At 44.0% G+C, this 144179-nt stretch overlaps 3 protein-coding genes across 3 annotated transcripts; 2 read left to right on the forward strand and 1 right to left on the reverse strand.

Moving 5' to 3' along the window:
* Positions 1-1467: 1467 nt before the first annotated feature.
* Positions 1468-97202, forward strand: LOC142312394 (uncharacterized). The gene is made up of 9 exons (XM_075351338.1): positions 1468-1521; positions 13962-14111; positions 14213-14392; positions 14475-14598; positions 14690-14883; positions 15062-15152; positions 25065-26294; positions 33466-33473; positions 90169-97202. Exons 2-9 carry the CDS (start codon positions 14034-14036, stop codon positions 91174-91176), a joined length of 2913 nt encoding a protein of 970 aa, XP_075207453.1. The 5' UTR covers positions 1468-1521; positions 13962-14033; the 3' UTR covers positions 91177-97202.
* On the forward strand, positions 63520-87346 carry LOC142312390 (oocyte zinc finger protein XlCOF29-like). Its single transcript, XM_075351334.1, has 3 exons — positions 63520-63605; positions 86757-86906; positions 87036-87346. The coding sequence occupies exons 2-3, from the start codon at positions 86829-86831 to the stop codon at positions 87249-87251; spliced, it is 294 nt and encodes a 97-aa protein (XP_075207449.1). The 5' UTR covers positions 63520-63605; positions 86757-86828; the 3' UTR covers positions 87252-87346.
* Positions 97203-116828: 19626 nt separating the features above from the next.
* On the reverse strand, positions 116829-120401 carry LOC142313068 (uncharacterized). The gene is made up of 2 exons (XM_075352052.1): positions 119694-120401; positions 116829-116968 (listed from the first exon to the last, which is right to left on the reverse strand). Exons 1-2 carry the CDS (start codon positions 120399-120401, stop codon positions 116960-116962), a joined length of 717 nt encoding a protein of 238 aa, XP_075208167.1. The 3' UTR covers positions 116829-116959.
* Positions 120402-144179: the final 23778 nt, after the last annotated feature.

Genomic DNA, 144179 nt, shown 5'->3' on the forward strand with positions numbered 1-144179 from the left:
GATCCGCTCTGTAGACGTCATACACATACAGCTCTGCTCTGTAGACACACAATTCAGTTTTGTGCATGTCGTATACACACAGCTCCGCTCCATAAACACTCTGCTCCACTCCGTACATGTCATACACACACAACTCCGCTCCATACACCTCGTACACACACGGCTCTGCTCCGTACACCTCGTACACACACACGGCTCCACTCCGTACACCTCGTACACACACGGCTCCGCTTCGTACACCTCGTACACACACGGCTCTGCTCCGTACACCTCGTACACACACGGCTCTGCTCCGTACACCTCGTACACACACGGCTCCGCTCCGTACACCTCGTACACACACACGGCTCCGCTCCGTACACCTCGTACACACACGGCTCTGCTCCGTACACCTCGTACACACACGGCTCTGCTCCGTACACCTCGTACACACACGGCTCTGCTCCGTACACCTCGTACACACACGGCTCTGCTCCGTACACCTCGTACACACACGGCTCTGCTCCGTACACCTCGTACACACACGGCTCTGCTCCGTACACCTCGTACACACACGGCTCTGCTCCGTACACCTCGTACACACACGGCTCTGCTCCGTACACCTCGTACACACACGGCTCCGCTCCGTACACCTCGTACACACACGGCTCCGCTCCGTACACCTCGTACACACACGGCTCCGCTCCGTACACCTCGTACACACACGGCTCCGCTCCGTACACCTCGTACACACACGGCTCCGCTCCGTACACCTCGTACACACACGGCTCCGCTCCATACACCTCGTACACACACGGCTCCGCTCCATACACCTCGTACACACACGGCTCCGCTCCATACACCTCGTACACACACGGCTCCGCTCCGTACACCTCGTACACACACGGCTCCGCTCCTTACACCTCGTACACACACGGCTCCGCTCCGTACACACACGGCTCCGCTCCGTACACCTCGTACACACACGGCTCCGCTCCGTACACCTCGTACACACACGGCTCCGCTCCGTACACCTCGTACATACACGGCTCCGCTCTGTACACACACGGCTCTGCTCCGTACACCTCGTACACACACCTCCGCTCTGTACATCTGGTACACACACGGCTCTGCTCCGTACACCTCGTACACACACCTCCGCTCTGTACACCTCGTACACACACGGCTTTGCTCCGTACACCTCGTACACACACGGCTCTGCTCCGTACACCTCGTACACCCACGGCTCTGCTCCGTACACCTCATACACACACGGCTCCGCTCCGTACACCTCGTACACACACGGCTCCGCTCCGTACACCTCGTACACATGCGGCTCTGCTACATCTACACTGTAAACCCCTCCTGACCCCACACATAAAACCTCCTCTCATCCAGCACCATGACAACCAGCACAGCAGAGTCCTGCATACACTGAGGAGCTGATCATGTGACCCTGACTCCTCCCCTCCATGTGACATCATCACAGGTCCTGTAAGCACAGAGCAGCCATATATCTAGTGTGCGGCTCTGCAGGTGGAGGTAGGTGCAGGGGCTCTATTATTCTTTTGTTCCCATTTTCTCTTATGTGGTTTTTCTTCTTGAGTTTTTCCTTCCCTGTCCTGTTTTGCCCTTGAAATCCCCCCTGCTCTCTCCCCTGAATCCCCCCCTGCTTTCTCCCCTGAATCCTTCCTCCGCTCTCTTCCCTGAATCCTCCCCACTCGGTCCCCTGAATATCCCAATATCCCCCCCGCTCTCCCCCCTGAATATCCCCCCCGCTCTCCCCCCTGAATATCCCCCCCGCTCTCCCCCCTGAATCCCCACCCACTCTACCCCCTGAATATCCCACCCTGCTTTCTCCCCTGAATATCCCAATACCCCCCCCCCCCCCCGCTTTCTCCCCTGAATCCTTCCCCGGCACTCTCCCCTAAATCCCCGCCCACTCTCCCCCCCTGAATATCCCACCCTGCGCTCTCCCCTGAATATCCCAATATCCCCCCCCCGCTCCCTCCCCTGAATCCTTCCCCCACTCTCCCCCCTGAACATCCCAATATCCCCCCCCCCCCCGCTCTCTCCCCTGAATCCTTCCCCTGCTCTCTCCCCTGAATCCCCGCCCTCTCTCCCCCCTGACTCTCCAGGGCTGCAGTACCAAGGACGTAACAGACTTATAAGGTTTATATATACTGTATATAATTAGTTTAGTGCTTAAAAAACTTCCAAACTTTTTTTTATTTGGTTTTGTGTCACTATTTTTCCTCCGTCTGCATTTTTATTTCCTTTTTTTTTTTTTTGGAAGAAATATAGTGACCGGTAGTGGTGTAACTAGAGCCTGATGGGCCCCGATGCAAAGTTGGAACCTGGGGTTTCCTCCCCCCCTCTATATATTGGTCAGATGTACGAGCAGTTGTAGCATTCTAAATCCTATAGAGACATACGTGTTGCTCCCCTCCCTCTTTATTATTATTATTATTATTATTATTATTTATTATAGCGCCATTTATTCCATGGCGCTTTACAAGTAAAAGAGGGTATACATAAAACAATCATTAACAATACAAAACAGACTGGTATAGGAGGAGAGAGGACCCTGCCCGCGAGGGCTCACAGTCTACAGGAAATGGGTGATGGTACAATAGGTGAGAACAGAGCTGGTTGCGCAGTGGTGTACTGGACTGAGGGTTATTGTAGGTTGTAGGCTTGTTGGAAGAGGTGGGTCTTGAGGTTCCTTTTGAAACTTTCCACAGTAGGGGAGAGTCTGATATGCTGAGGTAAAGCGTTCCAGAGTATGGGGGAGGCACGGGAAAAATCTTGTACGCGATTGTGGGAAGAGGAGTAGAGAAGGAGATCTTGTGAGGATCTGAGGTTGCATGCAGGTAGGTACCAGGACACTAGGTCACAGATGTAGGGAGGAGACAGGTTGTGGATGGCTTTGTATGTCATGGTTAATGTTTTGAACTGGAGTCGTTGGGCGATGGGAAGCCAGTGAAGGGATTGGCAGAGTGGCGAGGCTGGGGAATAGCGAGGGGAGAGGTGGATTAATCGGGCTGCAGAGTTCAGGATAGATTGGAGGGGTGCAAGAGTGTTGGAAGGGAGGCCAGAGAGAAGGAGGTTGCAGTAGTCAAGACGGGAGATGATGAGGGCATGCACGGATCCGGGAGATATTTTTAAGTTGTAGTCTGCATGAGGTGAAGAGGGCTTGGATGTGTGGCTTGAAGGATAGAGCAGAGTCTAGGGTTACTTCAAGGCAACGAGCTTGTGAGACTGGGGAGAGTGAGCAACCATCAAGTTTGATGGAAAGGCTTGTTGGAGGAGATGAGTAAGGAGGAGGAAAGACAATAAACTCTGTTTTGTCCATGTTAAGCTTTAGGAGTCACGCAGAGAAGGATGAAATAGCAGACAGACATTGGAATTTTGGATACGATACGATACAATACGATACGATACCATAATTTTCCACGGGATCAATAAAGTGTATCACAGCAGCACAACTTAAATCATAACATGAATGACTTAATTGACAAGACAGTAGAGTTGACAGAAGAACATTATACATTAGATTAGGACATACACAGCGGGTGAACTGAAAGTAGAAGAAATAAAGTAGACATTCACCTTGATGATTTAACACTAATGCTATTGTTAGTAGAGAGGTAATGTCAGGTCCAGAGAGGTAGATCTGTGTGTCATCGGCATAGAGATGATACTGAAAGCCGTGGGACTCTGAGCTGTCCCAGGCCGAAGGTGTAGATGGAGAACAGCAGGGGTCCAAGAACTGAGCCTTGGGGGACACCAACAGATAGGGGGCGAGATGAGGAAGTGGTGTGAGAATGGGAGACGCTGAAAGTTCGGTCGGTTAGGTATGAGGAGATCCAAGATAGGGCCAAGTCTGTGATGCCCAGAGATGAGAGAATCTGTAGTAGGAGGGAATGGTCTACTGTGTCGAAGGCAGAGGACAGGTCTAGGAGGAGGAGGATAGAGTAGTGTCGCTTGGCTTTGGCGGTTAGTAGATCATTGGTGACTTTGGTTAGGGCAGTTTCAGTAGAGTGATGTGGTCGGAAGCCAGATTGTAGCTGGTCAAAGAGGGAGCAGGAGGAGAGGTATGAGGACAGTTCAAGATGGACATGCTGTTCCAGTAGTTTTGAGGCATAGGGGAAAAGGGATATGGGGCGATAGTTTGACACAGAGGATGGGAGGGCTTTTTGAGGATGGGTGTAATGGAGGCATGTTTAAAGCATGAGGGGAATACACCACTTGTTAGTGATAGGTTGAAGAGATGGGTTAGGGCTGGGATGAGGACTGCGGTGATGTTGGGGATGAGGTGCGATGGGAGCGGGTCCAGTGCACAGGTGGTTAGATGTGATCTTGAGAGTAGAGTGGAAAGATGATCTGTCATCGTGGAGAAGCTGGATTTGGAGGAAGAGGGCTGAGTAGCTATGATGAGGGGCCGTGGTGATTGTGGGCCAAAGCTTGCTCTGATGTTGTCAATCTTCTGCTTGAAGAAAGAGGCAAAGTCTTAAGCTGAGATGAGCGGAGAGGGAGGTGGTGCAGGAGGACGGAGGAGAGAATTGAAAGTGTTGAATAGCTGTTTAGGGTTGTGAGAGAGAGGATATGAGGGATGAGAAGTAGGTTTATTTTGCAGCAGTGAGTGTGGACTTGAAAGTGGTGAGGGACTCTTTATATGCAATGAAGTGTTCAGTGGAATGAGACTTCTTCCATCTGCGCTCAGCAATTCTGGAAGCCCGTCTTAGTTCTTTAGTCTGCCTCGTGTGCCAGGGTTGCCTGTTGATTGTGCGGGTTTTGGGGTGTATGAGGGGGGCAGCTGATTCGAGAGCTGCAGAGATTGTAGTGTTGTATAAAGTTGCAGCAGCATCTGCATCGTGTTAAAATGCAATGTCTGTGAGAGAGAGAAGGGACTAAGAAAGTGCGTGTAAATCAAGGTGTTTGATATTTCTGCGAGGGTGTGAAAGTTTGTGGAGGGGGGGTTGCGTACTTGGAGACGAGAGGGAAGAGAATGTGAGTAGGTTGCGGTCAGACAGGGGGAGAGGCGAGTTAAAGAGGTTAGATAGGGAACAGAGGCGAGTGAAGATGAGGTCCAGCGTGTGGCCATCTTTGTGAGTAGCTGCAGAGGACCATTGGGTGAGGCCGAAGGAGGAAGTGAGTGTTAGAAGTTTGGAGACAGATGAGTGGGAAGTGTCAATGGGGATATTGAGATCACCCATGATGATGGTGGGGATGTTGGTGGAAAGGAAGTGTAGTAGCCAGGTGGTGAAATGGTCAAAAAAGGCAGTGGCTGGCCCTGGAGGGCGGTAAATGACAGCCAGTTGAAGGTTGGAGCCGGCGTAGATGCGTACGGAGTGCACCTCAAAAGATGGGAGAGTAACCGAGGGTGGTAGTGGAATTGGTGTAAAGGAGCATTGGTCGGACAGGAGCAAACCAACTCCTCCACCATGCTTGTTGCTGGGGCAGGGGGTGTGAGAGAGTTGGAGACCGCCATAAGAAAGTGCAGCAGGAGAGGCTGTGTCAGAGGGATGAGCCAGGTTTCTGTGATGGCGAGGAAGGAAAGTTTATTAGTGATGAAAAGATCATGGATGTAGGAAAGTTTGTTGCAGATGGAGCGAGCGTTCCATAGAGCTCCTGTTAGTGGGACTAGGGGAGCGGGGGCCGGGTGGATGGGTATGAGGTTAGAGAGGTTGCGGAAATTTGTGATAGGTTGTGGATGAGGATTTGAAGCGACAATAGGGATGTGGTGAGGAGGACCAGGATTAGGAGAGATATCTCCAGCAGTGAGGAGAAGCAGTGAGAGTGTTAGTAGGTGGGAGCAGGAGAGGCCATGAGATGGTCGTGTGTGTCTGGAGACACTGGGTGAAATGTGGAGGAAAATATCTGAGGGGAACGTGAGATGGGTGGGGAGGATGGAGGGAGAGATGAATAGTTCATTACTGGGTTTAGGGATCAGAGGGGGCAGTAGACAGTGAAGTATTATAGGAGTGAAAGTGAAGGTAAATACAAACATTGTTTACAGTGACTATATATCCAGTTACCTTCCGGTCACTTCTGGCCTAATTCAATGCATCATACTTATATGGTGCAGACTTGTATTGGTGCAGACGAAAAGTCTATGTGCAGACTTTTAGTTGCCCCAATATATACATATACAAGTGCAATCAGCTGTGAAGGGGTGGGTTGCAACAAGAACCTCTTGATCACTCAATCAAAGAAGCTAGATGCAGCATCACATAGGCAGAGTAAAGAAAGGTCATAAAGGAGGTTGGGGAACTGGGGGGAGAGGTTACAGTGAGATGCTGGAGCATGCCAGGGAGATATTAAAGCAAAGAGAGAACAGGTCAGATGTATTGGTAAAGTAGGGTGGATGAATTAACATACCATGTATCAGCACACACAGCAGGTATAGTACTGACCCCCATCCTGGGCTACTTCCTGGTAAATATGTCCTCATCCTGGTGTATGAGCTCGTCATGGCTATATCATGGAGTATATGGCCCCCATCCTCGTATGTATGGCCCCTTCATGGTCCATCGTGGTATAGATGGCCTTATGCTTGTATATATGTCTCTATCTTTGCCCCATCCTGGCATATGTCCACATGCTGGCCCTATCCTGGTATATATAGCCCCATCCTGGTATATATAGCCCCATCCTGGTATACATGTCCCCGTAATAGCCACATCCTGGTATACATGTCTTCGTAATGGCCTTATCCTGGTCCCCGTAATGGCCACATCCTGGTATACATGTCTTCGTAATGGCCTTATCCTGGTCCCCGTAATGGCCACATCCTGGTATACATGTCTTCGTAATGGCCTTATCCTGGTCCCCGTAATGGCCACATCCTGGTAAACATGTCCCTGTAATGGCCACATCCTGGTATACATGTCCCCGTAATGGCCACATCCTGGTATACATGTCTTCGTAATGGCCTTATCCTGGTCCCCGTAATGGCCACATCCTGTATACATGTCCCTGTAATGGCCACATCCTGATATATGTGTCCCAATAATGGTTCCATCATGGTACATATAATAACCCAGGGTGCTGCACAAAAAACTCCGATAATACTCACCTTCTCTCCGCTTCCCTGGCATCCTCCTGTGATGATGGCATGCCGTTACTGACTAGTGTGTAAGCGATGCAGCGCGTGCTGTCACTGTCACATTGACAGCTCGGTCAGCTGCTGGGTGCCCGCATATTCTCTGCTCCCCATGCTCTGAATTATAGGCATGGGGAGCAGTGAACATTCATAGCCTTAATTGGCAGCCGGCACATCGCAGTGCATTGACCTGATGGGTCTCTGTGCTGTGATGTGATTTTGTTGGATGCATACCCTCGGACGAACATCCAGCTAAAAGAGGCACTAGGGCCAATGGGCCCCTTGTATCCCCGAGCTCGGTTGCAGTCGCAATCACTGTGACCACGATAGTTACGACCCTGGTGACGAGGGTATTGCTAGAGTCAGAAAAAGATGAGTTGCCCAATCCAAAAAAATATTTTGCTGTCCTCAGCCACAACATCAGGGATAACTCATTAAGTGTAAACAGCAGTCCAATGTAACACCACAGATAACACAGTGACAACTCTGAATACAGATAATGTGCTGAGGGCAGTGTATGTGGGAACAGTATTGATGGGTCAAGGTCTATTGCAATATTTTTAGCTGGGGAAAGGTAGACATGTGAGTCTTTGGCTTGAGCATTATTCATTGTTTATGACTGCAGGAAATACAGGAGGAATTTACTCTGCTTTCTCTGGCAGTATACACAATTAATGTTTCCAGAGTCCTTGCTAACACGATTGCTAGGTGTCTATCAATGACCAGTAAGTTATTCACTATACAGTGGATACAGGATAAATTAATATAATTAAAAATATTATTTGTGATGAGCTGGACAAAGATTAAAGACTATTGGACCACAGGACATAAAGCAACTTGTTCAAGCATGAAGCGCTCGTTACGTCAATCTTATTGTCGTGTTTGATTAGAGATTTGATTGCTTTTCAGTTTGAGATGCTCTTGACTGAGTGTCTCAGGGGCCTCCATTAAGTTATTGTTCTCCATGTAACATAGTGTCAACTCCAGCCTATCTCCATGGACTCTAATATTATCAGGCCTACAGAAAGATTAATAATTCTGCATCTGGTGGGGTTTGTGCGTTTTTGTTCATCTCTACAGGGGGTTTCCCAATACAGACGTTTTCGGATTTGGCTTCCGGAACCTTCTGCATACTTTGAGCTACTTCTAGACGATGTTTATGGGGGTGGATGTGAGCTCTTCTGCCCATTGAGGGGGTCTGATCCCTATAGAGGGAGAACAAGAAGCCACATGTTTGGTCTGAGTTGGTGCTGTAACGTGGAAGGGAGAGGATCTGTTGTTGCATCCAGGTCCTGGTACCCATTGATGGACTATAGAGATTGGCGCTGGATACACACGCTACAATCATGATATTTGTCATCAGGATCTGAGGAACTGTCCTTAAAACTGTTGTTGCCGACTGGAGCTGGATACACTCACTACAGTTGTGGTATCTAATGTCTGAAGGAGCATAAGGATTATGGTTGCTGTAAACCGTGTACGGAAGAAATAAAATTTGTTGCATCGTTAACCTGCCTAGGTGATTAATACAACCCACAACCTCAGATCTTCACATCCTTCATTAAACATTTTTGGTCATATGGTATTAATAAGCTACGCTACAGTAAATTTTAGCACATCAGTATGGTGCCCCTACAGTACATTCCCTATTTTCACCTGTAAAGTCTGATGTCCCCCACACAGACCCCCCATAAAATAACATGCCATGACTGTGTACACGTACACACCTCTGATAATCAACACACAAAACTCTTCTCATCAACTCTCACACATATTCCCACAACTCTTCACACATTAACACTCACCTTGTCCATGTTCTGCTCCTCATCTCCACTGCGTAGTCAGGTGACCTGCAGGAACCTCAGTCTTATACCAAAAAAGTTCTGTCTTAATAAGTACATAAATACAGTGGCATGTCAAAGTTTGGACACCCATGATCAAAATGACTGTAATTGTAAACAGTTAAGCAAGTTGAAGATGAATTGATCTCTTAAAGGCATAAAGTTAAAGATGACACATTTCTTTTGAATGTTAGGCCAATTTTTTTTTAATATTTTACAGTTTAAAAATTACAGTAAGGAAAATGGGCCGATGCAAAAATTTGAACAACCTTGGAGATTTGTGTGATCCGATAACTTTGACCGAGGTTTCAGACCTTTTTAGCCTGTTAGGGTTATGGCTTGTTGACTATCATGATTAGGAAAGGCCGGTGATGCAAATTAAACATCTTTATAAAAACCTGGCCTTTTATAACCTTGTGCCAAAAAACAGCACCATGGGTTCTTCTAAGCAGCTACCTAGCACTCTGAAAATGAATATGGTGGAGGTGCACAAAGCAGTAGAAGGCAAAAAGAAGATAGCAAAGCCTTTTCAAGTTGCCCTTTCCTCAGTTTGAAGCGTAATTAAGAAATGGCAGTGATCAGGAACAATGGAGGTCACAATAAGGTCTAGACGTCCAAGCAAAATTTCTGTGAGAGTTGCTTGTAGGATTGTTAGGGGGGCTTTGCACGTTGCGACATCGCAGCAGCGATATCGTCGGGGTCAAATTGAAAGTGACGCACATCCGGCGCCGGTAACGACGTCGCAATGTGTAAAACCTAGAAGCACCGATAAACGATCGCAAAAGCGTCGTAAATCGGTGATCTGTGCAGTGTCGGTAATTTCCATAATATCGTTGCAGCGACAGGTACGATGTTGTTCCTCGTTCCTGCGGCAGCACACATCGCTGATGAGGAAGGAAGGAGGTGGGCGGGATGTTTACGTCCGGCTCATCTCCGCCCCTCCGCGTGACATCGCTGTGACGCCGCACGACCCGCCCCCTTAGGAAGGAGGCGGGTCGCCGGCCAGAGCCACGTCGCAGGGCAGGTAAGTCCGTGTGAAGCTGCCGTAGAGATAATGTTCGCTACGGCAGCTATCACAAGATATCGCATCTGCGACGGGGGCGGGGACTATCGCGCTCGGCATCGCTACAATCAGCTAGCGATGTCGCAGCATGCAAAGTACCCCTTAGAGATGCAAATCAGAACCCCTGCCTGACAGCTAAAGATCTTCAGGAAGAGTTAGCAGACTCTGGAGTTATGGTACATTGTTCCACTGTTCAGAGACACCTGAACAAATATGGTCCTCATGGAAGAGTCATTAGAAAAAAACCCTGTCCTCATCACCATAAATACAGGGTCAGAAGGCTGCAAAAAAACCATCTAAACTAGCCTGATTAATCTTGGAAACAAGTCCTGTGGACTGATGAGATTAAAATGGATCTCTGTGGTCATAATGGCTCTGAAGAGAGGCAGGGTTCGGAGTGTATGGCAGGAAGTAGCAGTGGAAGTGAATTTGAGGGAAGCTCTTCGAGACTTCAAGCATTAAGCCAAAAAGAACTTAATGACCTGATTAGACACTTAAATCTGTCCCTGCAAGTATCTCAACTTTTAGCATCCAGAATTAATGAACAAAATCTTATAATGGCAAAAGTTAAATTGAAAGCCTATCGGACAAGAGAAGACAGGCTTCTACCATATTTGTTAAGAGGAAGAAGTTGTATAATACATCAGTGGTTGATTTGTGTTGATCTGAAGCTGTGAACTTCTTACTTGGACAGCAATCTGGATACGCGAAATACCCATGCTTCATGTGCCTCTTGGAAAGAAAGATCAGTGAACAAAAGTAGCATGGCCTACAAAGGAAGAAAGGATTGTTTGCAGTGCAAGTAACATCAGCAAGCCACTGGTGGACAAGAACAAAATCATTCTCCCAAGGCTTCATATTAAGCTAGGATTAATGAAGCAATTTATTAGGGCTTTGGACAAATCTGGTAATTGCTTCAAGTACATTGGTAGATAATTTCATGGACTGAGTATGGACATCTGAAAACTAGAATCTTTGATAGTCCTCATGTTCGTAAACTCATGAATAATTCCAATTTTATCACATGCAAGAATGACACTCAGGCTTCGGCCTTGAACAGTTTTGTCTGAAGAACTACTTGGGTAATCATAGAGAAAACAATTATAAAGAATTGGTGCAAGATATACTCGCTAACTGAAATTTGGGAATTATTATGAGCATAAAGATACACTATCTCCATAACCATTTAGACAGATTTCCAAATAACCTTGGAAATTCAGAAAGAAACCAGGCAAATTTTTCCACCAAGATAAGAATATGACTGAGATAAGATGTCCTGGCAGACGGGGCGTACACGAGGTGGCAGACGGGGCGTACACATGATGGCCGATACTGCTGGAGTCTCCAACGTGATTGTCCTGAATGCCTTTCAATTGTGTTGCATTAATTAACTATTAAATATCTCAAACTAGAGCCAATCTGGCATAACTGAAGTCATATTCTTAATCAGCACCATAAACTGAATATAAAACTATTCATTGTTGGCACCAAAACCACTGTATACCAGTGTAATTCTTTTCACTCCTCTGAAATCTTCCGGTGACCACCTGGTCGTGGGCGGTTTATGATAAAATGATGTTTTTTCCACTTCTACTGTAGATTATTGCTCCAACAGTTCTCACTGAAGTGTTCAATGTTTATAAATTCCACTGTAACCAATGTCATCAGTATGTTTTGCAACAATAAGGTCCTGGGACAGCTCACTAGTTTTACCCATTATGAAAGGTTTCTTGTGTAGCAGCTTGGAAATGAAAAACCTTTTTATAGGCATCAGTTGAACCATTTGATATTATCTTTCACTAAGTTGCAGGATTGCTTTCCAATTACTGATAGATTTCAGCTGGTGTCAGGACTTTCCATGCCTTTTTGCATCTCTTTCTTCATGTGTTCAATACTTTTTCTCTTTGTCATTTCTCATTATTATACATAATTGAATGGACATCTATGGGGTTTGATTTCTTTGCCTGGGTGGATTGGATGGTTTTTTTTGGGGGTTTTGTTTTGTACATTGACCAATAAATTGAAAGTCTGATATTTGATTTATTGTTCTTTACGGGTTTTACCCTTTGTGTTTAAATAGTTTTCTATTTTGAAAGATGGGACTTTTACAAATGTGTTACCGAATGTGCTATTTTCACATTTCGTAGAACAGAATTTAATATTCTCTTTACTTTTTCTAGTCTCTTTTTTATTTATCATTATTATTATTATTATTATTATTAATGTTTGATTCTATTTATTAGTCCCCCTTGTGGTCTTGAACATCTGATGGTTTAAAGTGGAAAAAGTCTCACGTTTTGCTAAATGGCACAAAATATCTGGGATACATAAAGTAGTTTAGGGTGAATTGGAGGACATTTATGACAAATTTTGAAACTTTATAAAAAGTTGCAGATAATGATCTTGAAACCCCAAACCCTACCCATATTGGCAAACCTACAAAACACAAACAGGTGAACACTTAGAAAATAGTCACATGCCATACATATTAGCACCATTTCTGTGGCCAGTGATTGGATAAAGTCTCCAGTAACTATATTATTAGGCTACGTTACACAGGTCATCTTTTGCTTCGTTTATGAGGTCACAAAGATGCACCAAAATGCATGTATTTCCTTCTCCCAGCAAAGTCTAGGAGATTTCGATTTTGCTATCCACACTGGGCATCTTTTGTTGGCTGCATTTTTCAAGTTGCAGCGTGTCAATTCTTTTTGCGTTTTTGTAGAGAGCTACCACGCCCGAGGCCCATGGGATACTCGCTTCCGGGTGGTGGATAATGGGGATCACCATCACAGGTGGCCGTGCCCGGTTCCGTGACCTGGCTGACGCTCGGTAACAGGGTTATTTTGTATGTCACTCATGACGCCACTGGCGGGTTGCGGTAATAAGATGTTCGCCGCTGCTATGGTTTTAGGGACAGATGGTATAGCAGCAAGTGTGTTTGCGCCCTCCGCCAGTAGGGGCTTAAGTCGCATGTAGGTGTGCTGCGCCTTGTCGTGCACCATTAATAGACACAACACAGTTCTTGCAGATTAACTGGTATTTACTCACTGGATGTTGTAAGTGCAGTTTGGTACGGCTGGTCAACCGACTTTCCTTTGTCCCACTGCTGACTTGAGACCCTATTGAGCCCTCCGTGCACATGCAGAGCTGATGGCCCCTTGCCTGAAACTGTTGGTGACCTGCGGCACTCCGCTCCTTTGTCTTTCCGGGCCCAGTATGACAGGCCTCACGGTCCCTTGTGGGGTAGGTTACTTCTCGGTGCCCTCTCCCGGGTCCTATATATGAGACTGTGTCCCTGAGCCTATGAGTGGTGTGGTACCCTGGAAGTCACCACACACGTCTGGATCAGCAGACCGCCTGGAGCTGTCGTCTACTCTGGGGTACAGTACCCCATCGTGCATAGTACCTGGGATCTTCTGTCTACCCTCAGGCTACTACCTCTTAGTCGCCCTTTGGGGTGTCCTCACACCCCTCTCACTCACTGACTCCTTTCAACTATCACTCCTTCAACTGTCGTTTTTCCTCTCTCTAGTCTGCCTAGCAACCCCTGTCGCTTCCCACTAGCCACGCCCCTTCTCCAGGCTAACAGCTAAGGGATTGGTTCTCACATCTGAACACTGTTAACCACCTACATGCTGCGCCCAGTTCTCAGGGAATGTGCCCCTACCTGTGTGTGAGGTGTGGGTTTTCAGCAGAGTGTGTTCCAGAAAGCCTTAGGATCCTGCAGACCACTGGGGTAGCATATCCCAGGGTGCTGCATTTTTACCGCGTTTTTGAGCCATCCAGTCAATAGATTTGACTTAAAAACGCATTGGGCCAAACGCGGTAAAAACGCATTGCGTTTTTTATACGTTTTTGCCACGGTGCGTTTTGGTGCACTTTAAGGCTGACAAAAATGATGCCGCATATGAACATAGCCTTAGACGAGAACTATATGATATTACATCAGCATCTTCTCCCCATTCAGGTCCCTACAATACCAGATTCTCTCAGTGGCGATCTTCTATATAAGAGAATTTTCCTCATTCACACATCAAGGATGGAAAGAGAAAGTGACAAGATGGCAGAGAGGATATTACGCCTCACCCTAGAGATCCTCTTCCAGCTTACTGGAGAGGTGAGAGATTCTTATCTATGGGAATAACAGATGGGCAGAATTGGTGAGGTGAGGACTCTGGAAATGACTGTAGCTCTATTAATGTGTCTCTCCATTATCAGGATTACAGAATAGTGAAGACGACCTCTAATGAGCGCTTACAGGACCCAGTGTCTGAGGGATGGGGAAGACCCCTGAGCTCAATCATTGGGCCTTTACCTCATCCCCTGATACAGGAGGACATCAATGACCAGAAGATCCTAGAACTCACCTACAAGATGATTGAGCTGCTGACTGGAGAGGTGACACTGCTGGGAATGCTGGGACATTATATAGTAACGCTATGAAGGGATCGGGGGATGACGGTATCTTTGTATGTGTCAGGTTCCTATAAGGTGTCAGGACGTCGCTGTCTATCTCTCCTTGGAGGAGTGGGAGTATCTAGAAGGACACAAAGATTTGTACGAGGATGCCATGATGGAGGCTCCTCAGACCCTCACATCACCAGGTAATAGACAGGACTAAATACACACGGCCTATGATTATCTGTATGTATGTATGTAAGGAATGAATTCAGTCCCTGTATGTGTCTCCTCCAGTTCTATCCAGTAAGATGACAACACCAGAGAGATATCCCCGTCCTCTTCTCCCACAAGACTGTAAACAAGAAGATCCCAATGTTCCTCAGGATGTGTCTCCTCCAGTTCTATCCAGGAAGAGGACAACATCAGAGAGATGTCCCAGTCCTCTTCTCTTACTGGATTGCAAACAAGAAGATCCCGATGATCATCAGGTACATGGAGAGCAGGTGCCATGAAATCTCCCTATGATGTGTAGACGGCTGTGAAGGTCTTGTGCTCAGTCTTGTTTTATCCCCCAGTATGATATGTTTTATACTTGTGTAATGAGAACTGTGGAGATGGCAGGATTAGAGCTGATCATAGATGTGTATTTTACAATTTTTGTTTCAGGGTGAAGAGTTGAACAATATTGATGCTACAGAGACATATGTGAGTGCTGATGATTGGTATAAAGTGGAGATTGTTACAGATGACAGCGCAGGTGAGTAGTTGTCTTTTATATTTTAGCTACTCACTGGTTGGTGTGTTTGATTTTGTAGGCCTTCTGTTGGATCCTTACTTTGATCTGTGTCCCTATCTCACAAGATATGAACTTTTCAATCTTTTAATTCCTTAGTAGCCAGCCAAAATTTTCAAATCTGACTTGTCACTTTATCTGTAATAATTCTTGAATGTTTCAACATACCCCAGTAATTTTGAGACTTTTTTTCGTGGCACTTTATACTTTTATGTTAATGGTAAATTTAGGTTGATTATTGTGATGTTAGTCACTACTTACAGATAGGTATAGACGGAAGGGTAGTCAGACAAGCTGGGATCAGAAAACAGGATGACACAACAGGACACAGGGAGTAAGCAGAAATGCAGTCAAGTCAGAGGCCGAGGGTCAGAATTCCAGGGGAATATATATTAGATTCAGGGAGCAGACAAAGATGTAGTCAGGTAATAGTCAGAGGTCAGATCCCAGGAGGTAACGACAAGAACAGGGAGCGGGCAGAGGGGTCAATAAACAGTCCGGGGTTAAGAAGCTTAGATCAGAACACAAGCACAAACAAGAGCCAAGAGCATAACTGCAGAACCAGAGAGTTCGACTGGCGAAGTTCTGGGAGAGCATGCTCAGTAATGAAACGGAGCAATTACCGGAAACGTGGAACACCTGAGTAGGCCTCTCCCAGAACCAGCATGGAAGCCTGTGCTGTCGAACAACCTGTCAGCAAGTGCTCAAAGAAACACAGCAGAGCATGTCCAACTGCAAAATACTCTGCACAAACGAAACATGTAACTGCCAGCTTTCCAGTTCAGGAGAGCGTGGCAGAGCATCACAGTGCAAGATGCTCTGCACTGCAGAATCGTGACAATTACGTTTTGCGTTTATTTACAAAAATATCAGAAATTTGAGAAACTTTTTTAAAAAATTGCAATTTTCACAGTTTGAGAAACACTATCTTGAGATATATTCACGAGCCTAAAATTATTAAACAAGTATATAAGTTAATTGAAAAAGTTTCAACAACATAAAAAAATTATCAGGCGATACCTCACTGAAAGGGACTTGCAGATATGCCCAGGTTAACAAAAAGTGATTAAAGTGACTAACTAGCATAGCCTGGGTGAAGAAGAGAGTAAAGCGCTCTAATGCATCTCTAGGTTCCCAGTGCAGCCGTAGTAAACGTAAAAGAGAAATCACTGCTGCACAAGGAAAACAAGGCACTGTGTCCCTTCATCCTGGCTCGTGTTTCATCTTGCTTCTTCATAAATCCACAATGTAATTGTTTAACGTAGAACAAAGGATAAATTTGGTCCAAAATGTTCCCAACAAAGGTTTCAGCTCAATCCACAAATAAAAAAACAAGTCCCCATTGAGGGCCATCATCTGTTAATGGAAATATAGGGGGTTTTCACTTTTTTGGTAGCATAAAGGCTCTGAAACTGTGCCATGGCTATTGTCCCCAAATTCAAAAGGAAATCCTGCAAAATCTGCGCTCCCATATCCTAAGTGCCCCTTTCCCTTTTGAGCCCCACAATGTGCCTAAACCATAGTTAGCATCCACATATTTGCTGTACTGTAGCGAGGTTGGCCCACTTTATTTTCAGGATCCATACCTCCTGGGCACAATGTAAGGGCACTATGATACAGTTAGGTCCAGAAATATTTGGACAGTGACACAAGTTTTGTTATTTTAGCTGTTTACAAAAACATGTTCAGAAATACAATTATATATATAATATGGGCTGAAAGTGCACACTCCCAGCTGCAATATGAGAGTTTTCACATCCAAATCGGAGAAAGGGTTTAGGAATCATAGCTCTGTAATGCATAGCCTCCTCTTTTTCAAGGGACCAAAAGTAATTGGACAAGGGACTCTATGGGCTGCAATTAACTCTGAAGGCGTCTCCCTCGTTAACCTGTAATCAATGAAGTAGTTAAAAGGTCTGGGGTTGATTACAGGTGTGTGGTTTTGCATTTGGAAGCTGTTGCTGTGACCAGACAACATGCGGTCTAAGGAACTCTCAATTGAGGTGAAGCAGAACATCCTGAGGCTGAAAAAAAAGAAAAAATCCATCAGAGAGATAGCAGACATGCTTGGAGTAGCAAAATCAACAGTCGGGTACATTCTGAGAAAAAAGGAATTGACTGGTGAGCTTGGGAACTCAAAAAGGCCTGGGCGTCCACGGATGACAATAGTGGTGGATGATCGCCGCATACTTTCTTTGGTGAAGAAGAACCCGTTCACAACATCAACTGAAGTCCAGAACACTCTCAGTGAAGTAGGTGTATCTGTCTCTAAGTCAACAGTAAAGAGAAGACTCCATGAAAGTAAATACAAAGGGTTCACATCTAGATGCAAACCATTCATCAATTCCAAAAATAGACAGGCCAGAGTTAAATTTGCTGAAAAACACCTCATGAAGCCAGCTCAGTTCTGGAAAAGTATTCTATGGACAGATGAGACCAAGATCAACCTGTACCAGAATGATGGGAAGAAAAAAGTTTGGAGAAGAAAGGGAACGGCACATGATCCAAGGCACACCACATCCTCTGTAAAACATGGTGGAGGCAATGTGATGGCATGGGCATGCATGGCTTTCAATGGCACTGGGTCACTTGTTTTTATTGATGACATAACAGCAGACAAGAGTAGCCGGATGAATTCTGAAGTGTACCGGGATATACTTTCAGCCCAGATTCAGCCAAATGCCGCAAAGTTGATCGGACGGCGCTTCATAGTACAGATGGACAATGACCCCAAGCATACAGCCAAAGCTACCCAGGTGTTCATGAGTGCAAAAAAGTGGAACATTCTGCAATGGCCAAGTCAATCACCAGATCTTAACCCAATTGAGCATGCATTTCACTTGCTCAAATCCAGACTTAAGACGGAAAGACCCACAAAAAAGCAAGACCTGAAGGCTGCGGCTGTAAAGGCCTGGCAAAGCATTAAGAAGGAGGAAACCCAGCGTTTGGTGATGTCCATGGGTTCCAGACTTAAGGCAGTGATTGCCTCCAAAGGATTCGCAACAAAATATTGAAAATAAAAATTTTTTTTTGGGGTTTGGTTTATTTGTCCAATTACTTTTGACCTCCTAAAATGTGGAGTGTTTGTAAAGAAATGTGTACAATTCCTACAATTTCTATCAGATATTTTTGTTCAAACCTTCAAATTAAACGTTACAATCTGCACTTGAATTCTATTGTAGAGGTTTCATTTCAAATCCAATGTGGTGGCATGCAGAACCCAACTCGCGAAAATTGTGTCACTGTCCAAATATTTCTGGACCTAACTGTATATTTGCAATTTTCCCTCCGCTCACCTATGGAATCAAAATCGTCACTACACCTATAGATGAATTCCCACAAGGAGTGTAATTTACAAAATGGGGACACTTAAGAGCTTTATGCTCTTTAGGCACTTATGGGCTCTATATATGGATTCTGCATATTATTTAGAAAATCTGTGTTCAAAAGAGTCAAATAGCGCTCCTTCCTTCCTGAGCTCTCTTAAATAGACAAATAGTACTGTACAACCACATGTAGGGTATTGCCACATTCAGCAAAAATTGTGTGATAATATTGGTGCCATTTTAACCCATTTCCCGTAGTGAAAATGTAAAATTTGGGGCTAATACTAAATCTTAGCAGTAAAAATTTAATTACCATTTCTTCATCACCCAATGGTATAATATTTTGTAAAATTCATTGCGAAGTGTAGTTTGTAAAATGGGGTTTGCTTTTCTGGGATGACAGGGGCTCTGTCAATGTGACATAGGACGGCCAAACCATTTCAACAAAATCTATGCTCCAAAATAGCTCTTCTTCCTTTCCAAGCTTTGCATAGTGCCTCAAAAGTAGTTTTCAACCACATATAGGGTATTGAGAAGTTGTATAACTAATTTTACTGTCCATTTTCTTCTATTAATCCTTTTGAAAATTAAAACATTGGGGCTAAAGCAACATTGTAGTGGAAAAAAATGTAAATTTTCATTTTCACGGCCCAATGTAATACATTTGCATGAATAATCTGAGAGTTGTAAATGTTCACTACACCTCTGGGAAAATTCCTCGAGATTGGTAGTTTCCAAAATGGGTTCACTTGTGGGGGTTTCTCCTGTTTTGGTATTTCATCGTGTTTTCAAATTTAACACAGTGTATTCTAGCCAAAATGGCGCTCTAAAATTCTAATAGCGCTCCTCCCCTTCCAAAGCACTCCTGTATACCCAAACAGTAGTTTCCAACCACATATGGGGTATCTCCATACTCCAGAAAAATTGTACAACAATATTCTCCTGCTACGATTGTGAAATTTAAAAATTGGGGTAAAGAAACATTTGTGTGGAAAAATAACTTTTCATTTACACATCCCAATGTTATAAAGTTCTGTGAAGCACCTGTTGGTTCCAAATGCTCCCCACACTTATTAATGAATTATCTGAAGGGTGTGGTTTCCAAAATGGGGTCAATTGTGGGGGTTGTCTTCTGTTTTTGCATCTCTCAGGCTCCATAAATGCAACATGGTCAGTTCAAATTGTGCTCCAAAATGCAAATCCTGCTCCTTCCGTTCCAAGCCCTGCTGTGTCCCCAAACAGTATTTTCTAACTACATATGTGGTATGTGTACTCTGAAGTAATTGCATAACCAATTTTATAATCCATTTTCTTCTGTTATTCATGTGAAAGTGAAAAATTTAAGGCTTAAGTAAAATGTTTGTGGAAAAAAAATAGTTTTCATTTTGATGTCCCAATGTTTTAAAGTTTTGTGAAGCACCTTTGAATTCTAGATGCTCTCCACATCCTAGATTATTTCTTGAAGGGTGTAGTTTTTAAAATGGGGGTCAATTATGGGGGATTTCTTCTGTTTAAGCACATATTGGGCCCAGCAAATGTTGTTCGCAATCTAATCAAAATTGCGCTCCAAAATTCAGTGGCGTTCTTTCCATTCCAATGTGGTGTTGTCATACTCAGATGAAATTGAGCAACAATTGTACAGGTAATTTTTTTCTGTTATCCTTGTGAAAATGAAAAAATTTGTAGAAAATGCTTAATTTTTAAATTTTTGCTTGCATTTTGTAATTCCTGTGAGCCACCTAAAGGGCTAACAAAGTGTGGTTTTGAATATCTTGAATGGTGCTGAATAATGTTTTTAACACACATGCCCCTAATAGTCACTTGAAATGTGAAGTGGTCCCTAATAAAATTTGGTTTTGTAAATTTTGTTGAAAAAATTGATGCCAAACTTTTAACCCATTTCTAAAATTGAGAACAAAAAAATGTTTAAAGATGATGCTGACGTAAAGTAGGCATGTGGCAAGTGGTATTTATTGATTATTTTTTCATGCTATGACTGTTTCAAGAGCTTAAAAATTCAAATTTTGAAAATTGCAAATTTTTCAAAATTTCATACAATTTTAATTTTATTCCTAATTTTAAATGCAAATCATATCTACCTATATTAACCAGAAATTATTCAGGTCAGTTTATCTTGAGTTCAGAATGCATCAGCATTATGAGATACTTCCTGAGGCCATTTTTCGCTCCAGCTGAGATATGCCATAAACTCTGGTTCTGGTTATGCCCCTGCAGTAGTAAAAACACTAGTGACAGGGCAGTGACTTTCAGAGTGTAGAGGAACAGTTCATGCCTCGTGTCCAACTTGAATACCCAATAGCTGTAAGGCAGACAATCACGGAGGACGCTGGTACGGTCTGCTCGATTCTCCTTCAACATCTTCAGAAACTTTTTCCTCCTTGTCAGGCTACCCAGCGCTTCAGGGTCTGGGTGCTGGGAGGGTCTAATAAAACTGTCCTATACCTTTGACAGTGTTCTTCTGCCTTAGTTGGACCTGGTGTGTCTCCCTCATCTCTCCACCATGGTTAGCCAAGGAACTATGACCTCCTACCGCCAGCGTTGTCATAGGGGAAATTTTGGTATGAACTGTTCAACTAGAACCTTCTGGTTTTGCACCATTTTACTAGCCCTCTCCACCTCAGACAGGAGAGATGGAAAGTTCACCTTGTGGCGTGGGTCAAGAAGGGTGAACAATCAGTAATCACCGTTGGCCAAAATGCGTATAATGTTAGCGTCACTGGAAATACTGAGACATAAATGAGCTCACACTCTGTTTACATTGAGAAGCAGCTCAGGCAAATATGGGTAGGTTTTCAGAAAGTGCTGAACCAATAGGTTTATTAGTCGGCAAGGCCTGGTACATGTGCAAGCTTACCAAGCTTCAGAGCCGCCACCAGGTAGCAGCCATTATCACAAACGACCATACCTGATTGTAGATTAAACGGCGAAAGCCACAATTCTGTCTGGTCTGTTATACCTTTCAACAACTCTCCAGCAGTATGCTGTTTGTCACGCAAAGAAATTGGTTTCACCATAGCCTGTTGCTGCTTCATGAACCAAGGCAGCTGTGAAGTGCTTACAGCTTGCCACTGATATGGACGACATGCTTAGAGATGACTGTTCGGAGATGGAAGAGGAGGAGGAGGTGGTGCAGCAACTGGTGTATGAGGTGGAGGAAACCCTAATAGAACTAAAGCCCGCAATGCTCGGCGTCAGTAGCGTATGTGGCGTCCCAGGGTTCGACTACATCACTGCCTTTACAAGCTTCACCTATTCTGCCATCAGGGAAAATTAGCGTCCCTGGACACAAGCATTTGTGCATACGTTGGTGGTTATGTTATGTGGTGATGTTATGGGGCACGTGCTGGTGTAAGGTGGGGGCAGCACACCTGGAAAAATAGTGGTGGCTGGGGAACAAGTACTGAGGGACAGCTGCCGCCATGAGGGTCTAGACAACCTTTGTGTCCACAAGCCTAAACAGCATCATTTCTAGGGCAAGCAGTCTGGAAATGTGCCTGTTTAGTGTTTGGGCCTGTAGATGGGTAGGTGACTGGGTGTTAACATCTAAAGCCTGGTATAAGGACAACTGAATGCTACCCTGTGACAAAGAATCTGAGAACATTGCTGATGGTGTTTGCGAATGTGCAATCACATGTGTAGGGTGTGAGGTATCGACACCTGCACCCTGTCAAGCACATAGCAGAGGGGAAGAGGCAGTGGTGTCACCCGAAGACACTTATTGTGGACTCAGATATTCGGCCCAACTAGTCGGGTGCTTTGATGACGTGGCTGAGCATGCTGGTGGTTATGTTGATAGTAGTCTGGCCCATGCTGATCTTGGTACAGCACAGGTTGCAAATGACTGTTCTTTTATCGGCCCCACATTCTTTAAAAAAAAGAGCCATACTAATCATTGGAATCAAAACTTGCTGCGTGTAGGTGCTCTTGGGAGCAGTTGCCTGCTTTCTCCCTCTGGCTATTCAACTGTCTCTAATGACCCTACCTTTCAAAATTCAGTGAGGGCTGACTTCTGGCACTCTAAAAATGAGTGAGGGCTTACTGCTGGCCCTCTAAGAAAATAAATAATAAATTATGAGCTAGTGCCACATGATGACTATGGCAGAGGAGGAGGATAAGGAAAATTATAAAAAAAAAAAAACATGAACCGTATTCCCTTATTTATTTTTGAAGGGGTGCATGGGAATACACCAGAAAAAAAAGAACATTTGACTTGGCTTTATGTTCCTCTGCTGTCATCCAATGGGGTTGAGAAGTCGGGGCCAATCCAAGGCGTGTTCATTTTGAGAATTGTCAGCCTGTCAGCATTTTCAGTTAACAGACAGATGCGCCTATCAGCTATTATGCCACTGGCAGCACTAAAAACCTGAGGAATCAACTTAAGCATGGAGGGAGCTGTGAATGTGGTCTGATTTGGCTCAAGTCCGTGGCAAGTAAAATTATGAGAAGGGCTGCCTGAATGCCCTGTAAAAATTTGGAGTGAGGGCCGCATGATAACCTTGTTGATTATGATGAAGAAGGAAAACAAGAAATATAATAAGCCATGATTGTATACCCTTTTTGGGGTGGGAAGGGGTTCCTGAGAATACACCAGGGTTAAAAAACCCATTTGAATCCACTTTATGTGCTGCAAATGTTATTTGCTTGGGTCGAGAAGTTGGGGCCAATCCAAGGCTTGTTCATTTTGAGAACAGTCAGACTGTCAGCATTTTCATTTTACAGGTGGATACGCCTATTGGTTATTATGCCCCCGGTGGCACTAAAAACCCATGGAATCAAGTTAAACAGGGAGGGCATAGTGGTTGCGGCATGTGAGACTCTGATTTGCCTCAACTCTGTGCAAAAAATAAAGGTGCATTCCTACAATGGGAGAAAGGCCGAAATGCACCTCCTGTTTGAATAAATGGACAAAGGACTTGTGCTGTTCTTTTCCCGGGGTGGGTTAGAGAAGTTCCTGCCACATGTTTCAGGAATTTTCATTGGCAAAGGTTACCAAGGAGATACAAAAAAAAGAAGAAAAAGTTTGGAAAGCCTTGCTTCAATCTATTTGAAGCCTCAGGGCTGCCTGATGCCCTGAGCCAGCACAGGAGGAATTACCACCCACCTTAGCTGGAGCAAAATCTGAGTCAGATGTCAGCTGGTCCTTGTTGTTCCACTAGTACTCTTGAGTAGTGGTCTCTGTGACTCCATGTTGCTGGCCAAAGAAGTCCCACTCCTTCTTAGGGCAGAGTCATACTTTGGTATCGCTTCTGATGCAAGAGCATTCGATGCAATATGTTAATGACCTTCGGCTCAGGCTTTGGTCCGTGTGTCATGCAACTGTGAACCGATCCTGAGATCTCATCACAGCTACGGAGGAGAGGGAGTGATCTCCCCATCTCCTTCATTGTCGGCCTGTGCGTATATCGCACAGTACTTGAATGACATCCGAGTGCAGTCAGATGTTTTTCTCGCACCCATAGACTTTGTATGGGTGTGAGTGACAAGGCTCTTGCAGACAATCGCAGCATGCTGCAATTTTTTTCTCAGTTCATTTAGGGGTGAGGAAAAACTTGCAGTTCTGAGCTGCAGCTTTGTCTTTAAATGGGGCCCAGTGCAATATGAGATTTTCTCGCATTGAACTCATGTGAGTCACGCGCAAGTGTGACTCTGCCCTGAATGTTAATGTTTTCTGCTACCCTACTTTGTGTGTTCCAGGGTGTATTGGAGTGCCTCCTTATAATTTTGGCTGCCCTTGCGCATAGTGCATACGCTTTACCAGTCTAGGAGTCCCATCCTTCCAAATAGGGGAAAAAAGTTTTTTTTAGGCCATCCTCTATGTGTATTCCAGGGTGTATTTCAATCCCTACTTTCAATTTTAAGATAGGCCTTGCACTTGGTGCCTAGACTTCACCTGTCTAGAAATCTAACTCCTTACAAATAGGGAAAAAAATGCCGAAATCTCATCCATACAATTCCATTATTTTTTTAAGCTGTTTCCAGCATTTTTGCACCATTGTGAGCAACGAGAGTGCAAAAATGCAGCAAAAGCACCACATGGGATCGTAGCTTAAGAGCTGGAGGAGGCAGTTTTTCTCTTTAGTTAAATTTACCTTATATACAAGTCTTTATACAGGAAAGAATGTTTCCTAACATGTATTTTACAAACAAAAATGTTATCTTCGCTTTTGTATGTTTTATTGTCGTTGTTCCCAGCAGCAACCTGGGAGTCAGTGACGCGTCCGGGCATTTTCCACATACTGTTCCATTCCTTTTCCATTCAAGCCCTGTTTTCATCAATTTCAGCTATTTTCCTGCCCCCTCCCACCGACTTCCCAGACTTCCATTGTGCTTGTTACTTGAGTATTCCAATTTGCTCGATTCAAGTACCAAGCACTCAAGCATTTTAGTGCTCGATGACCACTAATCATAAACCATTGTCCTTGTATTGATGTCTACAGTTTGTACCTCTGTCTTTGTCAGTAATTGATTTTTAATGCAATTTGTTTCAAAAGGCACGATTTGTAATAACTTTTTTTTGTTTTCTTGGCAGATGACAGTGCCTCAGAGGAATATCTGACATTGCCTGATTTTGAAGCAGCTGATTATGGTGTAACACCATATATATATGAAGAACATGACAGTAATTCAGATACACCCCTTCACAAAAGAAATCGATCATCTATTCCTTATCAACAGGACCTATCTTCTGATTCATTACAAACAGTTAAGCAAAAGGAAAATAACAAAAGGGAATATCGAAAACCTCATACAGAGGAAAAACCATTTTCATGTTTAGAATGTGGGAAATATTTTAATCAGAAAGCAAATCTTACTGCACATCAGAGAATTCACACAGGGGAAAAGCCATTTTCATGTCCAGAATGTGAGAAATGCTTTACTTACAAAACAAATCTTGTTAGCCATATGACAACTCACACGGATCAGAAACCATTTTCATGTTTGGACTGTGGGAAATGTTTTACCAAAAAAGCAAGTCTTACAGTACATCAGAGAATTCACACAGGGGAGAAGCCATTTTCATGCCAAGAATGTGGGAAATGTTTTACATCCAAAGGAGATGTTGTTAAACATAGGAGCACTCACACAGGTGAGAAACCATTTTCATGTTCAGAATGTGGGAAACGTTTTACCAAGAAAGCAAGTCTCACTGTACATCAGAGAATTCACACAGGCGAGAAGCCATATTCATGTCAAGAATGTGGGAAATCTTTTACATACAAAGGAGATCTCATTAAACATGAGATAAGTCACACGGGGGAGAAGCCATATTCATGTAAAGAATGTGGGAAATCTTATAGCATTAAATCGCAACTTGTTAGACATCAGATAAGTCACACCGGGGAAAAGCCATTTTCATGTTCCACATGTGGGAAAAGTTTTAACAAGAAAGCAAATCTTACTGCACATCTAAGAATTCACACAGGGGAGAGGCCATTTTCATGTCCAGAATGTGGGAAATATTTTACTTACAAAACAAATCTTGTTGCACATAAGAAAATTCACACAGGGGAGAAGCCATTTTCTTGTTCAGAATGTGGGAAATGTTTTAACAAGAAAGCAAATTTTTCTGCACATCTCAGAAGTCACACAGGGGAGAAACCATTTTCATGTTCAGAATGCGGGAAAAGTTTTACTGACAAAACAAATCTTGTTAGACATAAGAGAACTCATACAGGGGAGAAGCCATTTTCATGTTCAGATTGTGGCAAAGGTTTTACCAACAAATCAAATCTTGTTGCACATATGAGAGTTCACACAGGTAACAGTCCATTTTCATGTCCAGAATGTGGGAATTGTTGTTCCTGTAAATCAACCCTTTCTATGAATCAAAAAATACACACATAAGAGAACTCATTTCCATGAGCGAATGGGAAAATTACCCAAAAAACTACATTTACTTAAAGCACCACTCTATTTTTTTTTCCCCACCGCTGGGGTGGTGCTTTTAAACGAAGGTCCCTGCTCCCTGTCACTCTGCCCCCTGTCACTCTCTGGTGTCTTTATCGTTTATCGGCGTCGCTCTGGTCCCGCGGCGCCATTTCTGCACGTAACGTCTGACTGGCTGTAAGTCTGAAATTACATAAGCTCTTAATGCAAGTCTATAAGAGCCACAATGAGTCTCTCATAGACTTACATTGAAGATTCACCTTTTAATTACAGAGAAAAGTAGCCATTTCATATTTTATAAAATTATTGTGATAAGTTGTAGAAGAAACTTTCCAGTAAAACTTACATTATCGTGAAAGTTAAGTCACGGGTCTAAAAGGGAAAGCAATATAGAATACCAAATGATAATGATTGGGAAATGTACTTTATGCAATGCAGGTTTGTCAACCGGCCAGAAATTCCAGGACAGAGGACTTATAATCATAATGATTTATTATGGTTTTCCAATGTATCTGTAAACAAGCTGTCCAGGATTTTTCGATAAGGTGTTCGGAAAAATAAAAAGTCAAGTTAACAATCTTGATGCAATGACCAATAAACATAACCATTTAGAATGGATAAAAAAATAAAAATATTTCACCATGTACACTGACGAACAAAAGGGTAACAATGTTTTGAGCTTTTGACGTTCAGGCTCAATATCTCACCACCCACTACATCTTCGAATGTGAGACTACCATCGTTATATAGACAATCATCTTGGCTACTTCACACATAAATTTCACGTGTAACTATTTAGCATATGATTAGTTATGCAGAATCTTATCATGAAATCTAAATTTTAATTTCTATTATTTTGTATTTTGTAAATCCACCTTTGGCTTTCAGCACTGCCTGAATCCTTCTGGGCTCTTGATCAGAGTCTAGACTGTCCGACTGAAATCTCTTCGACACGTTCCCAGTGTTGGCGCATACTGGTCAGGTCACTTGGGTATTTAAATAGCTTTATCTTCAACCCTACAAGTTTTCAATTGCGTTGAGGTCTGGGGACTGTGGGAGCCAATCCAGCACCTCTACTTTATTGTCACTGAACCATTTCTTCTGGCCGTTGTCCTGTTGGAACACTGTCGTCCTTTTAATAACCATAATACTCGAGTGTATGAAGTAACTCATCTTGTAGGATACTCATATATAGCTCAGCATTGAGACCACCATCGGTCCAGACCAAGTATCCAATGCCTTTGGCAGTAAAAAAAAAAAAAGCTATATCATCATGCTTCCTCCACTGAACTTGACAGTTGCTTTAATTTCTCAGTTAGCCTTCTTTTCCCTTGTTTTGTCTAGATATATTTGCACCCATCAAAGCCTATTCTATTGAGTTATCTCACAGCTCCAAATCGCCTGTTTCCAATCTTCCACTTTTCATACGGTTTTTGCAAACTGGAGTTGACTCATCTTACGACGATAAAGAAGTCGTGGCTCCTTCACCTTTTTTCCGGCCTCCATGCCAGACTTGTGTAACATGGGTCGCACAGTGATAGCATGGATGTTTGTGATCTCACTATTGCGAAACACTCCAGTCACCTCTATTGCCGTGCTTGTCGCACCAGAACTGATAGGCCTTGTTATGAGCCAACTTGCTTACTCTGATAAATTGCCTGGACGTCCACCTCTCGGCTTTTCAATGGATGGACAGACTTAATTTCGTATTTTTCGAACTGTCATGGCCTCACATGTTGCAGTTTGGCAATTTTCTTGGCCAAGAGACTGCTATCGATGACTGGGATGATGCGGTTTCTCTTTCCTTGGGAAATCTACTTCATGGCTTCTCCTCGATTTGAACCAGTGACCTTTCACTTGGGAATCAACTTAACAACACACTTAACTATTATAGAATGTGAGAACAGGTTGTATTTTGTAGTATACAGGAAGAAAAAGATTTTTCCTCCACCAGGAGCAAAACAGTAACAATGTGATATGAAAAGAATCTGCATAATTAATCATATGATAAATAGTTGCAAATCCAATCTATGTATGAGATGGCCAAGATGATTGTCCATAATATTATGGTAGTCTTGCATTCAAAGCTGTAGTGGTTGGTGAGATATGGAGCCTGACTGCATCTTAAAACGGTTGACCAACAATTCTCTGGTAAACAAGATAAGGACAGTTGCTGAGGCAAATATCAGACACCAAGTAAGTCATGTCTAATAATTATGGTATCTTATTAATCAGATGAGACCAACTGGGTACTGGATGGTTCCTTCTTCATCTGTCCTAATCAAGTTCATTGTTATCTTCTCACACCTGATGCCTGATCACGTGGAAGGTGTCGAACCACCCCTTTAAAAGTTGTAACCAAGGATCAATAAGTAGGTCTTTAATACTAATATTAATCTGTACATTTTTTTTTTTCATGTTAAGATTTACCCTTAGAACCTGAATAGTTGAGGTAGAGCTGGTATGCAGTTATCATGGCTCGGTTTGAGGATTCAATCTGGTGACCTGTTGCTGCATGTTCCATTCCTGTGCCTGCTGGGCTATTGCCTTTTTATTTTTTTGTCCAAATGGTGATGTTTCCAATTGTCTTTGTTCTTCCTTCTTGGTTTGCTTCTCTTCTGGTGTTTCTCATTTTCCCATTTTGGTCTGCCCTATCACATTTTGGGTTGTTTTTTATTTCATAACCTTTCACTGCACATTCTTGCTGGGTATACCTCTAAGTGAACTTGTGTTGAGAAGTTCCAGCCCTTCAGTTTAGGGGTTTACCTTAATGTTAACCAGTCTAATTCCTGCAGTGAGTCTGTTTTGTTTTCCTTCACAGGACCTATTCCTTTAACCTCTTTTAGGTTTTACTTGATCCTTTTACTTTTAGATCTCTTTAGCTTTCCCTTCTACCTTAAATGAGTGTGTTTTTTAATTTTCTCACTCTGGGTTTTTGTATCTTTCTGCACACCTTCCTCTCCATTTGTTGGCAGTGTATTGCTGCCTCCCTACTGATCCTTCAAGAGGTACAATAAACCCCTTGTCAGCCTTTTATGGAGTCAGGTCCAAGGTGGGGTTTTGAGTTGCGTGGTTAGGGTCTTTCTAGTCTGTACAGGGACCAGTTGGGTACGGGTGCAGCATCTCCCTGTAGTAGGTCTTCCTTTCTTCTGTTACCCGTGTGTGAGAGTGTTCACGTTCACAACAGCAGTTAAGATAGACATATTGAAGGACAAAATATATTAAGGATATAAGCTTTGTTAAGATACTTTTCCATTTTTTTAAATTATACTTTTTATAGGGGACTAGTATAATTACCTGGCGTTGAAAGGGTCTATAAGGTCTTAAGAGAAACTTGTCGCTCAGTTTTAAAAAAATTGTTTAATTAAAATGGCGCCGGTTGTTCATCGTACCCGGGGCAGCACACATTGCTCTGTGTGACACCCCAGGAATGATGAACACAGCTTACCTGCGTCCCGCGGCTATGCGGAAGGAATGAGGTGGGCGGGATGTTTACGTCCCGCTCATCTCCGCCCCTCCGCTTCTATTGGCCAGCGGCTGTTTGACGTCGCTGTGACGCCGAACGTCCCCCCCCTTCAGGAAGAGGATGTTTGCTGCCCACAGCGAGGTCGCTCAGCAGGTAAGTACGTGTGACGGGGGTTTCACGACTTTGTGCGACACGGGCGGCGATTTGCCCGTGACGCACAAATGACGGGGGTGGGTACGATCGATCGTGAAATCGCACAATCGGTTGACTCGTGTAAAGCTCGCATTAGAAATATATGCCCCCAGAGACAAAACTTTGGTAACTCTCACTTAAATTATACCAAATTATGAACCAAAGTTTACCAGCGAATATCTCTGCAACAGTGATGAGAAATTACTGCAGCCACTATACCCTGACATGGGCAGTTTAACATGCTCAAACTGGTGATAGCTGTTCTTTAACTGTTTGTTGTTTGTGTGTGTTGTTAAAAACTAACGTTCTACTAATATGAAGCAAGCATATCCTAGCTATCCATATACATTTTATCTGTAGTAATGTCCCAAAAAGCTTTAAATATTTGCTTTGTATTAATTTTTTTTTAAATATGTTAAGAATGCAAGGTCCTACAGATATGAATCCCGGTCTAACGTTTGCTAAGTAATTACCCTTATTAAACCTTATGAGCCCAGTATACATCCCACAGATTCCATGTTGCTTCAAAACGTTCCGCCGTATTATTATAGCTGTGAGCTGCTCCATACCTCGAACGCCCTGCACCCAAGAATGCCACTAACTGAGTGAAGAACGGGCTAGCCTCCAATTCCTTGCTGTTTAAACATCTTGCGCCTGTAGTCAATTATGGAAGAATCTGTTGGGTCTTTCTACCAATCCGAAATGGGGGAATATTAAGCAAGTAGAATTTAGGGTCTAACGAAATGTGGAGACACGATACCTCAAAGATTAAAGTTTTGACTCTATTCCAAAACCTTTGTATTACGGAGCACTCCCAAGAAATATGGGTTAAGTTTCCGTCATTGGATCCACACCTACAGCATTGGTTAGGTATATTAGGATTGAGTTTATTCAATAACGAAGGAGTGTGATACCAGTTTTCATTCTACTTTCTAAGGGGCAGGATGCATTTATTGTGTTTGAGTAGAATTTGTAACATAATCCCTGGTATATTCTGCTCGGTTTTGCTCATTAATTAATGATCACACTGACTCCAACACACAGGGCTAGAGAAAGTCAGTGGACATGAAACTGCTGTCTCAGTCATACACTTTTATACTCTTCCCCTGTGAAGATGTATTTGGATTTATGGATTATGAAATAAAAGTAGGTTTTTTTGCCATTTAACTGATGCATTTTTTGTTCTACTTTTGCTTGATCCATAACTAATTATCTTTTATTTCAATAAATGCTTGCTTTACAGCAAACTTTAGTTGTGATGTTAATGTTTCTGTTAATACCGGTGTGAGTGAAGATACATGGCAACCTGGAACTCACAGAGCAAGAATTACTGTTCCACTTGCTAAAAGCCGATACACTATCTGCTACAGGAATTGGCAATGCTACAAAAAGCCCTTCACAGGGATTTTTTTTACCCAACTTGGTGAGAGTGACACTTTGGCTATTACTCACTACTGTCACGTTGTTCAGAAGCCATGGTCTCAAAAAATCTACCTTGGACAGACTTTGGAAGATTCCAAAGGAATTCCAAGCCTTTGTCCTTCAACCCTTCTGCAGGGATCTGGAATTACAGCAGGGTCCACTGGATTGCTTCCGGTCAGAGTCAGGAGGGTAGTCAAGAAACAAAAGAGCACAGAAAATGGTAAGGAAACAGGTCTTGGTCACACAACAAGAATTCAATAAGCAAAGCAGGTGCAGATAGCAGGATTCAAAAAAAGAAAAGCAAGAGCAGATAGCACAAGACAGAGCCAGTGAATGTAAACTAACTGACAGTGAGAGTCAGAGTTTCAGAGGTTTAAATAGATGACACCCCTACCCAGGGCTCACAGAAAAGAAGCCACAAATTAACTTGTACAGCTGCCTTTAGTAAGCAGCATCAAAATACCCCCCATAGCCTGCAAAAAAGGAGCTACACCTCCCACTGATTCACTAAGACTGGCAGTATTAATGAGGGGCATGCAGGAATAAGATGTGCCAAATTCATTAAAAGGCACACGTCACTTAATGAATGTGCCATATCTTATTAATGTTGTGCGCCTTGGCAACAATTTTAATCCAGTCAGGGACTAGAGAATCATTTCTTGCGTAAGAAACAATGCAACTTTCAATCAATGATATTATCCGAAAAACTAGTCATTACATCGAAGTTTTGTCTTTTACAAGAGTGCAATCAATTTTATTATAACTTGGTGCTTAAAACACAGATTATTTTTTGTATGGATAATTTCACAGATAATGTTTCAATGGTAAATTACATGGATACAAGGAAGACAAAGGGGCCCTCTTTACAGATAGCACAGCTAATAGTGATATGGCAACATTATATATGCTTCTAGATCAACACTGGAATAGCATATAGTACCACAGAAAATGTGCATAGTATTGTAAACCCTATATGGTATCCATTTGCTACTTCCTATTAGGCAAATGCTAAATAAGAGCAAGGAAATTTATTTAAAGTGCATGAAGTACGTGCATAGAAATATAAAATGTATACAAAACATACTATGCAGATACAAAACAAATCAGCAATCGTTTAGCAGAGCAGTGTCTCACTATGCAAATGCATGTATTGTATACAAAACAATGCATATACAGAGCAGATCAACAAACCTTTAGCAGAGCAGTGTCTCACTATACATATGCAAATGCATAACGCAATCAGAAACAGTTTCAAAAAATAAGTATAAAAGCTCTTATTGTATTGTTTTGTATTTTAATTAATGTACAATAAATTATTATATCAAAAAGCATGATTGCCAATTCATCAAGTCTGTAAGCCATAATATACCTGCACTTAAAAATCAGTAAGTTTTATTCATTATAGGTATAGAACCAGGTAAAATATATCTTTTGTACCGTGTTAGCCAGTAGAGATAAAAAAATAGTTTAAAAGAACTGAAGTCCTCAGTGGTTGTGTGAGGAAAGAGTTAACCTTTTTCACTGGTTAGAAAAATAATAGAAATTCATTCTCCCTTGCAAGAACAAGACCAGACTTATTTACGTAATAAACTCTGAGACCAAACTCAAGGACACAGAATGTTTTGACTTAGAAACAACTGAAAAACATCTTATTATGGGAATAAAAGTCATTATGTTAATTTCTCTTGCTGGGAACATGTAATCCACGCCTTTAATGAATATGTATGTTGTATAGTTCCTGCCTAATTCACTTTGTATAACTTTGTAATGTAAACAAAATCAATACAGTTCTATTTGGGAGCCACACATCTCCAGGACTTGTGTATAACAGCGTCTGCCTGTTTTCATTGAGCTGGAATAGCAGAGGGGGGGGGATACCGGTACTCTCTCCGCATTCGTACATCGCTGGCAACAGCTGTGACCGTTAGGACAACCTAACATTATCTGGCGCCCGAAAAAACAGGGACCCGTGTTTCTAATCCCAGGACACAGTGAACTGTCTTGCCAAGCCGAGGGGGAGGTGGACCAGATGTAGGGACCAGAAACACCTGGCCAGGTAAGAGTTGAACCTTATTCTTCTCTTTTTGCTCCCCCTGTCTGATTCTATCTTTCTCCTCATCGTGCAAGAGGTATACTGTGAGTAAGATACTGGGTTATTGGCGGGTTTCTACTGAACTGAGTGAGAGCTTTTGCCAGCAGATGTTTTCTGTGCCTTGTTTGTTTCTCTGCCCCTCTATGCTTTGTTTCCGTGTGTCTGCCTCCTGCGTTTTGCTTCTGTGCTGTTGTCCTTGTTGGTTGTCATAGATACCATACATCAGTGAGTGTTGAAAGGGAATAGTGTGCCTGCTCTGTCCAATGGATGTGATATTCACTGCCCTAGTGTTAGCGGGAATAGCCCTGTTTGCCATTGCTATCGGATATAGAGTGTACCTTTTGGTACAAGAAGGGTAACCCAGCGCCATTCAACATACTCAGCCCCCTCTGAACAGTTAGGACACCACCTTTCAGCAGGAATACAGATCAAGAGTCAGTCTCTGAGTACTTCCAGGATAGGTGGTTCTAGGCCTCACCTTAGGTAGGAATACAAATAAGGAGTTAGTCTCTGAGTATCTCCAGGATAGGTAGGTTTAGTCCAAGGGACGTTCAAGGGTCTAAAAGCTGAAGAAGATAGACGAAGAATGGGGCAAGGAATATCAAAGGACAGAAGAGCTGGATGCACTCTGCAACATCTCTATGTGTTATCATGGCAAAAGAACAGCCAGTCAGTCCAAGGAAGTTTTTAAGACATTTGGATTGAAGGGGAAGGATCAATTGGACCCCAACAAATGGGACAAAATAAGAGATACTAGAGCAGGAGTAATAGCAGATAAATCATGGACTAAACTGGTCAGAACTCTTTCTGACATGGCAAAAACAGCCAACGATCAAGGTTGGATATACCATGAAGAATCAGACACATGGAAAGAAGCTGAGAAAAAGGCTAATAAGGATCAGCAGCCTCCTCCGTACATGTCAGCTACTCCTGGAACAACTCCAAAAATAGCAGAATCCCCGTAATGGACCTGCACAAACTGGCCAACAAAATCCGGATTGGAGTGAAACATGCCTAGCCTGTGGAGCCCCACAGCACCAGTGCCTCTTTATCCCGTAGTGGAAAGAAGAGTCCTGATAAGACCACCTGTTGATCTACAAAACCCAAATGCTCCCAGAGATGCAGTTCCTCGTACGTATGAAGACTACGTACCCTGGACTCCAGCCGAGCAGATGGCTTTCCTGCAAAATGCTCCAGACCCGGCTAGAAACCCAGTCAGTTTTTCACATTACCTGAACCAAATACAGGTCTCCTACAGAAGCACTTGGTTGGACATGGAGGGTTTGTGTAGAGTTAAAATGTCTCCCGAACTGTATGCCAAACTCACTGCCCATCTGACAGGACATGTTCCAGACGATACCCGTAATGTGGAATCGGGCCAAGACTTCATGATAAGACTCAATCTCTTCTGCGCCCAGGAGCAAAGAACTAAGGGCACAATGGGACCAGTGCATCAAGGTCCTGTGGAGAATGTCAGCTCATTTTACTACAGATTGATGCAGTCATTCACAGATGAAGGGCTGGACATACAAGCAGCCGCAATACGTCGCCTGATGGGAAGATACTTCATGGATGGAATACATGCACCTCTGGCAGAAAGATTGAAAGCGTGCTGCCCAGAATGCAGAAACATGGAAGACATAGATCTTCTAGTCAACAAAGCAAGTGGCTTAGAAACCGACGCAAAGGATAAAAGAAGCAACAAGAAAGTTGTCATAGCAGCAGTGGACGGTCAGCCAGAAGGTACAAGAAGGAAGGCACCGACCTGCTACTATTGTGGAATCAGAGGACATGTGATCAGAGACTGTAGAAAGAAAAAAAGAGGGACACTCAAAACCAACCCGAAAATCAGGAGGAGAAGACTGCCTGACTTGCGGCAACACGGGATAGGGATGCCAGAGGTCCATTTATACACGTCCCCCTTCACATTGGCAACAAGGAAATAAGAGCTTTGGTGGACTCAGCAGCCTCACGCTCCATGCTCCCCAGGAACCTGGTGCCTGAAGGATCCATCTCATCCGAAGCTACTATAGTATCCGGTTTTGATGGACAAGCCCAGAGAATCCCAATAACCCATCTACTGAAGGTGAAACTGGGACCACACATGTTCGTGTCCAAATTCTTAGTGTCCCCCCAGAGTGGAGATGCCCTAGTGGGAGCAGATGTACTATCAAGACTACAAGCTCAGATAGTCTACAATGAAGATGGATCGGCTATCCTGCAAATTTCAGAAGATATCCCAGAAGTCCTGTGCACCCTCCAGATGATCGAAGATCAACCAGAATGTGATCTTACACGTGAAGTAAACACGGATCCAATACTTCTACAAGTTCATGCAAAACTCTGGTCCACATCAAAAACTGACCTCGTGACACCACCCGTGCCCCCCGTAAAAGTTTCAGTCAAGCCTGGAATTACGCCACCACAGCTGAGACAATATCCTCTCTGCTCAACAGGAAACTGCCCTGGATTACCAAATAAAACAACTGCTGAAGTCCAGAGCCCTCAGAACTACTAAGTCTCCTTTACAACACTCCGCTGTTTCCTGTCAAGAAAAAACAAGTGAAGGAAGGTGACCCAGTCACGTCCCGGATGGTACACTATTTGAGGGCAGTGAACTCAATACTGGAGCCCCTCACCCCTGTTGTACCAAATCCACATACACTGCTCACACAGGTGCCGGCTATATCCACCCATTACACAGTCATAGACCTTGATAATGCTTTTTTCTCAGTACCACTGGACCCAGCATGCCAAGATTTGTTTACATTCACGCACAAGCAAAACCAATATACATAGACAAGACTTCCTCAAGGAATGCAAAATTCTCCTACGCTATATACTCAGGCTATGAGTAGTGTCCTTCAAAGCTGGCAGCCCCCAGACCACTGTGTTCTCCTCCAGTACGTGGATGATTTACTACTGTGCTGCCCTAGTGAAGAAGAATGTAAAACGGCTTCAATAAGCCTTCTTACCTTTCTTGCAGAAGTAGGATGCAAAGCAAACAGAGAAATTGCAATTCTGCAAAACGAGGGTCACTTTCCTGGGTCATTGCCTTTCTGCAGGACAAAAACACCTCAGCCCGGACAGACAAGAAGTTATCAGGAAAGCAAGCATTCCCAAGAATCTCAAGCAACTTAGAGGATTTTTAGGATTGATCTCATTCTGTAGACAGTGGATTCCCAATGCGTCACTACTCATGCAACCGCTGAATGATTGCACAAAGAATGTTCCTTTTTCTCTTACAGAAGAAGCTCGACAAAGCTTTCAAAAGCTTAAGGAACTAGTGATTGATGCATCTGCTCTGGCACTCCCAAACTATGATCTCACCTTCTATCTGTTCGTAGTAGAGCTTCAAGGATTTGCCGTAGGAGTACTCACCCAGAAGACTGACAAACATCACATAATCTGGTACTACTCCTCTCAACTTGACAACGTCACCAAAGCAGCACCAACCTGTGTCCGTGCTGTTACAGCAGTTTCAAACATACTGCAGAAAGCATCTGAAATCTCACTCGATTTCCCGACTACTATTCTTACAAGCCATGACATCTATGCTATTCTCAATCAAGTACAGCTGAAACACCTCTCCATGGCAAGACAAGTCAGACTTCAGTGCGCGCTGTTGCTACCCCCAAACATCTCATTTGCTCGAGTTACAAGTCTAAACCTTGCTGATCTACTGATCTTCACAAGTTTAGAAGGGGGGACAGAAGAGAGGACAAAAGAAGACGTACCAGCGCACCATTTGATCATGATTGTCAGGAACTCATCGAACATGAGGCAAAGCCCCTGCACAATATTCAGGCAACACCGCTTAAAAATCCAGACTTTGAACCTTTTGTGGATGGAAGCAGATATGCCGATGACACAGGCAAGTTCTACACCGGATTTGCGGTAGTAACACTATATGCAGTCTTAGCCAAACAACTGCTACCTCCATGCATATCTGCTCAAGAAGCAGAACATCTTGCCCTCATCTGGGCAATTGAGTTTCTGGAAGAACGAACAGCGAACATCTACACGGACTCAGCCTATGCATACGGCATTGTGCACGAGTTTGGCACTATCTGGCAGACTAGAGGATTCCTCACAGCAACAGGAAATCCCATCAGGCATGGAGCCTCAGTGAAGAAACTAATGGAAGTAGCCTTGATACCAAAGCAGCTAGCAATCAAAGGTTGCTGCCCACACCAAGGCTCAAACACCCGAGGCAAGGGGAAATCGCTTGGCCGACCAAACAGCAAAACAAGCAGCCTTACTCCCTTTGACGGAGACGAAATGACGGAGGAAGAAATGCAGAACCTCTTTGAGACACAAGAAAATGCCTCTGAGGAAGAAAAGGCCGGATGGCGGGCCAAGGGGGCAGAAAAGGTGGAGGGGATTTGGCGCCTAAACGGACTTTCCGTCCTGCCACGCAGTTGGTTCCCTGCCATTTTCCAAGTACTCCACTACCCTACAGACGGTAGCACAAACTCAATCATGAACCAGATGCAACCTTATTGGGTAGCCCCCGGCTTCAGACAATACGCCTCCCAGAGAATAAAAGCTTGTGACATCTGTCAACAGCATAATCCAGGCCAGCTAACTAAAACCCCGCAAAGGCACATGCCAAAGACGTTTGCCCCATTTCAAAGAGTACAAATAGACTATATACAGTTGCCAAAACATGGCATCTACGAGTTTGTACTTGTCTGTGTAGACCTCTTCTCAGGATGGCCAGAGGCCCACCCTGTAAGCTCAGCCACGGCCCGAATTACAGCAAAAAAATTGGCCTGTGAGCTGGTGCCCCAGTTTGGACTCCCTGAAGTCATACAGTCAGACCGAGGTACTTCATTTCACTGGACAAGTTTTCCAGAATACCTGTTCCCTGTTAGGCATTCAGTCAGCCTTACACACGCCTTACCACCCACAGTCATCAGGGAAAGTGGAAAGGTTAAATGGAACTCTAAAGCTCAAACTAGCCAAGGTAGTGGAGGAGACTGGTAGACCATGGACAGAATGTCTCCCCATAGCTCTTTACTCTATAAGGACTACCCTGCAGGGAAAGCACAGGCTCTCACCCTTTGAAATACTGTTTGGTAGTGCACCAAGATTAGGATGCTACTTCCCGCAGGAGTTACACCTGCAATGTGATAGCCTAATGTCTTATGTTGTTTCTCTGCAGAAGAGACTAACTGAAACCCACCAAAGGGTCTACTCTTCTCTACCTGATCCTGATGCCCTTCCAGGAACCCACTCTCTAAAGCCTGGTGACCGGGTCTACCTAAAGAAGCACGTGAGAAAGACCCTTGAGCCACGATTCGAAGGGATTTTGACTGTCCAGCTGACCACTCCAACCTCCATCAAACTTGAGGGGAGATCGACATGGGTCCATGCCAGCCACTGCAAGAAGGCCTAATACTGCTAAGTATTTCTATGTGTACTCCCTTTTTGGGGCCTTCTACACCACGGCAGAATTTATTTGAGACCCGTCATGAAGTGTTAGCTGAAAAACTTGAGATCACAGACTCCTGGACATGTACACACGCACCTGTGACAGCCTCCTCCATGCCTTACTTAGCCATACCAGTCCCAATAAATGAAGTGTTCCAATGGGGAGGCTGTTACAATAGACTATCAGTCAATGATACCAACTTTCAAAAACTGTGGAACACTAGTGTGCCCATACCAATAGTAGGATGGGTAGATTTCCTCTGGTGGCAAGGCAGCCTTACTACTGGCCTTGCCGGAACCCAGCAATATTTAGCCTTTTGAAGGAAGCAGCTGGGTACCCCGTAACTACACAAAAACACCTACTATGGGCAAGATTCCAACAGAAGGAATCAAAATAAGTTTTGGGCGAACCTCTGACAGTACAGATGCATTTAAACCCTTGCTGTTCGAGAGACATCTGCATGACCATGGGTGGGTATACAATTCATTGTTTCCAGAAGGCACAAATGATACTTGTTATTCCCAACCCGGAAATATATGGTGCAATGATTCTGACCCATATGTGCTTGGCCGAAAAACCTGTGGTGAACAGTCCGCAGGCTATTGTAGTCCCTTAGGCCAACTTCCCGGATGGTGTATGCTCAGAAACATATCTGCCTTTATAGATATAGTACATAGACTCATATTACAACATTCTGCCATCTGGGATCTCCCACCACAAACCTACTGGGTTTGTGGTTACAATGCCTACAAATGGCTACCAGTAGGAGTAAATGGCACCTGCACCCTAGCCCGTTTGACCCCTACCACCTTCATTATCAACACCACTGATACACCGGCAGGGAAGATGCCTCTCCACCTACTGGTAAAGAGAGCGACAGACAACAAAGACAGGCCTAGTGGCCAACCCCATGTGGTTCAAATGAGCCATGTCAACAAATTTTTCAGTTCTCTTTTTATCTATCCCATGATAATGCAGATGTATGATAAGTTGGTGGACAGCACCGACTATCTTGATGATTAAATTTTTGAGGTTCCCCAAGCAGTAAATAGTACCATTGCCATACAGAGACAATTAATCATTGTATCCAACCAACATACTTTGGTACTGGACTACCTCACTGCGGCCCAAGGGGGGATGTGCCAAATAATGGGCCCCAGCTGTTGTCACTACATAGATCCAAAAGGAACCTTAAAAGCCCAAGCCAGTTTAACTGAGATACAAAAGCTGAGGAAAAAAACATGATGAGGAGGTACTCAGAAGCTCAGATGCTTGGTGGAGCAATACCTTTTCAATGCTCAACCCTGCAAACTGGTTTAAGGGAATAGGAGGATGGTTCATGGGGATACTGCAATCAGTATTCCAAGTGTTACTTTGTTTATTAGTTGCTTATGTGGTGTTCAAGTTGCTAATGGTTTTGTTTTCCCGCTGCTTGAAGCAATGTAGATACAATGATTATTCAGCACCCCTATGAAATCACTAATATGCTTTTTTCTTTTCTCTACTCCTTTCCTCTAGAAATCACCTTGGCGTATCATGATGAGACTCCTATCGAGAGGCATGCAGGCAGTCCTCTGGGTGATGGATGTGGACGACACTCCCTGGGCAACCCGCGGCTCAGAAAGTATCTGGAGGCTAGCCTACTCGCTCTACAGTTCACAGCTTTTCGATGGCCCCCTGTCCATCACTCACGCCAAAAGGGGGGATTGTGAGGAAAGAGTTAACCTTTTAAACTGGTTAGAAAAATAATAGAAATTCATTCTCCCTTGCAAGAACAAGACCAGACTTATTTACGTAATAAACTCTGAGACCAAACTCAAGGACACAGAATGTTTTGACTTAGAAACAACTGAAAAAGATCTTATTATGGGAATAAAAGTCATAATGTTAATTTCTCTTGCTGGGAACATGTAATCCACGCCTTTAATGAATATGTATGTTGCATAGTTACGCCCTAATCAACTTTGTATAACTTTAATGTAAACAAAATCAATACAGTTCTATTTGGGAGCCACACATCTCCAGGTCTAATGTGTATAAGAGCGTCTGCCTGTTTTCATTGAGCTGGAATAGCAGAGGGGGGGGGTTACCGGTACTCTCTCCGCATTCGGACATCGCTGGCAACAGTTGATACCTTTTAATGGCTAACTGAAAAGATGGTAATAATAGCAAGCTTTCGAGACTACTCAGGTCTCTTCTTTAGGCTCAATATAACACAAAATCTGAAGAGTCACATATTTATACACAACAGGACATAGAATGGGGTAGTAAATAAAACCAGTTATGTGAAGCGGAACTATCAGTATGGCAAGAGGACAAACTGTTGTGGCCATAAATATTGCTGCAGTTCAGTGTGAAAGTTTTATGATCCTCTGATTAGAGTCTGGTCCGGGCTGTGATGCCCCCGGATGGTCAGAGGAGCACATCTCTTAATTGATGTAAAAAGACATGAATCCATGAGACACATTCATTCCTGCTCTGAAGATGTCACCGGTCATCATAAGTTTGTACTCCCATAGTCTCCTGTCTCTCTGGGACATGAAGTTTCCTTTCAATACCAGCAATTTCATGCCCATGATGCTGTGGTCTGGGTTACAAAAATGTTTGGCCACAGGTAGATCTATTCTTTTTTTCCTTAATTTTAGGACACAAATACTAATTTACTATATTATAATTATTTATCTTTGGTAATTTATTCCCAATTGATATGAATTTTAAATGCGGTAATTATTATTCCCTTATGATTCTGGGAAGCTGTGCGCATGCCTGATAATGTGGGTCCTTTGTCTTCAATGAGCGGCGAATTGGTTTGTTATGAATCTATGACGTTGCTGGGCAATGGCTGGACGCGTATAAACCGTGCCGTGACCTGAAGATATTATTCTGTGGGATGCCTTATCAATACGTATGCGCCCATTTCAAGCTCCAGACTCTAATTATTTGGATTTCTTGAGCAGACGCAGTGACATTAATAAAGTAGTTACTATGCGGTGTCAGTGTAGTGTGTGCTCTGCAATGCAGTGCGCCTGCTCTGTTACCTGGCAGCCGTGCGGCGCTTGCGTTCCAGGACACATATCGGAATTCTGAATTTAGAACGAGACTAGGAATTTACACCGCTGTCTCATTATCTAATCTCCTTACCACATGCTTTCTGATTGGTCTTCAGCCCTTTAAAAACTTGCCTCTTCCCCTAAGACACGTGCTTCCTGATGAAGTTGTAGTACGAAACACGTGTCGAGGCAACAGGGTCTGACCAAATACCGCTCTGCACTAAGTAAGTTCATCTCAGTGTCGCTAAAATTAAATACTAAACGCTTGCTGATTTTTATGTTTAGTGCAGGTATATTACCTTTTGCTTAATATCTTTTTGCACAAAGCAAGTTTTCTATACAAATAAAAATTCCTTTTATAATTTTTGCGACATTTTGTATATTTTATATGTAATAATTTTCTCTACCACTAGATGGTACTAGAGTTCAATTTTGGAACAAAATAAATTTCTTAGTGGTTCTACACATATAATTAATTAAACTTACTCATTTTTTAAGTGCAGGCATATTACGGCTTACAGACTTTATGAATTGGCAATCTTGCTTTTGATATAATTTTGTATTGTATTGTTTTGTATTTTAATTAATGTACAATAAATTAAGAGCTTTTATACTCATTTTTTTGAAACTTTCTTTCTGATTGCATTATTGGTTAACGAGTTTAGCTCATTATTTTATATTTTTGATATTTTTTTGATTGATATGCAAATGCATGTATTGTATACAAAACAATGCAGATACAGAGCAGATCAACAAACCTTTAGCAGAGCAGTGTCTCACTATACATATGCATAGATGTTCCTTATATGATCCATGATTGTGCTCACAAGGTTAAACCAGTGCTGATTAAAGATCCAAGGTTACAATGTCCGCCATTACCCATGTGGGAGCCTTGGAGTTGTTTGTGTGAAGAGGGCTCCTGCCCCTACAGCTGTTTCACAGACGTAAAGATCTGCTTCATCAGGGGGCGTGGCCTGGAGAACTCTGAAGCCTACTTTTGTCTGTCTGTTCTGGAATCACATGGTCCAAATCACCTTATCAGAGAGCCTGATTGGGCGCATGGGCACCGCCCCCGGCTGCACCATAGCGACGCCGTTGCTCCCGAGACTTCGCATCCTCCAACGCACGCTGGCCAGGCTAGTTGCATGGGAGGAGGCAAAACCGTTATGGAGCGGCGCACGTCACCAGAAGGCACCAGACCCGGCAAACACGCATCCACAGCTCTCATGCAGGGTTCACAAATAAGGACCTACATAACAGTAAAAAAGTACCAATTCCCATAAAGTAGATGTCATGAAGGTCACTCAAAAAAGGGGTAATTCGAGGCATCTCCAGGCATGGCTTTATCCATAATAACTATAGAAAAGAAAAAAAGATTCTTAAAACAATGATTTAAAAAAAAAAATCTATAAAACAATAAGTTGATGTGATGATAAGGGATGCAGAGGGACACAGTCCACGCTCATTAATGGAAAACAAAGAACATGCAAAATTAAACACTCAATATAACCTAATGGGGGAGTTTTTTTAGGAGGAGGAGGTGAGAAGGAGGGATCTACGTCCCCTTCACTGACGGATTCGGCAAATTTGGCGACTCAGCCTTGCCGGGGTCCGAGAGGCCCCTGCCCTGGTGCTGACTGTCCTTCGGAACACTGCTCCAGACCACCGGGCACACAGCCAACGGGGTCCTTCCAGGAACTTCCAAACGGTCCCCCTCCAGACAGTCACCGCCGTCGCTGACCTTGCTGTTCTGGCCCTACACAAAGCTGGACCCTTCAGGCTTTCCTATCTTCTGGTCACCTCACTTGCTTTCCTCCTTTACCACTTTTCCACTTTCACTACTGGTTTACTCTTGCCCTACCCGGGCTACTCTGCCTGGTACTTCCCGCCTCCAGAGCTGTGATCTACTTGGTGGGCGGAGCCAACCGCCTGGCCCACCCCCTGGTGTGAATCATCAGCCTCTGGAGGAAGGCAACAAGGATTTGTAGTTTAGCTGTGATGTGCCTACCTGGAGTGTGGGGTGTGGTGGTGTTGTGACCTGTGACCCCTGGCTTGCCCAGGGCGTCACACATTCCTTAAGCTCTGACCTGGGGGAGGAGTTAGTCAGTCTGTGAGGAGAGTTCTGAGAGTATGGAACTCAAGTAGTGTGGTGTGTGAGCTGGGAGCTGAGCCAGATTGTTCAGCCCAGGAAAACACAGTCCACAGAGAGGCAAAAGAGGAGAAGGACCTTGGGGAGTGGAGCGCAGCCAGCTCACCCCGACATCATAGCTAAAGAAACCGAATACCGGAGTTCGGGGCCACTCGAGTACCGGTGGTCGCATCCGGAGGACGAGAGGACTGCAGGTCTCCGTCCACCCAGCACCCGGAGGCACAGATGTAGAGCCAGGACTAGGAGCCAGGATAAAATGAGCGGCACCTGTGACAGTCCATGCAGCCCACCACATGGGGGAGGTAATATATTACCTCAGAGAGCAACAGAACGGATTGCTGAAACAGTGGGGCCCCGTTTACCCAGACAGAGCGTAGGGAGCAGGCCTCGTTACTCACCTGGCCAGTGTGAGACCCCCGACTGCTTCCAGGCCACTGGATCACCACTACCACCTGTAACAGACTCCCTGGAGGTCACCGACTGAGGACAAGTAAAGGAGAAGGTAAAAGAAATCACTGTCTGTGTCTGTTCCTTTCCACTGCCCTGTCGGCCCTGCACCTCGTCCATAAACACCATAGACTTTCCCAAGCACCAAAGGTTGCCCCAGGGTACCCGCTCTACCTGTGGAGAGCAAGAAACACCTCAGCTGCCATAACATCAACCCCGGAGGTCCCTTCTAGCAGCTGCAGCTCCATAGCTGCAAATTACCACAGGTGGCATAACGAATCATATATAAACTTTATCATCATCACCCCATACCGCCACATTTTAATTGACTGCACCAGGGTCACGGAGTCGGGCCCCGCCACCGCTGAATGCCCCGGACTAGTCCGGCCCGATACCGAGTCACCTAAGGCCCTGGGGTGGGTGAGTCAGTATTTCTTATGTTTCGGGATGGTCTAGTTCTTTTACCTCTTTTGCTGCGATTATATCCCTCACGTGCGCTCTGGTTCTCACCTTGACAGCACATGAGGTCGATTCCACATATACTTTTGGGCACGCACAGGTCGCATAGTAAATTATATTACTTGTGTTGCAGGCAATGTAACTCTCAATTTTAAATTCTTTATCTTGTTTTACATTCCTGAACCTAGTTGCCCTACAGATGTTCTTACAGGCAACACAATCCCCACTGGGGAAACATCCTCTCACAGGGGTCCGTTCACCAAACGGAATGGAGTGGCTGCTCACAAGGGTGTCTCGCAAGTTTTTACTGCGCCTAGATGTCATGGCGGGACAATGTGGGAGATAATCTCCCAAACTCGAATCTGATTTAATTATTGCCCAATATTTGTTTAAAATCTCTCGCATCTCTTCCCACCCATCATTATCCATACACACACGACTCCGCTCCGTACACCTCGTACACACACGACTCCGCTCCGTACACCTCGTACACACACGACTCCGCTCCGTACACCTCGTACACACACTGCTCCGCTCGGTACACCTCGTACACACACGGCTCCGCTCCGTACACCTCGTACACACACTGCTCCGCTCGGTACACCTCGTACACACACGGCTCCGCTCGGTACACCTCGTACACACACGGCTCCGCTCGGTACACCTCGTACACACACGGCTCCGCTCGGTACACCTCGTACACACACACGGCTCCGCTCCGTACACCTCGTACACACACGGCTCTGCTACATCCATACTGAAGAGCTGATCATGTGTCCCTGACTCCTCCCCTCCATGTGACATCATCACAGGTCCTGGCAGCACAGAGCAGCCATATATCTAGTGTGTGGCTCTGCAGGTGGAGGTAGGTGCAGGGTATTATATATCTAGTGTGCGGCTCTGCAGGTGGAGGTAGGTGCAGTGTATTATATATCTAGTGTGCGGCTCTGCAGGTGGAGGTAGGTGCAGGGTATTATATATCTAGTGTGCGGCTCTGCAGGTGGAGGTAGGTGCAGGGTATTATATATCTAGTGTGTGGCTCTGCAGGTGGAGGTAGGTGCAGGGTATTATATATCTAGTGTGCGGCTCTGCAGGTGGAGGTAGGTGCAGGGTATTATATATCTAGTGTGCGGCTCTGCAGGTGGAGGTAGGTGCAGGGTATTATATATCTAGTGTGCGGCTCTGCAGGTGGAGGTAGGTGCAGGGTATTATATATCTAGTGTGCGGCTCTGCAGGTGGAGGTAGGTGCAGGGTATTATATCTAGTGTGCGGCTCTGCAGGTGGAGGTAGGTGCAGGGTATTATATATCTAGTGTGCGGCTCTGCAGGTGGAGGTAGGTGCAGGGTATTATATCTAGTGTGCGGCTCTGCAGGTGGAGGTAGGTGCAGGGTATTATATATCTAGTGTGCGGCTCTGCAGGTGGAGGTAGGTGCAGGGTATTATATATCTAGTGTGCGGCTCTGCAGGTGGAGGTAGGTGCAGGGTATTATATATCTAGTGTGCGGCTCTGCAGGTGGAGGTAGGTGCAGGGTATTATATATCTAGTGTGCGGCTCTGCAGGTGGAGGTAGGTGCAGGGTATTATATATCTAGTGTGCGGCTCTGCAGGTGGAGGTAAGTGCAGGGTATTATATATCTAGTGTGCGGCTCTGCAGGTGGAGGTAGGTGCAGGGTATTATATATCTAGTGTGCGGCTCTGCAGGTGGAGGTAGGTGCAGGGTATTATATATCTAGTGTGCGGCTCTGCAGGTGGAGGTAGGTGCAGGGTATTATATATCTAGTGTGCGGCTCTGCAGGTGGAGGTAGGTGCAGGGTATTATATATCTAGTGTGCGGCTCTGCAGGTGGAGGTAGGTGCAGGGTATTATATATCTAGTGTGCGGCTCTGCAGGTGGAGGTAGGTGCAGGGTATTATATATCTAGTGTGCGGCTCTGCAGGTGGAGGTAGGTGCAGGGTATTATATATCTAGTGTGCGGCTCTGCAGGTGGAGGTAGGTGCAGGGTATTATATATCTAGTGTGCGGCTCTGCAGGTGGAGGTAGGTGCAGGGTATTATATATCTAGTGTGCGGCTCTGCAGGTGGAGGTAGGTGCAGGGTATTATATATCTAGTGTGCGGCTCTGCAGGTGGAGGTAGGTGCAGGGTATTATATATCTAGTGTGCGGCTCTGCAGGTGGAGGTAGGTGCAGGGTATTATATATCTAGTGTGCGGCTCTGCAGGTGGAGGTAGGTGCAGGGTATTATATATCTAGTGTGCGGCTCTGCAGGTGGAGGTAGGTGCAGGGTATTATATATCTAGTGTGCGGCTCTGCAGGTGGAGGTAGGTGCAGGGTATTATATATCTAGTGTGCGGCTCTGCAGGTGGAGGTAGGTGCAGGGTATTATATATCTAGTGTGCGGCTCTGCAGGTGGAGGTAGGTGCAGGGTATTATATATCTAGTGTGCGGCTCTGCAGGTGGAGGTAGGTGCAGGGTATTATATATCTAGTGTGCGGCTCTGCAGGAGGAGGTAGGTGCAGGGTATTATATATCTAGTGTGCGGCTCTGCAGGTGGAGGTAGGTGCAGGGTATTATATATCTAGTGTGCGGCTCTGCAGGTGGAGGTAGGTGCAGGGTATTATATATCTAGTGTGCGGCTCTGCAGGTGGAGGTAGGTGCAGGGTATTATATATCTAGTGTGCGGCTCTGCAGGTGGAGGTAGGTGCAGGGTATTATATATCTAGTGTGCGGCTCTGCAGGTGGAGGTAGGTGCAGGGTATTATATATCTAGTGTGCGGCTCTGCAGGTGGAGGTAGGTGCAGGGTATTATATATCTGGTGTGCGGCTCTGCAGGTGGAGGTAGGTGCAGGGTATTATATATCTGGTGTGCGGCTCTGCAGGTGGAGGTAGGTGCAGGGTATTATATATCTAGTGTGCGGCTCTGCAGGTGGAGGTAGGTGCAGGGTATTATATATCTAGTGTGCGGCTCTGCAGGTGGAGGTGGGTGCAGGGTATTATATATCTAGTGTGCGGCTCTGCAGGTGGAGGTGGGTGCAGGTTATTATATATCTAGTGTGCGGCTCTGCAGGTGGAGGTGGGTGCAGGTTATTATATATCTAGTGTGCGGCTCTGCAGGTGGAGGTAGGTGCAGGTTATTATATATCTAGTGTGCGGCTCTGCAGGTGGAGGTAGGTGCAGGGTATTATATATCTAGTGTGCGGCTCTGCAGGTGGAGGTAGGTGCAGGTTATTATATATCTAGTGTGCGGCTCTGCAGGTGGAGGTAGGTGCAGGGTATTATATATCTAGTGTGCGGCTCTGCAGGTGGAGGTAGGTGCAGGGTATTATATATCTAGTGTGCGGCTCTGCAGGTGGAGGTAGGTGCAGGGTATTATATATCTAGTGTGCGGCTCTGCAGGTGGAGGTAGGTGCAGGGTATTATATATCTAGTGTGCGGCTCTGCAGGTGGAGGTAGGTGCAGGGTATTATATATCTAGTGCGCGGCTCTGCAGGTGGAGGTAGGTGCAGGGTATTATATATCTAGTGCGCGGCTCTGCAGGAGGAGGTAGGTGCAGGGTATTATATATCTAGTGTGCGGCTCTGCAGGTGGAGGTAGGTGCAGGTTATTATATATCTAGTGTGCGGCTCTGCAGGTGGAGGTAGGTGCAGGGTATTATATATCTAGTGTGCGGCTCTGCAGGTGGAGGTAGGTGCAGGGTATTATATATCTAGTGTGCGGCTCTGCAGGTGGAGGTAGGTGCAGGGTATTATATATCTAGTGTGTGGCTCTGCAGGTGGAGGTAGGTGCAGGGTATTATATATCTAGTGTGCGGCTCTGCAGGTGGAGGTAGGTGCAGGGTATTATATATCTAGTGTGCGGCTCTGCAGGTGGAGGTAGGTGCAGGGTATTATATATCTAGTGTGCGGCTCTGCAGGTGGAGGTAGGTGCAGGGTATTATATATCTAGTGTGCGGCTCTGCAGGTGGAGGTAGGTGCAGGGTATTATATATCTAGTGTGCGCCTCTGCAGGTGGAGGTAGGTGCAGGGTATTATATATCTAGTGTGCGGCTCTGCAGGTGGAGGTAGGTGCAGGGTATTATATATCTAGTGTGCGGCTCTGCAGGTGGAGGTAGGTGCAGGGTATTATATATCTAGTGTGTGGCTCTGCAGGTGGAGGTAGGTGCAGGGTATTATATATCTAGTGTGCGGCTCTGCAGGTGGAGGTAGGTGCAGGGTATTATATATCTAGTGTGCGGCTCTGCAGGTGGAGGTAGGTGCAGGGTATTATATATCTAGTGTGCGGCTCTGCAGGTGGAGGTAGGTGCAGGGTATTATATATCTAGTGTGCGGCTCTGCAGGTGGAGGTAGGTGCAGGGTATTATATATCTAGTGTGCGGCTCTGCAGGTGGAGGTAGGTGCAGGGTATTATATATCTAGTGTGCGGCTCTGCAGGTGGAGGTAGGTGCAGGGTATTATATATCTAGTGTGCGGCTCTGCAGGTGGAGGTAGGTGCAGGGTATTATATATCTAGTGTGTGGCTCTGCAGGTGGAGGTAGGTGCAGGGTATTATATATCTAGTGTGCGGCTCTGCAGGTGGAGGTAGGTGCAGGGTATTATATATCTAGTGTGCGGCTCTGCAGGTGGAGGTAGGTGCAGGGTATTATATATCTAGTGTGCGGCTCTGCAGGTGGAGGTAGGTGCAGGGTATTATATATCTAGTGTGCGGCTCTGCAGGAGGCGGTAGGTGCAGGGTATTATATATCTAGTGTGCGGCTCTGCAGGTGGAGGTAGGTGCAGGGTATTATATATCTAGTGTGCGGCTCTGCAGGTGGAGGTAGGTGCAGGGTATTATATATCTAGTGTGCGGCTCTGCAGGTGGAGGTGTGTGGACGTCATTCTGGACAGGTCACTTCTGAGCTGCTATGTTACAGAAACCCAGTTCTCGCCTCTCCGCCCGGTCACACATCCACTCCTGCGTACATCAGTGACCTCACCCCTCTCCCTTCCTCCCTCAACACTGACCTTCTTACAGGAAATGACTCACATTGAGTTCTATGTATAAAAAGAAAGAAAACCGCATTATTCTCATCTACACTCAGTTCTGTGTGACGTCTTCACTGAGGAGGCTCCGCCCCTTCCTGTGACATCATCACTCATAGAAGCAGCTCCTTTCTAGACAGGATCATCTACTGTGTGGCTCTGCAGGTGGAGGTAAGTGCAGAGTCTCTATTACTGAGCACATTAACCCCTTCAGCACTGAGATTATTTCGGGCTCTTCTCCGCGGCTGTAGCTGGACCTCACCTCAGGGGGAGCATTTTGCAGAAGGGCCGGCATTAGACTGTTAGCAGGGCGAGTACATCAATTGTCCAAATTCTATGACCCTCATACTCAGGTTTTACACCAAAAACACTTTATAGCCACAAGAACCATTAGGGACGGTGTTTAACCTAAAAAGCTAGATTTTATTTTTTCATATAAAAAATATATATATTAACAATTACATGTGTCAAGCAAGGTTGTAATCACACTGGACATGTCAACATACTCATATTATACCAGTAACTCCACATTACCGCAACTACCACTGGAGGAAAATACTGTTTGTGTAACTAAACTGCGGCCCCCTGTCCTGTCTCTGCCTTGTTCCACCCGACCTTCTCTTTCTGCCCGCCCCGTCCCACCCCTTCGTCTTGTGAGATGGTCCCCTTGATGAAGAGCATAGGGAGGGTATGGTTATCACCAGTATGGAAGATTAGATGTATTGTAACATTAGGTCTGATTTTTAGGTTAGGCACGTCTCACTTCTTACGAACATACGGCATATGATCCCCAGTACGCGGCCCTTTCTGACCTACCGGGTGCCCACTCCGATGTTGTGGTAACCTTGCAGCGCCCTCTGTTGTGGCTGGTTACCATGGTAGTAATACCGTGGTGGCTGACACGCAGAGTGCGCTCCAACCACCGGAACGGGGAGAGGGCTATGATGGACCTGGAGTTACAGACGGGTCCGCGTCATGATTGGGGGCGGGCTATACTTGCGTCATATATTTACATGGTAAGGGGATTCCAGAATCCGCGTCACCAGAAGTGGGCGGGCCGCACGTAACTCCTCATGTCCGCGTCACGATTGGGGGTGGGCCATATTCGCGTCATATACTTATATGGTAAGGAGATCCCGTATCCGCGTCACCGGAAGTGGGCGGGCCACACTTACTCCCTTAGGTTTACAGGATGGGATTTTGGCTGGGCAGCGCGTCACTTTGGGAGGCGGGCCGGATATACGCCATTGGATGGGCGTTACTTAGAGGCTCCGGCACCACTATTAAAGGGCGCTTCTTTCAAAATTATGCACACACGTCCCCTGAAGAAGTAGGGAAACGCGCGTCGGGACAACGGACGGTCACACCAGTACTAAGTCAGGTCAGTGTATCTCTACATTACCGTGGGCTGCATTAATCCTTTTGGGGAAATAATGTCTGGCAGCGGGGACGCCCGGTTACTGGGAGTTAGCCTGCTGGCAAAGTAATTATCCAGGTCTCACTTTCATTGTTGTTGGTATCATTCAGAATTGTTCAGGTAGAATTAATTGTAATTGTGAAAATCGGAATATAGATGCCAGGAAAAATTGTAACAGTGACTTGATTGAGTTTAGTTACACAAACAGTATTTTCCTCCAGTGGTAGTTGCGGTAATGTGGAGTTACTGGTATAATATGAGTATGTTGACATGTCCAGTGTGATTACAACCTTGCTTGACACATGTAATTGTTAATATATATATTTTTTATATGAAAAAATAAAGTCTAGCTTTTTAGGTTAAACACCGTCCCTAATGGTTCTTGTGGCTATAAAGTGTTACCAGGGCGAGTATAGCGGAGCACAGGGATTGGCTATTATCGCCGACCTCTCCTGTACGGAGAGAACCAGTGCAGGGTCCAGAACAACAGTGAGTACCGGAGACCGGGAACATCTCAGCGGTTTCCTCACACAGCGACCCATTCACACAGTGCAGACTGATATCTCCACCTGTTGTACTAATGACTGCAGAGAAAACGGTCTGACACCGGCCATGCTGGGCAGTGGTCGGAGTCAGAGGTCAGGGGTGAGAAAGGTCAGGGGTCAGATAAGTCGGTGTTTAGAGAGGTCAGCATGTGTGTCAAGCGGTGTTCGGCTTCACATTCGCGTGTTGCCATGACAGCGTCAAACTCTGTCCACATTGTAGAGTCTGACAGGCAACATGATGTCTCCTAGTTGCTCAGCCAGAGCCGAGCGTCGACTGATTAATTTCTATTTTCTCCCCACTCCTGCAGGAGTTAATTCTTGTGGATTGGCGTGCAGCTCCTGGGAGCTCAAGTTGCTGATTACTACCCACAGCTGTCATCCCTATTTAAAAGATGGGAGTCTGTTTCTTGGAGCCGCTTATAGCTTCAGCTTAGCTCCGGCGATTCAAGTCTTTGTGGTGATCCAGTTCTTGGTGACCTGTAGTTTGCTATATTGAGTGGTGTGGAAGTTCCCCTGTTGTGCATTTACTTCCTTTTTTGTTTATTTCCTCTGTACACATATAGTATTTTCTTTGTGTTTGAGTGTGTTTACGAGCTTTGGTTCTCCCTTGTCCGTATTGTTTTTGTTACTGTGTTGTGATGGGCAGTCCGGCTCTTTTTGGTGATCCGGTTCCCATGGCTCCGCTCACCAAAAAGAGCCAGCTCATTCGCATCATTCTTGGCTCACTATTAAATATGTGTTCACCCCAGGTGAATATACATATTTAAGATTATAATAACGCCGCTGAAATCCCGCCCACCCGCTGATAAACCATGCCCACTTTCAAGAGACACATTAGATTAAGTGGGCGGGGTTTAGACGCGGGTGGGCGGGGTTTCAGCAGTGAAAAGAGCCATTTAGAGAATTTGACTCACACTGGGGATCCGGCTTCTGTTGGTCACAGCAGGGAGCCGGATCTTTGTGTCGGATCATTCGCGACGAACACATCACTATTACTGTGATCAGGGCTCGGATAGGAGTCAGGGTAATGCTGGGGGCTTAGACCTTGCTACCATCAAGCGTGCCTCTGCGATAAGGGACAACGCAGGGTCTCTAGCCTGTGGGTCAGTCTAGGAGCTCCTGAGCAATCATTTCATACCCTGTGATAGTGTGCAACACAAAATGGAGGAAGCTCTATCACTCTCACTAAATTTCTCTCTCTGTATCTGTCTTTTTTTCTTTTTCTCTATTTCTCGCTCTCCTTTGTCTCTTGTTCTCCTTTATCAGTTTCTCTCACTCTACTGTCTCTCACTGTTGCTCTTTTTTCTTTTGCTTGCCCACCTTCTCTCGCTCTTTTTCTATCTCGATCTCCCTTTCTTTGGCTCTCATTCTTTCTTTCTTGTTCTCCTTCTATCACTCTTGCTTTCTCTTGCTCTCTTTTTCTCTCTCTTTTCTCTCCACATAGAAAAAGAGGGAGCAGTCTCCTTTTTTATCTTAGGTAAATAGAACATAATATTTCACCGTGCTTCAGAACAATCAGACCACTATAATTAATCCTCTCTTCTCTCTGTATTTTTCTTTCCCTCTGTCACTCTCTTTCTCCATCTTTTTCTTTTTTCAATCACTTTGCCCTTTTTTTCTTGCTCTCCTTTCTTTTTTCCTATTTCTCTATTGCTCGTTTTATTTCTCATGCTCTACTTTGTCTCACTTACTCTCCTTTCTTTCTCCTTTCTCTTTTCTCTTTCACTTTTGCCTCCTTTACCTCTATTGCTTTTCTTTCTCTTACTCTCCTTTACTTTTTCGCTCGCTCTCCTTTCTGTTTCTCGCCCTTTTTTCCCTTTCTCGATTACTTTTCTCTCTCTCTCTCTCTCTCTCTCATATTTTTCCTTTCTCTCTTGCTCTCTTTACTCTTTTGTCTCGCTGTCCTTTCTCTTTTCTCTCGCTCTTTTCTCTCTCCTTTTTCTTTCTCTCGCACTCTTCTTTCTCTTTCTCTCGCACTCTTCTTTCTCTTTCTCTCGCACTCTTCTTTCTCTTTCTCTCGCACTCTTCTTTCTCTTTCTCTCGCACTCTTCTTTCTCTTTCTCTCGCACTCTCCTTTCTCTTTTGCTCTCTCTCGCTGTCCTTTTTCGCTCTCTCTCTCTCGATGTCCTTTTTCGCTCTCTCTCTCTCGATGTCCTTTTTCGCTCTCTCTCTCTCGATGTCCTTTTTCGCTCTCTCTCTCTCGATGTCCTTTTTCGCTCTCTCTCTCTCGATGTCCTTTTTCGCTCTCTCTCTCTCTCGATGTCCTTTTTCGCTCTCTCTCTCTCTCGATGTCCTTTTTCGCTCTCTCTCTCGATGTCCTTTTTCGCTCTCTCTCTCTCTCGATGTCCTTTTTCGCTCTCTCTCTCTCGATGTCCTTTTTCGCTCTCTCTCTCTCTCGATGTCCTTTTTCGCTCTCTCTCTCTCTCGATGTCCTTTTTCGCTCTCTCTCTCTCTCGATGTCCTTTTTCGCTCTCTCTCTCTCGATGTCCTTTTTCGCTCTCTCTCTCGATGTCCTTTTTCGCTCTCTCTCTCGATGTCCTTTTTCGCTCTCTCTCTCTCGATGTCCTTTTTCGCTCTCTCTCTCTCGCTGTCCTTTTTCGCTCTCTCTCTCTCGCTGTCCTTTTTCGCTCTCTCTCTCTCGATGTCCTTTTTCGCTCTCTCTCTCTCGATGTCCTTTTTCGCTCTCTCTCTCTCGCTGTCCTTTTTCGCTCTCTCTCTCTCGCTGTCCTTTTTCGCTCTCTCTCTCTCGCTGTCCTTTTTCGCTCTCTCTCTCCCGCTGTCCTTTTTCGCTCTCTCTCTCTCGCTGTCCTTTTTCTCTCTCTCTCTCTCGCTGTCCTTTTTCACTCTCTCTCTCTCTCGCTGTCCTTTTTCACTCGCGCTCTCTCTCTCGCTGTCCTTTTTCGCTCGCTCTCTCTCTCGCTGTCCTTTTTCGCTCGCTCTCTCTCTCGCTGTCCTTTTTCGCTCGCTCTCTCTCGCTGTCCTTTTTCGCTCGCTCTCTCTCGCTGTCCTTTTTCGCTCGCTCTCTCTCGCTGTCCTTTTTCGCTGTCCTTTTTCGCTCTCTCTCTCTCGCTGTCCTTTTTCACTCTCTCTCTCTCTCGCTGTCCTTTTTCACTCTCTCTCTCTCTCTCTCGCTGTCCTTTTTCGCTCGCTCTCTCTCGCTGTCCTTTTTCGCTCGCTCTCTCTCGCTGTCCTTTTTCGCTCGCTCTCTCTCGCTGTCCTTTTTCGCTCGCTCTCTCTCGCTGTCCTTTTTCGCTCGCTCTCTCTCGCTGTCCTTTTTCGCTCGCTCTCTCTCGCTGTCCTTTTTCGCTCGCTCTCTCTCGCTGTCCTTTTTCGCTGTCCTTTTTCGCTCTCTCTCTCTCTCGCTGTCCTTTTTCGCTCTCTCTCTCTCTCGCTGTCCTTTTTCGCTCTCTCTCTCTCTCGCTGTCCTTTTTCACTCTCTCTCTCTCTCGCTGTCCTTTTTCACTCTCTCTCTCTCTCGCTGTCCTTTTTCACTCTCTCTCTCTCTCGCTGTCCTTTTTCACTCTCTCTCTCTCTCGCTGTCCTTTTTCACTCTCTCTCTCTCTCGCTGTCCTTTTTCGCTCTCTCTCTCTCGCTGTCCTTTTTCGCTCTCTCTCTCTCTCTCGCTGTCCTTTTTCACTCTCTCTCTCGCTGTCCTTTTTCGCTCTCTCTCTCTCGCTGTCCTTTTTCGCTCTCTCTCTCTCGCTGTCCTTTTTCGCTCGCTCTCTCTCGCTGTCCTTTTTCGCTCTCTCTCTCTCGCTGTCCTTTTTCGCTGTCCTTTTTCGCTCTCTCTCTCTCGCTGTCCTTTTTCGCTCTCTCTCTCTCTCTCGCTGTCCTTTTTCGCTCTCTCTCTCGCTGTCCTTTTTCGCTGTCCTTTTTCGCTCTCTCGCTGTCCTTTTTCACTCTCTCTCTCTCTCTCGCTGTCTTTTTTCGCTCTCTCTCGCTGTCTTTTTTCGCTCTCTCTCGCTGTCCTTTTTCGCTCTCTCTCGCTGTCCTTTTTTCGCTCTCTCTCGCTGTCCTTTTTTCGCTCTCTCTCGCTGTCCTTTTTCGCTCTCTCTCGCTGTCCTTTTTCGCTCTCTCTCGCTGTCCTTTTTCGCTCTCTCTCGCTGTCCTTTTTCGCTCTCTCTCGCTGTCCTTTTTCGCTCTCTCTCGCTGTCCTTTTTCGCTCTCTCTCGCTGTCCTTTTTAGCTCTCTCTCGCTGTCCTTTTTCGCTCTCTCTCGCTGGCTGTCCCTTTTTCGCGCTCTCTCTCTCTCGCTGTCCCTTTTTCGCGCTCTCTCTCTCTCGCTGTCCTTTTTTCGCGCTCTCACTTTCTATTTGCTTTCTCGTTCTCCTTTCTCTCACTTTCGCGCACCTTCTTTCTCTCGTTCTTTATCTTGCTCTTTTTCTATCTGTATATCAAATCAAATAGGCTTTATTGGCAGGACCAAAATACAATTAGTGGTGCCAAAGCAAGAAAAAGAAATGTGACAGGGGAGTGGGTTAGGGTTGTGGGGATGGGCTGTTGGGGGCACAATTTGGGGAATGATGGTCTATTTAGAGGTCTTTAGTTCCTCTCAGCTTATGACATGTGGTGACATATTGGGAGGCGATCTCCACCATTGATTCTGTTTCCCCCAGTAGGATGCAGAGTTTCCTCTCCTCGTCCATTGATGGATAGTGCAGGGTGTAAGTGGTAAGTTTCTGGAAGTGGGAGGCCCTCCCTGCTGAGTATTTGTTACAGTGCAGCAGGACATGCGCCTCATCCTCCAGAGCCCCCTGTTAGCAGTGCTGGCACAGTCTCTTCTCCTATGGCTTGTATGTATGTCAGTTCCGTCCTATTTCAACCTCTAGGCTGTGGGCACTCAGTCTGTATAGACTCAGAGTCTGCCTGTCTTTGGGGTGGCGTAACCTTTCCAGATATGGGGCCAGAGTGTAGTCCCTCCGCAGTGACCAGTAGATGGTGAGTTTGTGGGAGTTCTCTAATTCACTCTTCCAATCCTCTATGTATTGCATCTTGCAGCTCTCTGAGATCTTTAATTTGGGCTTTTGTCAGGGTGTGTTTCTGACTTTGGATGTACTGGCTGCCGGGATTCCTGGCTTGCTCGGGGCTCTGGCTCAGCAGGGCTTTATGATGGTGGAAGCTGGGGTTGCTGTTGTGTATGTGCGCCTTGTGTGATAACGGCCTCTTGTGTATACTGAGCCATAAGGGGAATCGACCCAGTTCTGCCCGACAGGCTATGTTTGAGGTGCTGTGATGGACTTGGAGGAGATATTTGCAGAACTCCAGATGGAAGACTTCGGTTGGGCTGGAATCGCACTTTGTCTGGTCTGGAAAGGTCACTGGGCCCCATACCTCGCTGCCATACAGCAGTATAGGTGTGATGACGCTGTCGAATATTTTGAGCTAGACTCTCACACTGGTGGTTTGAGGTGGTACAGTTGTCTTCTGATGGCATAGAAGGTTCTGCATGCTTTCCCTTCCAGGGTCTCTGTGTGATGTCCTGGCAAAACCAGGTTGTCACAAAGATGCGCAAATCCTTCTGGTGCAGGACTCTATCCTCCTTGGCCTACCAACACAACACCACACACAGGTAACACCAGCCACAAAAGCCTAGTCACCCCCCGCCGGGACAATAGGGACACACTAGTGGGCGAGACCAGGCGGATGGGAACGCCTAACCAAGGTGTCTTGAGCTGTCAGGGGAGGGAACAAGTGAGTTAGAGCTGAGACACAGACAAGTCTAGACAGAAGAGTCTGAGAGGAGTGTGGAGTGGTGGTCAGGGGTTGGAGTCCTTGGACTACCGGACTACCTGAGCCGACTAGGTGGCAGACGGCAGAGCAGGGCCACAGGTGACGGAGATCCGGTCGCGGGAGACCTAAAGTGGACCAGGGCAGGGTTATAGCCTGCCGGTGCCGACAGCAGGAATCCGGTCCGGAGGCCATGCACAGTCAGGGTACCTGGATCCCAGGACAAGGACCGCTGCAAGCGCCTTACCGATTAGCCAGCAGGGTACAAGGTTCCAGATCTTGTCCCACAAGTAGCCCAGAGATCGAAACGGAAGCCCAACGTGGGTGATATGGTGTCTGCCAGAACCCACAGAGATCCCGAGGGTCAGATTTTGCGGGCAACGGCTCCCACAGTACTCAAAATACAGGTAGCGGATTTCTCCCGTTTTATGCGGGTTAAGTCAACGCACAAGAAACTACAAGTGCAGGACCAAGCACACCCCTCCAGAGGCTCCCGGCATCCAGCCTTGGTTTACCACATGGACTTTGTGTGATTTATTACCACAGTGAGTACAACGGTATCATCCGGTCCATTTCTAAAGACTGCTCCCTGCTCTCATGCACCATCCTCCGGGCCCCGGGACTACACCTCCCCTACCCGTGGATGGGATTCCACCTTGCTGCCCCGCTCCATCAGCCCCAGGTGTCCCATACCAAGGCAGCGGCGGTGTCACCAACCATCACCGCAACACACGGGTGGCGTCACTGATAAACTCTTCCCCTGTAAATACCCCGTTTTTCGTTGTTGTAGGTGATGGGCCGCTGCACGAGCCCCGGATCCGGCTGCCACTTGAGCCCCAGCCACGATCCCGGATCCGAGCGCCTTGGGTAGCCTTCCCTGACGTGGTCAGTCACCCCCCCCCCTGCCCGCAACATCTGCTGCTTGCTTGAGGCTCCCAGTTTGGCTTAAATCCAGACCGAGGTAGGTATAGCTCCTGGTCTTCTTCAGCGTGGTGCCATTTAGCGTGAGGGAGGGAGTGGAGGTTTCGTTATAATTCCTCTTCTGAAACACCATGACTTTGGTCTTCTTTTGGTTGATGGGCAATGCCCATGTGCTGATGAATATTTCGAGCACAGCTGGGCTATCTTGGAGGCCTCTCTCGGTTGGGGAAAGCAGCAGGAGGTCATCTGTGTACAGCAGGATCTTCACCTCTCGGTCATGCAAGCTGAGACCTGGTGCAGAGGAGGATTCCAGGGCTGCGGCCAGTCCATTTATATTGATGTTGAATAGAGTTTGGCTCAGGCTGTAGCCCTGTCTTACCCCGCGGCCCTGCCGGAAGTAGGCTGTTCTCTTTCCGTTCACCTTCACACTGCACCAGTTCTCAGTGTATGAGCTCTTGATCACGTTATAGGTTCTGCCACCTATTCCACTCTCCAGGAGTTTAAGGAACAGGTCTGGGTGCCGCACTGAGTCAAAGGCTTTCTTGAAGTCCACAAAACATGCAAATTTTTCCCCTGTTTTTTTGCCATGGACGTGGGTCTTGATGAGGCTTTGCAGGGTGTAAATGTGATCCGTGGTGCGATCGTTTGGCATGAACCCAGCTTGGCTTCTGCTGAGGGTGTCACAATGGGTGAGGAAGGTGATGATCCTTTTATTGATAATGCTGTAATTCCTGCTGTTAACACAGACCCCTCTGTAGTTTGCTGGATCATATCGGCCTCCATTCTTGTAGATTGGCATTATGAGACCTTGATTCCAGCTTTTTGGGAAGTAGCCGGCACTGAGGACGTGGTTGAATAGTTTAGCCAGTGCTGCACGAATGTCTGGGGAACTGTATTTGATCATGTCTGGCAGGATGCTGTCACTGCCCGCGGCCTTCTTGAATTTCATAAATTTGATTGTCTTTTATTTCCAGCACACTGATTGGTATGTCCAGAGGATTTTTGGAAGTCTTTGATTGTCTCCTCCATGTCCCTGAGTTTAGTGGTTAGGTGCTCCTGTTTTGGGGTTAGGTTTTATTCTGGTATGTTCTTGTAGAGGCCTTTGAAGTAGCTGTGCCAGATGTTGCCATTTTGGATGTGGAGGGTGCAATGCTTGGACTTTGTGCAGATATGGCTCCAGGTTTCCCAGAATGAGTTGTCCTGGAGGGAGTCCTCAAGCTTCTGTAATTCTTGGGAGATGTGCCTCTGTTTTTTCTCCTTGAGAATGTGCTTGTATTGCCTCTGTAGGGTGTCATAGGCCGCTTGAGGAAGTCATCACGAAATACGTATTGGGACTTTTTTCCCCTTGTGTGACTGCATGTGAGTGCTATAATTGGTGGAATATCCACCGGGCTATGTGTTTGGGTAATGTGCCTATGATTATGTACTAAGTGTTATCCTGTCATTACTGTGAACTTGGAAAGGCACTTACATTGGTTTTGCTGGGAATACTTCCCTGTTCGCTGGACCATGTGTTTGTGTAATGTGCCCATTGTCATGCACTAAAGTGTTACTCTGTCATTTGCTGTGAACCTGTTTATGATATAGGCACGTACACTGGCCCTGCTGGGAATATATCCCTGTCCATTGGACTAGATGCCTGGGCAGTGTGCCTATGTTCATATACTTAAGTGTTACTCTATCACTCACTGTGAACCTGTTTATTGCAATGGCATTTACACTGACCTTGCTGGGAACATATCCCTGTTCACCGGATGATGTGTGTGAGTAACATGCCTATTGTCATCTATTAAAGTGTTATTCTGTCACTGACTGTGAATTTATCTTTTGTATAGGCACTTACACTGGCTCTGCTGGGAATATATTCCTGTTCATTTATTTGTAATGTGCCTAGAGTTCTTGATTAGGTGAACCTGCGTTTTGTAAAAGGCACTTACACTGGCCCTGCTGGGAGTACACCTTTTTGTGTGCACCTAATTTGATCCATGCAGCCCCACATGGGGTTCTTTATTCGCTCTTATGTGTCATTTAACCTTCTTACTTGTCACAATTTTTATATCCCATGTAATATTTATATGCTTGACCCAACCAATTAAAGTTTTTCTATGTGCAACTTGCTTTGGTGTTGGTGGTTCTTGGGCCATGGGATATGATGTAATATAAGGCAAATTTAAAGACTTTTTTTCTGCTGTTTCAATATGTCCCTGAAGTTGTTGCCTTTTACCTTATATAAGTCTGCTTTAACTGTCCTGGTTGTTGCTAATTCTCTTTCCAAGAACACTGGCAGTAACCTCTACACAACATTTGGAGACACATCTTGTAGTCTCTGCCTTCAAAAACAGCCGTACAGCAGAATCAATTGCCCTCTCGCCATACGGCCATAACACACCAGGGTGTTACGGTCCATGCCACACAGGCTATGGGCTGGCATTTTTTTAAACAATGAAAACATGCATTACACTATTGTCCACTAATGAAGAATGTTGTGTAAAAATCACAGAATTTTGGTAATCCTAAATTCTTATCGAAACCTCATTAATGAGAACTTTGAGTGTGACACCCAACTACTTGGCTCATGAGGTGTTGATCACAAGACAGAAGGAAACAGCAGATGCAGTTGATTTGTTGGCCAATGGTTGTGTAGGGATAGTAGTCTGCATCTTAACGCAGTGAGATTACCACAGTAATGCCTGTTGTTTGCGCAAGTGCCGGTTCATGCATGTCGTAGCCAAATTTATTGAATTTTTGCCTGTACTGAGTCGTTTTAGCAATGTTGGCAGATAGGGAAGGAAATATTGAGGTGGATGACAGACAGGTGTAGGGCTAGTGCTCCCATACCACTACCGACAAGATCCAACTTGGACACCCATCTTGGAGCCTCGACATTCAAAAATCTTTCAGGCAGACAGCAGCGCAGTATAGTAGCATCAATTGCCCCCTCCACATAGGCCCGTAAAACACTAGGGAGGTACGGTCCATGCAACACAGTCTGTGGGCCGGCATTTTAATTTGAAAAAGTGAGCACACAGTGACCGTGCCTTTTTCAGTTGCGCATCCAAGACATAATACTGCCATAGAAATTGCTGTACAACCAGGTTGATCCATGCAGTGCATATGTGATGTCACCCAGACATAGTGTCACCCATCCATAGGGCCACCACTGGCTTTGCACCCTAATTGGGCATGGCCTTCCCTATCTCCAGGTTCTGTGGAGCCAGCCATTTATCAAACTCAATCACCAAAGTACTGCGAGAGGAGCAGCTGGATATTCCTGATGACCTATTCACTTCTATAGTAGATGTGAAAAGGGAGGAGAAGAATACATGGTTATACCCAGAATGCTGTTTTTAAATTTTTGTAAAGGCAATTTAAATTGCAAGATACAGTGTGTAGATACTGCACTAACAATTTTTTTAGGACCGACTATAATACATGGTTATACCCAGAGCAGTATTTTTACAATTTTCTAAAGGCCATTTAAATTGCCAAGATACAGTGTGTCGATACTACACTATCAATACCTACTAATGTGTTGGCCTGTGTAATTTGGAGCAGGTACCTATTTGGATGCCTCACTGGCAACCGTTTTTCACGCACTACAAGTACCTGCAATCCACATTTCTATGATTTAATGTGTCGATTTGTGGCCCAACAACACCTCTTCCTACACAGCACGTCCCCATTCTAAACTATCGCCGGCCTATCAAGCTAAACTGCCTAGCATTAAACCCCTAATTTCCCGGTCTAGTAGCAGCACCTTCCCTGATGAGCAACAATCAGAAAATTGAGCTCACACAAAATGGCCGCTATTTTATATGCACACTGATATGTGACTTAGCAAGCCAATCACAGAAGCCCTTCTGTCTCCCCTTGAGAATGTTTACTGCGCCGTGATTGGCTACAGGAACATCCGCAACTTAAGTTAAGTTTTTGCCTTCTCCCGCTCCAGAGTCCCCGCCTCCCCCACTGATTTTACACATCCCCACATCAAACAGCACCACAATGCAATATAGAAGCAAAAAATGCTACTAAAAAAGCATTTTTGGAAATGCGGCCAGCGTTTGGGGGTGGAAAAGGAATATAAACATACATTACCGAGCTTTGGAGGAGGCCTCGGGTTCACCAAGCCCAAGTGAACAAGCTCAGGCTCGTACCGAATTTGAAATTGGCGAACCTTTATTGAACAGGTTTGCTCATCTCTACTCACACACTACTACTACTACTCTACACACGCTACTTGTCAGATGCTCCTGATTTATTAAAAAGCGTTTGCCTCTTTGTTTATCGGCAGTGTCCGACTCCAACACACACCCTCATCAAGATGGTCGTGGCCATTGCCGTTCTTGTTAAATCATGGACATAGCGTATGCTGTGAAGGTCCTGAAAAATTGAGGTTGAGCCTCTGAGTTTTTTTGCGGGTTTTTTTTTTTTTTAGCAAAGGAGAGTTCTGGGTTTTTGAGAGTAGAAAATGATTGCTGACTTAGAAAAAGTTCCGAAAAAATTGATGCAGTGCCAGTGATATTGAAAAAACCCCCCAAAAAATCAAGACAGCACCTTCTATAGTTATAGTTGACCTCAAATTGTGGAGCAAGAGCAGATCTCCAGGCCAACTGTTGCTGAAGAATTGTAGAGGCTGCATATACATATACAGTATAAGTAATATATATATTACATATATATACAAGTAATGACCAGATATTCCCACTAGATGGCAGCCAAGATCCAGATACGATCATGCGAGGCTGTATAAGTTGTTTAGGCTTATTAAATGTGGCGGATTATTAAAGCCGGGGCCTGGCCTGTCCACTCCGAGCAGAGTAATCAGAAGGGAGATCTTTTATTGAGGTAAGGGCTTTTCTATCTTCTTAAAAGTGACTGCCGGGTGACTCCCGGTGGAAATTAGGCTATTTATCTTACATTCAGCATCGGTCTGCAGCATCACGTCCTTGGGCCATCCGAAAATCGATCCCCAGGCTTTGGTCTCGGGTGAAGGCCACAGCAAGAAAGGTGCTCAGATTGGGGCACGGGAATTCTCAATCTGATTCTTGGGGTCTGTCCAATTGCATCAGATGGAAAACAAGACAATATAAGATGCTATGGCATTTAATTCAATCATGGCAGTAACTATAAATCGCACAATGCTACAATGTCTCTTCAATAATTATTCCTATTCTCAGGGCCAAATTAAGGTTGGTGGGGGCTCCTGGGTGGACAACCTGGTGGGGCCCTATAACGATAACATTTTTAGTCATAACAGTAGAGCGCAAACTGTAGCATTTAGATATAAATCTAATGAGCATGTGTCTTATCCTATTCTGCCACATTCAGATTTACAATCCAGGATAACTCAGAGCCGTCCACTTATGAACAGAAAGTAGAGTTGCTCACATTTTTTTTTTTTTTTTTAATAGATCCCAATGTTAAGACAGCCAAGCAATAGTAAAAATGCACCTCATCCGTGCCCTCTGCTCTGCTAATGACCTAAGACTGACATCATCAACAATTTGAACCTCCCACTCCAGTCTTCAAGATTTCTCATGAGCTGCGCCTATGCTCTGGAACACACTACCAAGAGTAATCCGATTAATTCCCAAAATCCACACCTCTTTAAGCGTGCCCTAAAAACGCATTTCTTTTGACCAGCCTATCACCTCACCGCCCTGATCTAATCTAGTCCCGTTCTGCCCTTCATAAAATTTACTTCCAATTCTTGTGCCCTGTATCTTCTGATTCCATTACTCTCCATGTACTTTTTTAACACACTGTATGTATAAATTCTGGCTGGTGACCGGTCCACACAGCTGGTTTTGAATCCCTGGCTGGACCATATAATAATAATAATAATAATAATATTAATTATTATTATTTATGTATTTATAGAGCACCATTAATTCCATGATGCTGTACATGAGAAGGGGTTACATACACTAGTTACAGTAGACAGACTAGTACAGAGGGAAGAGGGCCCTACCCTTGCAGCTTACATTCTATAGGATTTTGGGGAGGACAGAGTAGGTGGGTTGTAGATTGGGTGGCAGCTCCGCACGGTGGTCGGGCGGCAGCTCCGCACGGTGGTCGGGCGGCAGCTCCGCACGGTAGTGAAGCAGTGAGGTCATTGTAGATTATAGGCATTTCTGAACAGATGGGTTTTCAGGTTCCATTTGAAGCTTGCAAGGGTAGCAGATAGTCTGATGTGTTGAGGTAGCGAGTTCCAGAAGACTGGGGATGCTCGGGAGAAGTCTTGGAGTCGGTTGCGTGAGGAGCGAATGAAAGAGGAGGAGAGAAGGAGGAACGGAGGTGACGTGTTGGAGTGTAGTGGGAGATTAGTTCAGAGATATACGGAGGAGACAGATTATGCACAGCTTTGTAGGTCAGTGTTAGTAGTTTGAATTGGGTACGATGGAAGATTGGGAACCAGTGGAGGGACTTGCAGAGAGGAGAAGCTGGGTGGTATTGAGGAGAGAGGTGGATCAGTCGGGCAGCAGAATTAAGGATGGACTGGAGAGGGGCGAGCGTGTTAGCAGGGAGGCCACAGAGGAGGATGTTGCAGTAATTGAGGCGGGAGATTGAGGGCATGCACTAGCATTTTTGTAGATTGAGAGTTGAGGAAAGGACGGATTCTGGAAATATTTTTGAGTTGAAGACGGCAGAAGGTGGTGAGGGATTGGATGTGTGGCATAAAGGCAGAGTCAAAGGTCACTCCGAGGCAGGGAACTTTAGGTACTGGCGAGAGCCTGTTGTTATTTATTGTAATAGATAGATCAGGTGGAGAGTGTAGGTGAGATGGCGGAAAGATGATTAGTTCAGTTTTGGCCACATTGAGCTTTAGGAAGCGAGAGGAAAAAAAGGAGGATATAGCAGATAGACACTTCGGGATTCTGGACAGCAGAGATGTGACATCTGGGCCAGAGAGGTAGATCTGAGTGTAATCGGCATATAGGTGGTACTGGAAGCCATGGGACTTTATGAGTTGTCCCAGGCCAAATGTATAGAGAGAAAAAAGTAAGGGTCCCAGGACAGAGCCTTGAGGGACACCAACAGAGAGATGGCGGGATGAAGAGGTTGTGTGCGAGTGGGAGACACTAAAAGTGCGGTTGGAAAGGTATGAAGAGATCCAAGAGAGGGCGAGATCTCTGACACCAAGGGAAGAGAGGATCTGTAATAGGAGGGAGTGGTCGACAGTATCGAAGGCTGAGGACAGGTCTAGAAGTAGGAGTATTGAGCAGGGCTGTGGAGTCGGAGTCGGAGTCGTGGAGTCGGAGCTCATTTTGGTGGAGTCGGAGTCGGTATAAAATGCACCGACTCCGACTCCTAAAATATATAATAAATTGGGGACAGGAGTGCAATGCAGAATGTGCTGAATATTTTACTAAATAATAACATTTAGTATAATGCTTATATTTAAGTGAAAAATATATTGTAGTACAATGTGAACATCAGACATTTAATTGTTTTTATGATACAATAATCAAGATAATTGGATAGAACATAAAATATTTATTGGAATACAACTTTAGAACACAAAAAACTAATAAATTGTAAATATGTAATATATATAATATATATATATATATATACAGTGTATATACACACAAGATATATATGTAATCTACTGTATATTACATAGTGTATTACATATTTACAATTTATTACAGTTTTTTGTGTTCTAAAGTTGTATTCTAATAAATATATTTTATGTTCTATCCAAATATCTTGATTATTGTATCATAAAAATTATTAAATGTCTGATGTTCACATACACATATTCATGTACTACAATAAATTTTTCACCTAACTATAAGCAATATATGTAGGAGTCGGAGTCGGAGTCGGAGCCGGTGCAAGAGAATTTGAGGAGTCTGAGTCTGAGTCGGAGTCGAAGGTTTGGCTTACCGACTCCACAGCCCTGGTATTGAGAAGTGGCTGTTAGCTTCAGTAAGTAAGTCATTCGTGATTTTAGTCAGGGCAGTTTCAGTGGAATGATGTGGACGGAAGCCGGACTGTAGGTTGTCAAAGAGAGTTAGATGAGAGGTGGGAGGAAAGTTCAGCATGGACATGCTGTTCCAGGATTTTTGAGGCAAATGGGAGTAGTGATATGGGGCGGTAGCTGTTAGTAGAGGTTGGGTCAAGGGAAGGTTTGAAAAGATGGGTTAAGGCTGGAATAAGGATAGAGGCGAGGTTGGGGAGGAGGTGGGATGGGATGGGGTCAAGTGCGCAGGTGGTGAGGTGCGCTTTTGAGAGAAGACGTGCAAGCTCTTCTTCGGTGATGGTAGGGAGGAAGTTTATGGGGGAGGCGCAGTGGTCTGTTATGTTAAGGGTTTGTGGTGACTGAGCAGATAAGACTTGCCTTATTTGGTCGATTTTTTTTTTTTTTTTTTTTTTTTTTTTTTTTTTTAATAAGTGGCAAAGTCTTCTGCAGAAATGAGTGAGGTTGGAGGGGGCAGTGGTGGGCGAAGGAGGGAGTTGAAAGTATTGAATAATTGTTTGGGATTGTGTGTTAAAGAGGATATGAGGTTTCTGAAGTAATCCTGTTTAGCAGAGGTGAGGGCTGAACGAAATGTGTGAATTGGATTTTTGAATGTGGTAAAGTCTTCCTGGGAGAGCGTTTTCTTCCAGCGCCGCTCTGCAGCCCTAGACACTTGTCGTAGTTTTTTAGTGAGGCTGTTGTGCCAGGGCTGTCTATTGATTCATCTCACTCTGCCATGCACAAGGAGAGCGACTGAATCAATAGCTGATTTGAGAGTGGCGTTGTAGAAAGTGGTGGCACTGTTTGTGTCGTGGAGTGACGATCTGGAGGACAGCGGAAGGATAGAGTCAGAGAGGGTGTGCATGTTGAGGTGTGCAAGGTTTCTGCAGGGATGTGCTAGGTGCTGGACAGGGGGGCAAGTGAGGAGGACAGGGCTGAAAAGGCCAGCAGATGGTGGTCAGATAGGGGGAGGGGGGAAGTTGTGAGGTCAGAAAGGGAACAGAGATGGGTGAAGATAAGGTCTAGTGTGTGTCCATCTTTATGGGTGGCAGAGAGAGACGGACCACTGAGTTAGACCAAAAGACGAAGCGAGGGACAGGAGTTTGGAGGCTGCTGACTGGCAGTTGTCAGTGGGGATGTTGAAGTCACCCATGATGATGGTGGGAATGTCAGCAGAGAGAAAGTGTAGAAGCCAGATAGAGAAGTGGTCGAAGAAGGCAGTGGTTGCGACCACTTGGAGGTTAGCGGGAGAATAGATTCGGACAGAGTGCACTTCAAAGGAAGGCAGGACAAGGGAGGGTAGAGGTGGGATTGGGTTAAAGCTGCAGTTGTTAGAAAGGAGACCCACTCCTCCACCTTGTCTATTGCCAGGGCGAGGAGTGTGGGTGAAGTGAAGGCCACCGTAGCATAGTGCAGCAGGGGAGGCAGTGTCGGAGGGTGTCAGCCATGTTTCGGTGAGGTCCAGAAAGGATAGATTGCTGGAGGTAAAGAGATGGTGAATGATGTTCAGTTTATTACAGGGCATTCCAGAGTGCTCCAGAGAGAGGGAGCGTTTGAGTAGGTGACAGGGGAATGGATTTTATATTGGAGAGATTGCGGTAGTTACTAGTAGGTGGGGGAGTGATAAATGGGTGATTAAAGAAGGGTGTACCATCTGTGGGGGGCCAGGGTTGGGGGATATGCCACAAGAAGGAGTAGAGAAAGGGAGAGCAGGTGGGGAAAAAAGAGTGAACGGCATGGTCTACATGATATCAGGAGCGATCTGAGGTTTAGGAGCAGGTCAGCAGATGAGAACAGATGAGAAGGCAGGAGGGAAGGGGAGATGAATATTTGTTTGGAGAGTGCTGGGGTGTGGGGATAGCGAAGGAGAGTGAGGAGGAGAGGGGCAAAGACTGTGAGGGCATAGGTGAACATGGTGGGAGTAAGGTGTTAAGTATGGGAGTTAACAAATTGTGACAGTGGCCAACAGAGTTAGAGTACAATTTTACCTTCTGGGACACTTCTGGTATATTTCTGACACTCCACTTAATAGATGCCACTTATGAGATCACACCAGACCTGCACCATCAAATTTATACATCTCTGAAGGCCTAGAGAATGACTCTGGTGTGAGCAGAAGGGAGGGGTCATACTAAGACAGAGCGCAGAAACACACCAGGGGTAAATTAGCAGAAAGACACTGCAAGAAGCATTTGGACTACTTCACAACAAGATGGCTATACATTTGAGATGGAGAAGATATAGTCAAGTGTGATCTACGATCAAAGAGTTAAAAAGAAGAAAAGAAAAAAAAAAAAATCTAATTCAAAGGGAAGACAGTTGTTGAAGGAATATGACATACCAGTAGAAATATTGATACAGGACCATATATGACAAGCTCCCGAAACCCCCCCCCCAATTCACCTTTTGTGCCCCCCTATTTCCTCATAGACTGTTAAGGGTGCTTTACACGCTGCGACATCGCTAGCGATAGTTAGAGATGTCGTGCGCGATAGCACCCGCCCCCGTCGCCTGTGCGACATTTGGTGATTGCTGCCGTAGCGAACATTATCGCTACGGCAGCGTCACACGCACATACCTTTACAGGGACGTCACTATGACCGCCGAACAATCCCCCCTTCATGGGGGAGGTGCGTTCGGCGTCATAGCGACGTCACTGCGGCGTCACTAAGCGGCCGCCCAATAGCAGAGGAGGGGAGGAGATGAGCGGCCGGAACATGCCACCCACCTCCTTCCTTCCTCATTGCCGGTGGACGCAGGTAAGGAGATGTTCGTCGTTCCTGTGGTGTCACACGTAGCGATGTGTGGTGCCGCAGGAACGACGAACAACCTCGCTACTGACGAGACAATGATTTTTGGTAAATGAACGATGTGTTACAGACCAACGATTTTTAACTCTTTGTGATCGTTTAAGGTCGCTCCTAGACCTTAAACACACGCTGCGATGTCGCTAACGACGCCGGATGTGCGTCACAAACACCGTGACCCCGACGATATATCGTTAGCGATGTCGCAGCGTGTAAAGCACCATTAAGCCTACAAGCAGGACCCTCACTCCTCTTAGTACCTGAATTTTGTTATTTTGTATTGGCTCATATTGTTTGTACATGTCCCCTGTCAATCGTAAAGCGCTGCAGAATATGATGGTGCTATATAAATAAAAATTATTATTATTATTATAGAAAGGGAAATTTTTCACTGGCGGCAATGGTTGCTAAAAATAACAATGTGCTCTCTATTGTATTATCTCCGGAGTAGTGGCTTGCTCTCCTATAGTAAGAGAAGAAAAAGAAGCTTTCTTTGAATATAGGTTAGAAGTTTCCTTTGGATATATCACCTGTCTTAATGTGCTGTGAGCATCCCCGAGTACAAGGGGGAGGTGTTTGTGATCAAAAGTATGCTTTATATGAAAGTGTGACCAAATTAGGAAAAAAATGAGTGTTAAACGGCCGTCCATAATGGAAGTAATAAATAATGCACCTTGAAAAATTATATATGCAATAATTTTATTGAAAATTCACACAATTCTCATGAAAATACACTGCCACCTGATGAAGCAACGCAGCGAAACGCGATGGGGCTTCTTTCTCCCCCACCGGACACCTACCTCAGCACTTTACCTGGGTAAGAAATGACTCCCTTATAACTTCTGTGATCATGATTCATTTTGTATTTAATATGTTAATATTTTCATGAGACCAGTTTCATTCTAATTGAATGGAGTTTTATACATATACTCTTTTTTGATGGATATTATGGATTTTCTCTGTACCTGACTACTGTTGGATTTTTTTTTTATCACCCTTTTTGTACTATAATCTTGACAGTGCCCTTGTGTGAATTTTCAATAAAATCATTGCATATATAATTTTTCAAGGTGCATTATTTATTACTTCCATTAACACTCATTTTTTTCTTAATTTGGTCTATCTATGTATTGAGTGGCTGACAACAATATAGTAATGTATTACCTCTATCTGTGTCCTAGAATTGTATTCTTTATATACAAGTGTGTACAGATATAGTGGCGTCTGTCACAAATAACATCTCCTCCTCGTACTGTGCACAAGTTAGTAAGGTAGAAAAAGCGGTGATAAATGTATACATTACAAGCTTTACTGTATTTTTTCCCACATCGATATATGAATCTGCTCTGGCTCTCTTGCTTTCCACATAATATAACAATTTCAGAGCATCTTTTCCCATAACTCTGAATTGTACTTTTTTTTTGTAATGCCTCTTAGTTGTCAATTTTTTCACGGGTTTCTAAGTTTTACCACTGTTACGTCACCACCGGAGTCCGCTCCAGCGACTTCTGCTCCGATCGCCAGGCGACCCCGTGTTCCTGCCGTGGATGGTGCTGGTGATGGGAGAGGAGTCGATGCCAGCGGCACCACTGGGCGCAGGCTCCGATCATCCACTGGGCTGGGTTATCTTGGGATCTGCAGTACCACTGGCTGACTGTGGGTGGCGTGTGTCTTCCAGCTGAAGTTGCCAGCGTTCAGCTACAGCCAATGGGAAGACACCACACCCTTCTTGGCTCCCCTCTTGTCTTCTCACCTCTGCCAGAGATAGTTCTAATTTCCAGGGGCAGTATATAGTGCTGTAGTGTATTACAGGGGCAGTATATAGTGCTGTAGTGTATTACAGGGGCAGTATATAGTGCTGTAACGTATTACAGGGGCAGTATATAGTGCTGTAACGTATTACTGGGGCAGTATATAGTGCTGTAGTGTATTACTGGGGCAGTATATAGTGCTGTAGTGTATTACTGGGGCAGTATATAGTGCTGTAACGTATTACAGGGGCAGTATATAGTGCTGTAGTGTATTACAGGGGCAGTATATAGTGCTGTAGTGTATTACAGGGGCAGTATATAGTGCTGTAGTGTATTACAGGGGCAGTATATAGTGCTGTAATGTATTACAGGGGCAGTATATAGTGCTGTAACGTATTACAGGGGCAGTATATAGTGCTGTAGTGTATTACAGGGGCAGTATATAGTGCTGTAGTGTATTACAGGGGCAGTATATAGTGCTGTAATGTATTACAGGTGCAGTATATAGTGCTGTAGTGTATTACAGGGGCAGTATATAGTGCTGTAGTGTATTACAGGGGCAGTATATAGTGCTGTAGTGCATTACAGGGGCAGTATATAGTGAAGTAATGTACTACAGGTGCAGTATATAGTGATCGTGTGTGTATGTGTAATATATATATATATATATATATATATATATATAATATATATATATAATATATATATATATTATATACACTCACACACACACACAGTATTGGGTAGAATTGAGTTAAGTATATCAGTCCGGCCCTCTAAAAGGATCTCAAGTTCTCATGCGGCCCCATGAGAAATTTAATTGCCCACCCCTGCCATAGAGCATGGCTGGCTGCAAGACAGCCACGCAATCAGAATGAACACGGATGAACTTCACCCGACTTCATTGTCATCGCGCGGCTCTGTCTGTGTGCCGGAGCCTGATTTGCGATCACAGGTGAAGGACTCACCAATGACTGCATATCCCCTGAGGGACTGAAGTGAGCCGCGCAATCAGCGGTGCCATCACTCTGGTTACCCGCGGTCAGCTGGATTCCTCCACCTAAGAGCGGTGGCCGCGGGTAACCTGAGTGACGTCACCGCTGATAGCGCGACTCACTTCAGTGACTGCGTGGAGCTCACAGAGAGCGGTGTTCTACGGCCGCTCCTGTCAGCTTCATGTAGCAGAACTGGATGCGTCGTTGGACCTCGTGTGGATTACGCCGGACCTGGAGGAGTATTTGGGGATTTTAATAAAGTGGTGAAAGAGGGTGTTATTTTTTTTGTCTTTTATTCCAAATAAAGGATTTTGTCAGGTGTGTGTGTGTTTATTTACTTTCACTTACAGATTAATCATGGGGGGTGTCTCATAGACCCCTGCCATGATTAAGCTAAGGCTAAAGACCGCTTTACACGCTGCGATATCGGTACCGATATCGCCAGCGTGCGTACCCGCCTCCATCGGTTGTGTGACACTGGCAAATCTCTGCCCGTGTCGCACAACATCGCCCTGACCCGTCACACGGACTTACCTTCCCTGAGATGTTGCTGTCACCGGCGAAACGCCTCCTTTCTAAGGGGGCGGTTCGTTCAGCGTCACAGCGATGTCACAGCAGCGTCACTGAACCGCCGCCCAATAGAAGCGGAGGGGCAGAGATGAGCGGGACGAACATTCCGCCCACCTTCTTCCTTCCGCATTGTGGCCAGGAGGCAGGTAAGGAGAGCTTCCTCGTTCCTGCGGTGTCACACGGAGCGATGTGTGCTGCCGCAGGAACGAGGAACAACTTCATTACTGCTGCAGTAACGATATTTGAGAATGCACCCCCCATGTCACCAATGAGCGATTTTGCACGTTTCTGCGACTATGCAAAATCGCTCATAGGTGTCACACGCAACGGCATCGCTACAGCGGCCGGATGTGCGTCACAAAATCCGTGACCCCAACGAGATCACTGTAGCGATCTCGTAGCGTGTAAAACCCGCTTTAGTGGCAGCTATGGGCTGCCATTAACTCCTTATTACCTCGATTGCCACCGCACCATGGCAATTTGGGATGGGCCGGGTAGAGTCCCAAGACTGTCGCATCTAATGGATGCGGCAATTCCGGGCGGCTGCTAGCTGATATTTTTAGGATGGGGGGCTCCCCATAAAGTAGGGCTCCCCATCCTGAGAATACCAGCCTTCAGCCATGTGGCTTTACCTTGGCTGGTATCAAAATTGGGGGGGGACCGCATGCTGTTTTTGTTTTTTTTTAAATTATTATTTATTTTTTTTTTTACTGCACTACATAGACCTGCCCACCGGCCACTGTAATTGGTTGCAGTGAGACAGCTGTGACTCAGTGTGGGGGCCCCTCTGAATGCAACCAGTCATAGGCGCCAGTGGGTGTGGCAAGCGGGGAATACGAGATGGAATAATGAGCGGTCGGCATATTCAAAATCTGGAGAAGCCGCCGGAGCAGTGTGACAGCCGTACATCGCCACGCCGGTGATCGGTGAGTATGAGAGAGGGGAGGAGAGGGAGAGACAGAGAGAGAGAGACAGACGGACAGAGATTCTAAAGTGGTTTTTTTTGAGGTCGGGGCTTGATTTTACGTTTTATTAAAGTGGTTAGGCACTACAAACTGTTTCTTATCAGTTTCCCCTCTTTTATTTTGGTTTGAGAGCTGTTCTGGCGACTATGTAAACGCCGCGTGCTGCTCTGAGCACGTTATTCCAAGACACCAGAAATGAAGTTAGGCACCTTCTACAGGCTGTGCCCATACTGTTTCTGCCTTTGCCCATCCATTTCAGCCTTTTCCTCAGTCACCACAGCTCGCCGTTAGGTCCAACATGAAATTATTCGGGTTTCCCATAGACTTACATTGCACATCGAATATTCGCCAATAGCGGCGACCTATTCGTTGGATATTCGCGAAGTCGAATATTTTGGTATTCGGTCATCCCTACTCATAACATATTCACTCCTTCACTGCTCACCGGTGGCTGTGATTGGTTGCAGCAGACCTGCCCCCACGCTGAGTAACAGCTGTCTGACTACAGCCAATCACAGCCGCCAGTGGGCAGGTCTATATTGTATAGTAAATGAAATAAATAAAAAATTAAAAAAAAATAAAAATAAATAAATGCCATGTGGTCCCCCCCTCAATTTTGATAACCAGCCAACATAAAGTCTCACAGATGGGGGCTGATATTCTCAGGCTGGGGAGACCCACGTTATTGGGAGCGCCCCAAGCCTAAAAATATCAGCCAGCAGCCGCCCAAAAATTGCCGCATCCATTAGATGTGACAATTCCGGGACTTTTCCGGATCAGGGTGGCAATCTGGGTAATAAGGAGTTAATGGCAGCAGCCCATAGCTGCCACTAAGTCCTAGCTTAGTGAAGACAGGCGTCTATGAGACACCCCCTCATCACTAAGCTGTAAGTGAAAGAAAATAAACATAATCACCCAAAAAATCCTTTATTTGAAATAAAATAGAAAAAAGACCCCTCTTTCACCACTTTATTAACCCATCAAACACCCCTCTAGATCCGACGTAATCCACACGAGGTCCCACGACGCATCCAGCTCTGCTATATCTGACAATCACAGAGAGCGGCTATAGAGCATGACCACTCTCTGTGAGGGTTAGGCCGCAAGTGAAGTGAGCCGCGTGGGATCAGCGGTGACTTCAGCTGTCACTGCACATCAGCTGACTGAAGTCTCCGCTGATCTCGCGCTCACTTCAGTTGCGGCCTCATATGCGGTCACAAGGGGAGGACTCCCGCTGTATACTCACCTTTCCTCACTCCACGCAGCATCACTCTTCTTCCCGTCTGTGCCAGCAGTAGCGCTGCTGACCTGTGTGGAGCCGTGCGCACAGTGATGACGTCATCGCTATGCGCATCGCTCTCCACACACATCAGCGGGCCGGCAGTCAGGAGGACAGCATGATGCTGCAGGGAACGGTGACCGGTAAGTATACTTATTTACTGCCCCCCGCACTGATGATGATGCGTGGGGGGCAGTGAATATAGCCACACATGTTCACTTGAGGCTGTAGGAGCCAGGGATGTTTTCGCAGGTCGGCTGTTTAATATGCGTGCATCTCCTGCCCATCATCCCACCCACCTGTCAGCGCCACCTTCATCGCTGAGAGATGATGGGCGAGAGGATGCAGTGCCAATGAAAAGAGATAATGAGTGGGCCCACATGGTCATTGTAGGCGCTGCTACAGCCTACTCCTGCCTCTGATGACCCGCTCCACCACCACCGCACCCCCCTTCTTCGCAGCCATCGGACTATAAGACGCACCCCCACTTTCCCCAAAAATTTTGGGGGAAAAAAGTGCGTCTTATAGTCCGAAAAATACGGTACCCATCACATGAAATAGAATACGTTGAGAAGGATCGTATGAACTCTATCCATCGAATTACCAATGATTCTTGTAGTAACATCAAAACATAACTTGTATGCTATAAGGAAATTAATGTTATTATAAAAAGTTAAAATAATCATTAGAATGGAGTGGATATGTGAGCAGACTAGAACTTTGCAGCTTTGCTTACCTAACACAGTAATTCTCCATATATAATTTCAGATGTATAAATCCAGGTAATCCAAGATATAAGATAACAGATTTGATACCACAAACATAATACTGAAAAAAGGGGTTAAAACCATGTCTTTACTTAAGTGATTAAAGGGGTTGTGCTGTCTCCCCTGCTTCTGAGTGCTTTGTCCCGGGCACACTACAGCAGTCTGGAAGCAGGAAGCTGTCTAATAGATCCGTGGCTCGGCCAGCCCCCTGCCACGCCCCCCAGTGACGCACGGCTCACCATAGTATTGTATCAGAGAGCTGAGCAGCACTCAGCTCTGTCATACAAGTATATGGGGAGCCGCGCACATCCGCGGCAGGCTGCGCAAGGACTTTGACGGCAGACCTATCTGCCAATCAAAGACTGTGGTTGCTAGTGGGGAGATTCCCCAAGATCGGTGGTGCTCCTAGTGGCGGGCATTTTTCATGTACAAAGCAAATAAGGTTTTACTATGATCACAAAAATAAATTCTTTAAGGTACAGTGGATACAGAAAGTATTCAGACCCCTTTAGATTTTTCACTCTTTGTTTCATTGCAGCCATTTGGTAAATTCAAAAAAGTTAATTTTTTTCTCATTAATGTACACTCCGCACCCCATCCCCCATCTTGACAGAAAAAAAACAGAAATGTAGAAATTTTTCCAAATTTTTTAAACAAGAAAAAATGAAATATCACATGGTCATAAGTATTCAGACCCTTTGCTCAGACACTCATAGTTAAGTCACATGCTGTCCATTTCCTTGTGGTCCTCCTTGAGATGGTTCTACTCCTTCATTGGAGTCCAGCTGTGTGTAATTAAACTGAAAGGACTTGATTTGGAAAGGTGCACACCTGTCTATATAAGACCTCACAGCTCACAGTGCATGTCAGACCAAATGAGAATCATGAGGTCAAAAGAACTGCCCAAGGAGCTCAGAGACAGAATTGTGGCAAGGCACAGATCTGGCCAAGGTTACCAAAGAATTCCTGCAGTACTCATGGTTCCTAAGAGCACAGTGGCTTCTATACTTTCCATACCCACTGTACGTCTACATTGGGAAATTATTGTTAAGAAAATTGTTAGGGAGCATCCCTGAAAACACCTGTTAGCGATTATTTGCCTTATGTAAAGGAGGCTCAGATTACAGAATGCTCCTCCCAATGCTGCGCAGGGGGATTATTTAATGTAAAGGTCACTCCCGTTCAAACAATTATGGGCTAAATTGCTCTGTCTAAAGCCACAACTATTGCAAAAACAGAGATTATTAAGTCTCTGACACAGGCAGTGGAAAAGGTTGATTTATTGAACAAGTTAAAGTAGGTCATGGGTGGGTGTCTTTCAATATAATAGTAGTGTTTGTTACGGGTGTTTTTCTGTATTGTAGTAATATAACAGATCATGTTTCACAGCACCCAGTTGCACATTTGCATTATGCATACCATGTCTGAGCTTTAAGGATGTACATAACATATTTGATCACAATGTGAGCATAGTTTTACAAACCTTTTGCAACATTTAGGAAGGACAAATTACTGGAAACTTAGATGTGAACTTTTCTTGATTTTTTTTTTTTTTTTTTTTTCACAGCAAATTTTTGAATTAGATCTGAAAAGTCTAGCTCACCAAGAATGTCATGTTCAATGCGTAAAAAGCAAAAGTGGGATAGACGTTCCTGGCCCATTGTACTGCGAAGTCTGTTTTCAATTAGCTTCCTTTTGGAGAATGATCTCTCTCCGCTGCAGTTGGTTACCATCAAGACCAAATACATTCTCAAAAGAATTTCAATATTTGGGAATGTACTCTTTAAAGGATCCTTTAGCATCATTTCATACATGCAGAGCTCTTTGGGGAAATCTTTACGTTTGGCTAGTCTAGAATTTTTAACAAGATATGCAAACTGTTGTAATTCATTTTCAAGTGAAGCTGCATCTAGATCTTCAACATATACAGTGGGTACGGAAAGTATTCAGACCCCTTTAAATTTTTAATTCTTTGTTTCATTGAAGCCATATGGTAAATTCAAGAAAGTTCATATTTTTCTCATTAGACCTAAGCCACACGGCATGAAAATCGGAGCGAGTGGAATGCGATAAAATATCGCATTCCACTCGGACCAATATTAGCCTATGTGCTAGCACCCATGAGCGATTATTTTCTCAGCCCTAATTGGACTGAGAAAACAGTTGCAGCATGCTGTGGATGCAATGCAAGTCTTTTTCTCTAGCACCCATTCAAGTCTATGGCGTGAGAGAAAAATCTTACTGCACTCGCATTACATCATTGTACCACGAGTGCAGGGAATGTAGAATTTTTTGCAAATTTATTAAGAAAAACTGAAATCACATGGTCATAAGTATTCAGACCCTTTGCTCAGTATTGCGTAGAAGCACCCTCCCTTTTGAGCTAGAACAGCCATGAGTCTTTTTGGGATCCTGGATTTGGGGATCCTCTGCCATTCTTCCTTGTAGATTCTCTCCGGTTCCGTCAGGTTGGATGGTGAACGTTGATGGACGCCATTTTCAGTTCTCTCCAGAGATGCTCAATTGCATCTTGCGCATATTGTAAAAAAATGGTCTCTTTTCGACTTCACAAAATTCTTCAAAGACTTCAGCATATCCACCGCGGACTGAAATAATAATTTTGGATGTTGTAGGGCCTTGTTCGTGGCATCAAATCTGTTTAAAATGTCATTACAAAAAACAGCTAATAATGATATTTCAGTGATGAGATCTGTCTTCAAAGTCAATCTTTTTCAATTTTTTACAAGAGCTTCTTTAATTTTTGCATAACCTTGAAATAAAGCTTTTGTGGCATCTGCCCAACATGCCTATCAAGTGTCCCTTAGATTTTTAGGAACAAGATACCGTACCAGATTGACTTAGATAATTAGCCAAAATTTTATAGCGATGAGTGGATGCAGTGAAGAAAACATAAAGTTGTACAAATTGGAAGAAATTTACAGCCTTAGGACATGCATTAGCAGCTGCTTTAATAACCAGGTTTAATGAGTGCTCACAGCATCGTATCAGCTCTCCAAATTTGTCCTTTTCTTTAACATATGCCTGCATTCCTTTATATTTTCCACACATATTTGCGGCATTGTCATAAGCTTGGCCCCGACACTCGCGTATTTCAATGTTATATTGCTGTAAAAACTGCAGTAATGCGTTAGCTATAGAATATCCTGTGTGACCACAATTTGGAAGAAATGTTAGGAATCTTTCCTTTGGTGAAGATCCTTCAAGATATCTTATAATTAATTAACAATAATTGTTAGCTAGTCTGTGTGCTTCATCTGGGGTAGAATTTACTGACACTGAGTAATATTTTGATAATTTGATTCTATCAATGATTGCTTATTGAGCACACTGTCCCATCAGTTGAATTAGTTCTTCAACAATTGTTGAAGTCAGATAATTTGCTTTCCCTCTTCCTTTTACACCATGTTTTTTTAGGCCTAGGACACACGGCAAGAAAAACGGTGCGAATCCACTCAGACCAATAGTACTCTATGGGCCAGCGATTATTTTCTCAGCCCAAATCAGACCAAGAAAACAGTCGCAGCATGCTGAGAGTGTAATGCGATCCTGTTTCACTAGCACCCATACAAGTCTAAGGGTACCTTCACACTTAGCGATGCAGCAGCGATCCGACCAGCGATCTGACCTGGTCAGGATCGCTGCTGCATCGCTACATGGTCGCTGGTGAGCTGTCAAACAGGCAGATCTCACCAGCGACCAGTGAACAGCCCCCAGCCAGCAGCGACGTGCAAGCGACGCTGCGCTTGCACGGAGCCGCCGTCTGGAAGCTGCGGAGACTGGTAACTAAGGTAAACATCGGGTATGGTTACCCGATGTTTACATTAGTTACCAGTGTGAGCAGGGAGCAGGGAGCCGCGCACACTGAGCGCTGGCTCCTTGCTCTCCTAGCTACAGTACACATCGGGTTAATTAACCCGATGTGTAATGCAGCTACATGTGCAGAGAGCAGGGAGCCGCGCACACTGCTTAGCGCTGGCTCCTTGCTCTCCTAGCTGCTGTACACATCGGGTTAATTAACCCGATGTGTACAGCAGCTACATGTGCAGAGAGCCGGAGCCGGCAGCACAGGCAGCGTGAGAGCTGCAGAGGCTGGTAACTAAGGTAAATATCGGGTAACCACCTTGGTTACCCGATGTTTATCTTGGATACAGCTTACCTCAGCTGTCAGACGCCGGCTCCTGCTCCCTGCTCGCTTCATTTGTCGCTCTCTTGCTGTCACACACAGCGATCTGTGTGTCACAGCAGGAGAGCGGCTTTGAAGAAAACGAACCAGGGCTGTGTGTAACGAGCAGCGATCTCGCAGCAGGGGCCAGATCGCTGCTCAGTGTCACACACAGCGAGATCGCTAATGAGGTCACTGCTGCGTCACAAAAAGCGTGACTCAGCAGCGATCTCGGCAGCGAGCTCGCTGTGTGTGAAGCACCCCTAAGGGGCGAGAGAAACATTGCACTGCACTCACATTACACCAGTGTAATGCAAGTGCAGTGCGAGAATCGCAATAGCTGGCAATGGGGGAGATAGGGAGATAAATTCCTCCCTCCTCCGCAGCGTCGGTCCTCCCCTCCGCAGCGTCGACCCCCCCCCCCCCCCCCTCTGCAGCTGTGGTTCGATCGTATGATCGGACCACAGTCATCACATGACCCTTGCATGACACTTGACTCCTGCTGTGCTGCGAGCGTGAGCCGAGTGTCATGTGAAGACTCGCACATAACCCTGTGTGGCCTCAGCCTTAATGTAAGAGGCAAGAAACAATCAAACTGTATTATACCTAAAAAGTTTCCGTTTCTTGTTGATATCAGGAAAGCAAGTCCTCGTTCAGCCAGGAATTTGATAGTACTACACGCATAAAAACATGCTTCCAATATACATGTATTTCATCTGACATTTGAAGCAAATAAGCACTATTGGATCCTTTGCTTTTTTCCCCGTTTTGCCAGTGCTGTGACAACGGTAAGATGGAACTTTGATATTTTATGCTCAGCAGTACGCGCATGCACATGCTTCCAATCTCCAAAACCTTCCCCAGAGAGGTTCTTTTTGTGGTATAATATGTTTGCAGACATAACAATAGATTTTGCCTGTACTTGGTGAGACGCAGAGCCAAGATCGATTGACTGATTCACCATTCCTATTTTTTTTGACTGAAAATATTTTTACTACATTTTCTCTATCTTTTCCTTTTTTACACACTTGCGAGACTGACTTTTGTAATAGTGTTGATGTACAATTCTGAATCTTTTTTTGAACCTTCAGTGGCCCAAAAATCTATGAATTTTGAGCAAAACTTTTGAGGCCAAAGACCGATATCATTACATACTCCAGCATTTATAGAATCACAGGCACAATCTACTACTTCACATGATAGATGAGCTTCTTCATTGCCATAAAGCAGGACTTGAATGACCTACAATACTTGAATCAGGCCCGGACTGACCCTAGGGCAATTCTGGCAAATGCCAGATTGGCCGGTCCCTGTAGTGGGCCGGTCCCTGTAGTGGGCCGGTGCCTGTAGTGGGCCGGTGCCTGTAGTGGGCCGGTGCCTGTAGTGGGCCGGTGCCTGTAGTGGGCCGGTGCCTGTAGTGGGCCGGTGCCTGTAGTGGGCCGCTTTTTCTGCAGTCACCGCCGCTCTGCTCAGCAATGTGCAAGCCGGGCAGCATTATGTGCCATGCCCACACTATCTGCAGCAGGATCAGGACGCGCTGTGCTGTGCTGACCTTGCTGTGTGATAGTGTGCCCGGCATGCACACACTGCTGAAGAGCGCGGCGGTGCCGGTGACCGCAGCTTCCTCCTTTCTATTCAGATGTATTTGCGTCTTTCAGACGTAAAGACATTTGAACAGTGCACCGGGACTGGCTTCCACCTCCGACGTGCAGCAACGTGATGAGATCAGCACCTTGCTGACGTCCTCACAGTGCTGCGGGGGCCACATGGGATACATCAGGCAGCGGTAAGTGCTCCACGGAGGAGCCGATGATGAAAGGTTTAATTAATGGGGGTGAGTGGGGTGGGGCTGAGGACATATAACAGGGGAACATTTGTGAAGGAACACAGCTTCGTGACAGGCAGGGGTGGTTACTGTATTCCAAGGGAGGGGGAGGCAGGAGTGTGTAGTGATGGGGTAGTGTAGTTTGTGTGTAGGGGGTGATGGGGGGTGCATTGTCTTGTATGAGCGTGTCTGTAGGGGGTGATGGGGGTGCATTTTATTGTGTGTGATTGTGTGTATGGGAGGGGGTGATGGGTGGTGCATTGTATCTGTATAAGGGGTGGTGGGGCTGCATTGTAGAGGGGTAATAGAGGGTGCATTGTATTGTGTGTGTGTGTGTGTGTGTGGGGGGGGGGGGGGAGAGGGTAATAGGGGGGTGCATTGTATTTGTGTGTGTGTGTGTGTGTGTGTGTGTGTGTGTAAGGGGTGATGGGTGAGTGCATTGTATTGTGTGTGTGTGTGTGTGTGTGTGGAGGGGCAATGAGGGTGCAGTGTATTGTGTGTGGGGGGGGAGGGGTAATGGAGGGTGCATTGTAGTGTGTGTGTGTGTGTGTGTGTGTGTGTGTATTCACAGACCAAAAAACTCCCCTTTTTTTTATATATAGAAATAGAATTTAATAACAAGCGACAAGAATACAATCCACTTCCACAGTTAACTCATAAACCAAATAGAAATTGTGGCAACAACACACTATAAACTTGTATCCCCCCCTAGATTAAATGTTCTATATAATCCTGTATAAATTCAAACCATATTGTTATAGCTCTATTCCCCTACAAAAAGGGTCTTATCATTTTAGATTGATATAATCATAAAGATACTAATCCACAACTCATGAGGGGGACCTTGATGATATTCAATATGAGTCAAGCAATGTAGAAAAACCCCTAATCACAGCTTTCATGCGTCTTTGCATGCTTTCTACCAGTCTTTCACACTGCTTTTGGGTGACCTTATGCCACTGCTAGCATAAAAATTTAGGCAGTTCTTCTTTGTTTGATGGCTTGTGACTATCCATCTTCCTCTTGATTACATTCCAAAGGTTTTCAATGGGGTTCAGGTCTGGAGAATGGGCTGGCCATGACAGGGTTTTGATGTGGTGGTCCTTCATCCACACATTGATCTAGCTGTGTGGCATAGTGCATTGTTCTGCTGGAAAAACCAGTCCGCAGAGTTGGGGAACTTTACGTGAGCAGAAGGAAGCAAGTGTTTTTCCAGGATACCCTTTTATCCGGCTTGATTCCTACATCCTTTGCAAAGATTAACCTGCCCAATTCCAGCCTTGTTGAAGCATCCCCAGATCATCACTGATCCTCCACCAAATTTCACAGTGGTTGCAAGACACCGTGGCTTGTACGCCTCTCCAGGTCTCAGTCTAACCATTAGATTACCAGGTGTTGGGCAAAGCTAAAAATTAGACTGATCAGAGAAGATTAGATTACCTTACTCCAGGCCTCTATGGTCCAATCCTTATGTTCTTTGCCAAACTTCAGCCTGGCTCTCCTTTGCTTCTCATTGATAAATGGCTTTTTTCTAGCTTTACACAACTTGAGCCCTGCCTCTAGGAGCCTGTTATGAACTGTTCTTGCTGTGCACTTCACCCCAGATGCCATTTGCCATTCCTTTTGTAGGTCAATTGATGTCATCCTGCGGTTGCTGAGTGACATTCAAATAAGATGATGATGATCCCGGTCAGTGGAGAGTTGCTTTCACCCTCTGCCGTCTGTAGCTTTGTTGTCCCCAATGTCTGCTGCTTGACCTTGTTGTAATGTACTGCCGTCTTAGAAATTTTAAGGATGGAGGCAACATAACGCTCACTGTATCCCTCTGCTAGTCAAGCCAGAATTGAGCCCTTCTTTTCTTTTCAACTTCTCCGGCAGGGTTACAAGTTATGTTTTCATTCCTATTACTTTTGGGATATTACTAGCACTTGTTTTTCCTCCAGCTTGTCCTATTGCAAGAGGATTGTAAAGACCACAGCAGTGTTTCTTATACTTTCCCCCGTTAAATATGATTTGGTTCAGGTGATCACCTAATCAGAAGCACAATAAGTAGAACGAGGTGTCTTCTGGCTGGAATTCAACTAACATTGGAATGGAAGGGCTGTCAGACATGTAGAGAAGTTGATTTTTATAAAACTGTGCAGTGGTCTCTTGATTTTCGACAGAGCTGTATAGTAAAGGTACAGTAAAGGACACTACAATATATCACAATGCAATAAGCTACAATGCAATACGCTACAGTACTATAGACTACAGTAGTTCAATAGACTATAGTACAATACTGTACACTACAGTACCATTTACTACAGTACAATATAGGACATCACTACAGTATAATACACTACAGTACAATGTATTATAATGCAATGCACTATAATACAGTGCACTTCAATAAAATAATACTTTACAGTACAATACACTATAATATATTGCAGTAGAATACAATCTACTTAGTACAGTCTACTACAGCAATATACACAGTAAATGGTACAATGCGCTATAATACAGTACAATACTACACTACAGTAAAATATACTACTGTGCAATCCACTAAAGCAGAATATACTACAGTGCAATATGTTAGTGTGATCATTACAATAAAGCACAATAATACACTACATAACATACACTACATTACTACAGACTGCAGTTCAACTTACAGTGCAATATACTACAAGAACAATACATTCCAGAACAATAGTGCAATGTAATAGAGTGCAATTCAGGAAATTACAATACACTACACACTACAGTACAGTAATACACAGTGAAAAATACTGCACTACAGTACAATCCACTACAGTACAATACATGAAGGTAGGACACAATATTGCACAATAATACGTAGTACAACTATACTACAGTGCAACAACACACTGCAACACACTGCAATACAATACAGCACAATTACATACTCCAGACCTTACACTGCACACACGAACGGGCCAGCTGTGAGGACACCAGTCCTCACTAATAGTGAGTCACTATGCATGCTGATGGTGATACTACTGCATAGTGTACAGACAGTAGACTATGGTCAGCATGGCCACAAACCCGTGCTCTGCGCGGAGTCCCTCTATTTACAAGTTAAACAGCAGCCTTTTGGATTCCTGCAACTGGCTGGTCTGGTGCCAGTGGTATAATTTCTCCTTACCCATCGCCAGCGCCCGGCTTCACGTCAGAGCTCAGGCAGCCAGCCACAGTACAAACGCTAGTCACGCACAGCCACCAGCCGCCGCTGTGCCCGTGTGATGACATCCTCATATGGGCCGGCCGGGCGCCGGCCAACACAGGAAGCTGAAGAGGACGCCGCCGACCCGGAAGTCAGGCCACGGCGCGCGGCGTTAATAAAATGGTGGCCACACCGATGGTGGTGGGGGCCCCCTTAGAAGTTATTGAGGTGAGGGCCCCGGGGCGCGAGCGCCGCAAGCCCCTCCTATAATCCGGATCTGCCTATTCTTATCATACATATACAATTCAACAAGTATAGGTAACTTCGATATGGCAAAACAAAAGATATAAAAAAGGATAGCACATGTAACATTCACCCCGCGTGCAAAATACTGAAGTCCTCCAATTTCACAAAGCAGCAAGATTAATATTATTGAAGATCCATCAAAGAGTTTTTGGCACGTAGAGCCGCATGCAATAATGACTAGTGGATGGACAGACTAACAGATAACCGGGACCGGCGAGTTATCCAGGTTAAAAAAAAAAACAAAAAAAAAAAACGTTCCGGCCCAGGATTGTTCCTGGATATCTGGCCAGACGTCAGTCCCCATATAAGTCTATGGGGTCCAGAATCTGGAGATTAAAAATGTTGGAAGAAGGGCTAGGGGGATAGGAGAAAGTTCTTCATACTTACCGAGTCTCTGGCGCAGCTCTAACCGCTCCCACATTCACTTCTGGTGCCGCTCATTACCTTTATTGCTTATTTATTGCTTTCCCCATCCACCGGCGTCTGTGGTTGCAACCAGACACACCCCCACCCTAAGTGGCAGCATGTCAGCTGACTGCTTCCAATCACAGATATTATATGTGTCTATCATGGTATAAAAATAAATAAAATATTTGGCATAGGGTCCCCCAAATTTTATGATATCCAGCACAGATAAAGCTCACGGCTACAGACTACAGCCCCCAGCCATGCGCTCATCTTGGCTGTGTATCAAAATAAGAGGAACTGCATGCTTTTTTTTTAATTATTTAAATAACTAATTTTAAAAAAACGGTATGCAGTCCCCTCAATTTTGACAGCCATGATAAAGCCTGACAGCTGGGGGCTGGTATTTTCAGGCTAGGGAGACCCATGATTATTGGGCCCCCAACGTAGAAATAGCAGCCTACAGCCACCCAAGATTGCCAAATCTATTAGATGCGACAATCCCAGATCTTTACACGGCTGTTCCCAATTGCCCTGGTGTACACATGTTGCGTTGCTCATATGGATATTGAATCTTAAAAAAAAATTAAACGATGCTTCATAGTGTAAAGTTTTAGGGTAAATGTAGTGACTCAGAGACTAAGCGCTCACCTTAGGAAAATATTTTGGTAGTATATACTGTATAAAAATAACTGAACATGCGTATTAGAGTATTTTCAACTACAGATCGATAATTTGCATGTTGCCAAAAGAAGTCTCATCCAGTAAAAGGTCAATTTCACATTTTAAACTAACATTAGGGTCTCCACTCATATATATTATAGTCAGCCAACTGGGACTCTGCTTCATTTATATATTTATCGGATTCAATCCTAACTGGCAGAGCTTTGCATGGTAACTTCCTCTCAGTTCAATGCATAGCCAAGTCCCCCTGTCCTCCATAATTGTTTTTTTTTATATTGGATTCTTTATGATTTTACATCAGCTTATCTTCATCCCATTCAGGTCCCTACAATATCGGATCCTCTCACTGGAGATCTTCTATAGAAGAGAATTCTCCTGATTGCCCCGTGAAGGATGGATAGGGACAGGGACAAGATGGCGGAGAGGATATTACACCTCACCCTAGAGATCCTCTTCCGGCTTACTGGAGAGGTGAGAGATTCTGATGACGTCACATTACATCATTCTTATCTATGGGAATAACAGATGGACAGAACTGGAGAGGTGAGGACTCTGGAAATGTCTGTAGTGAGATTTATTACTGTGTCTCTCCATAACCAGGATTACACAGTAGTGAAGAAGACCTCTAGTGAGCGCTGTCAGGCCCCTGTGTCTGAGGGATTGGCAAGACCCCTGAGCCCAATCACGGGGCCTCCACCTCACCCCCCGATACATGAGGACATCAATGAGCAGAAGATCCTAGAACTCACCTACAAGATGATTGAGCTGCTGACTGGAGAGGTGACACTGCTGGGACATTATACAGTAACGCTATGAAGGGATCAGGGGCTGACGGTATCATTGTATGTGTCAGGTTCCTATAAGGTGTCAGGATGTCACTGTCTATTTCTCCATGGAGGAGTGGGAGTATTTAGAAGGACACAAAGATCTGTACGAGGACGTCATGACGGAGGTTCCCCAGCCCCTCACATCACCAGGTAATAGACAGGACTAAATACACAAGGCCTATAATTATCTGTATGTAAGGAATGAATTCAGTCCCTGTATGTGTCTCCTCCAGTTCTATCCAGTAAGAGGACAACACCAGAGAGATGTCCCCGTCCTCTTCTTCCAAAGGACTGTAAACAAGAAGATCCCGATGTTCCTCAGGATCATCAGGTAGATGGAGACAAGGTGCCATGAAATCTCCCTAAGATGTGTAGATGGCTGTCGAGGTCTTGTGCTCAGTCTTGTTTTATCCTCCAGTATTATATGTGTTATACTTGTGTAATGAAAATGGTGGAGATGGCAGGTTTAAGTAATCCTGATGATAGATATTAGATGTTCTCTTCTCATAATTTTCTGGCTGTGGAGACTATTGGCTGGAAGAAGAAACCAATAGGGTTGGCTCCAAAACGACTATTGTCATGATATTGTTGATCAACATAATAATCTTCCATTTTTCTGTGACTTCAGGGTGAAGCTCTGACCCATATTAATGCTACAGAGACAATTGTTGGGGGTGATGATTGGTATAAAGTGGAGATTGCTTCAGATGACAGTGCAGGTGAGTTGTAGCTTCTCTATTCTAATCATGCACTTCTTTGTCCCATTATGTGTTGTACTTTTTGGCGCTATTGAATCCGTACTTTGCTGTATTTGCTTGCTCAGGCAGAACTGGAAAAAAAAACCTGTTAACTGTATTCTTCTGTGTTTTACTGGTAGTAGACTGTTCCATTTTTCTGTCTTTTGAGAACTATTAGTCAAATGATAGATAACAGCAGCAGTAACAGGAGTATCAACTATAGATGAACAAATCGATTGGCAAGACTTTGCTCCAGTGGTCCACCGGATGGGAGCCATACAAATCGCCATCTACCTACCAGCATACGAACACCATGCAGGGGCCTAGAAATCAAAATAGAAACCAGGGATACCGGTAGCTAGGAGGTGGTTCATAGAGATCCCATCTGGATGCAAAGAAGTACTAACTAGGCTACTGCACCAGGGACCAGGACCAACTGCAAAACGATCTACTTATCTCTGCTATCAACCTCTAGAGGAGAGATTTTCCACTTTTGATTTAGTTCTGAATCAGTTTAGAAAATTATTTAGAAGGGAGCTATGAGCTACAGACATGAGCTTTAGCATTTCCACTTTTTTTTATTTGACCGTAAACTAAAGGTGAGCGTATTTCTCAAAACTCGATTTGGTTTTGATTTGCTCAATTCGACCTAAAAATTTGATTCAGTTTCATTTGAGTTGAAAGTGCTCCAAAAACACCAAGAACCTCAAAAAACCAAGAACCTAATGTTCAGGTACATACATTTTTGCAAAGCGGCATTAGATTAACCGATGATTTTTGGATGTGCGGTCCATGTCTTGTTCTACAGTTCTGGCAAAGTGCTCCAAACACTCCAGTTGCCCAGCAAAGAGGAGTATAACACTCCGAGGTTTCACAAGACTGTATCCAGCCTCTTTCATGCTAGAAAGCCTTAACAATGGCAAAGTGTTATGGCTTTGGGTTAATGTATGGCAACAAGTGATAAACAACAGCACACCGTGTAGTCAGACTTTTTATGGTTTTTAAAATTAAAACTCCCTTTTTTGGAGTAGAACACAGGTTTAATGTTTTGTTTGAAAGGTTATTAAGCAATGGCAAGCAGCAGGACATGGACAGTATGGCCAATAAAGAAGCAATGATTCTATAACTGATGTTAGCCAGGATTTTATTTATTTACAGCTGATTGTTTGTTTTTATATTATTTTTACCTTTTTGTAAGGGAATTTTCTTCCTTGCAAGCAACAGAAAAGTTTAGTTAATGAAGATAAAATTATAATTGATTGGGGAGTAGCTTTTTTTTTTTTTTTGTCTTTTTAAAGTTTTCCTTCCATGTGTTGGTAGCCATCCCTTCCAGGAGGAGGAAAGTAGGGACTGCTAATAATCAATGGCTTTTTATAGCTATACAAAATGTATCCATTTTTTAGTAGTTTGTCGTTAGATATACTTTGTGTGAGGCTGGGTTCCCTCCCAGTTTTCCACGACATTCAGTGGCTCCATTGGTGCTTACGTTCAGATCCCCAAAAAAAACAGAATTCGATTGTGTGTGCTAACAGAGCCATTGGCTGTGATAATGCAGATGGAGTCATAGTGTGCTCTGATATGTATCATTTTCAGCTGTATACATCTAGTTATGGCTGGCAGCAAGACAGTTGTCTATGTGTATACAGTCTAATCTGTGTCTCCATCTCATGTTCTACCTCTAATTCACAATTCCCACAAATTGGCAGCTGCATTTACTGTATTTGCTTTTATACTGGCTATGAACCCATCAAAGACTTCTGATTATAGTCCCTACTGATGAGAAATGCGATGTCATCTGGTAACTACAAAGTATTAAGCATAGTTTGCCAAGCCATGTCTGAGGTCATGTGATCCTTCTCTATCCACTAAAATTACTTGAAAACAAAACTAAAAATAAATATATATATCTATTTTTTTTTCTTGTCAGATGACTGTACGAGGAGCCCAGAAGGACTTCAGATAATTACAGATCTTAAAACTGATGATGATTGTATTTCACCAGATACATACGAAAAACATGTCATTATTCCAATTATAATTCAAGACCATCACAGCAAAGATCCATCATCTAACTCTCTTCAACATGTTCTATCTTCTGAATCATTACCGACTGTTAACCAAAATGAAAATAACTTAAGGGATGTTGAAAATCAAAGAATTTGGGAAAAGCCATTTTCATGTTTAGAATGTAGGAAAAGTTTCAAGCACAAATCAACTCTTGTTGCACATCAGAGAATTCACCGAGGGGAGAAGCCATTTTCATGTTTTCAATGTGGGAAATGTTTTACATGGAAATCAAATCTTGTTGTACATAAGAGAATTCACACAGGGGAGAAGCCTTTTTCATGTTCAGAATGTGGGAAATGTTTTGCTGGTAAAGGAGATCTTGTTACACATAAGAGAATTCACACAGGGGAGAAACCATTTTCATGTCTAGAATGTGGAAAAGGTTTTACCTGCAAAGGAGATCTTGTTAAACATACGAGAACTCACACAGGGGAGAAACCATTTTCATGTTCAGAATGTGGAAAATGTTTTAATGACAAACCATCCCTTTCTGTACATCGTAGAGTTCACACAGGAGAGAAGCCATTTTCATGTCCAGAATGTGGGAAATCTTATAGTGTTAAATCAAAACTTGTTAGACATCAGAGAACTCATACAGAAGAAAAACCAATTATATGTTCAGAATGTGGGAAATGTTTTAACAGCAAAGCAAATCTTTTTGCACATCATCGAATTCACACTGGGGAGAAGGCATTTCCATGTTTAGAATGTGGAAAATGTTATAGCATTCAATCAAAACTTATTAGACATCAAAGAAACCACACAGGGAAGAAGCCATTTTCATGTTCAGAGTGTGGGAAATCTTTTAACGAGAAATCAAATCTTACTGCACATCAGAGAATTCATACAGGGGAGAAACCATTTTCATGTCCTGAATGTGGGAAATCTTTTTCCTATAAATCAAACCTTGTTATGCATCTGAGAACTCACACAGGGGAGAAGCCATATTTATGTTTAATATGTGGGAAGTGTTTTAACCAGAAAGCAAATCTTTCTGCACATCAAAGAATTCACACAGGGGAGAAACCATTTTCGTGTTCAGAATGTGCAAAATGTTTTGCCTACAAAGGAGATCTTGTTAAACATAAGAGAACACACGCTGGTGAGTAGTCATTTTAATATTCCAAATGTGGGAAATATTTTAATGATAAAGGAAATCTTGCTGCACATCATTGAAGTCACACAGATGAGAAGCCATTTTTATGTCCATAATGTGGGAAATGTTATTCCTATAAATAAACTCTTGTTGTGCATCTGAGAACTCATACAGGGGAGAAACTATTTTCATGTTGAGAATGTGAAAAATGTTTTAAAAAGATATTACAGCTTCTTAAAGGGAACTTGTCATCAGGTTTGTAATGTGTGAACCAATGCCACCACTTTTCTTGGCGCTTGTACTGCATCACACAAATGTGTCTATTATCCTCTTAACTCCACCTCTGTACCACCATATTTTCTCCTGCGCTGTATGCTAATGCTTTGGTCCAGTCTAATGGTCATCATTTCCTTGCTATCTATGCCTCCTCTTTGCCCCCAAAAGTTGTCCTCTGGCTTTTATTTATGTGGATGAAGCGTCCTTGGTCATCCACATAGCCAAAAGAAATCTTGCACCTGTGCATTAGCATCATCAGCTTTCGCAGGCTTTTATGTGGATGATGCATCCTGTGTCATCCACATACTTGAAAGAAATCTGAACCTGTGCGTTACCATCATCAGCTCACGCAGATACACTTTGCTCTGCAGAGCACGAAACATAACTGCACATGCGCCCAGAATACGTCATTCCAGAATTCGTTCCGAGAAAAGAGGAGCCAGAATTGCGTATCCTGGGCACGTGCGCAGATATGTTTTGTGCGCTTCCCACAGTGGGGCAGAGCAAAATACACCTGTGCTGGCTGACAATGTTAATGCTTAGGCGCAATATTTCTTTCGGCTATATGGAGGACACAGAACGTGTCCTTTGCATCAATCAAAGCCAGAGAATGTTTTTTTGGGTGAAACGAGGCGACACAGACAAAAAGGAAATGATGCCCATCAGACCGGACCAAAAGTTTTTACATATAGCGCGGGAGAAAATACAAAGGTATTTTTGTTGGTATTGTCATGGGTCTGTTATGGGTGGTGACAGACAGTAATGTGGTTTCTGGCAATACATGGTCATAGTGTCTGGCTGCGCAGAATGCTCCCTGACTTTCTATTGTTCCTGCTGTCAGTATTTATTGGTATAGGTAGCTGTCAAGCTAGATTTTCATCTCTCTCCCTTTTGGACCCAGCAGGAGCTCGCCATCCACCAGCTGCTGATCCGTATTCTCTTGGTTCTTAAATACGCCCTTCTTCTCTGGACTGGTGCTGGTGATATTCAGTTCATTCTAGCTCTGGTTGTAAGCAGGAAGCTTGTACTCACGTGTAGTAGTATTGTTGCTGAAGATCTGCTGAACTTCTACCTGAGTCATCTGTAGATAAGTAGTTCATGCTTTTCCCCAGGTGTGTCCTCCCTGTGTTTTCTATAGTGTTTCATGGGGTTGATGAAAAGCTCATCCCGTCTATTCTCTTTTTAAGAGTCCAGCACTAGGGATACTTAGGGTCAGGTTTCTAGCTCAGTGCATAGGTGTGGAACCTATCTAGGGTGGTGAGGGACCCCAGTGACCAGCGGTAAGTTTGGTCAGGAGTCACCATCTTCCCCTTCCCTAGACACCGTTGTTCTCTTCCATTCCCTTTCGCTGATAGCTTGGTACTTCCCCGTACCTAGTGTGACAGGTATACAGGGGGAGATAGGTGATGATGGACACATCTGTGAAAAGCGGTACAGGCGCTCAAAAAAGAGGTAGCATTGGTCATACACTAAAAATATTGTGACAGGTTCCCTTTAAGCATAGAAAAAGTTGATTTTTAATTAAAGTCACATTTAAAAAATCAACGTAAACACAAAAAGATAAGTTGTATATATTCTATCATGCATATGGAATAAGTTACATTAAAATAAACACTATAACTGCATCGTAAAGAGGACCTTTCATCATATATTATGTACTAAGCTGACCAAATCATAATAAGCACCTGCAGTTCTGAATAAAATGTATTTTTTATTATTTTATTTCTTATCTCCATTGCGAAGATATTAAAGGGGAAATTATCATATCATTAAACTTAACAAAGAGGGTAAAAGCAGAGATTCTTTTTTGGGGGCATGTTTATATTTTTCCCCTGCATGAAGTTGCCCAATCATAAACAAGAGTCGTCATGTAGTGAAAACCAAAAGAAATTCCCCCAGAGAACCTCGGAACAGGCTTTTTCTGTGTTATATGGTAAGATTCCTGTCTAACCAGGTCACACAGATCTAACTGCTGGTGATTACTTTATAAGGGTACAATAGCAGAACTGTGTGTCATCACAAACACCACTCTGTATTTATTCCAGACATTGGGAGATAATGTCTCTGTAATTTGAGCGCTGCACACTCTACAGCTCTCATTTCACACCAAAACAATACTGCGAGAGGTATAAGGAATGAGCAGCGCTTGTTACACCAAGTGCTCTGCGTCAATTTCATGTATCAGGGGATAATGTGACGGTACCTGAAATTGATGCAAAGTTCTGAATGTGACAAGCGCTGATCACACACTACAGCTCTTCCCTTCTAGCACTGTTGGGCGGGCTTTACATGTTGCGACATCGCTACCGATATATCGTCGGGGTCACGTCGTTAGTGACGCACATCCGGCGCTGGTAGTGACATCGCAACATGTAAATCCTAGGTGCAACGATGAACGAGCGCAAAAGTGTAAAAAATCGCTGATCTGTGTCACATCGTTCATTTCCAGAATGTCGTTACTGCTGCAGATACGATGTTGTTTGTCGTTCCTGCAGCACCACAAATCGCTGTGTGTGAAACCGCAGGAACAACAAACTTCTCCTTACATGCCTCCACCGGCTATGCGGAAGGAAGGAGATGGGCGGGATGTTACGTCCTGCTCATCTCCGCCCCTCCGCTTCTATTAAGTTATAAGGTATTGGTGTGCACTCAGCTGAAGTATGGTTTCATTAGAGGTGCTAGTGTGGGATCAATAGTCCCAGAACGTATTATATAATAGACACTGCACTCTCTTGTTGATAAAATGAAGACAAAAAGTTTTTTTCTTTGCAAAAAAGTGATTATTTATTTGATGGCGACAAAAGATGGTGGATGTGACTGACGGCCAGATCCTGGGAAGGTGGCGTACAGAAGGAAAATATCCACCCCACCAATGTCTAAAACCTCTTCCTCCATATGAGAGAAGTCTGCAGGAGCCTCTATCAGATGGTGCTTATCTACATGTTCTCTTACAACCACCCAAACTTCTATGTGATTCACATGAATATATAAAGCTAAAAGCTAGAAATCTTTTCCATTGGAATACATGTACACTAATTCCTTCCAGCCAAAGGAAATCTAACCTACTCCCAGACTTCATCCTCTGGAAAATCTTGTATCATAAACTATTCTTGGTGGTACTCCTTCCATCCTGCTCCATTATTTTCTTCTCTTCTGAAACAGCCCTCTTGTAGAGCGACTATACATGATAAAGGCCGTTGGGCCGAAACGTCCACCATCTTTTGTCGCCATCAAATAAATAATCACTTTTTTGCAAAGGAAAAAACTTTTTGTCTTCATTTTATCAACAAGAGAGTGCAGTGTCTATTATATCATACCTCCGCTTCTATTGACCGGCCGCTTAGTGATGTCGCGGTGACGTCGCTGTGACGCCGAACGCAACTCCCCCTTGAAGGAGGGATTGTTCGGTGGTCATAGCGACGTTGCCGACCAGGTACAGTATGTGCGTGTGACGCTGCCGTAGCGATAATGTTCGCTACGGCAGCAAGCACCAGATATCGCATGTACGACAGGGGCGGGTGATATCGCTCTCGACATCGCTAGCAATTGCTAGCGATGTCGCAGCGTGTAAAGCCCGCCTTATGCTGTGAGATGAAAGTTGTAGTGTCTGAGCAGCACTAGCAACATGCAGCCCTCTGCATCTATCCCAAGAACCGACACATTATTCCCTGATACCTGAAATAATTGCAGAGTGGGTACTTTCACCAGAGCCTTTCATGGTGAGAATGGGCTGAGCTGCCTGTACACGCTAGTTACTACTCCAGTGCAATCCCCAGTACTGCAGCAGCTGACCAAAGGTCAGGGTCACCGGTTCAGAGGGCAGGCAGGATGAAGCAGATAGTGGAAGCTGACTGGGTGGGGTATGTACAGGAGATTGCCTGTATAGGCAGGTACTGGAGGCAGGCAGGTTGTGTTTGGGTACAAGGACAGGAAAAACAGATTCAGGAACACTTACAGGCAGGTCGGGTACAGGTACTTTAGATGGGTTGGAAGGATAGGTAACAGGACGGGTTTGAGTCACATGATGGGTTCCAGATGACGGAATATTTCCAGGTATACAGCAGTACAGGTTCAGGTTCACAGAAGTTCGGATTCAGATACAAAGAAGCCAGACAACGCTACTAGCAGGCACAGAAAATAACTAAGTTAAAGATGCTCAGGCACCTGCCTACAAGGGAAGGTGCCATAAATAGTCAGTACCTCCAAGCCATAAGCTGGGGACACTTCCATTGAGCACGTGTTGCCCCTTTAACCCCTTCACGACCTTGGACGGATCTATCCGTCCAGGATCGTGTCCCGTTAAGCCCCGCCCCCTGCCGCAGGCAGGCGGCGTGGATCGGCACACATATCAGCTATTTTCAACAGCTGACGTGTGCCTGCTAGCCGCGGGTGGAATCGCTTCCACCCGCGGCCATTAACCCCTTAAATCTTGCTGCCAAAGTCTGGCAGCAAGATTTAAATGCGCACGGCCATGTTTTTTACTTACCACCGCCGCCCCCACCGGAAGTCACGTGTGTTATCACGTGACTATCGGTGGTTGCCATCGTAGCACAGGGTCATGTGATGACGCCTGCTGCTATGATGTTTCACTTTCATTTTCCCTCGGCCGAGAGCAGAGGGAAAATCAAAGTGACTGAATCTGCTGTTTACATCTGTATTGCTGGGATCAGCAGATAGATAATAGCGATCAGATTGCTGATCGCTATAGCCCCCTAGGGGGACTTGTAAAATAAAAAAATAAAAAAAAAAAACCCTAAAAGTTCAAATCACCCCCCTTTCCCCCCATTGAAAATTAAAGGGTTAAAAATTAAATAAATATACACATATTTGGTATCGCCGCGTTCAGAAATGCCCGATCTATCAAAATATAAAATCAATTAATCTGATTGGTAAACGGCGTAGTGGCAAAAAAATTCCAAATGCCAAAATTACGTTTTTTGGTCGCCGCAAGTTTTACGCAAAATGCAATAACAGGCGATCAAAACGTAGCATCTGCGCAAAAATGGTACCATTATAAACGTCAGCTCGAGATGCAAAAAATAAGCCATCACTGAGCCATAGATCCCAAAAAATAAGAACGCTACGTGTTTCGGAAAATGGCGCAAAACGTGCGCCACTTTTATTGGACAAACTTGTGAATTTTTTTAACCCCTTAGATACAAGTAAACCTATACATGTTTGGTGTCTACAAACTTGCACCGACCTGAGGCATCACATAGATACATCAGTTTTGTCATATAGTGAACACGGTGAATAAAACATCCCATAAACTATTGTGCGATCACACTTTTTTTGCAGTTTTTCCACACTTGGAATTTTTTTGTTGTTTTCCAGTACAATATATGGTAAAACCTATGGTTTCATTTAAGAGTACAACTCGTCCCGCAAAAAACAAGTACTCATATGGCAAGATTGACGGAATAATAAAAAAGTTACGGCTCTCGGAAGAAAAGGAGCAAAAAACAAAAACGCAAAAACGGAAAGTGCCCAGGGGCTGAAGGGGTTAAGAAGCAGGGCTCATGAGCATACATCCTAAGCAGGTGCCAGAAGACCTGTGCAATTTGTGCAAGCTCTGGGTGCTGGGAAAGCAGGAACACATGGACAGCTGCGATGAGTGTTTTTGGTGTCCCTGCCAGGAAGTAGAAGGAGGGCAGTGCAATGACTCTGGCATTACGCTCTTTACTCCCTGCAAAGTAATTGCTGGCAGTTAGATCTGTGTAACCTGGTTACACATGAGTTTGACTTGTAACCAAAATTTAATAAACGTGCTTTTAAAAAAATATGCTTCTTTTTGGATCTATATCTCTTTATTACGTAGATGTTAAAGCTTTGCTTTAGAACATATAGAAATGAGGGGGGAGCTGGTAGGCATTTTGTATAAAAATAGTGATAAGAAGTGCACTATGGATCATAGAATTTTTCAAGACATTTTTCTGTTTTTGAAATGATCCTTTAAGAAGAGTCTAAAGCGGACTTTACGCGCTACGATATCGTTAATGTTTTATCGTCGGGGTCACATTGTTTGTGACGCACATCCGGCATCATTAAGGATATCGTAGCGTGTAACAGTTATGTGCGACCTAAAACGATCGCAAAAGCAGCAAAAATCGTTTTGTCGCGGAGAGGTCGTCCTTTAACAAAAAATCGTTTACCTCTCATTAGCGATGTTGTTCCTCGTTCCTGCAGCAGCACACATCGCTGTGTGTCTGACACCGCAGGAGCGAGGAACATCTCCTTACCTGCCTCCACCGGCTATGCGGAAGGAAGGAAGTGGGCGGGATGTTTACGTCCCGCTCATCTCCGCCCCTCCGCTTCTATTGGCCGCCTGCCGTGTGACGCCGCACGACCCGCCCCCTTAGGAAGGAGGCGGGTCGCCAGCCAGAGCGACGTTGTAGGGCAGGTAAGTCCGTGTGACGGGGGTAAGCAATGTTGTGCGACACGGGCAGCGATATGCCTGTGTCGCTCAACCGACGGGGGCGGGTACCATCGCTTGCGATCTCGTGTAAAGCCCGCTTAAGAGTAACGTCTTGTAATTGGCTAATAGTAAAATATTCAGTTTTGTATTATTCGTACCGGATACCAAGTACTATTCCAATATTCGTCACGAATAACAAACCTAATGCAAGTTAATGTAGAACCCGAGCGTTTTTCTGGGAAATCTTCAAGAAAAATGCTCGGTTCCCCATCGACTTGTATTAGGTTCATTATTCTTGACGAATACTGGGATAGTAGTAGGTATTCGGTATGAATAATCGGAACCTGAATATTTAACTATACGCCAATCACTAGTAACATCTATATTTGTGGAGAGAGATATGCTGGTGGTGTAAGGAGACTTATCAAGGCCATATAATTCTCCTGTGAGAAAGTCATATTTGTAGGCCATGCAGAGATAATGTTATTAACCATATTACACTACAGAGCCAGGCTATGGTTACCCTATCCATCCATCCATGTCAGAAGAAAAGTTTCACAGAGTAATATACAGGAATGATGTAGCCACTGCTCATCATCAATGAGACCCAACTGGTACATCCCAGGAGTAACTAGCACTGGAGATCAGATGAGCTTAAAAAGATATAAAACACAATAAAAAGAGAAATATTAGATTCCTAGAATCAGCATCTATGACATTGTGATGAAATCACTCATTATTCAGACTTGGCATTCACGTACAACATCTAGTTTAGTAGATTTTTTGTTAGCTGTAGGGGAAACCGTTACATGAGATCTCTGAGCATCTTTTCATTCTACTTTGTAAGAGACAGGATAGAGGTCCTCTATCTCTTATGCTAGTGATATTTATGACATAATCCGCTTTCATAGTGTGCTATCGGGTCTTCCGCCTTCTTAAATTATTTTGTTATTGACATAAATATTTGATTTAAAGTAAACTGCAGTCAGTGTTTCTGATAAGCTGGCTCTATGTGAATAAGGCCTTATTCAGACGTCCATGCACATTGGACCTAGCGTGGACTGACCGCAGGTCTCCCGACCCATATGCCTCACATGTCTCGAGTCAGGAGAGCCATGGACAGTCCATGCTTAGACCGATGTGCATGAACTTCTGAATGAGCTCTGAATAAAATTGGTCATTGGTCTGGATTAAGATTCAGATTACAAAACAGAGATTGTTCTATTTCTAGAACAAGAGCATAGAGAATTCCAGTGGTAGCCACAGCAAGGAGTTGGCGTTTACCTAATCTACGGTAATGGAGCAAGTAGATTTGCATCTTGTAGTGATGTTCCAAATGTATCCATCAAGAGTCCATTTAAGAGGTTGGCCACTACTTTGCAAATCCCTTTCATGTGAACTAACTGCCATCGATAAGGACTTTTCTAAAGGAAAAACAAAGAGGTCAGCTCACCAAATCCACTTGCCTTCTGCTACAGCATGGAATCACAAGTCTGCCAGAAGCGGAAACAACCAAGATATAGTAAAAAAGGATCCTGCTTGATGGATAAAAGCTTCAGGTGTAGTGGTGTAGTATTAAAACATCATTACATCCACATGTTGGCCATTAGCAAAAACATCAACACTTTTCTAGTGCCCTGTGCACCTTTTATTCATAATGTGTCAATAAGAATGTATTCAAGTGCCAAAAATAAAACAAAGGGTGGTATTGGCCAATTAAGAGATAATAACAGGATAATTATAGAGGACAAAGAAAAAGCTGAGATATTAAACAGGCACATTTCATCCAACTTCACCAAGGAACTGACTATTCCAGGGATCATTCAATAAGGCAAAAATCAAATTTTGCCACTTGATATAACTAATTTAACATAAGAAGAAGTATGCCTGTGTCTGAATAAATTAAACGTTGACAAGTGCCCCGGACCAGATGGCATTCATCTACGGATATTATGGGCGTTGAGCTCAGTAATTGACAGACCACTGTATTTTATCAGGGGGTGTGGGAGGACCTAGCGTCACCTGTTACAGGTGCTCAGGGGGAAAAAAACAGGAAAAGGAGATATCCCCGGCACACTGTTATGTTTCCCAAATGAAGTCCAAGAAAAAGAAGAGGAAAAGTCTTGATATTTATTCCAATTTTTATTTTTCAGAAGAAGGGAATAATAGTACAATTTGCAGAGAGTCCGCCTAAAAACGTTTCGGCCTAACCTCGGCCTTCATCTGGTCGGACAGACTGACTAAATACGTGGGAGATCCCTGGGGAAGAATGCTGGTATGAGCGAGGATATCTAGTTATAAGAATAGATGAAGATAGTCAGTAATAGAAATTTATCGTAGTTATCATGATTCTGTATATGCAAAAGGGCTACCGCCTCTGCTTATGTGCACGTTTTCGTGTCCGTCAAGGTAAGGCAGGATAATAATCTTAGCATGTAACTAAATACCTTTGCAGGATAATGCAGAAAAAGGAATCTAAAGTTGCCTATAGTCAGGGGCTCAGTGTCCAGGATACAGGGATTGAACAATGCAGTAGAAAGGTATGGCAGTTGCTAGAAATGCCTTTGGCTCTATGCAGGCATACATGGAGGAAGTGAACCTCACCAGACGCCAGGGGCCCTCACACGGTTCACTTCCTCCATGTATGCCTGCATAGAGGCAAAGGCATTTCTAGCAACTGCCATACCTTTCTACTGCATTGTTCAATCCCTGTATCCTGGACACTGAGCCCCTGACTATAGGCAACTTTAGATTCCTTTTTCTGCATTATCCTGCAAAGGTATTTAGTTACATGCTAAGATTATTATCCTGCCTTACCTTGACGGACACGAAAACGTGCACATAAGCAGAGGCGGTAGCCCTTTTGCATATACAGAATCATGATAACTACGATAAATTTCTATTACTGACTATCTTCATCTATTCTTATAACTAGATATCCTCGCTCATACCAGCATTCTGCCCCAGGGATCTCCCACGTATTTAGTCAGTCTGTCCGACCAGATGAAGGCCGAGGTTAGGCCGAAACGTTTTTAGGTGGACTCTCTGCAAATTGTACTATTATTCCCTTCTTCTGAAAAATAAAAATTGGAATAAATATCAAGACTTTTCCTCTTCTTTTTCTTGGACTTCATTTGGGAAACATAACAGTGTGCCGGGGATATCTCCTTTTTCACTGTATTTTATCTTCTTAGACTCTCTTGTAACAGGGTTGGTGCCACAGAATTGGAGAATGGCTGACCTGGTACCGATATTTAAGAAAGGTAAGAGGGTGGATCCAGGCAATTACTGTCTGGTAAGATTGACATCAGTGGTGTGCAAAGTTTTTGAGGGTGTTATAAGAGATGACATGCAAAAATATACTACAGAGAATAATCTAATGACTGATAATCAGCATGGATTCATGAAAGATAAGTCGTGTCTAACCAACATCTTGGGTTTCTATGAGGAGGTAAGTGCAAGTCTGGATATTGGTAATGCAGCTGATGGGATTTATTTGGACTTTGCAAAGGCATTTGATACTGTACCACATAATAGCCTTTTACTAAAGCTCTAAAGGGACTAGAGGAAACTATGCAGATACTTAAGGAATTGGCTAAAAGATTGGAAACAAAGAGTAGTCATAAATGGTACATTCTCTAAATGGGCTATAGTCAGCAGTAGGACTGATTTCTTTTTAATCTCTTTATTAACGATCTTATAGATGGGATTGATAGTAAAGTGTCAGTCTTTGCTGACGACACCAAACTATGTAGGATATTAAAGACCTTCATAGTACAATACGAATTGATCTGGATAAGATGTCGGAATAGGCAGGCACTGGACAGACAAGATGTAATGTTGTTAAATGTAGAGTAATGCACCGATGATGAAGTAATCCTATAGCTGCATATACATTAAATTGAAATAAACTCGGGACTACAAAACAGGAGAAAGACTTTGGGATTCTGGTTGCAAATAAGCTGAGCATCAGCACTAAATGTCAGACAGCAGCTGCTAAAGCAAACAAGATTTTAGGGTGTAAAAAAGAGAGATTAGATCCCGTTATCCCAAAGTATTGTTACCCCTCTATAAATAACTTGTAAGGCCACATCTGGAATATGGGATCCAGTTTTTGGTTCCATATTTTAAAAGGATATTAAGAAGTTAGAATAAATTCAAAGGCGGCAACTAGATTATCGCAAGGAATGGAGGCCTCCCATATGATGAGGGGTTGAAAAGTTGGATTTGTTTAGCTTAGAAAAAAGACGTCTCAAAGGAGATCTTATTTATATGTATAAATACATGTGTGGTCAATATAAAGGACTAGCACAGGACTTATTGCTTTCAAAGACAATACTAAGGACCAGGTGGCACTCACTGCGAGTGGAAGAAAAGCGATTCCAACAGCTAAATAGGAAAGGGTTCTCTACAGTTAGGGTATGTGCGCACGTTGCTTTTTACCTGCTTTTTACCTGCTTTTTTGCTGCTTTTTCTTCTGCGCTGTTTAATGCCAAAATGGATGTGTTCTTCTATTCAAGCAAAGTCTATGGGAATTTGGGTTTCTTGTTCACACTATGTTGTTCAAAATGCTGCCTTTTTGTGGCAGAACTTTGGTCAAAAACTCAGCTTTGCAGTGCAAAACCCAAATGGCAAAAACAATTGACATGTTGCTTCTTTGAAAAGCTGAGTTTTTGATCAAAGTTCTGCCACAAAAAGGCAGCATTTTGAACAACATAGTGTGAACAAGAAACCCAAATTCCCATAGACTTTGCTTGAATAGAAGAACACATCCATTTTGGCATTAAACAGCGCAGAAGAAAAAGCAGCAAAAAAGCAGGTAAAAAGCAGGTAAAAAGCAACGTGCGCACATACCCTCAGAGCAGTCAGACTGTGGAATGCCCTACCACAAAAGGCGTAATGGCAGATACTATAACAGCTTTTAAATAAGGGCTTCATGATTTCCTCAGTACACAAAACATTGTTGGTTACAAATGATTTAGTGACGAAATGTAGAATTGGTGGAGGAAGAATTAATTAGATGGACCAGGGGCTTTTTCAACCTATGTAACTATGGTATGTAAATAGCTTTGCATCCCGGAGAGCACACCGGAGGATTAATGTCATCAAATCAAGAGACCGAAGAAACAATCAATATAGGAGGCTGATTCAGTTGTGGGGTTTTTTCTAATCTAAGCAAGGTACATATATTTGTAAATCAAATAAAACAGATTAATCAGCGCTAACTTTTGTATTATTTCAGCAGCAGACTTATTTTTAAAACAATCCCCAGTTTGCTAAGTGACTTAATAATACTGTGTTTCCCCCAAAATAAGACAGTCATATTATTTTTTTGGCTCGAAAAATGCGCTATGGCTTATTTTTGGAGTAGTGCTTATTCTTGGGGAAAACCGGTTGGGGGTAAGTGTACCCCACAAAAAAGCAGACCACCTTCCCAGGAGAATCATACTTACCAGATCCTGGACGCAGGGCTGTATTTTGGCTTCATGCTGTCCTAGGCACTTTAAGTAATTGCGCCCCTTACTGACAACTTAAAACTGAGTCTGTGCACACGACATCTGTGTAAGGCCAATCTACTCAGTAACACACTTGAAGAATTACTAAACGCTAAAAGAATGAAGATCTGCACTTGCAGACTAGCACAATACAAATTCAATTTAAAAAAATAAAAAAATATGGCAGTGTTTCCTAATCTGTCCTCCGCCTGAAAAACTCAAAGGATGTGTAAAGACCATGACGTGCACATACCCTAACAGTTCACATACCCTTTAGATATACTAGTTAAGGTGATCGTACACAGACTACAGTTTGCCAAACCCGGAGGTAGACAGGATTGGCCGAGAGTCTGATTGTCAGGGAGATGAGGACCCAGCAGGTCCAATTTTGGAGATGAGCCACCGCCAGAGATGTCTGGTAGTGTCTGTCTAATAGAGAACACGAGTCCTCTCACTAGCACCTCAAAACCCCTCCTCATCTTTGGCAGTGTGCACACCATATATCTGGACTTGTTCATAGAGAACACGAGCACTCGCCAAAGTGAGTGCTCCTGTGTATGGGAGAGTCAGGGAGATACCTGCCAGACGAATGATGGGACACCTGTCTATAGTGTATGGGAGAGTAAGGGAGACAGCTGCCAGCCGAATGATGGGGCAGCTGCCTATAGTGTATGGGAGAGTCAGGGAGACAGCTGCCAGCCGAATGATGGGGCAGCTGCCTATAGTGTATGGGAGAGTCAGGGAGATAGCTGCCAGCTGAGTGATGGGACACCTGTCTATAGTGTATGGGGGCTTTAGTCAAATACTTGTTTGGTCACTACATCACCAGAACCAACCTCAAATGACAATAATGACACCAGAGCCACCATCTGTACACAGCTACATCACCAGAACCAACCTCAAATCACTACTACATCACCAGAACCAATCTGAATTCAAGATTACATCACCAGAACCAAAGCCAGCCCAACATATAATTGTCTGACATCAAACTGCAGCTCCTAGTATGTCTTTAACAATGGTAAGGACGAGATACTAGGAGTTGTTGTTACCAACCATCATCAGACTCCGGACCATACAGGAACCACAGTACTGATGAGGTGCAGGCAGTAGCACTATTGAACATTTATAAAATACGTTAACTTTTGGGAGAACTCTTCTATGTTTTAGGTCCATTAATTCTGAGCACATTGGTGTGCGTCTGGGTCCAGAGACCCCCATAGATTGTGCAACAGATCCATTAGAAGTGCACAGCTCAGGAGACAGAACTATGACTTAACTTGCAAAAGTCTAAACAGGGACGCAGACCACCATCTTTTTTCTTAATAAAAAAAAGAACCCTATTGCCACAGGAGAAGAGGACGGTCTGATATGTCCCTTAGCAATACACTCCGCGATATAATAGTGTTACGCCCACATGCGTCCCCGCGCTGTCCTGCCCCTCTCCCCTGGTAGAGACGTCAGCTAGTGCACTCATCTGTCCCTCCTGCAGTGGCTGCTCCATTCCCGACCTGTGCTGCTGTCTCCCGAAGGCTGCATTCTTATGGCAGACTTCCTGCTTCTGCTGTAGGAAATCGAGCGTGGCCATGTCCTCTTTCTTACAGGGCCAGCATACCCTTAACCTGGAAGTACCTCTCAAGTCATCTGAAAGGCTGCAGGTACTTAAGGCACCTCTGCCCTATGGGAGGTGCATGGGCAACGAGTCTAATATGTTGCTAGTTCTCAGGTCCCCTATGTCACAGTCATCTTTTGGTGAGGCTAGTGACAGGCTCAGGGTGTCTTTTCATCATAAGATGCCTTACTCATTAAACATATGTTTTTCTTTTGGCAGTGATAGCAAAAACTGTGGAAAGAAAGCGCACATAGGGTTTTAACCGATAGAGATAGGTGCAGGGAATAGGACAGGTACTCACCTGCTTCAGTTGTGACAGGCACAACTCCTTGTCAGCACGGAAAATGGTAAAATACAAAGGTTGTCAGCTGCAGCCCCGATATTGCAACAAGATGGGGGGTGATCAAAAGAAATCGGGTTAAATGCTGCGTTAAAAACCACAATCCAAAGATATATCGTGAATTCCTTTTGTTTATCTTCACAGGTCAACGCGTTTCAAAGGCATCTCCGCCTTCTTCATCAGGACAAAAGTCAGAAAAGAACAGCATAACACATGCTGCATGCAGAGGATACCTTTGAAACGCGTTGACCTGAGAAAATAAAGAAAAGGAATTCACGATATATCTTTGGATTGTGGTTTTTAGCGCAGCATTTAACCCGATTTCTTTTGATCATCCCCTTTCTTTTGGCAGTGGCAAAGTTAATGTCTATTTTACTTGCCCAAGTGATTGCTGTGATGACCACTTCTGGCCTTCATAAATATCCTCTACTGACTGGATAAGAACCCTCTGCGTACACCTTTTGTTGTCCCCTATTGTTGGTATTAGCTGTGTGTTTTGTTTATACCCCTGTATGTCAGTTTTGTCAAGGGGGCTTTCCACTTCTTTCCTTGCCCTTGCTTCAGGTGGTGGGTTGTGGAAGGTGGTCTTACCATCAGGGACAAGGACAGGAGATAGAGAGACGTTGGGGGCCCAGGCATCGCTACAATTAAGCGTACCCCTGGGTTGAGGGAAAACCTAAGTTACGCTTAGTCTAAGGGTCAGCGTAGAGTCCCCCATCCTGTCACTCCCAGTGACGCCCTAGCACTGTGCTGCTGCCGCTGTTATATTGTGCTAGTTCCGCTGCAGACATATATAGTATTTATGTTTCAGAATTCTGCTGCTGATATCTCTAACTTGCCTCTGCTGCTACAAGCTGCCACCTCAGCCGAACTACGATAGACGCTACTGTGAAATATTCACATTGGCCGCTGCTGCATTCATCCGTCCATCCATCCTGGACGGAACCTCGACACCTGCTGCCGCTGTTACCTATGTCTAGAGACTTTCGCTCCCGTACCACTGGGGCCAGCTGTCGCAGCACCAGTCTTCACGAGTGCACCCGGTCTCAGACCTACAACGTAACACCCTCATCATCAGAGGCTCTGGTGAAAACCAGGTGTGGTTCGGCAGTCAAGCCCCTCTGAGTTTTCTGTGTGCTGTGGCCCAGTTGGTTCACTAAAATCCCTGCTTGTCTGGCCGGCATAACACATAGCTTGCCTTTCCAGGCAAAAAAGATTATACAATCTAGTCTTGGGAAGTTTTGCCCAGGGAGCAAGTTTACAGGACAATCATATGAACAGCGGGGAGGCAGATCCTGGGACCCCTTTTCACAATATTGGACCCAAAAGTAGGTACCACCTTAGTGGAGACGGAAGAGATAACCGTATTCAGGCAATTATTTATACAGAGCTCACTCCACCTAACTATCTCTCTAGATTGGTAATCCACCACTGGATTATGCATAATTAACCAGGGAAGGCCAAATGCGATGGGAGTAAGGAGACCTTCCAAGACATAATAGTAAAGGAGCTCCTTGAGCAGAGCACCAATGTGTAGGTTTATATTATGTACCACTAGCGTAAAACTTCCCTGACCGAGAGGCGCCAAGTAAATGGCGAATATGGGGATGGACTGGACTTAACCAGCATGTTAAACGAGAGGCCATCAGTCCGTGCAAACCAAGAATCCACCATATTGACTACTATCCAAAAGGACAGGTGTAATCTCAGTTTTGGTACCTGTGACAACCTTAGCAGGTAAAATAAACTGAGACGCAAATGTGGAGGAACATACTCCCAGGTTATAATCCTCCACACAACTTGGGATCAGTTTTCAGATGACTTCCTTTGCTTAGGACGCGATGGTTAAACCCCAATAAAATGACCCTTTTGACCACAAAAGAAACACACTCATGTCTTGCGGCGAACCATAAGGGATCCAGATTGAGAGGAAGCCCCCCTAACTGCAATTTACGGGAAGGACTTCAGCCTTACGCATCACTACAGAGGGTGGAGTCATCACAGGTCTATCTCCGAGGCGTCTAGTGATACGTATGGCTAAAGCCATTGTGGCCTCTAATATCTCAGGAGTCTCAGTGGCCCATCTCCCGAATTCAGAAAAAATTCCTTCATCGGCAGGTCTCCCTGTAGGAGCTTGCATAGCCGAGACTCAGCAAGGGTTTTAAGCTCAGGTCATCAAAGATGAGACATAGGGCTGCAAAAAAACTGTCGAATGACCGAAGAGACAGAGAGTCAGTTAGAAGAGAAAAGGACCAGGATTGAGGGCTTCCCTGGAGAAGAGAGATCACAATCCCCACCTGTTGTTCCTCACTCCTGGAAGAGTGTGAGCAGAGCTTAAAGTAAAGCTTGCAGGCTTCATGGAACACAAAAAAACGTATCCTGCCCCCCGAAAATCTAGCGCCAACTTCTTCCTACATAGTACATAGTTACTTAGGTTGAAAAAAAACATAGGTCCATCTAGTTCAACCTTCCTCCACCAATTCTACATTTTGTCATTGTCATTTATAACCGACAATGTTATATGTACTGAGGAAATCATCAGTATCTGCCATTACTATCTCTTGTCGTAGGGCATTCCACAGTCTGACTGCTCTAAATGTAAAGAACCCTTTCCTATTTAGCTGCCGGAATCGCTTTTCTTCCACTTGCAGTGAATGCCCCACCTTCCTTAGTATTGTCTTTGGAAGGAATAAGTCATGTGCCAGTCCTTTATATTGACCAGAAATATCAAAAAACTGACCCGCACATCCAACAAATGTGAACAGGTGCTAACTGAAAAAACATAGTAACTATAAATGCAAACAGTTGCACACTGAAAAAAGCCAATCATTTACCAGGGAAAATATGGCACTGCATTACTGCAAAAGAGAGATATTTAGTTTATGTATTGGCCAATTCATGTAAGCCCGGAGACCAACAGCAAGGTATATCTCTGTAATCCGGGAACCTAACTTAAATGCCACTATCTAGGTTAAAAACATCCTTATCTGGGCAAAATGCCACTATTTAGACTACAAACCTCCATGTATGGGCTGCTAGGCTTCTGCTACAATGGTTATGAACACAGCCAGGTCTTAGGGCGGAGTGCTCAGTCAGAAAAAGACTCACTAGAAATATCAAAAAACTGACCCGCACATCCAACAAATGTGAACAGGTGCTAACTGAAAAAACATAGTAACTATAAATGCAAACAGTTGCACACTGAAAAAAGCCAAAAATTTACCAGGGAAAATATGGCACTGCCTTACTGCAAAAGAGAGATATTTAGTTTATGTATTGGCCAATTTATGTAAACCCGGAGACCAACGGCAAGGTATATCTCTGTAATCCGGGAACCTAACTTAAATGCCACTATCTAGGTTAAAAACATCCTTATCTGGGCAAAATGCCACTATTTGGACTACAAACCTCCATGTATGGGCTGCTAGACTTCTGCTACAATGGTTATGAACACAGCCAGGTCTTAGGGCGGAGTGCTCAGTCAGAAAAAGACTCACTAGACGCTTCCCCGCTGCCGCGCATGCGCTTGTCCATGACGGCCAGTGGGAGGTGCCGAGTCCGTGTGGTGCGATGTGCGCATGCGCCGAGATTGATCGGTGAGGTGCATTAGCTGGACGCTGGGCTACTTATAGGAGCCCTGCCGCATCTGTTACTTACTCCCTGATGAAACGAAGACATCACTAACGTGAAACATACGTTGGAGTCCTACATTGGGGGTTCACCCCCCCCTCGTCACCCCCGGATTCATCTGCAAGCCTGTTTGTATTACATCGTTCATATATGTCTGCAGGTTGGTTTTCATGTGATGTACACATGCATCAATGTCTTTTTCCTTGTTTGATACTTTCTAATTACAATGAACCTGTGGTTCCTTACTTCCATATTTGGAGTGCATGATGCATGTGTTCTGACATTACTGTCAGCCTGTTCTGACATCACTCCTGACATAGCTCACATGTTCTTTAGAAGCTGTATATGATGGTATCATATTAGCTATTTTGATACCCTTACTCTCTTACCTTTTTGATACATATGGCCTATGTGTGGGGTTTAGAGATTGAGTCTTCATTGGAAGTGCAGTTATCCGGTTTCCATTGCCCTTTCTCTGTCATCTTGTCCCCTATTGTGCCCTATTATTGTTATGGTCTCCTGACCTTGTATTATCTATTTCTTACGATTTTTGTACTAATAAATTGACGTTTTGAAGCTTTTCTACTCTCAGTTCTCTGTTTTTTATTGTGCTATATGGGGCTGTAAACTACATGAAGGTGCCTAATGCTATCTGGGTCTGCACTGTGCTATATGGGGCTGTACACTACATGAGGGTGCCTAATGCTATCTGGGTCTGCACAGTACTATATAGGGGCTGTGCACTACATGAGGGTGCCTAATGTTATCTGGGTCTACATTGGGCTTTTTAGTGGCTGTATACTACATGAAGGTGCCTAAAGCTATCTGGGTCTGCACTGTGCTATATGGGGCTGTATACTACATGAAGGTGCCCAATGCTATCTGGGTCTGCATTGTGCTATATAGGGTCTATACTACATGAGGGTGCCTAATGCTATCTGGGTCTGTACTGTGCTATATAGTGACTGTATACTACATCAAGGTGCCTAATGCTATCTGGGTCTGCACTGTGCTATATAGGGGCTGTTTACTACATGAGGGTGCCTAATGCTATCTGGGTCTGTACTGTGCTATATGGGGCTGTATACTACATGAAGGTGCCTAATGCTATCTGGGTCTGTACTGTGCTATATGGTGCTGTATACTACATGAAGGTGCCTAATGCTATCTGGGTCTGTACTGTGCTATATGGGGCTGTATACTACATGAAGGTGCCTAATGCTATCTTCGTCTGTACTGTGCTATATGGTGCTGTGTACTACATGAAGGTGCCTAATGCTATCTGGTTCTGTACTGTGCTACATGGGGCTGTATACTACATGAAGGTGTCTAATGCTTTCTGGGTCTGCCCTGTGCTATATAGGGGCTGTGCACTACATGAAGGTGCCTAATGCTATCTGGGTCTGCATTGGGCTATTTAGGAGCTGTATACTACATGAAGGTGCCTAATGCTATATGGGTCGGTACTGTGCTATATGGGGCTGTGTACTACATGAAGGTGCCTAATGCTATCTGGGTCTTTACTGTGCTATATGGGGCTGTATACTATATGAAGGTGTCTAATGCTATCTGGGTCTGCCCTGTGCTATATAGGGGCTGTGCACTACATGAAGGTGCCTAATGCTATCTGGGTCTGCATTGGGCTATTTAGGAGCTGTATACTACATGAAGGTGCCTAATGCTATCTGGGTCTGTACTGTGCTATATGGGGCTGTATACTACATGAAGGTGCCTAATGCTATCTGGGTCTGCACTGTGCTATATGCGGGCTCTGTACTACATAAGGGTGCCTAATGTTATATGGGGACTGCTAAATGTTACATGGGGGCTGCATAGTGCCATATGGGGGCTGAATAGGGACATATGGGGCTGCATAATGCCATAAGGGGGCTGCATAATATCATATGGAAGCTGCATAATGCCATATGAAGCTGCATAGTGCCATATGGGAGCTGCATAGTGCCATATGGGGGCTGCATAATGCCATATGGTGCTGCATAATGCCATATGGGAGCTGCATAATGCTACATGGGGCTACATAATACTATATGGAGGACTATGGGGGCTTCATAACACTATATGGAGGAATATTGGGGCTGCATACTACTATACCCCCAGACTTGTATGTCCCAACCACCCGGTGCTGTATACCCCCTCAGAGCTGTATGTCCCCCCCACCCCAGTGCTGTATACCCCCCAGAACTGTTTCCCTCCCCACCCCAGAGCTGTATACCCCCAGAGCTGCATGTAACCCCCCACCTCAGAGCTGTTTGTCCCCCACCCCAGAGCCACTGGCCCCCTCTAGAGCTTTATGCCCCCCATTACTGTATACTACTTTCCTCAGTAATATGTATGCCCCCCTAGTAATGTGTATGTCCCCAGCCTCTCTTGTGATGTATATACAGCAGTGTCAGTATGTTTTATGTGCGGCCATGTCTGTTAGTGACTGCCACCAATCAGCGTGGCACAGACACATGCCCAGGAGGAGCTGGATGGAGACAAGCGGGGAGGTGAATGAGGCTGTTGCAGGCTTCCCAATATTAGAAATATCTGTAATATGTCTGTCTGTGTGTGCATGTATGATCTGTATCTATGTATGTCAGTGTATATGACTGTGTCTAGATTTATGTCTGTTTATATGTGTATTTGTGAATTTCTCTTTAAACATACAGTACAGACCAAATGTTTGGACACACCTTCTCATTCAAAGAGTTTTCTTTATTTTCATGACTCTGAAAATTGTAGATTCACATTGAAGGCATCAAAACTATGAATTAACACATGTGGAATGAAATACTTAACAAAAAAGTGTGAAACAACTGATAATATGTCTTATATTCTAGGTTCTTTAAAGTAGCCACCTTTTGCTTTGATTACTGCTTTGCAAACTCCTAGCATTCTCTTGATTAGCTTCAAGAGGTAGTCACTGGAAATTGTCTTCCAACAGTCTTGAAGGAGTTCACAGAGATGCTTAGCACTTGTTGGCCCTTTTGCCTTCACTCTGCGGTGTAATGGTGTGGGGGTGCTTTGTTGGTGACACTGTTGGGTATTTATTCAAAATTGAAGGTATACTGAACCAGCATGCTACCACAGCATCTTGCAGCCTCAAACCATCTCGATTGGGTTCAGGGCTGGTGACTGTGGAGGCCAGGTCATCTGGCATAGCACCCCATAACTCTCCTTCTTAGTCAAATAGCCCTTACACAGCCTGGAGGTGTGTTTGGGGTCATTGTCCTGTTGAAAAATAAATGATGGTCCAGCTAACCACAAACCAAATGGAATAGCATGCTGCTGCAAGATGCTGTGGTAGCCATGCTGGTTCAGTATACCTTCAATTTTGAATAAATACCCAACAGTGTCACCAACAAAGCACCCCCACACCATTACACCTCCTCCTCCATGCTTCACGGTGGGAACCAGGCATGTAGAGTTCATCCGTTCACCTTTTCTGCATCACGCAAAGACACGGTGGTTGGATCCAAAGATCTCAAATTTGGACTTATCAGACCAAAGCACAGATTTCCACTGGTCTAATGTCCATTTCTTGTGTTCTTTTAACCCAAACAAGTCTCTTCTGCTTGTTGCTTGTCCTTAGCAGTAGTTTCCTAGCAGCTATTTTACCATGAAGGCCTGCTGCACAAAGTCTCCTCTTAACAGTTGTTCTAGAGATGTGTCTGCTGCTAGAACTCTGTGTGGCATTGACCTGGTCTCTAATCTGAGCTGCTGTTAACCTAAACTTATCCTCCGCAGCAGAGGTGACTCTTGGTCTTCCTTTCCTGAGGCGGTCCTCATGTGAGCCAGTTTCTTTGTAGCATTTGATGATTTTTGCCACTGCACTTGGGGACACTTTCAAAGTTTTCTCAATTTTTCGGACTGACTTACCTTCATTTCTTAACCACTCATTTTTCTTTACTCAGCTGCTTTTTTCTTGCCATAATACAAATTCTAACAGTCTATTCAGTAGGACTATCAGCTATGTATCCAACAGACTTCTGTACAACACAACTGATGGTCCCCACCCCATTTATAAGACCAGAAATCCCACTTATTAAACCTGACAGGGCACACCTGTGAAGTGAAGACCATTTCCGGTGACTACCTCTTGAAGCTCATCAAGAGAATGCCAAGAGTGTGCAAAGCAGTAATCAAAGCATAAGGTGGCTACTTTGAAGAACCTAGAATATAAGTCATATTTTCAGTTGTTTCACACTTTTTTGTTAAGTATTTCATTCCACATGTGTTAATTCATAGTTTTGATGCCTTCAATGTGAATCTACAATTTTAAGACTCATGAAAATAAAGAAAACTCTTTGAATGAGAAGGTGTGTCCAAACGTTTGGTCTGTACTGTATATGTGTACGTATGCCTGTATATGTATGTATCTGTGCATGTCTATGTGTGGATGGGCCCACTGAGACTCTCGCCCAGGGCCCACAAAAACCTGGAGCTGGCCCTGATCATATGGGAGGCCTTCCATTCCTTGTAGTAGTCTAGTTACCCGCCTTTGAACTGACTACCTTCTATATGTCCTTCTTAAAATATGGAGCCCAAAACTGAGTCCCATATTCTAGATGTGGCCTTACAAGTGATTTCTAGAGGGGTAACAATACGTTGGTATCACGGGATCTAATTTCTCTTTTTATACACCCTAAAATCTTGTTTGCTTTAGCAGCTGCTGCCTGACATTGAGTACTGTTGCTCAGCCCATTTGTAATGAGAATACCCAAGTCCTTCCCCTGTTCTGTAGTCCCGAGTTTACTTCCATTTAATGTACATGCAGCAATAGGATTACTCCGTCCTAGGTGCATTACTTTACATTTATCAACATTAAATCTCATTTGCCAGGTACCTGCGTATTCTGACATCTGATTGTAAAAACATTAAAATTAATACATCTAGTTATCAAACATTTTATAGTAGGACATATATGTTCACAGTTCTGTTTATGTTGGAGGGCATAGTTTATTGATAAAGTTCTTATAAGGAATAAATATTAAAATATCCATATTGAATATACATAAGTGCTGACATGGAAGGATATACAGTTGGGTCCAGAAATATTTGGACAGTGACACAAGTTTTGTTATTTTAGCTGTTTACAAAAACATGTTCAGAAATACAATTATATATATAATATGGGCTGAAAGTGCACACTCCCAGCTGCAATATGAGAGTTTTCACATCCAAATCGGAGAAAGGGTTTAGGAATCATAGCTCTGTAATACATAGCCTCCTCTTTTTAAAGGGACCAAAAGTAATTGGACAAGGGACTCTAAGGGCTGCAATTAACTCTGAAGGCGTCTCCCTCGTTAACCTGTAATCAATGAAGTAGTTAAAAGGTCTGGGGTTGATTACAGGTGTGTGGTTTTGCATTTGGAAGCTGTTGCTGTGACCAGACAACATGCGGTCTAAGGAACTCTCAATTGAGGTGAAGCAGAACATCCTGAGGCTGAAAAAAAAGAAAAAATCTATCAGAGAGATAGCAGACATGCTTGGAGTGGCAAAATCAATAGTCGGGTACATTCTGAGAAAAAAAGGAATTGACTGGTGAGCTTGGGAACTCAAAAAGGCCTGGGTGTCCACGGATGACAACAGTGGTGGATGATCGCCGCATACTTTCTTTGGTGAAGAAGAACCCGTTCACAACATCAACTGAAGTCCAGAACACTCTCAGTGAAGTAGGTGTATCTGTCTCTAAGTCAACAGTAAAGAGAAGACTCCATGAAAGTAAATACAAAGGGTTCACATCTAGATGCAAACCATTCATCAATTCCAAAAATAGACAGGCCAGAGTTAAATTTGCTGAAAAACACCTCATGAAGCCAGCTCAGTTCTGGAAAAGTATTCTATGGACAGATGAGACAAAGATCAACCTGTACCAGAATGATGGGAAGAAAAAAGTTTGGAGGAGAAAGGGAATGGCACATGATCCAAGGCACGCCACATCCTCTGTAAAACATGGTGGAGGCAACGTGATGGCATGGGCATACATGGCTTTCAATGGCACTGGGTCACTTGTGTTTATTGATGACATAACAGCAGACAAGAGTAGCCGGATGAATTCTGAAGTGTACCGGGATATACTTTCAGCCTAGATTCAGCCAAATGCCGCAAAGTTGATCGGACGGCGCTTCATAGTACAGATGGACAATGACCCCAAGCATACAGCCAAAGCTACCCAGGAGTTCATGAGTGCAAAAAAGTGGAACATTCTGCAATGGCCAAGTCAATCACCAGATCTTATATATTAGAAAACCCGGCACACAATTGAAGAAAAGGAGAATATCCAATCAAGTTGCTTTTAATATGCTGGTGTTTTATTCGTGAAAAAATTCAATGCAGTCAATGTGTGGCAAAACAAGCAGGGTGAGGTCCAACGTTTCGGCTCATATGTGAGCCTTCACCAGGGACATAAGATGCTGAAACGGTATTGTACAGAAATACAAAAAGGGCACAATTTACAATAACATCATGATATAAATACATAGCATATCAACACAGCGTATGTGGGATGATACAAGGGAAAAGAGGGGATCAATTACCGTGCATGGGTGACGGGGTGTGTAATGGAATCTACATCAGGTGTGAAGGAGAAGAATATATGGTAACAAGGAGAGGAAAAAAGAGAGAAGAAGAAAGAGAGAAGGAGAAGAGGGAGGAAAGGGGAAAAAGGAAAAGAAAAGGAAAAAGAGAAATGCAAGCCAAGAGAACAAGAGAAACGAGGAAACAAAAGGAGGAGGCGGGGCTTACCCGTTTAATATTATAGTATTAAGGAAGAGTCCTGCACACACAGTATATGTGAAACGTACTGTAAGGAAAAGAAGTGAGAATTATATACAATGTATATAATGTGACGCAATCAGGAGATGAACTTCTATATAGACTTACATGTAGGATGGGGGCACAGCACAAGGCTATAGAAAATCCGTGGTTCGAAATGTAGTCAGGATAAGGGTTTATACGGGCTAAGATCATAAGAAGGAGAAGGAATTGAAAAAATGTAGAAGGAAGACATGAAACAGTATGGTTACAGGTAGTGGAAATATGGATACGTACCAGTGTTAGGGATATAATGTGTATTATGTAGGGGCTCACATCAAAAGGATGCAATAAAAGGTGATTGCTAGAAAAGGCAAAATATATAATGGAGTTAGGTATAGTATGAGTACAATGTAGGAAAAATGGAAAGGACATACCAACAATATGACGATGGGATACGTCAAGAAAGAGAAGCCTGTGGACTGTACTTGATGACCATATAGTAGGGGAATCACCCCATGTGTTTGGCAAGGCTGCAAGGATAGACAGTAAATGATGAGAGCTAGCAGACAAGAAACATATATGTATATGGTACAGTCCATAGGACCAGAGGACATACCTAATCAAGAGACGGTATACAGACCACAAAATGCTAGGTGACCATGTAATAGGGGAAACACCCCATGGGATAACCAGGCTGAGGAGATAGAAAAAGAATGGTGAAAACTGACTGTAGGAAACATATATGTGTGGTATAATCCATAGGACAGAGGACATACCTAATCAGGAAGCGGTATAAAGACCGGGGTAATCCGGGATGCCTACGGTTAGGGAAAGGGGTAGGCAAATTAGCGTTACAAAGAGGGATAAACAGGGTGGAACCAGAGATAGGACTAGTAGCCTTACCTATTGCAGCATGTGACCAGATAGAAGGATCCCAAAGGACAGAGCGGAAGGAGGGAGGTTTATATACTGGTAGTGTATACTATGGCGTCTTAGCAGCATCCGGGTGGGGGAAAGCTGGGTAAAGGTGACGTGAGTGCGCGCATGCGCATTGCGCTGTAGGCACACTGCCTTCCGGGCTATGGAACGCAGGTGCCTGACACGCAATGTACGCATGCGCTGTGCAATCCGGCGTGACGACAGGACAAGGGCGTGCTGTACGTTCCTGTGAAGTATCGTGAGATCCAAGGCACAATATAGCAGGCAGCGGTGGAGCGTGTTCTAGAGGGAAATACTGTGCACGCTATAGGGACTGGTGAAAGGTGTTCTAGGACATCTAAAAGGGGAAGAAAAAAGGGGAAAGTTAGAACAATAATACAAGATGTAAAACAACTTTATATACACAAGCAACAGTTTTAAAGTGTTAACTACGGGTTAATAAGACTACATGAAATAAGTGATAACAAAATCCATAATGCATTAAACCATAGATATATGGGATATATAATGTATAATTGATACAGAAGGGAGATTGGGTCTATCCCCATTTGGGAAGAAATCACATGATAATGCATTATTAAACATCATTAATACCGACCAGAAGCAACCATCAGGTGCCAGGGGAGTATCACATGTACAGGGAGACTCCAGTGGACAATCTTAAGGGAAAATTGTTACAATGAGCACAACATAGAATTAAATGATATTAATCGACACAAGTAATGGTCAAGGATGACATTAATATGGTGAGAAATTATTTCTTATTTTTTAATTTTAAAATTTTTTTTATTAAAGGACCTAACCAAAGACCTCATATTCCCTATTGAGACCTAGGGGTTCCAACGTTTTTAACGTATGGATCCAATAGGCCTCTCTTGTCTTAAGCCTATTGATCCTGTCACCTCCTCTTCTGATAGGGGGAACATGCTCGATGACCTGAAAACGTAGTTGGGCAATTGAATGGTTATGGGAAATAAAATGAGATGGTATAGGTAAAAGGGTCTGCTTGCATCGAATAGTGGATTTGTGCTTACTGATGCGGTCTCAGATATGCTGGGTGGTCTCCCCAACATATCCGAGACCGCAAGGACACTTGATGAGATAAATCACAAAAGAAGACTCGCAGGTAAAGAAACCCTTAATGGAGAAACGTTGACCAGTGTGTGGGTGTGAAAATGTGTCACCTTTCGTAATGTTAGAGCACTGAGTGCAGCTGAGACAAGGGAAAGTACCCCTGCGTGGTGACGCAAGGGTACGTTGAGTAGAGGGAGATGTGATAGACCCAACATCCGCTCTCACTAGATGGTCCCTAAGGTTCCGTGGTCTCTTATGGCAAAAAAGCGGAGGATTATTGAAGGCAGAGATGGAAGGATATGACTGAGACAGGAGGGGCCAGTGTCTTCGTATACTCTCCCGGATAGGTGTGTTAAAGGGATGATATGTGGAAACAAACGGAATTCTAGGAGCATCATTCTTGGTACGTGTACTATGAGACTGAGTCTGTTTGGAAATGTGTAAAGGGTAGCCCCTATCTAGGAACCTACGGCTCATTTCGTCATGACGGATCAATTGAGTATGGGGATTGGTCACGATGCGGGTAATTCTGTGATGTTGTGAGATGGGCAAAGAGTTCTTGACATGCTTGGGATGGCAACTGGTATAGTGTAAAAGACTATTCTTATCAGTCTTCTTCGTATAGAGGTCAGTGGACATGTTACCTTCAATATCTAATGTCACGGTAGTGTCTAAAAAATGGATGGAACTAGGGTCCTGATGCAGGGTAAAAGTCACATTGGGTATGCATGAGTTAAGAAAAGAAAAAAAGTTGTCAAGAGTGTCAATCCCGCCTTGCCATATGACAAATATGTCATCTATATACCTCTTCCATGTTAGGACATGTGTCTGAAAGAGAGAAGAGGGATAGATGTGATGCTCTTCAAACCACGCCATAAAGATATTGGCATACGGGGGTGCCATATTAGACCCCATAGCAGTCCCTCTGCGCTGAACAAAAAACTGATCGCCAAAAAGAAAAAAATTTTTTTCGAGGACTATGTGTAAAAGGTCCTGACAAAAGGTATGCTGATGGTCAGATAGGTTACTGTGATGTTCGAGAAACCAGTTTACAGCCTCTATACCAAGATGGTGGTCAATACTGGTATAGAGGCTGTTGACATCAAATGTGGCAAGTAGGCATCCGGTTGGAATGGGACCCAGAGATCCAATATGGGTGAGGAAATGAGTCGTGTCCTTTAGATAAGATGGAATGGTAGGGATCAGAGGAGACAGAATCCTATCAAGGGTGATAGCCAACGGGGATAAAATGGAATCGGTGGACGCCACTATTGGGCGGCCTGGTGGTCGTGTAAGATTCTTATGTATTTTCGGCAAAACGTAAAACACTGGTGTAATGGGGTTGGTTTTCTGTAGAAATTCAGCCAGTTTGTCATCAATGGTGCCAGTGTGTAGATGGTAATCAATAGTAGTGGTAATGATCTGACGTATTTGCGGAGTGGGGTCACTGTTGACAGGTGTATACGTAGTGGTGTCGTTGAGTTGATTGTGGATCTCTGAAAAGTAGTAGGTTTTATCTAGAATTACGATAGCCCCACCTTTATCCGCAGGTTTGATGACTATGTGTGGGTTGTTTTTAAGGCTAACAATGGCCCGTGACTCGTCAGGGGTACAATTACGTCTGAGGTGAAACTTGCCTCCGTGTATGTCATTCAGGATATGCTTAATGTCAGTCGTGACCAGGGAGATATAAGTTTCGACAGGATGATAGTGTTTAGGAGGGCAGAAGTTACTGGGAATACGTAGACCTAAATCACCAAGTCTGAATCTGTCAGTGGAATCAGAACTATCAGGTACAACATGACCGGGTTGTGGAATGCTAAAATGAGCTTTAAGACGGAGATTCCTGAAGAATCTTCTAGTCTCTTGATCTAACTTAAAGGAATCGAAGGTTGGTGTTGGGCAGAATGAAAGACCCTTCTGGAGTATGGACGACTCGCTAGGGGAGAGGTTGTAGGAGGAAATATTGAAGACCAAGTTGGTCCTACCTGTGATCGGGTTGTCATGGTGCGTGGCACGTGGTCTCTTACTCCGCCGCGTTTTCCTCGTGGAAGATGTCGTGGTCCTAAAAAAGAGGAACGGGAAGGGTTCTGTTCGCTGTCGGAACTGTTGGACGAAGCATAATGTCCTGAGTATGGAAATCGTCGTGGTTGACTGAAGCCTGAAGAGCGCCATGTGTAAACTTGGTTTTTTTGGTAGTCCTCCTGGTCGCGTTGAAACTTGGTGCGTTTACGAGTTTGTAGCGTTTTTCTGAATTCAGAGATTGTAGATTCAGTCTTGGCTTTCAAATTATTATATTCAGTAGATGACAAAGTGTTCTGAAACTGGTGTTCGATGGTTGTGATATTAGCACTGATGTCCTCGATCTCTTTATCCAGGTACTCGATGGTTAATAATATGAGGTCCATGGAGCATTTGTTTAGAATGCTCTCATACTTCTCGCAGTATGTTGCGTTTTCAGAGAACAAAGTAGGGCGAAGAGGAATCCGTAGTCCACGTGGAATCCTCTTGGCCTTGTGATACTCCGCAAGGGTAATATAATGTAATTCAAGTGCAGTATGTCGGCGTAGTTCCTTCTCATAATCTTTACTTCTTACCTCATCAGTTGGGATAGAAAGGAATTGGTTGGAAGCAGTTACTTTGGAAAGAATAGCAGATGTAGCTTCGTCATTATATGAAAATGTGGAGAATGACATATCAGGATCAAAAAAAGTAGGAGCACAAGCCAAAATTAGTAATGCCAAGAAGGAGATAAGCTGCGCTCTACTACAAAGAGGATCGGTGCTCGGGAGAAAAAGCAGTTCCAATATATTAGAAAACCCGGCACACAATTGAAGAAAAGGAGAATATCCAATCAAGTTGCTTTTAATATGCTGGTGTTTTATTCGTGAAAAAATTCAATGCAGTCAATGTGTGGCAAAACAAGCAGGGTGAGGTCCAACGTTTCGGCTCATATGTGAGCCTTCACCAGGGACATAAGATGCTGAAACGGTATTGTACAGAAATACAAAAAGGGCACAATTTACAATAACATCATGATATAAATACATAGCATATCAACACAGCGTATGTGGGATGATACAAGGGAAAAGAGGGGATCAATTACCGTGCATGGGTGACGGGGTGTGTAATGGAATCTACATCAGGTGTGAAGGAGAAGAATATATGGTAACAAGGAGAGGAAAAAAGAGAGAAGAAGAAAGAGAGAAGGAGAAGAGGGAGGAAAGGGGAAAAAGGAAAAGAAAAGGAAAAAGAGAAATGCAAGCCAAGAGAACAAGAGAAACGAGGAAACAAAAGGAGGAGGCGGGGCTTACCCGTTTAATATTATAGTATTAAGGAAGAGTCCTGCACACACAGTATATGTGAAACGTACTGTAAGGAAAAGAAGTGAGAATTATATACAATGTATATAATGTGACGCAATCAGGAGATGAACTTCTATATAGACTTACATGTAGGATGGGGGCACAGCACAAGGCTATAGAAAATCCGTGGTTCGAAATGTAGTCAGGATAAGGGTTTATACGGGCTAAGATCATAAGAAGGAGAAGGAATTGAAAAAATGTAGAAGGAAGACATGAAACAGTATGGTTACAGGTAGTGGAAATATGGATACGTACCAGTGTTAGGGATATAATGTGTATTATGTAGGGGCTCACATCAAAAGGATGCAATAAAAGGTGATTGCTAGAAAAGGCAAAATATATAATGGAGTTAGGTATAGTATGAGTACAATGTAGGAAAAATGGAAAGGACATACCAACAATATGACGATGGGATACGTCAAGAAAGAGAAGCCTGTGGACTGTACTTGATGACCATATAGTAGGGGAATCACCCCATGTGTTTGGCAAGGCTGCAAGGATAGACAGTAAATGATGAGAGCTAGCAGACAAGAAACATATATGTATATGGTACAGTCCATAGGACCAGAGGACATACCTAATCAAGAGACGGTATACAGACCACAAAATGCTAGGTGAAAACGCAACATACTGCGAGAAGTATGAGAGCATTCTAAACAAATGCTCCATGGACCTCATATTATTAACCATCGAGTACCTGGATAAAGAGATCGAGGACATCAGTGCTAATATCACAACCATCGAACACCAGTTTCAGAACACTTTGTCATCTACTGAATATAATAATTTGAAAGCCAAGACTGAATCTACAATCTCTGAATTCAGAAAAACGCTACAAACTCGTAAACGCACCAAGTTTCAACGCGACCAGGAGGACTACCAAAAAAACCAAGTTTACACATGGCGCTCTTCAGGCTTCAGTCAACCACGACGATTTCCATACTCAGGACATTATGCTTCGTCCAACAGTTCCGACAGCGAACAGAACCCTTCCCGTTCCTCTTTTTTAGGACCACGACATCTTCCACGAGGAAAACGCGGCGGAGTAAGAGACCACGTGCCACGCACCATGACAACCCGATCACAGGTAGGACCAACTTGGTCTTCAATATTTCCTCCTACAACCTCTCCCCTAGCGAGTCGTCCATACTCCAGAAGGGTCTTTCATTCTGCCCAACACCAACCTTCGATTCCTTTAAGTTAGATCAAGAGACTAGAAGATTCTTCAGGAATCTCCGTCTTAAAGCTCATTTTAGCATTCCACAACCCGGTCATGTTGTACCTGATAGTTCTGATTCCACTGACAGATTCAGACTTGGTGATTTAGGTCTACGTATTCCCAGTAACTTCTGCCCTCCTAAACACTATCATCCTGTCGAAACTTATATCTCCCTGGTCACGACTGACATTAAGCATATCCTGAATGACATACACGGAGGCAAGTTTCACCTCAGACGTAATTGTACCCCTGACGAGTCACGGGCCATTGTTAGCCTTAAAAACAACCCACACATAGTCATCAAACCTGCGGATAAAGGTGGGGCTATCGTAATTCTAGATAAAACCTACTACTTTTCAGAGATCCACAATCAACTCAACGACACCACTACGTATACACCTGTCAACAGTGACCCCACTCCGCAAATACGTCAGATCATTACCACTACTATTGATTACCATCTACACACTGGCACCATTGATGACAAACTGGCTGAATTTCTACAGAAAACCAACCCCATTACACCAGTGTTTTACGTTTTGCCGAAAATACATAAGAATCTTACACGACCACCAGGCCGCCCAATAGTGGCGTCCACCGATTCCATTTTATCCCCGTTGGCTATCACCCTTGATAGGATTCTGTCTCCTCTGATCCCTACCATTCCATCTTATCTAAAGGACACGACTCATTTCCTCACCCATATTGGATCTCTGGGTCCCATTCCAACCGGATGCCTACTTGCCACATTTGATGTCAACAGCCTCTATACCAGTATTGACCACCATCTTGGTATAGAGGCTGTAAACTGGTTTCTCGAACATCACAGTAACCTATCTGACCATCAGCATACCTTTTGTCAGGACCTTTTACACATAGTCCTCGAAAAAAAATTTTTTCTTTTTGGCGATCAGTTTTTTGTTCAGCGCAGAGGGACTGCTATGGGGTCTAATATGGCACCCCCGTATGCCAATATCTTTATGGCGTGGTTTGAAGAGCATCACATCTATCCCTCTTCTCTCTTTCAGACACATGTCCTAACATGGAAGAGGTATATAGATGACATATTTGTCATATGGCAAGGCGGGATTGACACTCTTGACAACTTTTTTTCTTTTCTTAACTCATGCATACCCAATGTGACTTTTACCCTGCATCAGGACCCTAGTTCCATCCATTTTTTAGACACTACCGTGACATTAGATATTGAAGGTAACATGTCCACTGACCTCTATACGAAGAAGACTGATAAGAATAGTCTTTTACACTATACCAGTTGCCATCCCAAGCATGTCAAGAACTCTTTGCCCATCTCACAACATCACAGAATTACCCGCATCGTGACCAATCCCCATACTCAATTGATCCGTCATGACGAAATGAGCCGTAGGTTCCTAGATAGGGGCTACCCTTTACACATTTCCAAACAGACTCAGTCTCATAGTACACGTACCAAGAATGATGCTCCTAGAATTCCGTTTGTTTCCACATATCATCCCTTTAACACACCTATCCGGGAGAGTATACGAAGACACTGGCCCCTCCTGTCTCAGTCATATCCTTCCATCTCTGCCTTCAATAATCCTCCGCTTTTTTGCCATAAGAGACCACGGAACCTTAGGGACCATCTAGTGAGAGCGGATGTTGGGTCTATCACATCTCCCTCTACTCAACGTACCCTTGCGTCACCACGCAGGGGTACTTTCCCTTGTCTCAGCTGCACTCAGTGCTCTAACATTACGAAAGGTGACACATTTTCACACCCACACACTGGTCAACGTTTCTCCATTAAGGGTTTCTTTACCTGCGAGTCTTCTTTTGTGATTTATCTCATCAAGTGTCCTTGCGGTCTCGGATATGTTGGGGAGACCACCCAGCATATCCGAGACCGCATCAGTAAGCACAAATCCACTATTCGATGCAAGCAGACCCTTTTACCTATACCATCTCATTTTATTTCCCATAACCATTCAATTGCCCAACTACGTTTTCAGGTCATCGAGCATGTTCCCCCTATCAGAAGAGGAGGTGACAGGATCAATAGGCTTAAGACAAGAGAGGAGTATTGGATCCATACGTTAAAAACGTTGGAACCCCTAGGTCTCAATAGGGAATATGAGGTCTTTGGTTAGGTCCTTTAATAAAAATTTTTTTAAAATTAAAAAATAAGAAATAATTTCTCACCATATTAATGTCATCCTTGACCATTACTTGTGTCGATTAATATCATTTAATTCTATGTTGTGCTCATTGTAACAATTTTCCCTTAAGATTGTCCACTGGAGTCTCCCTGTACATGTGATACTCCCCTGGCACCTGATGGTTGCTTCTGGTCGGTATTAATGATGTTTAATAATGCATTATCATGTGATTTCTTCCCAAATGGGGATAGACCCAATCTCCCTTCTGTATCAATTATACATTATATATCCCATATATCTATGGTTTAATGCATTATGGATTTTGTTATCACTTATTTCATGTAGTCTTATTAACCCGTAGTTAACACTTTAAAACTGTTGCTTGTGTATATAAAGTTGTTTTACATCTTGTATTATTGTTCTAACTTTCCCCTTTTTTCTTCCCCTTTTAGATGTCCTAGAACACCTTTCACCAGTCCCTATAGCGTGCACAGTATTTCCCTCTAGAACACGCTCCACCGCTGCCTGCTATATTGTGCCTTGGATCTCACGATACTTCACAGGAACGTACAGCACGCCCTTGTCCTGTCGTCACGCCGGATTGCACAGCGCATGCGTACATTGCGTGTCAGGCACCTGCGTTCCATAGCCCGGAAGGCAGTGTGCCTACAGCGCAATGCGCATGCGCGCACTCACGTCACCTTTACCCAGCTTTCCCCCACCCGGATGCTGCTAAGACGCCATAGTATACACTACCAGTATATAAACCTCCCTCCTTCCGCTCTGTCCTTTGGGCTCCTTCTATCTGGTCACATGCTGCAATAGGTAAGGCTACTAGTCCTATCTCTGGTTCCACCCTGTTTATCCCTCTTTGTAACGCTAATTTGACTACCCCTTTCCCTAACCGTAGGCATCCCGGATTACCCCGGTCTTTATACCGCTTCCTGATTAGGTATGTCCTCTGTCCTATGGATTATACCACACATATATGTTTCCTACAGTCAGTTTTCACCATTCTTTTTCTATCTCCTCAGCCTGGTTATCCCATGGGGTGTTTCCCCTATTACATGGTCACCTAGCATTTTGTGGTCTGTATACCGTCTCTTGATTAGGTATGTCCTCTGGTCCTATGGACTGTACCATATACATATATGTTTCTTGTCTGCTAGCTCTCATCATTTACTGTCTATCCTTGCAGCCTTGCCAAACACATGGGGTGATTCCCCTACTATATGGTCATCAAGTACAGTCCACAGGCTTCTCTTTCTTGACGTATCCCATCGTCATATTGTTGGTATGTCCTTTCCATTTTTCCTACATTGTACTCATACTATACCTAACTCCATTATATATTTTGCCTTTTCTAGCAATCACCTTTTATTGCATCCTTTTGATGTGAGCCCCTACATAATACACATTATATCCCTAACACTGGTACGTATCCATATTTCCACTACCTGTAACCATACTGTTTCATGTCTTCCTTCTACATTTTTTCAATTCCTTCTCCTTCTTATGATCTTAGCCCGTATAAACCCTTATCCTGACTACATTTCGAACCACGGATTTTCTATAGCCTTGTGCTGTGCCCCCATCCTACATGTAAGTCTATATAGAAGTTCATCTCCTGATTGCGTCACATTATATACATTGTATATAATTCTCACTTCTTTTCCTTACAGTACGTTTCACATATACTGTGTGTGCAGGACTCTTCCTTAATACTATAATATTAAACGGGTAAGCCCCGCCTCCTCCTTTTGTTTCCTCGTTTCTCTTGTTCTCTTGGCTTGCATTTCTCTTTTTCCTTTTCTTTTCCTTTTTCCCCTTTCCTCCCTCTTCTCCTTCTCTCCTTCTTCTTCTCTCTTTTTTCCTCTCCTTGTTACCATATATTCTTCTCCTTCACACCTGATGTAGATTCCATTACACACCCCGTCACCCATGCACGGTAATTGATCCCCTCTTTTCCCTTGTATCATCCCACATACGCTGTGTTGATATGCTATGTATTTATATCATGATGTTATTGTAAATTGTGCCCTTTTTGTATTTCTGTACAATACCGTTTCAGCATCTTATGTCCCTGGTGAAGGCTCACATATGAGCCGAAACGTTGGACCTCACCCTGCTTGTTTTGCCACACATTGACTGCATTGAATTTTTTCACGAATAAAACACCAGCATATTAAAAGCAACTTGATTGGATATTCTCCTTTTCTTCAATTGTGTGCCGGGTTTTCTAATATATTGGAACTGCTTTTTCTCCCGAGCACCGATCCTCTTTGTAGTAGAGCGCAGCTTATCTCCTTCTTGGAATCACCAGATCTTAACCCAATTGAGCATGCATTTCACTTGCTCAAATCCAGACTTAAGACGGAAAGACCCACAAACAAGCAAGACCTGAAGGCTGCGGCTGTAAAGGCCTGGCAAAGCATTAAGAAGGAGGAAACCCAGCGTTTGGTGATGTCCATGGGTTCCAGACTTAAGGCAGTGATTGCCTCCAAAGGATTCGCAACAAAATATTGAAAATAAAAATATTTTATTTGGGTTTGGTTTATTTGTCCAATTACTTTTGACCTCCTAAAATGTGGAGTGTTTGTAAAGAAATGTGTACAATTCCTACAATTTCTATCAGATATTTTTGTTCAAACCTTCAAATTAAACGTTACAATCTGCACTTGAATTCTGTTGTAGAGGTTTCATTTCAAATCCAATGTGGTGGCATGCAGAGCCCAACTCGCGAAAATTGTGTCACTGTCCAAATATTTCTGGACCTAACTGTATATATATCTTCTGGAAGCTTCTAGTGATTATGTCATATGGAACTGTGTTCAGTTGAAACACCCTATATGGATTCGACAGTTGTCATATAACACACGATGGAGGGGGCTACTTCTGCTCTTGCACGTCGCCTACTGTCCCAGCAGCCTTCCAGACTGCGAAATGAACACATGCTGTCAAGCCTACGGTATATCACCCCTGCCTTGCCATTCAGAATCCAAGGAGAGATGGATGAAGATTTTCTATTGATCAGTATGGACTAATTGAACTCTTTTCCGTAAGCTAATGAAGTATATTATTTTTCCTTTCTGTAACTGAATTTTGGCAACCATTTTAAATAGATAAAATAATTTATTTTTTACATTTTTGAAGTTCTTTCTTTCATGCGCTTTTACGTATTTGAAGAAAAATATATTTAAGAGTATATTTTTTAACATTTTGGCGAGCTCAATCATTCGTGTTTTTTCATTTTTGTACTTCTTCCTTCACTTTGCATAAGGGGGGACAGAGACATATGCCTCCTGCAAAGTGACAGGGAATTGACAATTTATAAAAATCATGCAGAACCTAGGAAATACATATAAGTCAAGTTGCATGACTGTTTTTTTAAATGCACTTTAAAGACTTTATAAAGCCACAGAAGTTAACTTTTGACGTATCTTTGAGCAAGAAAGAATAAGTCAGTCCAAAAGAAGTATTGGACGTGCTGAACAAGGTGAATCAAGTCTTAGAGGATTATCCATGAGATCATCTGATCATTTCAGGTAAGAAAATGGATTTTATCTCTTCTTATATTAAGCAAAGTAAAATTCAGTTCACTTATTCAGATATTTCTAATGTGGAAGAGTTATGGGTATGCCTTTATGGGGAGTGTGAACTTGAGAATTCACGTATAGAATGTGCAAGGTCTTTTAATAGAGAGAAACAGAAAATCAGAAATGTCTGTCATTTAGTCTATGAATTTCACAAGTTAATCATAGAAAAATGTAAAAATGGTGGAAATAGACAACCTGAATTGTCAGGAAAGTCAGTGATAGAGAATTCCAAAGACTGCTTAGAACCTGAAATGTCAGTCAGTGATATTGTGAATTCTGACTGTAATGTTGCAAATGAAAAGTCAGATTTAGACTGTAATTTTGCAAATCAGAGTCTTGACAATGGCGGCAGACATGCTGTGTATTCAAGGTGACTTTCAGGATACTGGGAAAGAAGCAGGAAATGACGTAGAGAAGCCAGAAGGGGGAGGAGCCAGAGTGGGAGACGTGCAGAAAGTTGTCAGAGAAGCACACGTGCAGAGAGAAAATGGCGACGATCAGTTTCTAAAAATAGAACAGACTAAGTTAGGGATTAAACTTAGAAAGAGTCTATTGGACTTATGCAAATTAATTCCCGCATATAATCCTAAAATACATGTTTGCAGAAATTCAGAGATATTTGAAAGTTCCGTTGAGAAGTTAAATTTAACCAATAGTGAGACGAATCAGTTATTCTGTATGTGGATACCTCAGCATTTCTTTAGACAATTGGCAATAAAAAAGTCTTCTGACAATGAGACATTTGATTGTTCAAATGATAACGATATCATAAGGCTGAAAAATCTCATCTTCTGTGCAAGGAATGAATCTGATCCAAATTATGAGATGTTGAAGGAATTACAAATTGAACAGAATGAAAGTGCGTTCTCATTTATGTCAGTTTTTTAACGTTTATATAGGGCGGTCATTCCAAATGTCAGACTGAATGGAATGATCCATTTATTCATCAAGAAATTTAATTTCCTTGATAATACAGCCTGTACGGTGGCGTTAAATAAAAAGTCCCTATTCGAATGTACGACATTTATCGATTTTGTTAGAAATCACCAAAGTCAATCAAAACAGAAATTAATTAATTCTGAAAAACCAACACAAAAAAGGGAGAGATTCTGTGAAAAGCCAACAGTGTCTCCCAGATCCAGATATTTCTGTGACAGGATGTATGAAATTCGCACAAAACTGCATATAAATTACAAACCATATAATCCATCCCAATTATTATCATCTAAAAATCTTTTTCCACAGAAAAAACCTTTGTTTCCCTTGTCTCCAGTGAAGGGATTGGTCACAGGATCAGATATTGATGATCCCAGACAAATGATGAGTAAAAGCTTTGAAAGACAGAAACAGGTGTCTTGTGCAGATTCTCTCCCCGGGTTACTATTGAAAGAAGAGTCCAGAGAATTGGATAGCCAGCAACAGCTGGGTGGTCTTTCAGAGGGAGACATTCTTTCTCATTTAAGAAAAAAACTTGAGCTACAAAATAATTTCAGAGATTCCTACAAGTTGAAAATGAATCTAATAGATCGAATCTTTGAAGAAAAATTTAGGTTTGGTCTTCAGCTAAATAAAGTGGATTTCTGGGTAAATTAATTTTATTATTTGATAATCATGATTATTCATATACAGTGAATCTATGCATTGCATATATATATATATATATATATATATATATATATATATATATATATATATTAAAAGTAGTGATAGTAAATCAAGGTCATATCTTCATTTAGTTATGATAGTCTAATGTTATAAATTAATAATTTGATCTCTGTATATGAATAATAATATTTAAAATGTAATAAGAGAAAGTAACTGATTCAATGTGTTTCATTTTTTATCATAAATATGATAATAATTTTATTCTTTTATTTCCCTCAGAATTTATCAGTAAAGCAGATTAATGAAGTATTAACTTTTTATTTATACATTTGTTCTTGTCCACAATCAGGTAACATATATTTTATTGTGTAAGGCTGATCGCGAAAGCATGATTAATAATAATTATTATTTTCTCAAGTACCAATTGCCAGAGGACCATTAGTTTAACGTTTCTTTTATGAATATATATCTTCCTTAGAGTTATTAGAAATGAAAAAAAGGTTTTGAAGTGGAGTAATTAAAAACTGCTTGCTGTTTTGGAATGGTGTTTTTTGCACGTAACCAGAGCATGTGACTTTTGAATTACTAAAGCTAATAATAAATGTTTGTTCTATGGTCAAATGTACAGTATGTGACTATCAAAGGTACCTATTTCTCATGAGTATATGTAATAAATTATTCGTATACTTCAAGAAGTTTTGACATGCGCATAGAGAAATTGAAAATCAAAAACAGGGATTTGTGTCTGTCAATGTTTCTATGTGGATATATGATAAAGAACCATGACAGTCTTGTGTGCATAGATGTGTCTATGAATGATTGATTGTCTGAGCAGCTGCCGATGTCAAGTACTTGGTTAAGAGGTCTTTGAAGCTTCCAAAAAAAAAAGGAATTTTTGTTTTAACTTCGAGTTTATAATATGTATTCAATAGTATGAATCAGCTCACTGTGGAAAAAGCTCAGTCTTGATTTCGTCCTGGAGCACGGACAGGCACTGCCACAGCCCAAAATAATGCAAAAGATGAGGATGTCCAGCTCTTCAGGCAAAAAAATCACGTCTTTATTTTATCATGCAGACACAAAGAATGACATGACCAGCACAACGCGTTTCAGGTTAAAGCACTTACCCTTAATCATGATTAAGGGTGAGTGCTTTCACCTGAAACGCGTTGTGCTGGTCATGTCATTCTTTGTGTCTGCATGATAAAATAAAGACGTGATTTTTTTGCCTGAAGAGCTGGACATCCTCATCTTTTGCATTATAATATGTATGTATATTATTAGAATAAATAAGTTATAGTACATAAGTATAAATAATGAAGGAATTTATACCGAATATATCTTATTCTTAGACATATTTCTTTAGTATAGAGATGTTAGGATCTTTATTAAGGGTTTATTCTGAAGAGTTACATTCTAGAATAAGGTTTTAACGTTTTGATTTTTATACAGGTTTGTGTTAGTTACTTCTTTTTCTGATAGACAGATTGGTAATCATTTTTCTTTTCAAATATGAAAGTAATATTTATAATATGGTCTTGAAGATATACAACATAAATTTTAATTTAATTTAATCTTGACATATTAATTTTTATAACATCATATTTGATGACATTAAAAGGAAAAGGTTTGGTCTCAATCACACATTTATATTTGATAAATATATGTGTTTACAGGATACTTTAATAATTAATATTTCAAGTACAAAGGAAGAATTGGGAATAAAAAAAAAAATATATTTGAAGTATATCATAATGCATTTATATACTAAGAGAAGAATATTATTTGCAAAGTTACATGACTTAATTATTTTTATAGGTTACTGATATGATAGGTATGGAAATCCTATAAGATACTGGTAATATTAAGGTTATGTATTATTAAAGACATAAGTCTTATATACATAGAAGGCCTTATTTTTATTTCAATTTTTATTTTTATTCCGATTTTCATTTTTCCTTTTATTCCTATTTTTTTATATTAATTATTTTTATTAAATATTCAAATTTTTAATCAAAATTTTAATTCTACAATTTTTTATTTTTCCTTCAAATTTTAAATATCTCAATTGAGAAAACACTTCAATATTTAGTTAAGTAATATCCAATATAAGAATATTACTTTATTAAATATGAATCATATTAAAAGGGAAAGTTCCACTTTTTGGAAGAAAAGAATACTTCCTTCATCAATATATACAATTATTTACTTCCTAGTAATACATTATTTTTATATTAGTATGTTAACACAATAAGGATGAAATACTACTTATAGTTACACATTTCCTTATATAGTAAGTTATTTAATAAATAATAGACAGCTCAAATAAATTAAATTAGAGTAATAAAGATGGAAGATCGAGGTACATCTAGGTTTACCTTCCTATATTTACAAATAATATTTATATTATATTTTTAATCAATAATAATTTATAATGGGTATTATTGTGTTTTGATGGAATCATCCAGTCTTTCCTAAAAGGTTATTTGCTTTGGTTTGTAATTTTACAAATTATCTAACTAAATAAGCTACATTGTTGCCTTTCATATTTATAATATGATACATATTATAGGTACACATTATATTATTTCATATTTTATATTACATTTTGGTTACATTCAACACATTGCCACCTATGGGTTTGGAAGGGTAATACACCAATGACAAAAAAGGTTATTACATGAGAATACTATTGTCTATACCATTATGCAGTATTTTATCATTCTAAGTATCAATTATATTAATACTTCTACGATAATAATAATGATATGGTATTATAGTATTAGAGTTATGATACGCTGTGGCATTTATTAGTGATAGTTATTGCCATATTTGGTATCTAGATTAGGGAATGAATCAGTCTTCAATCAAGATTACAGAAGATAAAAAGACTTTATAATTTTTCTAAAGTTAAAAGGGATTCTACAAAAAGGTCCAAAAGGTAACGTCTCAAATAAGACTGTGTTACATACAAAATACTTACCGCGTTTGAACCTCAGAAAGACAGTGATCTTATGGTTCCAGGATGGACAACCCTGACACATGGTCTGTGCATTAAGACCTCACTACAGTTACTAAGGAGAGCAATGACGTGTTAAAGTTAACCCCTGTCGTGCTGACCAAGAACGTCTTAACATCTGTTCCAGGATTTGACAACAGGCAGCGCGGAGGATAAAGGTGACTAATGTAAATTACACTGCACAAACATCAAAGACTGATGCTATTCTTCTACACTCATGAACTGTGGTTTATCAATATTGGCTATGGACTTTGTAATAAAGAATAAAGTTTATGGACTTGATCTAACGATGATAAACGCAATACGGGACTGTATTAAATTGGTAACCATTCATCTTTAATCAAAGGATTTATTTCTAAGAGACTGTGTTTATGCCGGATTACATCGGAGATAAGAAGACATCAACTCAGAGGACATCATATGGTGACCGGATTTGTTTTGCATTTCTTTTTAGGTCTAGCGAAGTATAATTATATATTTTTATATGATTAATCAGTCACGGCCTACCATAACATGAATCCACATTATTATATTATTGAACTTACAACATGAATAATGCAAATTGATTATTATTCATCATTATTATTGATATTAATCCATTATCGCCAAATAAGGAAAGAAGATTATTTTAATGATGTATTAATTAATTTTCGGGGTTTCATTAATAATAATTAATAATTCACCCGCTTCAAGGGGGAATTGTAAAAACATTAAAATTAATACATCTAGTTATCAAACATTTTATAGTAGGACATATATGTTCACAGTTCTGTTTATGTTGGAGGGCATAGTTTATTGATAAAGTTCTTATAAGGAATAAATATTAAAATATCCATATTGAATATACATAAGTGCTGACATGGAAGGATATATATATCTTCTGGAAGCTTCTAGTGATTATGTCATATGGAACTGTGTTCAGTTGAAACACCCTATATGGATTGGACAGTTGTCATATAACACACGATGGAGGGGGCTACTTCTGCTCTTGCACGTCGCCTACTGTCCCAGAAGCCTTCCAGACTGCGAAATGAACACATGCTGTCAAGCCTACGGTATATCACCCCTGCCTTGCCATTCAGAATCCAAGGAGAGGTGGATGAAGATTTTCTATTGATCAGTATGGACTAATTGAACTCTTTTCCGTAAGCTAATGAAGTATATTTGTCACGCTCCCCGGCTCCCCTTCCACGCTCTCCGGCTCCCCTGCCACGCTCCCCGGCTTCCCTGCCATGCTCCCCGGCTCCCCTGCCGCGCTCCCCGGCTCCCCTGCCACGCTCCCCGGCTCCTTTGCAAGGCGTCCCCCGCTCCACGGCCTCCATGCATACTCACCTGCGTCCTCCAGGCAACCCGATCCTCGGTCCCGGCGCCCATCTTTGATGCTGAGCGCTCCTGCCTCCTGTGCACCGCTCCCTGCTCTGGCTTCTGGCACCCGGGCCTCGCGCATGCGCATTAGGGCGCGCGGTCATTGACCTTCTCTTAAAGGGCCAGCGTCCTCCAACAGGATATTGAAGATTCAGGTGCAGGGTATATAGGGGGTTCCTTTCCAAGTGGGCGGGGCCTGTTCGTGTTTTGCTAAGCTAGGAGTCAGGTCTCCTTGTGTCTTGTGGTATACTTACCTATCTCTCTCCTAGAGCCGCTCCTGCCTCGCCAACCGGTCCTGACGATACCCGAACCCCGAACGGTGACGGTCTGCCATCCCGTCAGTTCATACTATCTCCGATCCCTGTGGTGACCCGTCTTCTCGCTCTGTCGGTTCCGGACTCTGCCTGACGTCATCTCGGCCTCCGAACCTAAGCTCCGTTACCCGGACTACCTTCAGTGACTCCGTGGTCCCAGGGACTTCTACACTCCACTCTCCTGACTGTCCTACCCGTAGTGCTCCGGCTACCGGTCACCTTGCCTTCGGTGAGGTGTTCAGCCCAGTGGATCGACCTCCTGGGTCTGCCCGTCCACCTGGCCCTAACAGTAAGAACAGGCCATGGATCCCGCCGAAGCACTAGCGACCCAGCTGGGCAACTTGCAGCAGGAACTCGTACGACAGCGCGAGACCCAGTCCCGCATGCTGGCCTTCATGTCCTCGGTGGATACCCGCCTGAACACGCTGCAAGCAACTGCCACGTCCCTGGCATCTCAGGTTACTACTGCACAGTCCACGGCCACGGTTCCCGTGGCGGCTACCTCGGAGGCTTCTAAACTCCGCTTGGCCTCTCCACCCCGATATGCCGGAGATCCCAAGACCTGCAGAGGATTCTTAAACCAGTGCTCCCTCCATTTCAAGCTGCTTCCGCACCTGTTTGCCTCCGACCAAGCCAAGGTGGCGTTTGTGATGTCCCATCTAGAGGGTGAGGCACTGGCCTGGATGAACCCCTTGTGGGAGAAGGAGGACCCTGTGACCACTAACATCCAGGACTTCCTGCAGGCGTTTAGAACCACCTTTGACGAACCCGGATGTGCCGCCGCATCCGCCTCATCACTCCTCAGGCTACGTCAGGGGACCATGACGGTGGGGCAGTATGCCATCCGCTTCTGCACTTTGGCCTCAGAATTGGGGTGAAACAATGAAGCCCTCACCGCCGCCTTCTGGGAAGGACTCTCCAGTCGTATTAAGGACGAGCTGGCAGGCCGCGATGTTCCTTCCACCCTGGATGCCCTGATCGCACTAGCCACCCGCGTGGACCTCAGATTCCAAGAACGATCCAAAGAGGTGTCCCGTGAGAGACGTCCGATACGGCATTCCTCTCCTCCGCAGAAGCCCGCCGTACTTCAGTCAGCGTCGTCTGGTGTCTCTGTCCACGAGCCCATGCAGATTGACCGTTTGCGTCAGTCCGAACAACGCCGAGCAGAACGGCTCGCCAAGGGCCTCTGCTTCTACTGCGGAGAGGGCACACACCTGCTACTTTCCTGTCCAGAGAGGCCGGGAAACTCCAAAGCCTAGGGTTGGTAGGAGAGGCCACCCTAGGTGCTGGGACTCTCTCAGACCCGGTTACGTGGACTGTTCAAGTAACAACGGGAGAGACGCGGTTCACGGCCGAGGCGTACCTCGATTCCGGAGCAGCAGGCAATTTCATCCAGCAGGCCACGGTGGACAAGTACCAGGTGCCTGTTACTCCACTCGACAAACCCCTCGTGATTGCCTCTGTAGATGGGAGACCCCTCTCTGACACCATCTCGTGGATCACCAAGCCGGTGGAACTACGTATCGGTGCCCTGCACAACGAGAACATCGCTCTCTACGTCCTCCCACACATGTCTCATCAAATCCTGCTGGGACTCCCCTGGTTACGGACACACGAACCGTCAGTCAGCTGGTGTACTGGTGAAATCACCCGATGGGGCTCCTCTTGCCACGAGAACTGCCTGAAGACCATACAGCCCATCCGACGACCTCCGGTTCCAGAGTCCCTACCGGGACTGCCCTCGGCCTATTGGTCCTTCGCGGACGTCTTTGATAAAAAGGAGTCAGAGGTACTGCCGCCACATCGTCCTTATGACTGTGCCATCGACCTACTCCCAGGAACTACACCACCTCGAGGACGGATATATCCTCTGTCTCCTGCTGAAACAAGGGCCATGTCTGCCTACATCACGGAGAACCTGGCAAGGGGATTCATTCGGAGATCCTCCTCTCCTGCTGGAGCAGGCTTCTTCTTCGTTAAGAAGAAAGAGGGCGACCTACGCCCATGCATTGACTACCGGGGATTGAACCAAATCACCGTGAAAAATAAATACCCCCTGCCGCTCATCCCCGAATTGTTTGATCGGCTTAGAGGAGCTCGTGTGTTTACCAAGTTGGATCTTCGGGGTGCCTACAACCTGGTCCGCATCCACTCTGGGGACGAATGGAAGACCGCATTCAATACTCGCGATGGGCACTATGAATACTGTGTGATGCCCTTCGGTCTGTGTAACGCACCAGCAGTATTTCAGGAATTGGTGAACGACGTGTTCCGGGACCTTCTCTACGTCTGTGTAGTGGTGTATCTTGATGATATCCTGGTCTTCTCTTCGGACCTCCAGACCCACAGAGAGAACGTGCAGCTGGTACTACAAAGACTGAGAGAGAATCGGCTGTACGCCAAGTACGAGAAGTGTGTCTTCGAGCAGTCTTCTCTTCCCTTCCTGGGTTACGTAATCTCCGATACCGGCCTGCAGATGGACCCGGAGAAGGTCTCTTCCATTCTCAACTGGCCCCCTCCTTCCGGACTGAAGACAATCCAACGCTTTCTTGGATTCGCAAACTACTACCGTCAGTTCATCCCTCACTTCTCTGCCCTGACTGCACCTCTCTCCGCCTTGACCAAGAAGGGGGCTAATCCAAAGGACTGGTCACCTGTGGCCGACGCCGCGTTTGGCTCCCTGAAACAGGCATTTGCTTCCTCCCCTGTGCTCCACCGTCCTGAGTTAAACCGGCAGTTCACCTTGGAGGTGGATGCCTCCTCCTCGGGAGCCGGAGCAGTGCTCATGCAGAAGTCCTCCTCCGGGAAGATGGTTACTTGTGGTTTCTACTCCAAGGGCTTCTCAGCGCCTGAATGCAACTACACCATCGGTGACCGAGAGCTATTAGCAGTCAAACTGGCTCTGGAGGAATGGCGCTACCTTCTGGAGGGAGCAGCGTACCCCGTGATCATTTACACGGACCACAAGAACCTGGAATACCTGCGGTCCACTCAGCGACTGAACCCACGGCAAGCCAGGTGGTCCTTGTTCTTTGCCCGGTTCGATTTTCAGCTCCATTTTCGACCCGCGGACAAGAATGTGCGAGCAGATGCCTTGTCCAGGTCACTCATGCCCCTGGAACAGGAGGAGGAGACATCCCAGCCCATCATCTGTCCAAGTAAAATCATTCCATTCCGGTGGCCCCTGTCACCCTGGCCCAGATACCGCCCGGGAAGACCTATGTCTCTGAGACTGACAGGCAAAAAGTGTTGCACTGGGGCCATGCCTTGAAAATAGCCGGCCATGCTGGTCAGAAGAAAACATGGAGTACAATTGTACGTCACTACTGGTGGCCATCCCTTCGCACGGACGTCGCTTCTTTTGTCTCAGCCTGCTCCTCTTGTGCCAGGAAAAAAACGCCCAAACACCTGCCATATGGTCGTCTTCTGCCTCTGCCTATACCCTCCGTTCCGTGGCAACACATTGCAATGGACTTTATTACAGACTTGCCCCTGTCCTCCGGACACACAGTCATATGGGTCGTGGTGGATCGGTTCTCCAAAATGGCTCATTTCGTCCCTATGGCTGGACTGCCCTCTGCCCAGGAACTCGCTGACGCCTACATACAGCACATCTTCCGGTTGCATGGCTTTCCATCACACATTGTGTCCGACAGAGGAACTCAGTTTACCTCCCGCTTCTGGAGGGCTCTCTGCAAACATCTGAGAGTGACTCTGGACTTTTCTTCAGCCTACCATCCTCAGTCGAATGGCCAAGTGGAACGAGTCAATCAGATCTTGACCTCCTTCTTACGTCACTACGTTAACGCCCATCACGACGACTGGTCCACGCTTCTTCCTTGGGCTGAATTCTCACATAACCACCACGTCAGTGAGTCCTCCTCCAGCTCTCCCTTCCATGTCATTTACGGACTTCAGCCTTCCGTCCCTTTACCTGTATCCTCTTCCTCGGATGTCCCTGCTGCTGATGCTGTAGTCCGTGACTTTACAACAATTTGGGATTCTGTCAAGACGTCCCTTGGACGTGCTTCCCTGCGGATGAAGAGACACGCAGACAAGAGGCGTCTGGATCCTCCGTGTTTCTCTCCAGAAGATCTGGTCTGGCTTGCTTCCAAGTACGTCCGATTGAAGCTACCATCATACAAGCTGGGTCCTCGCTACATCGGGCCGTTTAAAGTCCTCAGCAAAATAAATGAGGTCTCCTACAAGCTGCAGCTCCCGGCCACGATGAGAATCCCCAACTCCTTCCACGTCTCCCTGCTCAAGCCGGTTGTCCTTGGTCCCTTCTCCGCTGCTGCCAGTTCTGCTCCCCCTCCTATTGCTGATGATGACATCTATGTGGTAAGGGATATCGTGGCCATGAAAACCGTGCGGGGCCGACAGTTCTTCCTGGTGGACTGGGCTGGGTATGGTCCTGAGGATAGGTCCTGGGAACCCTGGGAGAATGTGGGCACTCCCCTGATACGTGCCTTCCTGTCCCGGCTGCGGGGAGGGGGGCGTAGGGGAGGGGGTACTGTCACGCTCCCCGGCTCCCCTTCCACGCTCTCCGGCTCCCCTGCCGCGCTCCCCGGCTCCCCTGCCACGCTCCCCGGCTTCCCTGCCGCGCTCCCCGGCTCCCCTGCCACACTCCCCGGCTCCTTTGCAAGGCGTCCCCCGCTCCACGGCCTCCATGCATACTCACCTGCGTCCTCCAGGCAACCCGATCCTCGGTCCCGGCGCCCATCTGCGATGCTGAGCGCTCCTGCCTCCTGTGCACCGCTCCCTGCTCTGGCTTCTAGCACCCGGGCCTCGCGCATGCGCATTAGGGCGCGCGCGGTCATTGACCCTCTCTTAAAGGGCCAGCGTCCTCCAACAGGATATTGAAGATTCAGGTGCAGGGTATATAGGGGGTTCCTTTCCAAGTGGGCGGGGCCTGTTCTTCGTGTTTTGCTAAGCTAGGAGTCAGGTCTCCTTGTGTCTTGTGGTATACTTACCTATCTCTCTCCTAGAGCCGCTCCTGCCTCGCCAACCGGTCCTGACGATACCCGAACCCCGAACGGTGACGGTCTGCCATCCCGTCAGTTCATACCATCTCCGATCCCTGTGGTGACCCGTCTTCTCGCTCTGTCGGTTCCGGACTCTGCCTGACGTCATCTCGGCCTCCGAACCTGAGCTCCGTCACCCGGACTACCTTCAGTGACTCCGTGGTCCCAGGGACTTCTACACTCCACTCCTCTGAACGGACTGTCCTACCCGTAGTGCTCCGGCTACCGGGCACCTTGCCTTCGGTGAGGTGTTCAGCCCAGTGGATCCACCTCCTGGGTCTGCCCGTCCACCTGGCCCTAACAATATTATTTTTCCTTTCTGTAACTGAATTTTGGCAACCATTTTAAATAGATAAAATACATTGATTTTTTACATGTTCTTTCTTTCATGCGCTTTTACGTATTTGAAGAAAAATATATTTAAGATTATATTTTTTAACACTGATCCATATCTTTTTGTAATATTGTACTATTAAGGTCAGTTTTCAATATCCTACATAGTTTGGTGTCATCAGCAAAGACTGACACTTTACTATCTATCCCATCCACAAAGTCATTAACCCCTTAACGACCCATGACGTACTAGATACGTCATGGATCGTGTGCCGGTAAGCCCCGCCCCCTGCCGCCGGTCGGCGGCGGCGAGACGCGCACATATCAGCTGTTATCAACAGCTGATATGTGTGCCTGCTAGCCGCGGGTGGAATCGCTTCCACCCGCGGCCATTAACCCCTTACATTTCGCTGCCAAAGTCTTGGCAGCGATATGTATATGGGCGCCGCCATGACAGTGACTTACCCCGCCCCCGCCGGAAGTCACGTGACATGATCACGTGACTTTCGGCGGTTGCCATGGTAGCACAGGGTCATGTGATGACGCCTGTGGCTAACATGAGTCACTTCCTCTCAATGCCGGAATACAGCCGGCATTGAAAGTGAAGCAGCAAATCTGCAGTTCTCAGCTCTGTAGCTGAGATCTGCAGATAGTGCAGAGCGATCGGATTGCTGATCGCAATAGCCCCCTAGGGGGACTAGTAAAATAAAAAAAAAAGTAAAAAAAAAAGTTTTAAAAAATTAAAAAAAAATAAAAAAACCTAAAAGTTCAAATCACCCTCCTTTCACCCCATTGAAAATTAAAGGGTTAAAAAAATAAAAAATACACACATATTTGGTATCGCCACGTTCAGAAATGCCCGATCTATCAAAATATAAAATCAATGAATCTGATCAGTAAACGGCGTAGCGGCAAAAAAATTCCAAACGCCAAAATTACATTTTTTGGTCGCCGCAAATTTTGCGCAAAATGCAATAACAGGCGATCAAAACGTAGCATCTGCGCAAAAATGGTACCGTTAAGAACGTCAGGTCGAGACGCAAAAAATAAGCCATCACTGAGCCTCAGATCTTGAAAAATGAGAACGCTACGGGTTTTGGAAAATGGCGCAAAACGTGCGCCACGTTTTTCGGACAAGCTTGTGAATTTTTTTTAACCCCTTAGATACAAGTAAACCTATACATGTTTGGTGTCTATAAACTCGCACCGACCTGAGGCATCATACCCACACATCGGTTTTACCATATAGTGAACACGGTGAATAAAATATCCCAAAAACTATTGTACAATCCCACTTTTTTTGCAATTTTTCCGCACTTGGAATTTTTTTGCCGTTTTCCAGTACACTATATGGTAAAACTTATGGTTTCATTTAAAAGTACAACTCGTCCCGCAAAAAACAAGCCCTCATATGGCAAGATTGATGGAAAAATAAAAAAGTTACGCCTCTCGGAAGAAGGGGAGCAAAAAACAAAAACGCAAAAACGGAAAGTGCCCGGGGGCTGAAGGGGTTAATAAAGAGATTAACCCCTTCAGCCCCGGGGCACTTTCCGTTTTTGTTTTTTGCTCCCCTTCTTCCGAGAGCCGTAACTTTTTTATTTTTCCGTCAATCTTGCCATATGAGGGCTTGTTTTTTGCGGGACAAGTTGTACTTTTAAATGAAACCATAAGTTTTACCATATGGTGTACTGGAAAACAGCAAAAAAATTCCAAATGCAGAAAAATTGCAAAAAAAGTGTGATGGCACAATAGTTTTTTGGATGTTTTATTCACGGTGTTCACTATATGGTAAAACTGATGTGTGGGTATGATGCCTGAGGTCGGTGCGAGTTTGTAGACACCAAACATGTATAGGCTTACTTGTATCTAAGGGGTTAAAAAAAATCACAAGTTTGTCCAATAAAAGTGGCACACGTTTTGCGCCATTTTCCGAAACATATAGCGTTCTTATTTTTTGGGATCTATGGCTCATTGATGGCTTATTTTTTGCATCTCGAGCTGACGTTTCTAATGGTACCATTTTTGCACAGATCCTACGTTTTGATCGCCTGTTACTGCATTTTGCGTAAAACTTGCGGCGACCAAAAAACGTAATTTTGGCGTTTGGAATTTTTTTGCCACTACGTCGTTTACCAATCAGATTAATTGATTTTATATTTTGATAGATCAGGCATTTCTGAACGCGGCGATACCAAATATGTGTATATTTATTTATTTTTTAACCCTTTAATTTTCAATGGGGTGAAAGGGAGGTGATTTGAACTTTTAGGTTTATTGTTGTTTTTTTATTTTTTAAAACTTTTTTTTTTACTTTTTATTTTTATTTTACTAGTCCCCCTAGGGGGCTATAGCGATCAGCAATCCGATCGCTATTATCTATCTGCTGATCACAGCTATACAGCTGTAAACAGCAGATACAGTCACTTTCTTTTCCCCTCTGCTCTCGGCCGAGGGAAAACGAAAGTGAAACTTCATAGCTGCAGGCGTCATTACATCACAGATCACTGTGGCACCCCACTGCTGACTATAGCCCATTTAAAGTATGTACCATTTATGACTACTCTTTGTTTCCTATCTTTCAGCCAGTTCCTTACCCAGTTGCATATAGTTTCCCCTAGTCCTTGCTTCTGGAGCTTTAGTATAAGGCTATTATGTGGTACAGTATCAAATGCCTTTGCAAAGTCCAAATAAATCACATCAGCTGCATTACCAATTTCCAGTTTTGCACTTACCCCCTCATAGAACCGCAACAGGTTGGTTAGACATGGCTTATCTTTCATGAATCCATGCTGTCTGTCAGTTATTATATTATTGTCTGCAATATATTTTTGCATGTCATCCCTTAAAATGCCCTCTAAAACTTTGCATACTACTGATGTCAGGCTTACTGGACGGTAGTTGCCTGGATCCCCCTTCTTACCTTTCTTAACTATCGGAACCACATCAGCAATCCTCCAATCCTGAGGCACCAACCGTGTTACAAATGAGTCTAAAAAGATGAGATACAGCGGTCTGTCGATTACGGAGCTCAATTCCCTCAATATTCGTGGATGAATGCCGTTTGGCCCAAGGGATTTCGCAATATTAATTTACCCAGACGCAGGCGTATTTCTTCTTCTTGTATTAAATTAATTATATCGGTGGTGAACTTTGATTTTTCACTTGTTGAATGATCCCTGGAACAGTCAGTTCCTTCGTGAACACGGATAAGAAGTGTCTGTTTAATATCTCAGTCTTTTGTTTGTCTTTTATAAGTAACTTGTCATTATATTTTAAGGGGCTGATTCTATCCTTTGTTTTCCTTTTGGCATTAATGTATTTATAAAAGATTTTGGCATTTATTTTAATGTCCTTGGCGATTTTTGTTTCAGTAGCTAATTTTTCTTGCTTGATTTCTTTTTTACATTTCCTATTGATATCTTTATACTTCTGAAATGCTATTTCTGTATTCTCAGCCTTCAAGATTTTAAAAGCCCTTAATTTTTGTTTTATTATACTTTGTACTGTCTTATTTATCCATAGTGGTTTCTTTTTATTCCTGGACATTTTATTACCAGATGGTATAAGTTTTTTACAGGACTCTAGGAGTATATCCTTAAACTTTCCCCATTTATGTTCGGTATCCCGAATTACCAAGACATTGGGACAATCTATACATTTAAACTCTTCCCTTAATTTGTTGAAATCAGCTTTCCTAAAATTCCAGGTTTTAGCGCTTTTAGCACAACCAGAAGCTTCTATGTCCAACTGAATGTCTGGATAGCTGAAATCCCCCATAATAAGAACCCAATTATTATTATAATTGTTGTTGTTGTCAGGGAAGGCTTGCTTTTCTGTTTATAACCCATTTATTCCCATGTGATTTTTTTGGCTAAGATTTTTCTACATTTGGATGTCTATTTGTATATGACAATATGGTTGTATATTTATATATCTATCTCATGTATGTTGAGTGTCCTTTTGTCTCTTAATTGAAGTGGGTACAGGTGGTTTGGTTTGTTCCTTCCACCTATGGACTTTTTTCACTTCCGCCCCCTTTTTCCTGGTGTGTATTTCATTTCCTCCCCTATATGAGTTGCTTCCAGCTAAGCATAGGTCACTTATGATTAAGGACTCTGTTGTTTTTACCCCCCCAGTCCGAAACGCGTAAAGTTTGCCTATGCGCCCACTGTAAATATGTTCCCTACTTCGGGTCTCTGATGATCTTTTAAATTTTTGAAATAAAGGATGTTTTTTTACTTTTAACCACGAGGATTTGTGCTGGATCCCTCCTTCCTTCGTTCTATTTTCCCATTACCTTGGCTGGCCTGGACCTTCCAGCGGATCCGTGCACCCAGGAGATCACAGCAGTGGAGTCGGCAGGTGAGCTGAAATACCTTTATTTCACGTCTTATTTATCCATAGTGGTTTCTTTTTATTCCTGGACATTTTATTACCAGATGGTATAAGTTTTTTACAGGACTCTAGGAGTATATCCTTAAACTTTCCCCATT

This window comes from Anomaloglossus baeobatrachus, chromosome 5 (assembly GCF_048569485.1).
Source record: "Anomaloglossus baeobatrachus isolate aAnoBae1 chromosome 5, aAnoBae1.hap1, whole genome shotgun sequence".
Classification (NCBI taxonomy): Eukaryota; Metazoa; Chordata; class Amphibia; order Anura; family Aromobatidae; genus Anomaloglossus; species Anomaloglossus baeobatrachus.

Bases quoted from the DNA above. Each gene is read 5' to 3' on its own strand.
- LOC142312394 (XM_075351338.1), top strand. From the start codon at position 14,034: ATGGAAAGAGAAAGTGACAAGATGGCAGAGAGGATATTACGCCTCACC. The intron at 14,884-15,061 runs GTACATGGAGAG...TTTTTGTTTCAG, and splicing joins AAGATCCCGATGATCATCAG to GGTGAAGAGTTGAACAATAT. The intron at 15,153-25,064 runs GTGAGTAGTTGT...TTTTCTTGGCAG, and splicing joins TGTTACAGATGACAGCGCAG to ATGACAGTGCCTCAGAGGAA.
- LOC142312390 (XM_075351334.1), top strand. From the start codon at position 86,829: ATGGATAGGGACAGGGACAAGATGGCGGAGAGGATATTACACCTCACC. The intron at 86,907-87,035 runs GTGAGAGATTCT...CTCCATAACCAG, and splicing joins TCTTCCGGCTTACTGGAGAG to GATTACACAGTAGTGAAGAA.
- LOC142313068 (XM_075352052.1), bottom strand. From the start codon at position 120,401: ATGTCATTCTCCACATTTTCATATAATGACGAAGCTACATCTGCTATT.